Source organism: Stomoxys calcitrans, chromosome 4 (assembly GCF_963082655.1).
Source record: "Stomoxys calcitrans chromosome 4, idStoCalc2.1, whole genome shotgun sequence".
NCBI classification, from domain to species: Eukaryota; Metazoa; Arthropoda; class Insecta; order Diptera; family Muscidae; genus Stomoxys; species Stomoxys calcitrans.
The window spans coordinates 184,361,466-184,465,340 of record NC_081555.1 but is presented as its reverse complement, the minus strand read 5'-3'; the positions used below and the strand labels follow the sequence as shown (position 1 = coordinate 184,465,340).

The window sequence follows — 103,875 nt, the reverse complement described above, 5'->3', positions numbered from 1 at the left end:
TGGCATCTTGGACATGGAGCGCGAGTTGCGGCGGAAGGCGTTTTGTCCGGACGAGAGATTGTCATCTTTCGATGCCGGCCCCAGGAGATCACTCAACCACGGTAGAGCCTCTTGACGACCTCGGTGTATGTCGGGCCGACCCGTCTTTCTATCGCTATGGCATCTTGGACATGGAGCGAGGGATGCCGTGGTGAGTGCAAGTAGGGGGCTGAGAGGAGTAATAAAGAATACGCCGTGGCGTATTATTTATTTGACACTTACCAGTTCATCTGCCCTGGGCACATTATGTCGCTGGTCCACGTCTGGTATGGTCCGTGCTCTCAAGCGAAGCGGCCGATGCGAGTTTGGTGTCGTTGCAGCATCTGGAAAGAGAACCAAGAAGAAAGTTTGTTTAGTCAAAATGCAATTTTTTTTCTAAAATTATTTATTATTTTAAGATTTTCCTTTGGTTTGATATTTTTAATTTTTTTAGAGGAATTTTTGTTTTTATTTTTTTTTGTTTGAAGTTTAGGATTTTGAGGAATTTTTGCTTTTGAATCTCATTGTATTTTTATCTTTGGGAGCTTCGTAGTTTTTTTTAGATTCTTGTTTTTTTTGTCATTTAAAATTTTTCTGATTTAAATTAGCGGCTTGTTATTTTCACTTATTTGACCAAACGAAAATAGACTTCAATTTTGTTTATATTGTTTTTTTTACATTTTTAACTTTGGTGTATGTATTTTCACTGAAATAATTCTTTTGTTTCACATTAATTTCATTCAAACATTTTAGCTTTGGTTCCGAAAATTTTCTTTGGTAGAGTTTTTTATTTTTATTTCGAAAATTTCTAATTTTCCATTTCCTTTAATTTTTTTTGTGTTTACACAATTTTTATAAATTTTCTTTTATTTTTTTTTCCCGTTTTCCAAGTTGAGATTTTACCTTGATTTTACTTTAACTTTCTCACAACACTTTCACTTTGCGTTCATTGAACTTATAAATGATTCACAGCATTTCATTATCGTTCGGTTTCTTTCGATCTGTTTAAATCACAAGAAGAAGAGAGTGTTAACACCTGTTCTATGTTTGCATTACATTAGGCACATGACACACACACATTTTCCGCAATTGTTTTTGTTGGTTTCTCACACTTCACTTTTTGCGGAGTAATTTGTCTTGGCACTCAGTTTGGTTTTAGCACCCCCACCTCCATTCATGATTTGAGTGGTTTACAGATGATGGTAGGGATACCGTAAAGTAATACGCACTTAAAGTCACACACACTTGCACATCAAATTAAACCGTTTTTTTTTTGGCTGAATTTTTTTTAGTTAGTTTTTTTGTAGGTTACGTTTTGCAAACCACATATGATTTGTACATAACCACTTAAATTTATTTTTCTGCCAATTTTCACTGTTGGTTATTAAAAATTTAGGTTTTTACCTTTTTTTTCCTATTGATTCTTTGTCCGGCATTATTTACTGGCCGGTGCCTGTTATTTTGGTTTACTGCCGTTTGGTTCCATTCACACACACACAGCACCGTATAACAATTTTTATCTTATAATTCACTTTTTCATGGGAATTCCTCCACGGCCGGCATATAATTTTCTATACATTACACTTTTGTTTATTTACATTTCATTTTTATTGCGTTTTGTTAGGCAAGTAGAGTTTTTTTATTAAGTTTTTTTTGGCGTAGTTACTCGTCCATTCATTTCTATACACACACACACGCACACGCGTAAAGTTTACCGCACTTTTTTTGGTTTTTTTTGGACGCACCTTGTAATTTTTTTATCCAAAGCATTTTTATATGCTTATTTTATTTTATTTTTTTTTCGTTTTTATTTCACAATATTTAGTTTTACCACTTTTACTTACCTTTTAATTTAAATGCTTATTCAGCATATTTTTTTTCCGTCCGTCCGCTTTAGTGATATAATTAATTTGATCAAGGTATGTCTAAGGAAGGTATAACTGGTTAGTCGAGTACCGGATAGGTACTACTCGACTCAAGGTATACTTATAGCCCAAGGTACATTTATTGGAGAAGAATTACTTTTTCTTAAGGAGGCTACACCCACTGAGATAGGTTTGACTAATGCTACGTTCACACGTTATGTTATTATATACATGACAAAAATTTGTTTTTCCCTCCCATCCTATGACGGTGACGTCTAAAGGATGATTGGGTTTGTAGCGTGTCACCCTATGTCTGATTAGAGAAGAGCGACATCTGGGTTTGAACAGTCTGTTTTTTTATGGCAGCTGGTGAATGCAACCCTGCGATACCAGCATATGTTACCTCCACATACAAAGGTAACTACTACAATGAAAATCGAGGAAACCATATGTTGTTTGTTTTTGCTATTTTGGAAAACAAAATTTTATGATGGTTCCTCGGTGGACATGATGGCTTGGGGGAACCATGATGGACAGTAAAGGGAAGATGACGAGTTCTTTTTGGATGGAGCCGTGCAAGCAGTAAGAGGTGGTGTACTCAAGAGTGTTGAAAGTGGTGTTTCAAAAAGAGAGAAAACTTTAAAAAAAAGAAAAGGTTATGTTGTGTTCTACAAACCTTTGATTGTGAGCTTGACAAACAAAAGAAAAAAAAAACAAATCAGAATATGTGATGCCAAAGGAATAAAGTTTTTTATTTAAAAGCAAATAAATGTTCCTTTTTTTGTGAAAGGAATAAAGACTAGCTTTTGTAGTAAAAAAGCTGAAGTTACTTTAGATCAACTTAAAGCTAAATAAACTTATTAGTGCTAATTAATGCTAAGGAAAAAAGATCCTGTGAAATATAAAAAGCTTTGAAAAAGAACGTTAATTTGAGCCACGAATAAAACATAGCAAAGACTAAACAGAACAACAAAAACTTTTTGTCAAATAATAAATACCCACCTCTACTGCAATTTTAACCATCGTCATCCACGGCAACGTCAACATTTCCATCCTCAACAACATCATCATCTCATCAGCATCTCCAGCTTCATCATTGGTTCCACCGCCGCCATCTGCTCCAGTGTCCCCGAGGGAATTTTGCACCAGCAGCCCGTAGGTGCCAAGGTAGGCCGATGTATGCTCCTTTTTATATGTTCAATACTTAGAACGATACACAGAGAAACTTAGCTTGACACACATCCTGGAATAAAAATATAAGAAATAAAAAAAAAGAAAACAGAATAACTTAGGCAGCAAACAGGGTAGACATTGGGTTTCATATCTGCAGTCCGGTGATTGAACGGACGATACAACCTAGGAAGTAGGGTGAGCTCATTCTAGGGCACTAGGAATACACTTTAAATAAAAGACCCTTTGGTCGTTTAATGTTGTCCCTGCAGGTTGGCTAAAAGAAAAAAAAAAGAAAAACAAGAAATTATATATTTTTATTGAGGATAAGACATTACACGAACTACCTATACATACTTACCAAGAACATAAAAAGGGAGATCCAGGGCACCTCCGCTACCAAATTGTCTTGCTATCCAGGGGAGCCGTCGTCGAAGCATTCCAGTCCGGCGATCTGACAGACGCAACAAAGGCACTTTTCTGAAAAGAAAAAAAAACAGTTATATATATATATTGTAATTTTTTTATTTTTTTTTAAGTCCTTTTGGATTGATTTTAGAAGTTTGATTTGTTTTAATCTTTATCTAATTAATTGAATTTCTTACTTTGCATTGCCTTAAAAATTGCGTTTTTTTTTTTTTTTGTTTTTGTAAATTGCAGTAATTATAAAGCTTTCTTTAACATTTAAATATTTTGATCAATGTTAATTTAACGTATAGAATCAAAATCAGAGGATGTAACCTCTAAATAAAGCCCATACATACCTTTTATAACGTAGAAATGAAATTCCACTTGGCTTAGTATTCTCATTTCGCTATGGAAGAGTAGATCATTAAGGTAAGGAAGGGGTAGTGCACCATGCTGTAGAGGGGGAACGGGGAGACGATTCTGGGGTATCCAAAACTGTTGGACAACGGATACCATGGTTGGGGTGGGCCGTCCAGGGCACTGTAGGATGTCTCAGTGCCCCCTGAAGAGCGAATCCATAGCGGTAAGTGCGAGTAAGAAGGCGAATAACGTGCCTGCCGTAAAGTAAGTATGACCCTGTGTTGTTATCCCATCCAGAGCTGGTTTCAATTTAGTTTTTTTTGTCAGCTGTCTCTGGACATGGTGTGTTGGCAAGAACCGCGCCCCAGACTGAGCCACAGCCGGAGCTCTAACGCCAACAGCCAGCGCCCGCCAGCACACTATGTCCCCTTTCTCCGCTGAGACAGTTCGGACCCTCCGGGGTCCACGACAGATTAAAACGTGTAAATTATGGATTTTAACAGTTAAAATGTGAAAAAAGGAACAAAATGAAAAATGTGAAAAAAATTTAAAATCCAAACCAAGCATTTGACCAGGATGGACTTATAGGGTGAAGTCATGTGAACAGCTGATTAATTTTTTTTTTTTTAATTTGACATAAACTCAAGTGTCAAATATTGGCACTTTGCACTTTCATGTGAATGTGTAATGTTTATGTGAAAAAGAAATACTTGGAAAAAAAAATACTGAGCTTTCATTCCGTCTTTCGTGATTGAGGTTTTTGCATTAATTAATTAACATTATTAATAATTATTTTTGGTATTAAGAAAACCTTGGTATTGCCTTTCTGGACCGTCTAAAATATTATTTTTTAATTTAAGGGAGCTCTCTAACTTTGATGATATTTTTTGGAATTAAAGCACAAGGAAACACAAACTCAATAGGTATAATTTTGGTCATTAGTTCGCCAGGCCATATTAAGTGTATTGACAAACAAATTGCTTGGTCACTTAGATCTTCCCTGAGAATCTCCCCTCGAAATCGTTGACTGTCCGCAGTTACCCATCCATGAATAGAACAAGCTTAGTCTGGGGTTTATGCCAATCCCATTGACTATAGCTCATCTAGACAAAAGGTCTCACGCGAACAGCTGACCAGGTTTGACGGTATAAGATGTCAGATTTTTTTTGCATTCTCATTGTTGTCATCTTCTTTCTCGCATATTCTCAGCTCATGTATACGCACACGCTCACACATTTCTTTATGTGTGTTGGCAAAACGTCGATCAGCTTGATGGCTGCATCAACAGTTTTCCAATTAAGCCCACTGACAATATGTGACATACGTTGTTATAAGCGGGGCATACATTTTGGACGTTGACATTAAGCCTTTGGGAGCTAGTGGTAATTATGTATATGGATCATTTTTAATTTAGGAACAAAATTTAGAACTAACCAGTGGGCATATATTTTGCATATTTGTTCTTAAATAAATAACAAATTCTAAATTTTCGCGATGAAAATCAATATTTTTTACGATTACTTTAAATTGATTATAGATTTTGAAACCAAAAAATCTTGGAAATTTCATTCAATAAAATGTTTCTTTATTACTTATGGTAAATGTTAATAAAATATTACGATATAATTGAGATTTTTGTGATGTCTTAAATTTTTCACTTTTATATCTTTTAAGAAAATGATATTGATTTTGAAAAATTCTACTGATTTTTTGATCAGATGGTTGTGACATTTACTTTTATAAACAAACAAACAGTGTTGCACATTTGTTGTTGTGCTAATGACCTTACCTCTTAATTCTACCATGGGTTAAGCCAAGCCATCAGCCATCACACAATTTTTTTTAATTTTTGGCAGTACTTGGCATTGGGAATGTCAACTTGTTCTCTTATTACATTCATTTTTGTTTACGTTTTCTCCTATTTGATGACATTTTCAATCGGCAGATTTGACATCCTTAATGATGTTAATGGGGCTATCCACTTTATGTTATCGTAAGTGACCTAACCTTCTATTAGTGAATCCTGATATCAATAGTTTTGTTTTAATTAAAATTTTACAAATATTTTTACTTTTTTCCCCCTTTTGTTTTGGCAGTTTGGCAAATAGCGTTACCAGACTTAACCTAGTTCTAATTTTGCCTTTTCGGCCGAATAGCTGTCAAAACGCATTAAAAAATGGTGACGAAGAAAATGCGAAAACATTTCGTTGAAGTGGTACTGAGTTCTATAAGCAAAAAAGTAGTGACATGTCGTTGCGCCAATACAAATTTCCCATCAAGTAATTGCCAATGTAATTAAATGCTCACGAAATGGGCACCAATCAACCCTGTTACAATGATATTGTCTTTGTTGTTTGACTTTTGTTTGTGTTCTGACAAAGAAAAGAGTCCGTCGGATTTTGCAATGATTTTATAGGCATTTTCGCTGCGGATGAAGTCAGTACTAGGCTTTACTCTTGAAACTTTTTGCGTTTTATGCATTTTTGACCTTTTTGTTGCCCGATTCAAGTATTTAGGCTCAATGATAAGATGCCTTCTTTTTATAGCGTGCTGCAGAGTGACACCTCTTTAACCAAGTACTACTGACTTTTCGCCCGAACAACGTCAAAACGCATAATAAAAAAAAATTGTGACGAAGAAAAGGCGAACACATTCCGTAAAAGTGGTACTGAGTACTAAGCAAAATAGTAGCGACTTGTCGCTGTGCCAAGACAAATTTCGCATCAAGTTATTGCCAATGAAATTAAATGCTCACAAAATGGGCACAAATTAACTCCGTTTCAATGATGTTGTCTTTGTTGTGTGTTGTTATTTAACTTTTGTTTGTGTTCTGATAAAGAATAGGGTCCGTCGGATTTCACAATACTTTAATTTTAGATGCGAATGAAGTCAGTACTAGGCTTTTAGGGAGAAGTTCTTTACGTGTCGAAGTACCTCACAAATATCGCCAGCATTAGGAGGGGATAACCACCGCCGCAAATTTGTTCTTATGCTCTCAACGGACAAGCTAACATTTGCTCTACGGTGGCCTGATAACGAATGAAGTCAGTACTAGGCTTTAATACTGTCAAACCTGGCCTGTTAACACATGGTACAATCAGTATGAACTTATAAGGTGAGGTCATGGAAACAGCTGAGTATAATTTTTTTATTTTTGTTTTGATTTTGCAGTAAATCTAAATGTCAAAGGCTTAATATCACAGCTGTGATTTTTTTCTACATTCTTAAAACGATGTTTCATTCGATCCGATATTCCACACATAAGAACAAAACTGTGTTATAAAGATGAAAATATAAATATGAAAAACATTTGGTGATAAGCTTTAAAGCAAAAACCCCGTTAACACTGTTTTTAAATCCGTATTTAATGGCTGGATCATCTGTTTTCCCTTTATAAAATCAGCTGACTAGAGCCTTAAATCCGGATTTAATGAGCATTGTAAACGGGATTAAAGTTTATTTATAAAACTACTTTGACATTTCAATTCGACATTTAAGCCATTTTCAATGGCGTAAATGCAAATATCAGAGTGGTTTTAGCGGAAGTTTTTTCCAAGTTTTCTTCTTCAAATGTGTTTTAGGTTGTATTTTGGAATATCGGATCAAATAAAACAAAGTTTTAAGGTCTTAGAAAAAATAAAATCTGTGTTAACAAGCATTTGACATTAAGATTTATTACAAAATCGAAGGAAAAATTAAAAACATTATACTGAGCTGTTCGCATGACTTCACCCCATAAGTGTATCCTACTGTTAACAGCTGTTCGGGTGAGACCACCTTTTTAATCCGCTATGGCGCCCTTAGTATAAGTAGGACCATAAGTAGAACTTTTGACAAACATCCACGACAAAACACAATTTAGGTAGGGCTTTTTGTCGGAGTGGCAAGTATTAGCAGCTGTTTTCTAAATTGTTTAATTGTCACAAAATCTTAAGTTCTTTTTAAGAATTATTATTGCCTTTTTTAAAGTCAGAAAAGCCAACAAGTTTGCAAAGAGGATTATAATGACCTCGGCCACGGTAAGAAATGTAAGAAGTTTTCAATAAGTTTCCTTTGATGTTGTCCGTGTTGTTAACTGTCCAAATTATCTTTTTGTAAACATATATGTATTCTTAAGGATAAAAGTACCTTTAATTTTCATTTAAGGTACCACTTCTAGATGACGATACGATTCCGTTTGGTGAAGAGGATGAGATGCAAGATCCAAACTCTGCAACAAAAAAATACTCGTACGTACATCTTTCTCCATTTTCATTTGAGTGTCCCAAGTTATCATGTTATTAATATTGTTTGCAAATATAAAAACGCATTCTACCTATTTTTGTGAATAAACAAAATAATAAATATGGCGGTCGGTTAACAAGCCGGGACATCGTCCAATTGTGGATGTAGTACATTCTAAGCGATCTAGTTGAGGATTTTAGGTCTTTAAGCTGGTACTATATTCGTATTCCACCGTTGAAAACTCGTGTTTTTCGCGATTACTTTTTTGAAACAATACTTTAGAATGAAATTCGCAAACAAAATATTTTTTTTTTCTAAAACCGAAACTTAACTGCACCGCTTCTATGGAAGCAAGTCAGTTCCAGTTTGACCTAAAGGAGTCCTATATCGCTAAGGGCTGCCGCCTCAGTGTACAACAACGACAACCATTACTGTAGTACTGGTACAACGACAACCATTACTGTAGAAGTTATAAGTGCACGGATCCACCCACGAAGAAGTCCTTTAAATTCTGGTTCGGTTTAGCCATTTCCGTTCGTGGGTGGTTCTTTTCGTACCGTATGTATTTCTGTAGATAACCGATCGCCATTATTATGGTATTTGAGTATTAGCAGCCAGATGCCTGTCATATACAACTAATCTAGCCAACTCCATCCTTGTAATTCCTAAGATATGCAGAAATGGTCGGGTGGTCCTTGTTCTCAGTCCAGGGAAAAATGGGTCATATAGACCAATCTTAGTCTTATTTCCGGTCCCAAAGCCACTTGAGGCGCTACATCTTTCCGCTTGAATTCATCCCTACTTCGGGCAGATCATCAGAACGGATTTCGAAAAATTTTCAGTAAATACGGATAAACATTCACGTCAGCCACATCACGGGCTGCCTAGAGATGATAAACATCTACTATCTACACGAAGAGACTAAGATCCTCACAATTTAAAAATCATAGTGATCGCACCCCTAAGGACCATTATGGACTGTCTACAGATGACAAACATCGGCCAACTACACGAGGAAACCAGTTCCATGACTGCCGGTTGAACGTACCGGATTGGCCAAAGGCTACCGCCTCAGTGTACAACACCCCGCTCCAACGACAACACGAGGAAACCAAAATCCCCAGAAGTTCCAAACCGTAGTGAACTTATCTCTTAATAGCAATTTCTGATCTATGACCAGGAAAATCGCTCAAATGTCACCTATTTGTTTTCAGCCCCTCATATAGAACAGGCTTGCAAGATATTCCTCAGGATACCAATAGCAGCCGAATATCGTCTTTGCCAATGATGAAAAAGCTGGCCCAATATAGATGCGCATGGCTCAATGTTAGACGATACTGTCATCAATATCTGCCCTGCACTTAGCCCAGGACTCTATGACACAATTCATTTATTTACATGCCCTGAGAAACCAACTAATATGACTGCAGAATCATCACGCTCCAATTGAAGAGGCCATATTCCTGGAGTAAATGCGTCTACAACAACAACAACAACAAATCTAACTTTAGTATCGCTATGAACCGCTTCAATTGAAGCGCCCAGATTCCTGCATCTATAGTTAAGTCCAAATCCCAATTTATATACCGAACGTGGCTGCAACAGAAACAATATGTATCCTATTTTGCTTATTGGGTCTATCAGTCTAAAATCAAAATTCCGGATTTTAACGACTGGTGCAAAAATAAAAGTTTGTCGTTCAAAATCGAAAGCTCGATTTTAGACCCATGCCTTTTTGTACAAAAACAAGAATTGGTTGTAGATTGCAATTCGGATAACCGCATATTGAGTATTTTTAGGACCTTTCAAATTGACTCACTATAAGTCCATGTCCAAAGTATATTTTGTGCACGGTAAACATTTTTGTTTATGTTTTTAATTTGTTTTCTCTGCTTCCAGACACCCCTACGTTACATTCTTCCACTTATTCTTCAGAGGAGCTGCGATAGTTATATATATGTTCTGTGGCTGGTTTAGTGACTCTTTTATCAGTAGTTTTGTGTTTGTGGTTCTATTTTTGTCAGCAGATTTTTGGACTGTGAAGAACATAACGGGTCGTTTACTCGTTGGATTGCGCTGGTGGAATTATGTAGACGATGAAGGTGTTTCCCATTGGGTGTACGAGTCAAAAAAGGTATGCTGTAAGAAATGTTGACATTTTTCTTTAACGTAAGGTATTTTGTTCTTAGGGGAGGGTGAATAATAATGAAGCACGTATTTTCTGGTTGGGACTAATATTGTGTCCAGTGTTTTGGAGCCTTTTCTTTATTGTTGCTCTTTTTGGAATGAAATTCAAATGGCTGCTATTAGTGATGATTGCGCTAGCATTAAATGGAGCAAACTTGTACGGGTACGTTAAATGTAATTTTGGAGCAAATAAGGATTTAAATTCAGCCGCAACAGACTTTGTAAAGACTCAGATCTTTAGAAACGCCATGGACATAATGACAAAACCAACTGCACAACCAACAACAGCGCGACCAACCGGAGTAATCTAACTTAGTTAATAGTTGAGATATAGATTGGACAGATTTGTAATTCCATAGATGTCGTTCCTTTCAATAGTGTGTATTATTTTATTTGACTAAATTAAAATATATGATAACAATCTTATTCTATAAATATACATATTTTGAAAAAGTAACGTTACAAAAAACGTCTTCACGAAATCACAATATAACATACAAACAAAGTGAGGAAATAAATAATTGCATCATGTTTTTAGTTTTGCCAGTAGCTCCTGTATTTGAATTTTATATGCTTCCTTGCACTCTTTCAGATCCAACTCCAGTTCTTCGCAGCGTTCAACTTTTTCGCCGTACATTTGCAAAAGGGCGTCGTATCGTGTTTGCAAATCATTAAAGCTCTCCTCCATTAGTTCATAAGAAGATAATTTCTCTTTTATCTAAATGAAAGATTCAAATAAGTAACTTGGCATTTATTGGAATTAGGTGGACCATACATTTTCCATTTCAATGGAAAGTTGAGAGAGTTCTTCCTGTAATACACTTTTTTCGGCCTGTATGCGTGAAAGCTCCCACTGAGCCTGAGCAAGCTCCCCATCCCTCTGCTTTAGCATTGATTGCAAATATTCGTAATTGTTTGCAGTGTTATTACTAACGTAATGGAAGTTTACACCTTGTCCATGTAGCGATCGCCCATGGGTCATACAGTCTAAATCGTCCTGTTAAAAAAATCAATTATTTCAATTCACTTTCCTTCAATTCACTTCCCTCGAAACAACTTGTTAATATTACGCAAATGAAGTGACAAATGTGGTAAATTTTTATCAAGCTTTCTTAGATAAAACTTGAGAAAACTTTTACCACTAGAAATTTAGTTTTAGTTTTCTTCTTTAGATTATAAATAAGAACAAATTGTTTTTAAGGGAAAGGTGATAGCGAGGCGCAGAACACGCCCGTAGTAGCACCTCTTGTTGCTGCCAATCTATGCTGCCACCATCTTCAAGAGAATACCCCGTGGTACTGGCAGCAGGAGAGTTCCTATTCCCATCTGTCGCCAACGGATGATTTAACTCGATCATCGAAGTGACGGATTGTTCTCTCTCCTTGTGCAAACACTCAACTGATGCACTTCGCTTGCTTTCAGCATCATCTATATATTGTTGATATTGTAAATCTTCAAGTACTTTGATTTTTGTCTTTGATTTTTCCAATTCCAGCAATGCTTCAGAAAGTTTTCTATTAAAAATTTATATTTATATTTTTTTCAACAAAATCTAACAACTTATCAAGATATTTTGATCTTTAAGTTACCTGTTATGTTCCATTTCCTTCTGATTCAAATCCAACTGCAGGGCAATTTTTGTTTTTTCTTCTTGGATGACGGCTTGCGCTAATTTTTCTTCAGTTTCTTGGCAACGAGATTTTAATGCATCAATCTTACGTTTTGACGTTTCCTCAATGTTTTCTAATGTTTGAAGTCGTTCTTGACACGTTTCAAGCTTCGCTAATAGACATTTTTCATCTTTATTCCACTTATTGGTTCTTTGATTTAAAGTCTGCTGAAGTGACTCTAAATGGCGTATTAGAGGAATTGTTGATTGGCTGATTTCCTGTGTGCAGGTCTCAGCCCTAAGTTCCGCTGCTTCCAAACGATCCAATATATGCCTGTTTTCTTCCCTTAACTGTTGCTCTCTTTTCATTGCAGCAATTTCTGAAGAGCGCAATTTGTCGGAAAACTCTTGTAATTGTCTCTCGAGCTCCTCTTTTTCAGCTAGAATCTGTAGTTTCTCCTTTTCGACTGTCTGCATTGTTGTACGAGAAAGATCCGACTGTTGCTTAGATCTTTGTTGTAATTCACATTTGACAGCGTCGAAACTGCATTGTAATGTGTTAAGCTTTTGTTGGGTATCATCGAGTTTACTTCGTAATAAACTATTTTCTTTATCTATCCTTTGGTTCTCGGAAGACATTTTATGAACAGCTTCAATTTGGGTTCGTTCTACGTCTTCTTTTGCTGAAAGGGTTTTCTTTAGACGCTCCACCTCTTCGTTAGTGGAAATGTATTGATCTTTCGTGGTTTTTAACTGCACTTCCAATGTTTTTTCCTTCGAACGTAGTTTTTTTATAATATTAGACTGTTGCAAAATTTCTTTGGAGAGTTTTTCTCCTTCTTGACGTAGCTCTGCTACCATACATTGACTTTCAGCCAAAGCATCTGTTAAATCATTTTTCGGCATTTTCATTTGTAGTTCCTTTATCTCTGTTCGTAAAGCATCACGTTCTCTTATACAATTTTGAAATTTTTTTTCTAAGGCTGATAGCCTTTTGGTATACTCTTCGGAGGGCTGCATGCCTACCAATGACATTAATTCATTGTTACGTTCTTGCAACTGCGAATTATGCTGCTCTGACTGAAGCAGACTTAATTCTCTGGCCTCAATTATGCCGTTTAACTCCGATATACGTTTCAGTAACTTTTCCACTTCATCTTCAGAAGGTGAGTCAATTGATAGTATCGATATTTCTGAAGGTTCTCGACAATGTCCACTCTTCGAAATGCAACTGTTCGTCTTAACAGCTGTATTGCTCCCCGACATTTTCTCAATTTTCGAAGGGCTGGTCCTGGTTGTATTACTTGCTGTGCTTGACCCGTCGCCGTTTGGATTCGAAATTATTTCAATATCAGAGGACGTAGCTGTTTCCATTTCATCATTGGAAGTATGTGCTGAAGTTATGTCACTCTTGCAATTTTTACGTGGTCTAGTAGAAATTTTCTTATCGTGCTCATCAACGCATTTTGCTGATTGTATCTGGACATCCTCAAAACTTTGAGTTGAATCTGAGTCAATAGCTTGAAGTTCATACGCAATATCTTCCCTGGATTGCGTAAATATTCGTCTACCAACATCTTCATTCAAACTGATCGTTTGCGATGGATCTGTAAATTATTGACATTCAAATAAGTGGGAATATGCTCTTACCAGTAATTCTTTTATTTTTTTGAACAATGCTTAGTTATAAATCGAATAGCCGATATAAAGGCTTTTCCAATAAATGCTTGATGGCTTTTTTTAATAAAACGCAAACCATTTAAGATATTTTAAATATTGCAAATTTATTATAGGCTAGAAGTACAATCAAAACATTTATGAATGGAACTCGAATTCCTATCAATACCTGCGACCCATTTTTCTATTTTCCTTTCAATGTTGGCTCTGAGCTCATCCAACGTCGTCTGCTTGTTGGCAAAGACCAATGACTTGACGAACCCCCATAGAAAATAGTCTAGAGGCTAATCGAATGTGGCTTGTCGTAGAGGTCCATATCTTCCAATTCAGGCCAAAAATAATCAGTAAGCAGGGAACGATTGGCATCGTCGACGTAGAAACATGGCCCAATGGCACCGCCGACATGCAAACAGCACCAACATTTTTTTTGTGGATGAAGTGTTGCATATTTCGTTTATTGACAAACCCAATAAGTGCGTCAGTCTAAGAGTGCGTTCACAAAGTCGTCAAGTCCCTATTGGAAGACCCTTTACAATTAAGTACATACATTTAGCACTGGCTTTGCCAATTCTACAATTTACGCCAAATGCTTGCAATATCATACTTATTGATGGGGTACCCTACCCGCTACAATACGAGTATCTGCATGAAGTGGCTTACCTTGTAAGTGATTTTTTTCACTATATTCCAATTTGTTATCTTCTGCATTAATAATGACAATACCCTCGCTGGATATATCCGGTAAGTTAACATCTATATCGGTTTTCAGATTATCGGATACATCTACTTCTGGAGAAACGTGGTCTTCACTCATCGCCTGGTCCAGTGAGTACTGGTCACTTTCAAATGCAGGTGTATTGATTTCCGTCTCTTTATTCATGCTTTGGAATTGTGGCTCTGCGTTGTCGGTATTTTTTACGGTTGTTATTACAATATCATCGCAGGATTCAACGGGATTACTAGTATTATTAGGATTTGAAGATCCATCTTCCGCAAGTAAGTCCTCCTCCTGTATATCTAGGACCTTATCGATTTTCTTTTGCGCTTCCTTGAGTGCTTTACTGGCCAAAGTGGCGAAATTTTTTGTATCAAACCAACTCATTTTCCAGTCAAATGTTTACACAAGTTGAGATATACACGAAAACATTTTCATTGTTTTATTTCGCGATATTTTACGTACTTATTGACAGATCCAAAACACCACATATGGTGCAATGGGTCTTTACACATTAGGAAATCCCAATTGCAGTCCAGACGATACAACCTTGGCCAGCTGCATGGCTGAATTATTTGAAGGTTGTCTCTCAGGCAAATTTATACAATTTATAGCCCAGCTAATGGAATTTTTCTATTTTTATCCAAATCCCACTAGAACGTTAAATGCTTTGTTTGGATTTGAAAGGTTTTAAGATTTTTATTATTTTAGGCTATGTGTCGAATGGTAGCAAAGTTGTAGGGATAGTAAAAATATGACGTTAAGTGTGGTGAATAATTTTTGAGTAGCCCAGGGGCTAGTAAGATTTTTGACAGCACAGCAAATTTTGACGTTTCATTGAGAAAAGTCCCATGTCAGTAATTCTAAATTCATTTGCGTTTTGGTAATCAACTTGCGTGCGGCATAACTTATTGTTTTCTATTATTATATTGTTTATTATCATTGGCAACGGGATTCTAAAAGGTTCTAACTTAACAATAATGGACAAAAGTACAGTTTTGTGTTTGTAGTTTATTGAAATGATGGCGCCGCCGTTTAGTGATTTTTTCTAAAACGGTGTCAATAGCAATATATATTCATTTCCAGGTAGTGACAGTTGCACAACAACAAAATATTATGTGCACTATCTGTCAAAATCAGCAATTAGAGCCACTTTGACTTTATGTATGTTACTAGTTCGCGCTATTTTTCGTTTTCTGTGTGTATAACTATATTACACACACACAATCAAAACTCGTTGACAGATAGTGCACTACGCGAGAAAAAATTGTACTCAACTGTTACAGCTGGTAATTATGTCATGGTCAATAGTATGTCTATCTGGCATGAGTTTCGTTCATCATTTTCATGTAAACAATAGAAAAACATAGAAGGAAATTTTCATTTGCATTCATTTTTCGTTAAGTAATGGCTTTCTCCCCTAAAAATGTATACAGGTGTCTTTAAAATAAAATTACTTATTTTATTCGCCGTGTTTTCCTTTTCTCCAAAGCAAGACATAAAATTTCTCCATATTGCAACGTTCGCATTTGCAATATAACTGTTAGCAATTGCAAATTGCAAATTTTGCCCATGAACATTCCACTAAGGAACAGGGGCAAACTTCTCACCTTTCAATGAGTGCAGACCGATTGAATTTTAAGCTCAATGATAAGGGGCCTCCTTTTTATAGCCGAGTCCGAACGGCGAGTCGCAGTGCGACATCTCTTTGGAGAGAAGTTTTACATGGCATAGTACCTCACAAATGTCGCCAGCATAGGAGGGGAAAACCACCGCAAAAACTTTTTTTTGAAGGTCTCGCCAGGATTTGAACCCAGGCGTTCAGCGTCATAGGCGGACATGCTAACCTCTGCGCTAAAGTGGACTGCCAGCAGCAATGGGAAATATTTTAGAAAAATATTGATTACGCAAGTAATTACTATTTTCTGGCTTTTTCCTCTATTTTGTTTACGTTTGATTTTTAACAAACGTCAACATTTTTCAGTGATAGAAAAAATTATCGATTGGCACAGCAAAATTAAATTTTTTTCTCAAAAACAACCCCCTACGTCATTTTCACATCTCACCATAGGAGATTGCTATCATTCGATCATGTCAGATTTTTGTTTGTATTCTCTATGCTGTTATCTTCTTTCTCGCACGTTCTCTGCTCATTTACAAAGGGTGGTACTTTTTTTTTTGGGAAAAATTTCCCAAAATCGTTCTTTCGGTGGTTTGATAAGAATACCACATTTGATTTTTTGGGGTTTTTTGGCCAAAATGTTACCATTTACATAATAAAATTAATATGGCATCAATGTTTACGTGCACATATACACTCAAATGTGTGTGGACCGTTCTCAAATTCATATATGTATGTGTTGTAATTTTAACAAAAAACCCAACCCTTCGAAATTAATAAATAATGAAAAAAAAATCTATTACAAAAACGAATGTAGCTTTTATTTATAAACACAATTTTCCTGCAATGGAATCTCAATTATTGGTATAAGTTAAATAAGCAAAACTTTCCAAAAGCCTTCACCAGCATCTTCCACTTGTATCAAAACAACGTTGTTGTAATTGCAAGACCAAAAGAACAACACGTTCTTTCACAAACGTTATTACTTCGTGCAGATTTATTGCAATAGCCTGTTATGGGAAAAAAAAATATATATTTTTTATTTATTTTAGAAGTATATTTATTTATAATTATATTGGGTTGCCCAAAAAGTAATTGCGGATTTTTTAAAAGAAAGTAAATGCATTTTTAATAAAACTTAGAATGAACTTTAATCAAATATACTTTGTTTACACTTTTTTTCTAAAGCAAGCTAAAAGTAACAGCTGATAACTGACAGAAGAAAGAATGCAATTACAGAATCACAAGCTGTAAAAAAATTTTTCAACGCCGACTATATGAAAAATCCGCAATTACTTTTTGGGCAACCCAATATACAGATACTTTCTTATTCATGCATCCACAAATACTAAATTTTTTCCACCCCGAGTAAGTACATGTGAGCAAGATCACTAACACTCAAGATATATTCATTTACAGGTAGCGGCAGTTGCCCAACAACAAAATATTAAGTGCACTATATGTCAAAATCAGTGATCGGATTTTGTGTATGTTACAATAGTTTGCGTGATTTTTTGTTGTTTGTGGGTGCTGTGGTTCTTAACTATAATACACACACACAATTAAAACTCGTTGACAGATAGTGTACTTCGCGAGAAAAAATTGAACTCAGCTGTTTACGGTACAGTACCTGTTAGTTATGTCATGGACGATGGGTAAATACCCAAAAGGTAGTTACCCATTTATACCCAAAAGCTGGGTATTTATAATTTTGCAGATATCTTGAGTATAAAAAACATTTTCCAAAAAAATTTTTTTTTGATGATTTCGTATTCTTTGTGTGTAAACCTGACCTTCTGATCGCATAAAATCGGGTTTTAGTTATATAGGCGCTATATAGACCGATCTCCAGACTTAAAGTTTTGAGGCAATGAATTGGTAAGATTTCATCCGATTTCGATGAAATTTGGCACAGTGAGTTCATATTTCTGTGAAGTGCGGTTCAGATCGGAATATATTTGGATATAGCTGCCCTATAGACCGACCATCCGATCTCCCGAAATAGGATATTGAGACCATAAAAGATTCATTTATTACCCGAATTCGATGAAATTTGGCACAGTGTGTACAGGTAGACCCCAACCAATTCCTGTCAAATGTGGTACAGGTAGGACCATATTTGGATATAGCTGCCATATATACCGATCTCCCGATATTGTGTAATAAGCCTATAAAAGCAGCATAGATAGTGTCAAATTTCATTGAATTCGGGTAATAAATGGATCTTTTATGGCCTTAATACCCTATATAGGGAGATCGGGCGGTCGGTCTATAGGACAGCTTTATCGAAATATAGTCCGATCTGAACTGCGCTTCCCAGAAATTAATAGGGGTCTACCAGAACTTAATGTGCCAAATTTCATCGAAACCGGATTAAAAATTACCAATTTATTGCCTCAAGACTTTAAGTCTGGAGATCTGTCTATATAGCGGTTATATATAATTAAAATCCGATTTTATGAGATCAGACGGTCAGGTTTCTATACAAAAAATACAAAATCATCAAAGATTGTTTGGCATTTTTTTTATACCCAACATATCTGCAAAATTATAAATACCCAAATGAATACGGAATTTGCAATGCAGCAATTTTTATAGATAGTAGAAACTCCTTCCATCCTCTTGGAAGGAGTACCACAGTAGTTGTGTTTTAATTAAACCTACACAAATGTGTATAGATAGTTGTTTTTATTTAAGTTAAAAATATAAAATATACAGCAAAGGTGGTTAAACACAAAAAAAAAAAAAAAAATTGAAAAGAAAATATCGATTGTTGCTTTTATCATTTGTATTTGCTAAAACAACATGGGAAGAGATGTTCGACCGTTCCTGGTATTCCAGCTGTTATAAAGGAGACATTTCTCTGCCTAACCACACCACAAGGCTCACCACAACCATTTAAAGAGCAACATGACCTGCATCAATTACCATCCACAAAGCTATCGGCAAATTGCGCATGAAGGCGGAGGATGATATTCTAGGAAAAACTACTGCTTGTCTCAGCTAATAAGATCGATCGATCTGTAAAATGGGGAAGACAAATGGTTATTTAGATAAAGTAAAACCGCAAGGATGTATAAAATCACCTATTGCCGTTGTAGAACCGATTTATGTATATGTTGTTGCACATCTAGTTGTGGCTCCGTTACTTCACTGGAATTTATTTCTATTATAAATTATTTTACGAAATCCTATGCCAAACTCCTCGCCTATGGAGTCTTTTGCATTTGGCAAGCTACACCCATGGTGTCCAACCTTCATATAGAGAGGCCAGATTATCTTCGCTTGTAGCTTCAGCAATGACATATTCGACTTGTTCCGCCACAGAACTACGACGATTTGGATCGGGGTCTCGACCTTCCAGTTTCATACGAATGCGCTTCCAAACGGACACGGCGTAGGCATTTCGCTTTTGCTCCCCCAGCTGGCTGTTATTAGCACCGACTTCCATAAAATAAATTAAAATAATGGATTACAATATTGTTGGAGAAAGTTATTTGTATGTATGGACTATGAGAAGTGGCCAATGGGAGCCGGTTTGAGAATATTCTCGTAATGTATTACTTCTTACCGTCTTTAGAAGACTCATTTCTTGTTGGGGATTCTGCACAGTTTTGTCCATCGTCCGAATACAATTTACCAAGTCGTTCGATTATTGATTTTAACCAAATGTTGTTATTGTGACACAGGGTGAGTAATTCATCTACTTTTTCGTGTAATTGCATAAGCGCCACGGTTTCGAATTCTCCAGAGAGCAACTGCAACTGAAGGTCATTCAATTTGTTTTGTAAGAGCTTCATTGTGTGCTGTATATCACGAATGTCTTGGAACAGGTGGTCTCCATTACCAATTTTACTTAACCTGTACGACTTCGTTAGCATTTTTAGTAATTGGCGCATATCTCCGCGAATGGATGAGTCCACAATAACCTGCTAATAGATATTTTCGGACAACTACTAACAAAAATACACAACTAATATTCAAACCTGCAACTTTTGTCCATCATCCTGAAGGATTGCCTCCGTATTTGCCTCCACTTTTTCAAAATCACATATCTCCTTTTGTGCAGAAAAGATCATCTCGTCCAATAACTCCGATATATTTTTTATCCAACAGTTGTCAATATTGTCCTCGGGATCTAAAAGCTGCACCAGATTGCGTTCCACTAAGCTAATAGCTGTTTCACATGTCTGCAATTTACTGCGCTCCTCATTGTACTTCCTCACAAGGCTCTCAAATGGCTTGTTTTCGCCCGAAACCTCGAATTGCAAAAGAACTGTGGAGTACTCGGTAAGACGTGTAGCCAAACTCAAGAAGAATTCATATCTTTCTTTTTCGGCTGCAACTGCATCGTCTAGTTTTTGCAAATCGCCTGCAGATGGCACTAAACTAGACAATAGGAAATCCCTCAATAAGCTCCTATGAAACTCTACGTCTTTCTGTGTTTTTATCATTTTTGACTTCGAGGCAGATAGATCTTGGCTGGCGTTATGTAAAGCAGTTATAAACGCTTTTTTAGATTTAAGATTCTGTAGATTACTGTCAGCATCAATCAAATGTGACTCGTGTAACCAGAAATAGAAATTCGTAATAAAGTGATACTGGTCTAAAAGCTTCGAGTAATATAACACAACATCTTCATCGTATTGTAATTGCCTTTCATGCTCAAGGGTGTGGAAAAGTTTTTCCAAAACCGAATTGACTTCCGTCAAGCCAGCATTGTCAGTTAAGCGAACATCGGCGATGGAATTTCCAATACTTGCGTGTATGCACTCCATTACCAGCGATAGTAATCCCTCGAATAATTTAGATTGAATTTTAACCATCATATCGTTGATCGGCCTCCTTATTCTTTGGATATCAAGAATATTGTTAACATCATTCGTCGTCATTGCCAGGCTTGAGTCATTGATTTCCGAAATTATCTTAAGCATAACGTCTGTGCGACACGACTCCATGTACTCCAATATGTTAATACTCCACACATTCTACAATATGCAAATGTAAGAGAGACATTTGGATTAAAAAGTGTGGAAATGCTCCTGAAGGAGGATAGTACCTTAATTTGTTGTATCGCTGCCGTCGGATGGATCTCTCTCATGTGAGTGAGGCTGTCTTGCAACCCCTGCAGTCTCGCAACGGTGTCCTTAAATATATTATCAGTCTCCTCAAATATCACATTAATTGCAGGACACGACTTGTAATATTCGTTTGCATTTATTTCTTGGCAGCATGGAATGGTCTCGTTTGTCATTAGTGCAAATAGCGTTTCACTTGCATCTTCCATGGAGTCCTTCAAGTCGCGCAGGCCTACCAAAGAGTGAATCAAAGTTCGTAGTAGCTTCGGCACATGCGCTGGACTCAAACAATTTATTGACCTTTCAACGAAAAGCAAAAAGCTTATTCGGTGATTCAACAGGAAACAAACATTTGAGGAGAAGAGTTCCTTCTCTTTTGCGACAAATGCTTTATGCACTGCATCGAGCCGTTGACGTAAACCTTTTAAAATATGCAGAGGGGATCTATTGAGATTTAGGATTTCATCAGTAGCCTGCGGTACCGTGATTTTATCCAGCTGTTCTTGTTGCCGCTGCTTTAGAACCTGTTGTGCCTGGACAACTTGGGTTTGCAAATCAACATGAATCGATTGCATATTTTTAAAGTATTGCACGCATGTTTTCGTCGTGCCATGAGTGTCTTCTTCACAACCTCTTGTTGATGGCAATTCTGGATTTGCCACGGTACTTGGCACATCGACTAGCTCCTTTAGTTGCGCTAAGTATTTTACCAAATGATTTTGCTGCAACTTGGAACGGGGATAAAAACGCATTAGTTGGCCGTAGAACAAAAGTAAATCCCGACATTCGATGGCATTGCGTTGTATTTGTATGAAACTGTTGTTGATCTCATGTTTAGCAAATTCGATCGGAGTATAATATTTATTTTCACTGTTTCCAGCGAGTAGAGTCTTTACTATGGCACACTCATTGGAATGTGGTAAACCGCCGTCGTTAATCTCAATATTTCTAATTTCACTTGGTGCCAGTAAAATGTCGAAATAGGTTGAAACCACTATATCAAGGTCTGTAACTGTTTGTCGCACCAAACTTTTAATTTCATCGAATGAACTCAAATCTCTTTTGTATGCTTTGTACCGTTGCGTTACTGTATTCAATGCATGGCTGCCTCGAGCCGACCCCAAGGCATCTAATTCGCGGATCATGGCAAGTTGTTTCGTATAGTTATCACGCTTTTCTTCAAATCGTAGGATCTGCTGTCGAACGTCTAACATACGTTCAACATGGTCCTTCACATTTCGCAACACGTAATCCAAATCGTCCCTTAAAATTAGTTAGAAAATAATAAAATGAGACTAAACATTAGGCACTTATCTTACTTGTATTGCAACCACGCTGGTCTAACTTCACTGATTTTCAAGGTTAAAGTTTGTCGTGACAAGTCAGTATCGCTTTTTTTACCCTTGAAGACATCTCTTGGGCTAAGATGATATTCTTTGGATGAACATAGTGAAGTTATCATAATGGCTGCGGAATTGGCGGATGTTCCACGTGTTGAATTGCCATCATCGCTTAAGGTCCAGTCCACTAGGGGATCATACACGAACGCTTCTAGTAACGTGAGCAAAGTTTCTCTCTCCCTACGTAATACTCGAAGAACATGGCTGCACGCCAAGCGGTAAGAACCCTGTTTTGGAGAAAACATTTAATTTATTAATATAAGAAATGTTAAACTTCAATATAAAAAAAACGAAAAAAAATCTTAAATTCGGCCAGGACGAATGTGGACAAACAAATTTGTGCATGAAATCTTGGATACCCACCCTTATGGATGCTGCTAGAAATTTACACAAACTCAGTTAATTTGGGGTTTATTTACATGCCAAGTAAAAAAAAAATACATGGATCTAAATAGATCAAAAAGGATCTGCCATATCCAACTATATTTGGTGCCAAATATGGAACTAGATATAATTCCATGTAGCACTAGACGTAATTACATCTACTACATATAATTGGACCTGTTCCGGTTTTCGAAAAAGCAAAACAAACGATTTTCTTACCCTTTTATCTTGCAAAACGTGATATATCAAAGTTGGAATGTGTACTATAATCACATTTCTTTAAAGTATGAGGAACCTCAAGCGAACATCAACCTATTAAAGCAGCAGAAGAAAAAGACCAAATATTTTTTTTCGTTTTGCGATTTCGAAAACCGGAACATGTCTGTATGTCTTGCGCCATACATACCCATATTTAGCACTGAATTTCATACTGCGAATTATATTTCATGCACAAATTTGTTTGTCTTACTTTCCACAGTGCGTCCGAAAACAACTTAGTATTACATCAAGTCAAAGTATATACGTATATACTGTATCGGCCAAAATCCAAGGACCCCCTCAGCACATTTTTTTTTATCATCAACATCATCATTTTATTATCAACAATGTTTTTATACCCACCACCGAAGGATGGGGGTATATTCATTTTGTCATTCCGTTTGCAACACATCGAAATATCCACTTCCGACCCTATAAACTATATATAAATTCTTGATCAGCGTAAAAATTTAAGTTGAAATCACGCTACAGTCTTTAAAAATAGAGATTGAGCTGAAACTTTGCACAGATTCTTTTTTGTTCATAAGCAGGTTAATTTCGAAGATGGGCTATATCGAACAATATCTTGATATAGATCGATCCGTCGATTTTGGGTCTTAGGTCCATTTATTATCCGATTTTGCTGAAATTTGGGACTGTGAGTTGTATTAGGCCCTTCGACATCCATCTTTATTTGACGCGGGAAAAATAGCATGGAAAGCAAAATCACCTGATATCATTAATAATTTAATATCTTTCTTCTCTAAAGGATGTGCATTTGTCATCCAGAATAAAGGATTTGCAATGAAATATTGATTTGAATATATTTTTTTGTGCCTGAAATTGGGGGTGCTTTAGTTTTGTCCGCTGATGTTTTCGACCTCAAATGGCTTTTGAATTTTAACTATATTTCTAATTCTAAATTTCTTATATTTTGGGGCCTTCAACAATACAGATACAAATAAATAAAAAAAATGTAAACAAAAATGTTACAACTTAGTTTTCGTAAAAAAATGTGATAAGGAGGTTCTTAGGTTTGGCCGATACTGTACATATGAACATGAGTAACCCTAATGTAAATAAACTAAACGTGGATTCATATAACAAGCTGTCATAGAGAGTGGACGTGTTCTTTAAAACTCGCATTAAAAACGCAATTTTTATAGTTTCAGTTGTGATTACTACGAATAACAATAAAAACACGATTTTGAATCGATCTGGTGACACAGTTCTTGGGTTAAATATATTGAAAAGACATAACAAATCAAAAAACAAAAGTGCAAATAAAGTATTTGCAAAGTTAGAAAAAGAAGACTACAAACAAAACAATAACACCAAATGGCAATCCCATGGCAGCCGGTTGTACGCACCGGATTGACCCGATGGAATCTTCATCGGCAAGGGCTGCCGCCTCAGTGTACTCTCCCTCTCATGGGAGAGGCACATCCCGGAGTGCCTTCTCCGTATGCTTCTGGTCCGTGCCGGGATTGAAAAGAATCCCGGACCCTGGTTCTGTTCCGTTTGCCAGAACCGCCTTCATCATCGGTCAGTGTCGGTGAGGCGTAACCGGTGCTTGGAGTGGGTACATTTCCGTTCTTGCTCTGGCCTAACTTCGCTACGGGAGTATAGTCATACTGGCTATGTCGCTAGGTGCTGTGCGAACATAGCCAGCAGTGGGTCACAAGCGTCGCCGTCGTCGCCTTCGGCGTCCTCGTCGTCGGACTATGTGACCCCCCCGACCTCTCCCGTACGGCAATTTATGCAACGACAGCACCCTAGCCCTACTATTGCCAGGCCAGTGTCGGGAAATGTATCGTTCTTGCAGTTAAACTGCAATGGACTGCGAGGCAAGATTGATGAGATTGTAGATTTTATGAGTCGGAAGAGCATATCGGTCGCAGCGATCCAGGAGACAAAGCTGACTAACACCTGCAGCTTGCACAGTTGTCACGGCTACAATGTGCTACGTAAGGATCGCTCAAGGAATGGAGGTGGGGGATTGGCCTTCGTTATACACCATTCCGTGCAGTATAGACCTATCTCGCCTGCGCTTGACGCTAGTGACCCATACATGGAATGTATGGGGGTAGCAGTCGGGTCCGGTACTGCCGAGATAGAGATATACAACGTGTATATACCGCCGGTTGGCAGCTGTGTCCCGATTAATGGCCAGGCCTACAGCCCCGACATAAGTGGGTTGCTATCTGGCCATAGTCGTCTGGTTCTGGGGGATTTCAATGCACATCACTCGTCATGGCATTCTCCCCTAGGCAACGACCAGCGTGACATAGCTTTGGCAGAGCAGATAGATAGCTCCACGTTTTGCACGGTGAATGAGGATGCCCCCACTAGGATTACGAGGAGGTGCAGCAGCTCGCCAGACATCTCAATCGCATCCCCTGATCTCCTGAGTGACGTATCCTGGCAAGCCGTCATCTCTTTGGGGTCAGACCACCTCCCCATAATCCTCACCATCGACCGACCACCCGACTTCATAACCTCTGAGCGCCGAACGTTCATCAACTACAAGAAGGCCAATTGGACTGGCTTCAGAGAGTATACCAATCGCCGCTTCAATGAACTGCCACCCCCCTCTGATGTGCTTGTGGCCGAGAGGAAATTCCGAGACATCATCAACGCAGCAGCCGCTCGCTTTATACCAGCCGGTCGAATACCGCAAGTGCGACCCAATTTCCCGGCGCAAGCAGTGGTACTCGCAGACGAGCGTGATGGGATTCGTGCTATGGACCCCGCTAACCCCAGAATCAGCGAGCTGAATCTGGAAATAAACAGGGTAGTCAACGAACATAAGCGGAATTTGTGGCTGGAACACTTGGAGCAATGTAACTTAGGCACCGGTGCAGGCAAATTGTGGGCCACTGTTAAGTCTCTCTCGAACCCCGGTAGACGGGACGACAGGACCTCAGTCACTTTTGGCGAGTTAACCGTGACTGATCCGAAGAGATGCGCCAGGTTGTTCAACCGTCAATTTATTGTGCATCCCGAGAGAGAGAGGGCAAGGAGGAGAGCCATTCGCCGTATTCGTGGTCTCCGAGCCGATGAACAGCCATCACAATTTACCGTTGGCGAAGTTACGAATGTCATCCGTGGCGCCAAACCTTCCAAGGCGTTGGGCCCCGACGGAATCTCTACATTGATGCTGAAGAATCTGGATTTACCTGGAGTTGAGTACCTTACCACAGTCCTTAACCTGTCATTGAACACTCTTATAGTTCCCGATGTCTGGAAAATGGGCAGAGTGATCCCGCTACTGAAGCCTGGTAAAGACCCGAGTTTGGGGGAGTCGTACAGACCGATCTCCCTTCTCTCGCCAGTGGCTAAGACGCTTGAGGCATTACTCCTCCCGAGCCTCGTAGGAGAATTTCCATTCGCCGAGCATCAACACGGATTTCGGAGACTGCACAGCACAACAACAGCTTTGCATGCCATCACCACACACATTTGCCGTGGCTTCAATCAACCCAGGCCATGTGATAGGACGGTCCTCGTGGCACTGGACCTATCGAAGGCATTCGACACGGTCAGCCATGCCAAATTATTTGAGGACATCGCCAACACGTCCCTCCAGCTAGGCCTGAAACGTTGGGTCGCGAATTATCTGTGTGGCCGCCAGTCATTTGTGGAATTTAGGGATAAGAAGTCAAAACACCGTAGAGTGAAACAGGGAGTTCCCCAAGGTGGGGTGATATCTCCGGCTCTGTTTAACCTCTACCTATCCTCCATCCCACCTCCTCCAGACGGCATAGAGATCGTATCATATGCGGACGACTGTACGATCATGGCATCAGGCCCCCCACCCATTGATGACATCTGCGATAGGTTGAACGTCTACCTCAACGAGCTTGCCTCATATTTCGCCGCAAGAAATCTGAAGATATCCGCCACCAAATCTTCAGCCACACTGTTCACTACAAATACGCGTGAGGTGAATTCTGAGCTGACTGTGATGGTCGATGGAGAAATGATTCCGACCATCAAGTGTCCCAAAATACTTGGCGTCACATTTGACAGCTCCTACACTTTCTCCCCACATGCCACAGCAATCTGCAATAAAGTCAAAAGTAGAAACAAGGTCCTCAAGTCACTCGCTGGCAGCACTTGGGGTGCAGACAAAGAAACCTTGTTGACCACGTACAAAGCAATTGGCCGGTCTGTGGTAAGTTATGCAGCGCCAGTGTGGTCACGTCAACTTTGTGACACGCAGTGGAATAATATTCAGATCTGTCAGAATGCCGCCCTCCGAACTGCGACGGGCTGTCTCCTTAGTTCTCATGTAGACCACCTCCATCAGGAGACAAAGATCCTACCAGTTAAAAAAATCTTTTTCTTACTGGCTATGTTATACGACTTATCACGCAAAGTGCGTCGAACTTTCTGCAAGAACTGCCGATAACATTTTCTGCAATCACCCATCGATTCAATGCGTAAAAGAAAAAAACCATTGGATCCTAATATAGACGCAGTTCCGTGTAGCATTGAAATTTCAATGGATCAGCAACCATCGACCAGTTAAGTCGCCGATTACACGAGACATAACAATCTGCCGCCTTCTGGCCTATTGAGTCCCTCAAACCCGGCTGCTTCCCAGCTCCCAGTACCTCTGCCTTACCGTCTGGCACAACAGCATTTTACACTCCAAACTACCACCTACGACTCCTCAACCACTAAAAGTTGCCCGAATAAGAAAGCAATTTTTGCAGCCAAATTCGCTGCTGAAACTTCAATCGATGACATGTTATTTTATATAAAATCAAAGATTGACATTGATGTCGAATTGAGTGTTTATAAATTTAAGTACAATGAAAGGCGTAGCAAAGCTTCTTTTCGAATTATTGTTCCAGAACACATTTTTGAAGTTGTTATAAAACCTGATTTTGGTCCGAGAGAGAATTTTTCATTTTCTGCTGATCACATATCTCTAGTATATCAAAATGTTAGAGGGTTAAATAAAGAACTTTCGTCTTTTTACTCAGATAGCTTTAATTTCGATCATTATATTTTCGCTTTTACTGAAACTTGGCTTCAGTACAAGGTATACGATTCTGAAATATTAAAGGGTGATTTTTTTGAGGTTAGGATTTTCATGCATTAGTATTTGACAGATCACGTGGGATTTCAGACATGGTGTCAAAGAGAAAGATGCTCAGTATGCTTTGACATTTCATCATGAATAGACTTACTAACGAGCACCGCTTGCAAATCATTGAATTTTATTACCAAAATCAGTGTTCGGTTCGAAATGTGTTCATTCACCGTAACGTTGCGTCCAACAACATCTTTGAAAAAATACGGTCCAATGATTCCACCAGCGTACAAACCACACCAAACAGTGCATTTTTCGGGATGCATGGGCAGTTCTTGAACGGCTTCTGGTTGCTCTTCACTCCAAATGCGGCAATTTTGCTTATTTACGTAGCCATTCAACCAGAAATGAGCCTCATCGCTGAACAAAATTTGTCAAAATTTGAACACATTTCGAACCGAACACTGATTTTGGTAATAAAATTCAATGATTTGCAAGCGTTGCTCGTTAGTAAGTCTATTCATGATGAAATGTCAAAGCAAACTGAGCATCTTTCTCTTTGACACCATGTCTGAAATCCCACGTGATCTGTCAAATACTAATGCATGAAAATCCTAACCTCAAAAAAATCACCCTTTACATTCCAAATTTTAAAAATGTAGGCGTGATCGGAACAATAAAATTTAAAAAAAAATCTGGCGGCGGTGTGCTAATTGCGGTCTCCACTAATTTCCTTTCGAAGAAATAATTGTGGAATATTCCTTGGACATTGAATTTGTAGTCGTAAAGATATTTTTGAAAAAGGTTTCAATATTTTTTTTCATATTCTTACGTCCCACCCTCTTCATGTGAGGATATTTATTTTAATCAGTATTTCAGTCATCTCAACCAAGAGACACATTGATCGCTCTTGGTAATTTTAATCTTCCTCAAATGAACTGGATTCATTCGTCCGAGTCAAATGATTTAACACCCGTGATAGAAAATGGAATTTCTAATGAATGTATCGGCATATTGTTAAATTTTGGTCTTTTTCAAATTAATTACATAACAATTAATTTTCTAAATTACTCGATCTTGTTTTTTTTAATCAACGGACACTCAAATTACTTATATCCTATCCCCTAAAAGAGCTGCAGTAATTGAAAAAGTGTACTGTTGTGCTCTCTCTCTTCTGTTCATTGGAATGAAATTTTCAGATCTAAAGATATCGATGATATGATTTAAAATTTTTATACTGTGTTACTTGACTTTATTTTTCAATCTGTCCCTAAAACTACTTTTTGCAACACATCTGGTCCTCCATGGAATACAACCAATCTATCTAGGTTGAAGAACAAGAAGAATAAATTATATAAAAGGTTTAAACGCTCGGGGTCAACGTCTGACTTTTCAAAGTATTCTTTAGCAAGATGTGAATACAATCAACGTAGCAGCCGCTCGCTTTATACCAGCCGGTCGAATACCGCAAGTGCGACCCAATTTCCCGGCGCAAGCAGTGGTACTCGCAGACGAGCGTGATGGGATTCGTGCTATGGACCCCGCTAACCCCAGAATCAGCGAGCTGAATCTGGAAATAAACAGGGTAGTCAACGAACATAAGCGGAATTTGTGGCTGGAACACTTGGAGCAATGTAACTTAGGCACCGGTGCAGGCAAATTGTGGGCCACTGTTAAGTCTCTCTCGAACCCCGGTAGACGGGACGACAGGACCTCAGTCACTTTTGGCGAGTTAACCGTGACTGATCCGAAGAGATGCGCCAGGTTGTTCAACCGTCAATTTATCGTGCATCCCGAGAGAGACAGGGCAAGGAGGAGAGCCATTCGCCGTATTCGTGGTCTCCGAGCCGATGAACAGCCATCACAATTTACCGTGGGCGAAGTTACGAATGTCATCCGTGGCGCCAAATCTTCCAAGGCGTTGGGCCCCGACGGAGTCTCTACATTGATGCTGAAGAATCTGGATTTACCTGGAGTTGAGTACCTTACCACTGTCCTTAACCTGTCATTGAACACTCTTATAGTTCCCGATGTCTGGAAAATGGGCAGAGTGATCCCGCTACTGAAGCCTGGTAAAGACCCGAGTTTGGGGGAGTCGTACAGACCGATCTCCCTTCTCTCACCAGTGGCTAAGACGCTTGAGGCATTACTCCTCCCGAGCCTCGTAGGAGAATTTCCATTCGCCGAGCATCAACACGGTTTTCGGAGACTGCACAGCACAACAACAGCTTTGCATGCCATCACCACACACATTTGCCGTGGCTTCAATCAACCCAGGCCATGTGATAGGACGGTCCTCGTGGCATTGGACCTATCGAAGGCATTCGACACGGTCAGCCATGCCAAATTATTTGAGGACATCGCCAACACGTCCCTCCAGCCAGGCCTTAAACGTTGGGTCGCGAATTATCTGTGTGGCCGCCAGTCATTTGTGGAATTTAGGGATAAGAAGTCAAAACACCGTAGAGTGAAACAGGGAGTTCCCCAAGGCGGGGTGATATCTCCGGCTCTGTTTAACCTCTACCTTTCCTCCATCCCACCTCCTCCAGACGGCATAGAGATCGTATCATATGCGGACGACTGTACGATCCTGGCATCAGGCCCCCCACCCATTGATGACATCTGCGATAGGTTGAACGTCTACCTCAACGAGCTTGCCTCATATTTCGCTGCAAGAAATCTGAAGATATCCGCCACCAAATCTTCAGCCACACTGTTCACTACAAATACGCGTGAGGTGAATTCTGAGCTGACTGTGATGGTCGATGGAGAATTGATTCCGACCATCAAGTGTCCCAAAATACTTGGCGTCACATTTGACAGCTCCTACACTTTCTCCCCACATGCCACAGCAATCTGCAATAAAGTCAAAAGTAGAAACAAGGTCCTCAAGTCACTCGCTGGCAGCACTTGGGGTGCAGACAAAGAAACCTTGTTGACCACGTACAAAGCAATTGGCCGGTCTGTGGTAAGTTATGCAGCGCCAGTGTGGTCACGTCAGCTTTGTGACACGCAGTGGAATAATATTCAGATCTGTCAGAATGCCGCCCTCCGAACTGCGACGGGCTGCCTCCTTAGTTCTCATGTGGACCACCTCCACCAGGAGACAAAGATCCTACCAGTGCGAAGACATAACTACATGCTGTCTAAGCAATACCTTTTGGGCTGTTATCGCAGAAATCATCCAAATCATCATCTTGTGGATAGATACCCACCGCCCAGAAGCCTTAAGGTAGATCTACATGATCTAGAGCGTGAGGTCCAGCGCTATAAGAGAGAACCTCTAGATCAAGCGGCATATCAAGCGGGTCTGAACAACATTCATGCAGACACGGTAGCAGACGCGTTAACTGGCTACCGGGTGAATGTAGTCCTTGGAGTACGACCGCCACCCATTGCACCCGAAGAAATCGACCTCCCCCGGCAAACCAGAGTGATTCTGGCTCAATTACGTTCCGGCAGATGCAGCCGCCTCAATTCCCACAGAGCTAGGATTGATGCCGACGTGCAAGATGTATGTCCCGACTGTAACCAGGGACCGCACGATACACGTCACCTGTTTAACTGCCCGGCCAGACCCACTCGACTCAGACCCAGATCCCTGTGGACGCACCCCATCTTAGTCGCGGAGTTCCTGGGTCTTGACACTCAATAGAATCAAGCAGACGAAAGATAGTACACAATAAACTGCTACAACAACAACAACAACAACAATAAAGAAAACAAATTGGCATATGGCAGTTAAATAAAATCAAATCGTAAATCCTTTTACAAATTTGTGAATTCAAAGCGCCGTTGAAATAGTTTACCGAACTTTCCTAGATATAAAGCTAAAGTAGCTGATAACGATTCATGTATTGCTGACATCTTTGCAAACTTTTTTAGCACTTCTTACTCAGATAATTATTATGATTTATGTGGAACATATCCATACACAATTAACAATTCAGCTTTTATAGGCGTGTCTGGGATTGTCGAAAACGTAGTACTTGAAAATTTAAAGTTACTGAAGATAACTTTTAATCCTGGTCCACATGGAATTCCATCGAACATTTTAAAGCATTGCGCTCTCGAACTTTCATATGCCCTTTGTACACTTTTCAACAGTTCATTAAAGCATGGATATCCACTTATTTTTTCCCATCCCACTGTGCGTCGGCGATAAGTTGGTGGAAAATGAAAGTAGTACTCTGTTTATAGTGAGGAAAATGGCAAATAAAAAATTATATTGAAAACCATTATGGCTGGCATTGCAGGCATCATTTTTGTTTTGTTTTATTGGTTTAGATAGTTAGTTTTTCTTAATTTATTTCCGAAAAAATAAATAAAATAACAGAAAACAATAAGTGCAGACAAAACAAGAAACAGAGTGCTAAGTTCGGCATAGCCGATACTCCACAATGGATCGCATTTGTCGAGTTCTTTTCCCGGTATCTCTTTTTAGGCCAACAAAGGATTAAAGAAAATAATTGCTATGCTATTGGTGCGATTTCAAGTTATTGTCCGATTCGGGCCATAATCGAATATTAGACCATAGTACAAGTGTAAAATTTATCCAATTCGAATAACAGTGGCGTTCTTTAGAGGCTCAAGGAGTAAAATTGGTAGATCGGTTTATATGGGACCTGTATCAGGCTATAGACCGATTCACAACATATTTGATACGCATTTTGAAGGTCATGGGAGAAGCCGTTGTACAAAATGGCAAATCGGGTAATAATTGCGTTCTCTGAAGCCTCAAGAAGTCAAGATCCCAAATCGGTTTATATGGCAGCTATTAACAAAACACTTCATGCAAAATTGCAGCCAAATCGGATAAGAATTGCGCCCTCTAGGGACTCAAGGAGTCAAGATTCAAGATTTATATGACAGCTATACAACGAATCCGTATTTGTAATTTATATTGAATAAAGCCTTGATTTTCTGCTAAATTACTAAACTCAACGTCTTTGCAATCTTCTGACCTGTTTAAATATTCTAAACCTACGAGAGTAGCCATTTACAAGACTATCGTAAAGCTTAACTTTTTTGAGGTTATACGTACTCAGAACGTTTTGACATACGAGCGCTATTTGTGTTGAGAAACAATAAAGCGATTTTCGATGATTAATATTTGTTTTTGTGTTCTTTAATCCCGAAATACAGAAGGCAACCCTCGTATTCGATTACTTGACACTACTTTTAAGTGGTTAACAACTTGGTATTGAGTTTGAGACGCAAATAAGTTGTTTCTCAAAACAAGTACGTGGCGACACCCAGGATGGAAGCATATATATAAGAGAGAGTTGGAATCAACGCATATATCGTGGAATCAAGCCAAGGCTTTGGCCAACGATAGAGCTCGATGGAAAGAGCTTGTTGATGCCCTATGCTCACATTATATTGGTTGCCCAAAAAGTAATTGCAGATTTTTCATATAGTCGGCGTTTTGGCCGTGTCATACATCAAATTAAAGGCCATTCTCTTTTTAACTTTTTACGGTCAATAACGAACAACGTAAATAGAACAGAATTCGAGATAATTAAGCCAATGTCTCTAAAAACGTGCAGATGACCCCTGTGCTGATAGTCAGTCTGAAGTTTTTTGCAATTAAGGTAAAGATCGCATTTATTATCCAAGCATCACGAAAATTTGCATATGTCACTTTCTAAGCCCAAAGACAAACGCTTTGAATTTTTGGAAAAATCTGTTCAGAATTAGATATAGTTTTCATATATATAATTGGACCGATTTACACTTTAAAGTTTGCACGAAATTCGGTATGGAATGTTGCATTAACCATCTGAAAGCCTCTGCCAATTTTTATCAATTTGGATTTTTTCGACCCTAACATTTATATGACGAGAAGCAAAAATTTTTTTGCTCGTAGCGTCTAATCGAAATTTGGCTTTATGTCCTAACAAACTTTTATCAGTAAGCACGCTTATTCCTACATATCGTATACATTGTATATATACATTTTTACAATATTAGAATATTTTATTGTTATCAATAAGAGCACACAGTTGGCCAACTATCTCGAGTGAAGTTTATCTCGCGCGGTTTATCAATATAAACAAATGAACATATAAGAGTGTCACTCGCAAAATTCACTCGTAAAGTCAATGCGTTAATCCAAAATTGGTCAAACAAATTTTCTAGCAATTACTTTTAAAATGTGGAATTTCATTACATGTACAGATCAATTAATACACGAGTGTTTTTAACTGACGTTTTTGCTTGTGATGTGGTTTTTAACTTCTCCATCAGCCATACACAATCTTTATGTGGAACATAAACATAGTTGTTGTTGTTGTAGCAGTGTGTTGTACACTGACCCCTTGCCGATAAAGGAATCCAAATTTTGTATGTGGGGTTTTGTTTGAGCCGGGTTCATAAAAAGAAGTAGGTAGGTTTAGAATAAAAATAGTGCACAGGATTTAAGCATCCGATGTTCCTGCGGACATTCGCTTAAAAGAGTGAGAAGTGTTTATTGACATATGTTTTGAATTGCTGGATGTCGTAGGTAACGGAAAAGACATCTGCCGGAAGTCAATTCTACATACGGACCATGCCTACGAAAAAAAATTCGCTATTCGGAGCTCCGGCCGATATATGCTGGTTATATTCCATTTTCGGCCTGATGTACGAAGAAGAGATATTTTGAAGTTCAGAGGGAGTGAAATATTTCTTACACCGGAAAGAAATATTTCCAGCACTTGAATGCTATCTTCGACACTTCGAATACTAGCTTTGAGGAACGGACATCACTTTGTTACTTCATGCCCAGAACATTAAGAGCTTCTGATTGCTCGATATCTACACCATCGATAGAAGTTGACGATTGGCGGATTGATCCATAATCCGCCTCCTGTCTTCAATCTCCCGAAGACTCGGCCTATGGTTGAATGAAAATGAATGACAAAGGTTGTTGTCATCCGCGCTCTTGATTCGATTTGTTCCTTCAAGTGGGAGATTCGGATAACTGAGAAAATGGCATGTATGTATATAGTATTTTTGCCTGTCTTTTCGAAGCTCATTTGTTGTTAGCGAATTTTTAATTTTAAAATGCAATATAAAATCCAAAAAACTAGCTAGAAATCAAACCAATTTCATTCTACTCAAAAACCGGTCAATATCCTCTAAAAAATCGGTTGAACTGGTCCAGCGACAAACTGATTTTTACGATAATCGACCGACGATGGACTTGTAATTGTGTAGTATGCAACAATTTTGATCAGTGGCGACATCAATGTGCTTATGCGAATCTATGAATGATTGTTGAACCATGCTAATGTCTGCTATACGCATATAGTTCATTCCAACACCCACATACGAAAGGTACACGTTGTGCTAATGAAGCGTACAGTGATACAGTTCACCTATTGACATCTGCAATACAACAGTATTTGTGTTGAACGGTTGAAAGAAGCATGCAATATTTCATGCTCTTAGTACAAATCACGCTTTTTCATTTGACAAAAAGAACCCCATGTTGCGTTGCTGGGGACCGCTAGTGGCAATGTCAGCGCTTATCAACCAATGCAATGGATAACTATAACAAAACTTTTATTACGGAAGCGTCTTCAACGGAAACTGTATTCGATCTTTATAATAACGTTTCAACGCATATTGATATAAGTTGGCCCACTATATCGTGGGTTTTTATTAATGGTGTTTTGTTCATATTCATAATTGGCGGTAACGCCTTTACCATTATAGCAATTCGCACATGTCGCCGTTTACGCAGTTTGATCTCAAATTTGTTTATACTTTCATTGGCTGTTTCGGATCTTATAGTTGGACTAACTTTACCATACACCTTGTGGTTTTATCTGGACTCTTCAATGGTAAACAAGCTTGGTTTGTGCATGGCTCGTTTTTTCCTTATTATATTCGCGTGTTGTGTTTCAATTCTAACTCTCATATCTATATCGATAGATAGATATATTGCAATTGTATATGCTTTACACTACAGAAGGTGAGTATCAATTTATATACATACGGTGGTTCAAAAATGTTTGCCTATACATGTGTCAAGCAACTAAAATGGCTATATTTCCACTGATATTTATTTCATTTTGGGCACTTAAATTCAATAAAATACATATTTTAACATATGTAACCGGTTTCCATGACATCATATATTCATGAAAAGGTTCACATATAGCGAAAAACTTAATAATTATCGAAAATTCATATCAAAAAAGTTTACAAACATTAAGGAGCACGTATTTATTTTTTAAAAACTAAAAAAGTTTTATAAGACTTCTCTTTTTCATGGATGTTGTTGTTGTTGTAGCAGTGTATTGTGCACCGAGGCGGCAGCCCTTGCCGATGAAAAATTCCATCGGGTCAATCCGGTACGTACAACCGGCTGCCATGGGATTAAAAAAGTTTTATAAGACTTCTCTTTTTCATGGATCCTACTTTAGAGCGGCAATTAAATACAAAAAAATAGTTTATCCTTTTTTTCCACGATAAAAACTAGTTTACCGAACCCAGGACACCCCAAATTATATGGAGGTAATGCCTTGGTTTAACTATGAAGTAATAATTTTTATTTTAAAGTCTCATTAGTTTTTGCCACATTTTTTTGGATCATCCGACTCATTGCCAAACCCAACATTTTCTAAAGAGGATGTTGACAAACTGTACTTTTGAAAGTACAGGTTTCTGACGTAGTATACAACTATTATTGATTCATTCGTACACATAGAACGTCAACTAAACTGCCGAAATTTTTGGAATATGGGGCACTGTTACCAAAATGGAGCGTCCTTTTCTGGACGACAATATAAAAAGGTTTTCTCGGCCTTACCACTAAAGTTTACTGTTCATATACTTATTTATGACTCTTTGTACACGTGGATGTGGTTTTCCGCCAATTTTTTTCAATTTCACGTGAGGATATATTTTTTACAAATACATTATAATAATTAATTTTCGCATTTACAAATAAATTTCTGGACCTTGGCTTATTTTGAACTATACCTTGGTACGTTTTATTGAATTTGTGAAGAAAACGTTTGAAGTGGTCCTAGCATGTACTATACTATTCACGGGCAAGCCAAGTGTCATATAATTGCTCAAAATCCCGCAAAATAGCGAAAAGTGTACGTAAACTTTTTTGATTTGTTTTTCAAGTTTTTTTCTTTTTCATAGATATTAGCGCGAAAACAAGTGTGATATCTCTGAATATGTGATTTAGCAAAGTAGAGTCATATTAAGATGTGTACGTATAGTTATTTGACTAACTGTATGTATGTACAGCGTAATACAGTTTTATGAAAAGTCGAAATGTAAACTGTGGTCAATTTGATTAAATTAATTTTTGTTTTTTGTACTAAGAATATTTTCTCAAAAAATAATTACACTTAAAGTATAAACATTCCATTTCTTAACCCTAATAATGTAAATACAGAGTAACTACTGCTCTTTAATTACGTTTAATCTTAAAAATGAATACATTAATAAATAAAAAAAATATTTCTATATTGGGGTGCAAACTTTTAACTCTGATTCAACCTTTGTACTTGTGGCAACTACCCACAGCCAGATTTTTAAATAATTACAAGATACATTCGGCCCAGCTACTTTTTTTCCAATGAACTATTGATTTAATAAAAAAGCTGTTGTGATTTTTCTATGAGTAGTGATTTGCGTCGTGGACGTGATTCATTCATTCATGCTTACGCCGAAGAATTTTCATTTAATCACGGTTAAGCTCGATCACGTGACTGAATTTGGATCCCACTCTCGAATCGCGTGACTAACGCCCGAACCCACAACTAACGTGCACATCTCTAGGGGTACAAAAATTTACACGCACTCTTACCAAAGATTGAGTTGATAGACATGATCATACTGCATCTGCATCTGAATACTTTCCTGTTGAATCTGGTGTGAAACAGGGCTGTATTCTCAGTCCTGTACTCTTTTCGTTATACGTGAATGACCTTCCCTATATATTGCCTGGTGGTGTAAGAGTAGCGGACACTACGGTCAAAGTCTTATTATACGCCGATGACATTGTGCTATTATCTGACTCTCCATTGGGCTTACAAGAGATGATTTATGAACTTGAGAGGTACTGTTTGTTGTGGAGCTTGAAAGTAAACCTTTCTAAATCGAAAATTCTTGTTTTTCGTAGAGGTTCTAGAATCTCTTCGAATTTAAGGTGGTGCTTTGGAAATCAGAATATTGAAATTGTTAATAGTTACACATACCTGGGCGTTGAAATAACTTACAATTTGTCATTTAGAAAACACTTACAGAAGAAGCTTGCGGATTCCAAACTGGCCATAAATAGCACATGGTCGAAGTATATAAGTCACCCTAGTATTGCTAAAACTAATAAGATGAAGATATTCGATGCATGTTCCAGATCTATAATGTTTTACGCTGCACAGGTTTGGGGTTACACAAGGTTTGATGATGTAGAGAAGCTCTTTCGCTTTTTTACTAAGAAAATGCTTTATTTGCCTAATAATACACCAAATTACATGTTGTATCTAGAAACTGGATTTTCTTCTATGTTTTGTAACACTCTTAGAATCCATTTTAACTACATTAATAGAATATTGCGACTTAGCTCTCACCGCTTGCCCCGCTTGCTGGCGGAGAAAATCATAGAATTGAATGCATTATGGGCAAAAGAATGGTCAAATATTTGCCAAACCCTACAATATATTCCTGCTAATGCTACAAATCCGATATGCATGTATTCAGACAAAATAGTAGAATTACTGAGAATTCAAGAACAACGTGAATTTGAATCAGATGCAAGAAATTCACAGTTCCACGATCTTTATTCTGTGCTTGAGTATAATATAATTCCATTTCATACTGCTGACTTATCTTCACGAGCTACTAGCTTAATCATTAAAGCTAGAGGTGGTTTACTCGACCTTAACTCGAGATCATTCAGAAGTAACACCCATGGCACTTGTTCTATGTATAATACAGATCAAGATGAAAATACACTTCACTTTATTGGCGCCTGCCCACTATACAGAGAATTTAGAAAAAGTTATTTCGGAAAATATTCCCTTAATGAGTCCGAAGTATTAAATATATTAAATGGCACGAATAACTCATCACTATATAAATACATAGAAAATTGTACTAAGTATAGAAAATTAATTATTAATGAATTCAGTTTTTAATAACCAAAATGAAAAAAGAAAAAGCAAGAAACATATAGAAACAAACAACAATTTAGTGATAAGCATTGTATTACGGCTAACAGCATTTTTGCTAAGCCTAACATAGATTGTATTTAAGAACTTTATGAAATACTATTCTTGAATTGTAATTTGAATTCAATCTATTAATAAATAATAATAATAAAATAATAATACTGCATCTGCTATTACCAGCAGTAGTGAACAGGTACTTTTCCGACAGCGAAAATGAATGTACAAATTGGATTTCGCATTTAATAATAAATGATTAAGTAATTGAAATTTAATAACATGTTCAACATTTGATAGAAAAGGAAGAAACGCTGTTGGCCTAAAATCGACAGATCAATTGTCAATTATTTTTTTGCTATCTTCCAACCTAAAGGGCAGATGGACGATTTAACGCTGTTGGCCCAAAATCGGCAGATCAATTGTAAATTAATTTTTTGCTATCTTCCAACCTAAAGGACAGATGGACGATTTGATTATGCTATTGGCAAAATCCAACTAATGGTTAGATACATACACAGATAATAATAAATTTGAAAAACAACAAATTTGGTTGAAAAAACAACTACGGAAATTGTTAACTTTCCTGCAACAATTTATTTTGAATTTCAACGACCCAAAGACAAGACAAAAAACCATCTACTAGCCCGCCGCATGTGCTCTGCTTCGGATGGTGGTGTTTTTAATTTATTTGTTCGGTTCGCGCTGCTTTGCCTCCTTCGTTTTACAGCAGCTCTCGGGTTTTTCTCTGACACTCTCTCTACTATTACCTTTAAAAATTTTGGTGCCGCAGAGTATTCAACTCATGATCTCATGTTTGGTAGTCTTGCACGCATCCTCTACCCTACCGACATCACCTTCTTTACGATGAAATAAAAAATTAAAAAAAAAGTAAACACAATTTTTTCCTGAACACGAAATTAAATTTTTTTATGCCGAATTTTATAAAATAGATTTAATTAACAAAAAAATAAAAATATTTTTTGACCGACCGGGGGACTTGTGCCTGGGTTTGCAAGTCATGAATGGCATAGGAGTTTTGTGCTCTACATGGTAGTACACCTATTTTTACAACTACCTCAACTAAAGAATTTGTTGAAAGTCAACGAAATTTCAAAAATTTTGTGTGTCATGTCTGTTGAAGAGACTTACTTACGTACTTCAACAAATAATGTCTTCGATTCAATGCCAGAATTCGTTGAGAATTAAATGTTTGACAATCAAATTTGGTAGCTGGTTTTTTCTAATGGTTATTTTTTCTGTGTATGGAAAGACTAGTTTCAAAAACTTGTACGGAATCTAAGTTTTTTTTAAGAGTTATTTTTTCTGTGTATGGAAAGACTAGCTTCAAAAACTTGTACGAAATCCGTCATAAAGAAATCGCTGCAAGTGATATGTAACAAAAGGTGACATCAACTTGATTGTCAGTTAAATTCTGATTCAAAGCGTCTACAACTTCTACCACGGGCGTGACTCATAGTTTGATGAAAGCGAACTTCCCTTCGATTTAATCAGTTATTGACACAATTTTCAACCCATGGGTGTGTTTTAACCACGGCTACCGGAATAAATGGGATAAAAAAGTAATTCGAGGTAATAACGATAGGATTGTGGAAAAAATTTTTCAATTTCGATGCAAAAAAAAATGGAAATTCAAGAAGTAAACATAATAAGAAAACGATATTCAATCATTCTAATTCTAGATATGAGCCATTTACAAAACGAATGACTTCTATATTTATTCATTTCTGTCGTTTTAAGGTTTATGACACGCAGAGTGGCTCTATTTATTATAATCTTTAATTGGGGTTTTGGCGCTTTTGTGGCAGCTATTCCAATGTTCTGGAATAATTGGAGCAATGCCTACGAATGTGAATTTGATGAAGTATTACCACCTTGGTATATGGCTGGCATGATAACGCCGTCTTTTGCAGTCATTTGGATTTTAATGCTAATGGTGTATTGGCGAATAGTAAAAGAGGCTTCGAAACAAGCAAGCCAATTGAAGCACCCTCGGCGTTCATCAAATTCACATTTGGTTCATCCAGATTGGAAGTCTCTTCAGGTAAGAATGTTAACATAGTAAGTATTTTTGTTTATTATTATTGAACGACTTAATTTGTAATTAGGTTGTGATTTTGATTATGGGCTGCTTCTCATTGTGCTGGTTGCCGTACTTGATTGTGGCTTGTGCTCAGTTGTTTGAAGTCTCCAATAAATCATCACTTCTTTACAAAACGGCACTTTCCCTGGCTATGGCGAATTCTGCATTTAATCCGATTATTTATTCGTGGAAGAATTCAAATTTTAGACGTGCCTTCGTTCAGATGTTGCATTGTAAATCGCCAAATTGCTATCAGAAATCTTCTTTGGACTGCGACAACAAATCGTTGACGTGTGAGAAGCGAAGTTCGATGTCTAACACTATGATGCCAACAACTAAATACGAACAGTCCAAGGAGCGGTTTGGAGCGTTTTTATTCAATCAGTTACGATTTCAAACCGTTTATACAGTAACAGATAACATGCCAAAAATATAATAAATAATAACTTGAAACTTTTGAATCTTTTTATTGAAATCATTTTCAACAATACTTCCGTTTAATATGGTGTTGATTATTTACCTCACCGTAATGTAGATACTTTTGAGAGCAGCTATCGTAAAATTTTTATACAAATCTAACGTATTGGTAGTCAGCGACTTGAATTGTAATTTATTTGATGGAGTTTTTAGAGTTTTTGCCATCGTTTTGCTTATGCCATAGTTTCTCTTTTTCTCATAACCCTCGCCTTTTTTTCCAATCAAATCTCCTACTTTGAGAGTCTCTTGTGTCAAGCTCCAACATATACAGCCATATAATAAAATAGGTTGCACACTTCTGTTGAACATTCTGACATTTGTATTATTTCACTGCATCTCCAAACTTTGTTGAGTTTAAGAAAGGCGCTTCTTGAGTATGTCTGCTTCTGTTGTCCTTTGTTGTTTTGCTGCCAAAATGGGAAAGTTATCGCCATCATCAATGATATCGGCGTTTATAGTGAGCGGTGTCGATTTTTTGTTCCTATTCGCAACAATATGGTCTTAGCTATGCATATATAATTCACGTAGTCGATGTCTCAGCATTTGTCGCCTCTAAGGCGGAATCTAGTGGAATTATAACTAGCGTCGGCGATAAGATGCAGCCCTGCTTCACTCTTTTATTGATCTCGAAAGGACTGCTTTTTTTTGAAACTTTTCTGTTGAAACGGACTGAAGCTTCTGCATTCCTATAAACCTCCCTAATTAGCGTCACGATCTTTTCAGGGATGCCGTTATTTAACAGTGTGCTCCAAATTAAACTTCGCGAAACTGTGTCAAAAGCACACTCGAAGTTGATGAATAAAAGGTATAGGTAAGTATTTAATTCTGCAGACTGTCCAATGATTTACGCAAAGAGTTAATGTTTGCGGCACAAGAACGTCATGGCTGAAAACCTGTTTGTTCCTTCCCCAAAATGCTGCCAAGTGCAGGTGAAATACGCTGCAGAAGAATTTCTTTTAAATGATTTACTGTTACTTGTACTTGTTGTTAGGAAGAGCATTTGTTACTTCTCTAGTGCACGCATGAACTCGTGACATAATTTATGCAATCCCATGACAGCCGGTTGTACGTACCGGATTGACCAGATTGAGTTCTTCATCGGCAAGGGCTGCCGCCTCAGTGTATAACACACTGCTACAACAACAACAACATATTTTATGCTTGATCTGTAAGCGATATGGCGCGGATCGTTTAAAGGGAATGTTTGGCTCTAAATTGGCTTAAAGTTTCATACTGTCACACTGATTTTACGACATGTATCTAGTATTTAGATTTAAGCTTTATGTAACATTAATATAGTCTGGCAACTCTATTGAATGACAATATGCTTTTGACTTTTTATTGAAGTAAGTCTTAATTTAACCACCGGAGAGTAAAGGTCTAATAAATTCCAATTACCTAAACCTCTTAAGTAAACGTGTCCTTGGTGTATCACTTTAATTATCCTGACAAATAATTAGAAGAGGGATAACCTAAATTGCTGGAAGAGGAGTAGGAGACGAATAGAAGTTCGAAAGCGTGTGTCGCAAGACTTTCCGGGAAGATTTCTAAAAGTTTTTCCGAGCGGGTGTCGCAGATGGGAAAAGGAGACCAGTTTGCGTGACTGTGGTGTTAAGTCTTCGTGTTGAAGTAATTCCGACTGGTGACTGCGTGTGTCGCAGAAAGATTATTGCGTGTGTCACTAAAATCTTTGAAGGAAGGAATGGACTTCAACGCGTGTACAATGGTGGAGCTCAAGGAAAAAGCTCCAGGTGCGTAATTTGATGACGTCAGGTAACAAAGTAGAGCTAGTGGCCAGATTACAGGAGTTCGACAGTCAAAATCAAAATTACCTGAAGAGTTCAGTGGACACCGACAAAATACAATTAGAATTTGAAGATTCGGAGGAACTGATGCAAATCCACAAATGGACAACATGCAGAGAAAATGGATTGTTTGATGAATGCATTGGCGGCACTCACCAAGAAGATAGAATCCATGGAAACGACAAGTAAACGTAAAATTAATGAAAATGCCTGTGGGCAAGAATCGTTGATTCATTTGACAGGGTGTGCGAATGCGCAAACAAACACCACAAGAAAGAACAATAATTTTCCATGAAAACGATCAAAATACGTTACATTTTGATGTTGCGCAGATTTATAATTTTTGTATTTTCATAAAGGGGAGGTATTAAGAAAATGCAAAATTGGCGAATTTTTATATCGAACCTACTAAATTTCAAATGTTTTTACATTTCCGCTTATTTTCCTCTTTTTTGTATTTAAATTAAAGCTTGAAATGGTCTACATATCCTAGCCGACTTTCAATTAGTGTTTTTCTGAATGTTAAAATCCAAGTAGAACATCACATTTTACCTCACATACTAATAACGAACTTATATTTTCTATCACTTTATCTTTAAAAACCCAAAAAGAAACACAAAAATCTCTATTCCATCCGATTTATGTATCCGGCATTATCAAGGATTATTCCTTGATCTCCCTTCTCTTCTCTCTAATCTCCCTTATATGGGAACTACTTTAAAATATTGATCGATTCGTTCATGTATTGGAATTGGAGGCAACCTAGCAGCAACATAAGCAAAGCAAAAGTTGTGTCTCTGTGCAGCCTTCTTTTTGACTGTGCGACTTCAAAATCGATTATTCGACTTTTTAATCATTGAAAGTCGACTTCGAACTTTCGATTTTTACATAAAAAGTCGACTAATCGATTAGTCGAAAGTCGACTTTGGGATCCCTAGGAGAGATCTGTTTCTAAAACATCGAAATTTGGGTGACGAAATATGCAGCGAAAAATTTAATATAGCCATTAGGGCGATGACTTTTATCTTTTTTTTTCTTAAAAATTATTATTATTAATGACTAAAATAATTATTTAAATATTAAAAAAGGTTACGCAAAACCACTTTAAAATTATATATTTGTAAAAAAATTAAAATTTTTCTTTCTTTTTTTTTCAATCATACCACAAAACGGAAAATGTTTCAAGCCTATAACTTTCATGAAAAGCCACATAACCTATAAACAAATAACCTATATAACTTTCACGAAAAGCCACATAACCTATAAACGAATTGAGATATTGACCGTAAAACACGGTTTACATACTTCGTTTTTATTAACCATTAAGTGAATATAACACATTTGGAATCGTATGTTGAATTTTCGCTTGGGGTTTTTATACCTTCCACCATAGGATGGGGGGGTATACTAATTTCATCATTATGTTTGTAACTACTCGCTAGCAGCTTGAAATTCTGCACAAATACTTTTTATTAGTGTAGGTATTGTAAATGGGCCATATCGGTCCATGTTTTGATATAGCTGCCATATAAACCGATCTTGGGTCTTGACTTCTTGAGCCTCTAGAGTGCGCAATTCTTATCCGATTTCAAAGAAATTTTGCACGACGTGTTTTGTTATGATATCCAACAACTGTACCAAGTATGGTTCAAATCGGTCCATAACCTGATATAGCTGCCATATAAACCGATCTTGGTTCTTGACTTTTTGAGCTTCTAGAGAGCGCAATTCTTATCCGATTGGAATGAAATTTTGCACGACGTGTTTTGTTATGATATCCAATAACTGTGCCAAGAATGCTTCAAATCGGTTTATAACCTGATATAGCTGTCATATAAACCGATCTTGGGTCTTGACTTCTTGAGCCTCTAGAGGTCGCAATTATTATCCGATGCCTGAAATTTTATCTCATGTCAAAAGGTCCAGCTGAAAGGTTTATTGACACATTTTTAGGAACTTTAACCAAACTAAAAACCGAAAATGTAACATTGAGTCAAACGAGTTCACAACAAAAGATGAGGTGATGAGATGGCGGCAACCAGTCTATTTGTGAACTTTAACATTTTTGTCTTTCTGTAGTTTATCTACGCCCTTGTATTTTGATAACGAGCCTGAGAAGCCAAATAAATTATTCAAAAACAGCCTGCAGAAAAATTTGTCCGTATTTGAGGGGAGGGATCCAATTTGTAGTGGAAAGCGGGATAGCATCATTAATATTTCTTTACAATATGGAATTCTCCGAGAATCTCTTTTCGGCCCTCTTTTGTTTATTCTTTATCTACGAATATCTACTTGCTTACTTCCGTAAGAAGATGTCCTACTTATAGTCGTTTGCTATACCAAGTAGTGTATGGTCTCGAAGTTGTTTTTCTTTGTACAAACTTAAAACAAATAGCATTGGTTAAACGGACATTGAATGAGATCCTGTGATTTATTTATCGTGTTAATATGCATGCTTCCAATCGTAATATGTACAGCTGTTCTTAGATCCTGTGCTTTATTTATCGTGTTAATATGCATGATTCCAATCGTAATATGTACAGCAGTTCTTAGATTATTTTATGATTTCCTAAAATTCAGTTTACTTATGTTCCACAAAATCAATAAATATGGGCGGGCGGTAAGCCTGTATAAATGCTGTATTTTTAAACAGGTCCACTTGAAATTGGAATATTATGTCGAGTATCTGTCCCTTAGTTATCAATTGGCATTATTTGAATAGGAGTTTACATTAATAATACAGAGTACATGTACAAGTATCACTTACTATCATCGTTAACCTACTTATTGTTTGTGTATTATGACTGGGTGCTGGCGGCCACCGTAGCGCAGAGTTTAGCATATCCACCTATGACAATGAACGCCTGGGTTCGAATTCTGGCGAGAATATCAATAGAATTTTCAGCCGTGGTTAACCCCTCCAAATGCTGGCGACATTTGTGAGGTACTGTACCATTTTGTATGGCAGCCATGTTAAAACTTCTTCCTAAAGAGGTGTCACACTGCGCACGCCGTTTGGACTCGGCTATAAAAAGGAGGCCCATTGAGCTTAAACTTGATTCTGACAGCATGTTTGCCCTGTTCTTAAGTATAATGTTCATGGGCAAATTTGTATTATGGCAGGGGAGCCAATTTTGATACTTGTAAATATTTTTTTAGATTTTTTTTTGTGAATTTATTTGTCCAGCTGAAACCAATATAGGGTTTGTATTCAACCAGTTGAGAAAAGCGTTTATACAGCTTCAGATAATTTGCTAGAAATAAAAAAAAAATACACGAAACTTGGCGTTTCGATGGCACTTACCTCCGTTCCCACTAGGCCGAGGGCACCTTTTAAATTTTGAGACATGCGGAAAGGAACTTTCTCTGGAACCCTCAAAGACTTGCCCTTCTCAAAGCAGACGTTGTAATCAATGTGAACGATCTCTCCAGTTCCCAGCTTAATCAAGATGTTGTCCAAATGTCTATCACCAAGGCCAATAACGTATCCTATGATAGACATAACCGCCATTGACATGGTATAGCGACGCACTGATTTACGCCAATCTACAGAATTCGTAGAATAGCACCAAATTTCCTTTGCCAACAAATCTCCAGGTGTTTCTGAACTCAACTCGCGCAGCACCCGCTTCAATATTGCAATTGGCCATTGCTTGCGGGGATCGGAAACTTTCATATTACGTTCAGCTAAAAGCGGCGTCAACTTATTGTAGAACAATTCCGAGGGCCGAGATGTTGCGGCCGCCGTGGGACTTTGTAAGACGGGTTCATACGATTTAGAATTCTGCCGCTCCTTTTGCTGTTGTTTTAATAGAGCTTCACGTTGCTGCCATTTCTTGTAAATCGCAAAGAGAGGGGTGCAATGGTCCACCCAGCTAATCAGCCCCGACTGTGTGCCTAAAGGAATTACAGAATAATGATGCGCCTTAAAACAGTCTATTGTAGCCTTTGAACCGTACGATCGGCTCATCATTGAGTTGGATATAGAAAGAAATTGCATTATGCGCTCATCTAAGTGTAAATCCTCTTGGCCCTTGAACAAATATGTGTACGTTTGGCCATTGCTTCCACAAAATGATAATTTCTTGGGTTTCGTTTTAGTGGGCAGTATATAAATCGTGCTCTCCACAGATTTGATAAATACCGCAGGTTTTTCGTACGTATCAACGCCAGGCATTGAAATTGTGGTATTACGCATATTCGCCAGCACCGGACTTACGTCTGAAATTCGAATAGTGGAAGAACTTCCTCGGAGGGGTCGTTGCTGGAATATACTATACAGTTGTTTTATTTTTTGCCAATATTCCGATGGTTGTGCGGTATCAGTGGGCTTTGTTAGTTCCTTCCTCACAATTTCAATGTGGTGCCTAAAGCGCTCCTGGAAGTTGCGTTCATAGTTTGTTTCGGCTTCTTTTTCTGTTGCCTCAACGATCCTCTCAAAGTCCTTCAACAGATGCTTTCTGAATATGTCATACTTAATTAAAAGTGCATCTCTGTTAGTCGATTTTCTAGATTCCGCTTCCAAAGCGTTGTACAGATGTGAGTATTCGGCGTAGAGTTGCGCCAAACTATGAATCCAATATTCCTCCCATAAAAGCGTAATGCGTCTCAGTTCGCACACAAGCATCTGCACTTGCAGCACCATGTTGGGAGCTTGTGAGGAAAGGGAATTCAAAAGTGCTACAAAACAATTACTCAACTGTTTTTGCGATTCAGCAGCAACACAGTTTTTTTGTTCCTGTTGGGCCCCAACAACAGCTGGGAATATGATAAGCTGTGGTTGATTAACAGCAAGGCGGCAAAGTAAATCCGACACACTGCGTCGCACGTAGTTTTCATGGTGGTTTAGTCTACTGAACAGTTGAGGAATAATAACTTTCCAGGGTCTTAATGGAGTGTTGCGCAGACCTTCTTCCAATGCATCCTGCAAAGAATGTGGCAATAGAAAGAATAAGTATCAAAGATATGTTTTTGTTTTTTCGATCTTTCTGTTAAATAAATAATCAAGCTCGAGGTCTTAGTTGTGGGTGTTTTAGTTCTATTTATTTTCTCGATATTACGCCATTTTCATGAATTGAATCTTCAATTATATTTTTCCTCTACCAATTAAATACAAAATATTTGTAAATGCACATTAACACAGACTTAACTTATTCCAATGTAAAAAATTGTATATGAACATAAAATATTGACAACTCACGGTAACTTCGATTAAACCATAAATGTATAATTGTATGATGGCTAATATTCGAATATGGATGGGCAACTAAAGAAGTTAGACTACCATCACAGATGTTTAAATTTAGTATTTTTTACATTGTTGTTAGCTTCTTTTTATTAATCTACTTGTGTTCTTTTACAGTTGTAATGTGCCCTCTATTCATTTTCCTTCTCTCTTGGGACGACTGTTACGAAAACGTGAGATTTCTAATCGTTGCACTTTGAAGCCATTTCTTTCGAAGAGCGAAAGTTCATCTACTTAAGGTTACCGTGTGTGACTACCATAGGCAAAAGTTATTTTTACTTATCGATCTATGGATATTTCTTTCCTTTTTCTATGAGATGTCCGCAGTGTTGTTAGGAAATTAGGGAATTTTTTTTCGTGATCGAAAAAATTTGCTCATTTTGATGGGGGAAAATTTTTATACTGGTGATTCTCGGGGGGAAACTTCATCAGTATAGCTCTTAGGCTGCTTGCCAATAAATAGCAAAGTTGTAGGGTTTGTAAACATATGACGTTTGGTGTGGTGAATAATTTTTGGGTAGCACAGGGGCTAGTAAGATTTTTGACAGCACAGAAAATTTTGACGTTTCATTGAGCAAAGTCCCGCCATTTTGTGATTTTTCTATAACGGCGTCAATAGTTTGTTTTTCCATGAGTTTCATTTATCTTTTTCATGTAAACAATAGAAAAAAAAAGTAGAAGCAAATTTGCATTCATTTTTTGTGAGGTAACGATTTTTTATGTAATTTTTTAACTTTAGTTGAGTAACCGACCATAATCGACCGTGATTAACGTGAGTGGTCGATATATTATGTACTTATAAAATTGTTTACTTTAGTTTAAATTTAACCTGTGTCAATGTGTATTTAGAAATATTTTGTATTCAATTGTAGATGAAAAACCCCATTGAAGAAAATTGCGAAATATTGGGAATATAAATGTAACTACAATAGGACAACCCCAATTAAGGCCTTCAGTTTGGTTATTTATTCAACAGTTTACTACTAAGAATTTTGGAATCAAAATATATGCTTTATATCAATGAGAATGTTACTAAGAATAACTAAACAATACGAAAATCAGACCACAAATGAAGATCGACAAGGACTGCCGCCGCAGTGTACGTGTTCGTCCTTTTTCTCCGAGGCAAGAACGACGAGATAGTAGATTTTATGAGCCGGAAGAATATGTTGGTTGCAACAATCCGGGAGACAAAGCTGACCAAAACCTACAGCCTGGAAAGTTGTAACGGCTACAATGGGCTATGTAAGGATCGCTTTTGGAGTGGATGTGGGGGATTGGCCTTCGTGATACACCTTTCCGTGTCGTACAGACCCATCTCGCCTGCGCCAGGCGCTAGTGACCAATGTTGCCATTCAAGAAAATTATTTCCTACCAAATTTTAAGAAAAATCCTACCAAATCTGACCAAAACCTACCAGATGTTCCACAAGCCAAGAATGCTGTATATTATTTTTTTCCCGCCACCAAAAAGTTGTCCATTTTGCCATTCCATTTGCAACACATTCATTTATACACATTCAACCCATATATAAACTAGATCGTTGTTATATTCATAGACGATCTATGCATGTCAGTCCATCTGTTTCTTGAAATCACTCTACAGCTTAAAGTTCCAAGATGCCCTATATCTTGATATAGCACCCTTTCCTGATAAGAAAACTTGAGTTTATAAAAGTCGCATTTTTTCACGATTTCAATTAGATTTGGTTGAAAAGAGGGTGCAGATATTAATCCGCCCCATGCCACTATGGACATACACCTAAGCCAGTAATCGGCTTGTTGTGCGCTCTAAAAACTATAAAGTAACCTCTAAAAAAGAAAATTTTAAGTTAGGAATTCCGTGCTACTTACAAAATCCTTAACTGTTTTCAATACCACTCCCCTAAGTTGGTTCATGTCTGGTATTGTGTCTCCACCTAAGTACCGATATTTGTTAGACGCGAAAGCCGGGCAATGACAAAGGAAATGCTCCAACGGCTTCATCTTCCTCCGTTGGAGCACCGATTTTACACAAGTGAGCTCGTAGTCCTATGTGTCCCGTTATAGTCAGTAATTTTCAATTAACAACCGTGCCGAGTTTGGAAAATGGGTTTTTAATACCCATTTTAGCCGTTACAGTGAGTTGCATTGAACAATTTTAAAACAATATTATTCTTAATCTTAAAACTAATAAAATGGAAGTAGGATGTAAGTTTGAGTAATAAAACAAAGATATAGTTTTATAACTCAAACTTACATCCTACTTCCATTTTATTAGTTTTAAGATTCTCTTATTATATTTGTTATTATATATTTTTTTAATATTTATTTACACTTTTTCAAAACATTGTAAACTGTAAAAGGATTAAACTCCCGTACTACAATATAATCATAAAATGTCAATAAATTACAAAAATGTTTGTTTTCGTTATAAAAGGTGATTTTTTAAGAGCTATAGGAAAGTTTTTCAAAAAAAAAAAAAAAACATAAAATTCATAAAAATGCATGAAATCTTTATTTGAATCGATAGTACGGTCCATAAACTAAACTTTGAATATTATTTCATGCAAATATTGACCGTGACTGCGCTTAGTCCAATTTTGTCCAATTTTGGCATACTCATTTCAACATTTTGGCCGGTGCGTCAATTGAAGCAGGCTTGTCTGTATAGACTTGAGATTTAGCATAGCCCTTACAAAAAATAGTCTAAAGGCGTTAAATCGCACGATTGACTCAATGGAAGAAGCGCGCGACGAACTTTCTTTACAGATCACGCATATTAATAATAAAATTCAATAATGGTAAAATTCATGGTAAAATTATAGACCAAACTGAAGGTGTTTGACAGTGAAACAAGACACGAAATATGCGTGAGCTGTTAAAACCAGTGATAATAGCTAAAAAATCAACCTTTATATGTATGTTATTACATTAATAGTTTTTTTTTTTACACTAATAAATTTAATATAAATTGTTAACATAACAAATTTTCGTATATATTCGTCGCTTCTCTGGATCAATATCTATCGATTGTTGCCAATTTCATTAAAATCGATTCAACCGTTTGGCCGTAATATGTACCGCAAAATCGCCTTTACAAATGGCTTTTCCGTTTTATAATATATATGAAAGAGCAGAATTGAAAGCAAAAGTGACTAACATAACAAATTTAACTTTTTGAGGCAGTAAAGCCGCAAAGTTTGCTAAATTTTGGTGTGTAAAGTGTTTTTACTTTACATTTCCAACACCAAATCAGGTCTTGATAACAATCAATTTGTGTTTGTATGTTTGTCGGTTTGTTTGTTTGTTCCGTATAGTCTCACAAACGTCTGTACCGATTTTCTTGAAATTTTTACAGACTGTGTAGGTTGGTCTGGAAGGAACAACAGGCCAAATAGTTTTTTGATATCGGTTGGGGGTGGACACTCCCCCTTACTCCAAAAACACCGCCCAAATCCAAAAGTGGACCGATCGGAACAATATGGGTATCAAATTGAAGGTATTGAAGAGTAGAATAGAAAAGCGGTATTGAAAATCGGTTCAAACTACCCAGGGGGCACCCCTATTCCAAAAATCTCCCAAAAAGGCATAATGGAAGTCCGAATATAATGTAAAAAACTAGGTGCAAGTAATGGGGAGTCGCACCATCCCCGAAAAGCCATCTGTTTGGGGAGCCGCCCGCCCCCAATACAAAACTATTTAAAAACAAATACAAGTTCATTTTTCAAGCTTCGATCTGCACTGACACACTTTTTTTTCTTTTTTGGAGTTCACCGTAGAACAAGGATAAATATGTCCGCCCATTACGCTGAACGCCTGGGTTTGAATACTCGACAGCGGTAAAAATTAAAATAATACAAAATGTAAGTACGTTATCTATATGAACAACATGATAGAGTTTCTTATGTGGTAAATAATGCTGCGTTGGTTCATTCACGTGAAACCCACTTCTAGGAACCAATGGATTTGGAATCAATTGCTGAATACAACGAATCGAGGTTGGTCACGGTGTTACATAATTTTTTTTTAATTATTTGATTGTAAAATTAAAAAATATGATTAAAAATATTTTTAATAGTTTTTTCTTTTGGTTCATTAGGGGGTGGAATATTCAATAACGGTTTAGTACTAAAACCAGAAAAAATTGGTATTAAAACCAATGCCAGTTCGGTAATAAGGCTAGTGCCAAACGGTACAATAATTTTATATAATTCATCCATACAATGGGGTATTACATTGTTACCAAACAGTGTTGCTTTGCTATCAATACCGTATGGAACTGAAATGAGCAAGGAGTATCAATTTTTATTCTATGGGTGCATTGGCCCTATCCATTAAAATATTGGGTTGCCCAAAAAGTAATTGCGGATTTTTCATATAGTCGGCGTTGACAAATTTTTTCACAGCTTGTGACTCTGTAATTGCATTCTTTCTTCTGTCAGTTATCAGCTGTTACTTTTAGCTTGCTTTAGAAAAAAAAGTGTAAAAAAAGTATATTTGATTAAAGTTCATTCTAAGTTTTATTAAAAATGCATTTACTTTTTTTTAAAATCATTTTTTGGGCAAATAAAATGACTAGCGAATCAGCTAGAGTGGTAATAAAACAACCCAAACAATTGTATTTTCTGAGGCACACCTGTGGATTTCCTCGGCACACTTGGCGTTTCTCAAATACAGTGTGTATTGTGGGTACACTCGCCACTTGCTTGCTTGCCTTGTCGACCATTTGAAAATACCACACTCACACACACGTCTTACTTCTTTGCGCTCTAATCACACTCAAAGTGTGTTCTTGTACTCAAAAATTTGTGCTAATTTGCACAAATTCGTCCGCGTACTTTATTTGCCAGCAGAAGAGAGCGGGAGAGTGCATGAGAGCGAGCAAAAGACTTTGGTAATTGAGAGCTTGCAAATTTCTACTGAAGGTTTTTTTTTCCAGCAGAAATTTGCAGCATTGAACAGCTGTTTTATGAAAACCAGCTGTTTAATTCACTCTCCCGCTAATTTTTACTGGAAAAGTACGCCTAATATTTATGAATGAAATTTGAGAGACAAAGTAAGCAATGCTAGAAAGTAAACTGTTCTGCATATGTAACGCTGTAGAAGACGAAAGTCACATTATTTTTCACTGCAGTAAAATTTGATGCAGATAAGAAAATACAATATTTAAATATTTAATAAAGGGTGATTTTTTTGAGGTTAGGATTTTCATGCATTAGTATTTGACAGATCACGTGGGATTTCAGACATGGTGTCAAAGAGAAAGATGCTCAGTATGCTTTGACATTTCATCATAAATAGACTTACTAACGAGCAACGCTTGCAAATCATTGAATTTTATTACCAAAATCAGTGTTCGGTTCGAATTGTTTCAAATTTTGACAAATTTTGTTCAGCGATGAGGCTCATTTCTGGTTGAATGGCTACGTAAATAAGCAAAATTGCCGCATTTGGAGTGAAGAGCAACCAGAAGCCGTTCAAGAACTGTCCATGCATCCCGAAAAATGCACTGTTTGGTGTGGTTTGTACGCTGGTGGAATCATTGGACCGTATTTTTTCAAAGATGCTTTTGGACGCAACGTTACGGTGAATGAACACATTTCGAACCGAACACTGATTTTGGTAATAAAATTCAATGATTTGCAAGCGTTGCTCGTTAGTAAGTCTATTCATGATGAAATGTCAAAGCATACTGAGCATCTTTCTCTTTGACACCATGTCTGAAATCCCACGTGATCTATCAAATACTAATGCATGAAAATCCTAACCTCAAAAAAATCACCCTTTACAAAGAATTAGGACCACTTCAATGAACTGCTGCAATTCATATACAAGAACAAAATGGAGCTATAGCAACACAAGTACCAAATAATACTCTCATACTGATGAATGAATTCTGGTAAATATACACTTTCTGTGTTCCACCAACCAAATTGAATGAACAAAAAGCAAGCAATTAATAAAAAAAGATTTTCTCCAGAAGAAACCTCCCCAAAGAGGTTTCCCACTGCGGCATGCCGTTCGGACACGGCTATAAAAAAGCCCCTTATCATTGATCTTAAATTTGGGTCGGATAGCTCTCATTGAAATGTGAGAAGTTTGCTCCTGTTCCTTAAGGGAATGTTCATGGAAAAATTTTCATTTGCAAATAGGTATGTCTTCATACTCTACTTTTGGACTTTGTGCGCAATTGTATTGATTTTAACAATATGGACTTTCTAACAAAATTCTCACGGCAATTAAAGGGTCGATTATGGATGGTCATCCGGGATATTGGTAGGGGACCAAAACTATTCACTATTCGATGCTTTGTCAATTTCGGGAAATAATAAAATTGGTTAAAAAAATGCGACTTCTATGGGCTCAAAACCTGAAATGAGCAGTTAAATATAGTCCGATATTGACAATATTCGGTCCAAACTTTTTATACTATTTTCGTTGAAACATCATGTTTTTGCGATTACTCTTTTCAAACACGACACAAATATCCCCGGGATAACTATTGTACTATAATAGCTACTCCGTGTGGTGTTCTTCGTTATCACGAGAAGCTTAGATGGGAGCTACCAAGCGCGTTCACATGTTGCGGATAGTGTAATGCTCCATACGGAATAGCTGCCAGTGCAGTCGTGGACAATCAGCGCTATCGAGTGGAGAGTCTCAGTGAGAGGCTGGGTGGACCGGCTCTTGCTTAAATACTGAGTGCCTATCATGTTCGATACGACAAGGCGAGTTATTGGCGTCATCACGTTCCCGCGGTATCAGTTCAGCTAAAACAAAGTAAATACTTCAAAATTTGCGCATTATATTCCCCTCCAAGGCACAATATTAAAAATGAGCGCTATTTAGAAACGCTAAAATAGTGAAAGGACCATTTCATACTGGGTGGTGACTTTAACGCCAAAAATAAACTTTGGGGATTAAGGTTTACTTCACCCAAAGGAAAAGTGAGTATGTAGATCTCTCAAATGCGAGATATACTCTGGGAACCAGTCAACTTATTGCTTATACCAGTCATGATAGATTTTTTCGTCACAGGCAAAAAACTTGAAAAATTAAAAATTCGGCAGAGCCCGGCCAGGATTTGAACCTGGGCACATGGAGCAACGGCGAGAGCCATTGCCGTTGTCTTAGCATTCAAAGCCATCAATACAATTTCCAACAGATGAACAAAATCATGTGTAGTACGGAAGAAGTGTAATTTGTTACAGATAGAATGTCTGTCATTACACAAAAATACATGCATTGGAAAAGGTGCAGCTAATAAGCAGTTTGTCGAGCTTGGTTAATGTGGTAATTGTATCATAGATGCGTTTTCGCTATTAACACGATTCAAATACAAGTCTTCTAACCAAAGACGAAACGCGTCCCATAGTGGTTGGTGTGTGTTGCTATCTTTGGTTTTCCTTTTCCATTTGCATCACCGATCATTGAGATCGTCTCGAAAGAGAACCAAACGGAAATTCTAAAATTTAATGATCTTGACCTAACAGGCAAAAAACTTGAAAAATTACAAAAAATTTTTCTTAAAATTAGGTCTTTATTGGAACTTTAGAAGCTTTATCATAATCTGATCATTCTGCTGTAATACTTACAGTAAATTACAGCGGTATTGAAATGGAACCTCCTAATTACCTTTTGGAGAGAATACAATGAAACACTATTCTCAAGACTGTAGCCGATATTGATGAAGAAACTGCCGGATTTATTCAAACCATACAATGTTCTGCATGGGAAAGTACTCCCACCACAAATTTTAACACAATACACACACCGACGAATAGAAAAAAAAAGAGTTTTATGTTCAAGGAAAAGAAAAGCCCGGAAGAAATAGCAAAGAGAGAGAGAGAACAGCAGAAAATGAAACGACTTTAAATCGACTTGTTAATGAGCTTAGGAAGTTATGACATCATACTTAGAAAACCTGTCTTCAACCCAAACAACCAAGTATAGTTTGTGGAAAGCAGCGAAGCAATTCAATCAAACATCATCCAAAATACTCCCAATCAAGCGTATGTATGGAACATGCATTGAGCCAGCCATCAATTTGGCTTCCGAACGTCACATTCTACAATCCAACAGGTTCACCGCATAGTTGATGTAGCAGAAGAAGCTATTGAAAGTAAACGCGTTTGCTCAACAGTATTTTTGGATGTAGGGCAAGCTTTCAACAAAGTCTGGCATGAGGGACTTTTATGCAATATATATAATGATTTACTGATTGAGTATTATCAATTTCTAGCTTCATATCTTCATATATATCATAAACCCTCGCCATTTTCGGGTGAAGATTGAAAGTCAATACTCTACGTTGCGGCCAATCCGAGGTGGTGTTGCTCAAGGGTGTGTTTTAGGTCCAATACTATACCTCATATATACTAGAGATATTCCGACATCTCCTGATGCACCGATTGCAACATTTGACGATCATACGGCAGTTCTCGCCACTGCGGACACTGAAGTAGAAGCTACAAACAAGCAAGCTCCTAGCGAATCTTACTAATATTTTAAACTCAATGAATAAATGGAGAATGCATTTGAAAGAAAGCAAGTCCACACACATTGCATTTGCAAACAAAAAAATCCTTAAAACACCACTTTATCTAAATGGCACTGTGGTGTCATTCGTAAATAAAGCTAAATATCTTGGCTTGTGACCCTTGACACAAAAATAATGTGGAAAGAACATGTCAAAACAAAGAACGAAGAAATTAAAATAAAGTTAAGTCAAGTATACTGGTTATTGGTGTGACAATAGAAATATGGCGCTACGACATTCAGCTTTGGGACTGTGCTGCGAATAAAGAAGTGGAGAAAATACAAAAAAAAAACACAAAATAAAATACTACGTACCATGGTAAACGCCCCTTGGTACATACGTAACAGCGACCTACATCGAGACCTGGGAGCGAAAACCGTTGCTGAAGAAATACGTCTCAACGCTCAAAAACATGCCCTCAAGTCACAAAGTCATGTGAACTGTGATTTGAACCATATCTTCAGCAACTAATTAAGCACAAGACGACTTCAAAGGACTAGTCACATAAATTCCTTAAATTGTTCCAAATTAGAGAGTAGTTTTTGAACTATTTCTCACCAATATATTATATACTAGGTTAGTTATTCTAGTATTGTTTTTTATTATCACTAAATTACTAGATGAGTGTTAATTCTGTCGTAAAAAAATTTGAATGGGAAAAAATGTTCCCGCGGCGATCAGTCGTATAGACCGGAACGAGCTTGCTCGCCTATAAAAGCTTAACGAGGATCGCCTGTTCCACATGCAAATTTGGGTACAACAACATAAAATATATTAAAATTTAATGAGGGAAAGTCCTACTGAATGACTTTTTTGCTTTAAAATTAAAAAAGTAATCGGCGAAAAATTTCGCGACAAGCGAACGTACTCACAGCCTTTACAGCGAAATCAGATTATAAATGCGGCTGCTATGGTCCTAAGACCCTAAATCTGCAGATCGGTCTATACGGAGCTATATCCAAATATAGTTCGATTAGGCGCAATCTCAACTTAACCAGCCTATGGAAAAAATATGGTTCTGTCCCAGTATTTCAATTCCTAAAAGATTCTGGAGAAACGGACAGAATTTTACGACGATCAAGAATATTGCCATTAATTTTGTAAAGCCGCAAATGGATACTTCCATGTATTGGAAACAGAATGACTAAATAGCATCACAACCTCGATAAATATTTATCAAAATCGAAATGGGGTCGTCCATCCGTCCAAACTCTTAAAATTGAAAATAAAAACCCACCAATTTTGGTAGAAAAAGCCCAAAACTGCATCGATGGTTTTGCTCATTCTTGTACCATTAGTAGTAGTGAACATACGCAAATTAGTTGAATTAAATATGTTTTGCTTTAATATGTTTTTACACAAATAAACTGTCTTTTATTGGAACGTAAACTAGAGATCACTAGACTGACTATTAGAATATATAGAAGGTTCAAGCCAAAAATGATGCTTTTAAAACTTTTTTCAATTATTTTTCATTATTCAGTTTCTAGCCCTACCCAACTTTGTCGCTTTAATTACCAGAGAGAAGCCCAAACTGATTTGTTGTTTTCTTTTCAAACTTGCTCAGATAGGCAGCTTTGAAGACATAACTGTCGTAGATTTACTTTCCAACATTAAGTGGAGTATTCCAAATAGTTGCAATTGAAATAGTCTTCTTCGGGTCTGATCTTTGAAGCATTATTCAAATAAAATATTTAACTGCACACTTACCTGCAATCCGGTCGCATGCTTTACAATTAATCGCAATAAACGTAGAGTGACAAATGTGTTCTCAATTTCCGTATTCGATTTGGACTTTGATTTCATTGAGGTTGCGTCGCTTTCTATTGCCAAATACTTGAAGTAAGCTTTAGTGGCTTCCTCATAAAATCCGTAGACACCTTTATGAGCTTGGCACCATATGCAAATTATCGAGTTCAATTGTTCCGTAGAAATTGTGCAAATTTTTTTCATTTCACATTCGAGCGCTTCGCGAGCGTTGTGTGAGTATTCGTTATCGTCCACATTGTCGTCCTTGATTGCGTTGACCATGTGCGTGTTGAGAAGCTCAACTACTTGAAGCGTAAGTCCATCATCGACCTTTTCTCCCAATATATCCTGTATGGAGGCGATGTTACGATTTGTCATTTTCAATTCCTTTATGTCGCATTGTTCACCGGAGGTCTCCATTAGTTTCTTGCCCCAACGGTAGCACCAGTTGCCGAAGAAAAACCATGCACCTCCAGAATTTGCATTGCATAATATGCTGGCATTTAAAAGTTTGCCAACTGAGTATTCTGTAGTGGGCAGTGCGAACGACTTGTTGCGGCCTTCAGAATGAGCACATACATCTATGCTCGGCAAAAGATTTTGCAGTTTCTGGAATTGTTGGCATTGAGCGATTTGCGCTAGGCTCGAATTGGGCAAACGATTTCCACTTAGCCAGTCTGCCATGGTCAGCAGCAAATTCAAAGTAGAATCGGGCACTGTGTCCGTTGCCGCAGGTCCCCCATGCTTCTGAATTATTTGGGCACAGCATGTCGATGCCACCTCCAGTGCATCGAGAGACGAATTGTTTTCAGCATGCATACACTTAATTAATTCTTCTACGCCTCTAACGAGATCCGGATCCCAGCAGTCTATTTCTAGTTCATTTGATTTAAGCTCATGAATAATTTGAGGGTAACTTTTCTCAATTCCCTTCAGTGTAAAGAAGTTTTCTAAAAGCTTTTGGGAGTAAGATAAATTATTTTGATTTCTTGCAACGGATGCCATGCTAAGTAAAAGCGGTAGGTTATTGTTGGTATTGTTTGATTTAGCTCCCATAATCATTGACCAGTTGAGGATGTGATTTATCGACCGCGGAGATATGGTAATTTCGGTGTTGTGAATTGCAAAATTTTCATCGTGTTGCAAGTTGTAGGATACGTGGTTAAGTAGAATCAACTCGTTGAAAACATTCTCATTGGAGTCAACTACGTATTCACGTAAGCTTTGACGTATACAATTTCCAATTGACTCGAACTCTAATGGGGTCCCATTCTGCCTGCTCACCGCTTGAACCAGGCACGCTTCATTTATACGCTGCAATATTTCATAGTAGGAAAAGCTTTCAACTTTATTTTGTAATTTCTCATTGTTGTTATATTCCTCGGCCCATTCGGTCATTTTCTGCAAGGCATTTGAAAGTTCTTCGTTTTCCATATCGTCCGATTGCCTCATTGCATTTCTATAAATTGTCTCCATACTCTCCAAATGTTGTGTCAAGTAGTTTGTATTTAAGCCGATACGTTTTATTTCGTCCCACCTAGCAGTGTGGCAAAGGCAGTCTGACAATTGTTGCTGCAGGAATTCCTTCATAAACAAGTCCATATTTTTTGCCGCATCATCACCCAGAATGCTTTTATATCCGGTGGCTGCTTTTTCGAAATGTCCGGAGGCATGTTCAGCAACATGTTGAATCCATTCGTAGCCCTTGCAGTGTTTGGACTTTAACCATGTCTGCACACCGTACAAAGCTTCCGCTTCACCGCAAGCGAATAAAGCCCAAACCATGGAAGTGATGGTGCGGTCCAAGAAACCCTTATTTGTGAAGGCGGCATCACTTTGCAAAATGCTCTGAAATGTGAAGATTTTACCAAATAATTAGAACAGCGATAATAAAACTAAATCATTTTTAAATAGGAAAAAATCAGGATGAATGAGCAACCTTGGCGCGGATGTCAGCATTTCGCCTATGATGGCGAACGCATGAACATGAACATCAAATTTTTTCAACGCAAGTTTCCCCCGCACTAAAAGTCAGTACTATTGATTACCGATTAGTACCTTTTCAAGCACAAAGAATTTTTGGAAAAATTTGGGTGCTTTCAATCCTTTTTAATCTCTACACGCGAGTAGTTTTCATTTAATAAAACTCGGCACGATAGAATAGGGTCATGCATTTGTTGGTCGATATAGTAATGTCCGCAAAACTATCGAACTCGCACTAAGCATGTCGTTGGAGATTGTAAATGAGTAATATTGGTTCATATTATGATATATGATATAATGCTGGCGACATTTGTGAGGCACTATGCCATGCAAAAACCCCTCCCCAAAGAGGTGTCGCACTGCGGCACGCCGTTCCTACTCGGGTATAAAAAGGACGTCCCTTATCATTGAGCTTAAACTTGAATCGGACAGCACTCATTGATATGTGAGCAGTTTGCCCCAGTTCCTTAATGGAATGTTCATGGGCAAATTTGCATTTGCATTATTTCACTTGTCGAGCCCTTAGAAGATAAACTAATATCTCAAAAGTAGCAGAATTCTCTTATATCATCTAATTTATATATTGTGGGTTACATTATTTGCATTTGAGGTGAGTGTTGGCAACATTTTTGAGGTATTTACCTTGGGTAATCAGCCCAGTAAACTTCTGTACTAAGTGGTCTCGCTCTTAGGCAACTTCGTTGCCATTGGCCATTGGTTATATGATGGAGCCAAAAACTCGCCTTGTCATATCGAGTATCATTGGCACTCAGTATTGGGGCAAGAATCAGTGCCACCTGACCCCTCACTGCGACTGAATTCTGAGGAATTCTGGGACTCACCTAATGTGCGTCCAGAGAAATCTGGGTCCGAGTCGAGTGTGTCTGGTTGGGTAGTTTAACAGGAGACGTGTGCCATGCGGTCCCAGGTCACAATCGAGGCACAAATACTGCACGTTGACGTCAAGCCTAGCTCTGTTTGAGTTGAGGCGGCTGCATCTGCATCTGGAACGTAATTGAGTCAGAACTACTCTGGTTTGCCGAGGGTGGTTAATTTTTTCCGGTGAAAAGGGTCGTTCTCCAAGGACCACATTCACCCGGTGGCTATTCACCGAATCTGCTACCCTGTCTGCATAAATGTTGTCCAGGCCCTCTTGATATGCCGCTTGATCGAGAAGATCTCTCTTGTAGTGCTGAACCTTACACTCTAGATCATGTAGATGATGATTTGGATGGCCTCTGCGATACCAGCCCAGAAGATATTGCTTAGACAGCATGCATCTGTCTGTCTCTTGTAGCGCTGAACCTTACACTCTAGATCATGTAGATGATGATTTGGATGGTCTCTGCGATACCAGCCCAGAAGGTATTGCTTAGACAGCATGTACTTATGTCTCCGCACGGGTATTTCTCCTGATGAAGGTGGTCCACATGTTTTACTTTACGGTGTTTCGATTTCTTATCCCTAAATTCCACAAATGACTGGCGACCACACAGATAATTCGCGATCCAGCATTTCAGGCTTGAATGGAGGGGCGTATTGGCAATGTCCTAGCTGACCGTGTCGAAAGCCTTCGATAGGTCCAGTGCCACGAGGACCGTCCTACCACATGGACTTAATTGATAGAAGCCACGGCAAATGTGTGCAGCTTGGGAGCTATATCCAAATCTAAACCGAGTTTTTTCAATTTCAATAGGCTTCGTCTCTAGCCTGAAAAACATGCCTGTACCAAATTTTAGGAAGATCGGATGAAAACTGCGACCTGTACTTTGTCAGAAAGTGATTCTGAGTCGATCGGTATGCTTATCAATGGGTGTTATAAATTGGGTGTTACAAACAAATTCACTAAGTTATAATACCCTGTACCATTCCCATGGCAGCCGGTTGTACGTACCGGATTGACCCGATGGATTCCTTCATCGGCAAGGGCTGCCGCCTCTGTGTACAACACACTGCTACAACAACAACAACCCTGTACCACAGTAGTGGTGTAGGGTATAATGACGGCCTAGACCATTAACTTTTTTGTCACTTGATTCGTTCGCCAATTCATTGAAAACAGTTTTCATTGAATTGGCAAAAGAATCAAGTGACAAAAAGAAAAAGAACGTTAGTAGTTCTTTCAATCTTTTTTTAATGGAATCGTAAACTTTTTTGGGCACAACAGCCCTGTTAGGGCTGTATGTTTTTGAAAAAGTCTAGCCGTTCAAAATTTTGATAAATACTTTCTATAAGATAAAAGACTCTCACAAACAGTCTATCGGCTACCTTTTTAAATGTTTGGAAGCAATTCTTATCTTATTAATTAACAAAAATCCATATTAATGGCATAACGACTTCTTAAGCATCGATCTAATTATAACATATTCACGATAAATGTTTTCTGTTGGGTTTACTTCCCAAATGCATGTACTTCATAAAGTTCCTGCCTCTCTTCTCTCTCTCCATAAGTTTTATAGATGTGAACCATGTTGAATCGAAATCTAGGGTTCCTTTATTTATATTTTTATTATGCAATTATAAGCCACAAGTGGCTTATAATATAACTTTTGTATATTTTCAATTAAATTTTTAATTGAACCAATTAAATATTAATGGGATATTTCGAAAATTTCAATCTTTTTTTTAATTGGATCAATAAAAAAAATTGATTGCAAATTTCTTTAATTGGATCTATTAAAAGATTAATTGGAAATACCAAAAATTTTTAATAATTTTTTTAATTGAATATGCAATATCAATCACCTTTTTCAGAAACTATGATTGATATTATCGTTTTCGTGATTGAAAACGATTTTTATTTTTTTCTGTGTAGGCACTCAGTATTTGTGCAAGAGCCAGTGCAGTCCGGCCTCTCACTGAGACTTCGCTATATAACGCTGATTGTCCGTGACTGCAGCTACTCCGTCGGAGCATTAAACTATATATTAGCTCGCAGCTAATCTTCTCGTGAGTGAAATGAACATCATTGTCACTAATTATGTTTTAGGCAATCCAATGGCAGCCGGTTGTACGTACCGGATTAACCCGATGGATTCCTTTATCGGCAAGGGGTCAGTGTACAACACACTGCTACAACAACAACAACTATGTTTTAGGAGTAGCTATGAAATCTTAAAATGTGATAATAAACGTTTGTGGTGGTTTAGCTTGGACCTAAAAATCAAATAAATAAAATTAGAGAAAGTACTTTAAAAGTTTTTACCTCTGAATATCGAATAACCATTTCGGGTTCCATGCAATGCAGCGCTATAAGATTTACCGCTGTTCGTATTCTTTTGAACCACTCGTTGCAGGTAGATGAATTGACACGAAAGAAGGTTCTTGCTGGTTTTTCTGCAGGCAGCATTGCAATGGCCGTCCCTTCAGCGGCATTATAGATATGCTTCTCTAAGCTTTCCAAAAAACCCAGTAACATTCGACAGTTTTCTTGTAATTTTGCTAGTTCGTCCAAAGGGGTATCAATGCCTTTCGTTGCTTTGGTCTTTTCAGCCAGAAAACGAGCATATTTCATAATAATAGATTCGATTGCCAAAAATGTTTCTTGTGGTTTGCCCAATGTTGTACGAAGCTTTTGCTGGACACAATATCGGGCTGCCTCGTACTGCAAATGGAATTTAAGTAGCCGTTTGTTGCATTGCAATGTGTTTAGATAGTCATCGACACTTTCTCTATGCAAATGAACAAAACTTTTCTCGGCAAATGCTTGATACATCAGTTCTTTTGCATCGGCTGTAGAGTTTGCATCCAAGGATTCTATGAAGGATTTAAAATACTTCGAACGGAGAGTATTGAAGCATATAGTAGATTTATGCCAATGCTGAAGCTGTATAAGCCTTTCTTTGTCTTCATAAAATATGTCGGACTCATTGTCGGTAGTAAGGCTTATTTCCAGAGGCAACAATGCCAGAAGTTCTGCATAGAAAGGCAAACGTTCCTGGTTAGTTCCTTCAAAGGCGTACAGTACTATATCTCTTATATTGCACAAAATAAAATCGGGCATTTTATTGTACTGAAGTATGGAACGCAAAAGTCCTGAGCACAGGGTTGGCTCTCGTTTGGCTAGTATTGTAATATTCTCACACATTTGCAGAAAATCGTCCTTCTCCGTTAAAATTGCAAAGTCATCTCGGCATTCCTTAAGCAACTGATCTAACCAGTTTTGTAAGTCTGATGAAATGTGCCACCTTAGTATGGTGGCCAAAAATTTCAGTATAATACTGAAATTCTCCGCAGTGGGGGAATCTTGATTATGAACCAGCAGACGAGATGACTGACGAAAATTGTAGTTTTTCGAAGAATGTTCCTTAATTACGGCCAACAATGCTTGATGCAACGTTGGGTATTGCTTCCATAAGGACTCGTTTGCCGCTTGGCAATTTGTAATTAACAATTCCAGAATTGACGGATTTAGAGCATACATGCCGATAATTGAAGAAGTTTGACATGCCATTGCTGATAGGGCCGCTAAGTAGAAGCTTAAGATTAGCTCGCTTCTCGCCATAGAGTAGATGGAACTTTCCGCAAGCTTTAAATAACCAACCGTTTCATTGACGTCCTTTAAAATGTGACGATAGGCCTCTTGCAACAAAGGCACATTCTTTATGATTAATATCTCGTGGTAAATCTTCAGAAAGAGTCTGTATGATTTTAAACCGCAATTAAGTTTCAGTTCCTGCAGGCAGACGTTATCTTTGTTCATAATAAGCGAGACAAAGCTCAATGGCAATTGTGTGCGATACTGTCGTACAACGTGAAGAATCATGTATAAGAAGCTCGAAATCTGATTCTCGTTAAAACCACACAGATGGTTCAGTTGCAGTTCTATAATTCTTTCCAAATCGCATAGGTTCTCAACACTCTTATCGTAGGTAATTACACAGTAGAACTCGTTTAGGTTAATGACGGTTTCCTCACCAACTAGTGTTATCATGTTGAAGCATTGCTTTGCAACTTTGTTGACCACTCGCTTGGCTTCTTGGACAATGTTGGCAGAGGGTGTAAAATTGTTGAGAATAACGCCCTTCGAAATCATTGCCTTCATGATCGAAGTAAATGCTCCTATAAATGCACCAACCCTGGCATCTATTTGCTGCTTTGATTTTACGGAGACATCTTCGGCAATGACTTCGTCACCGCAGACTTCGATGTCTTCAATGAACTGCCCCAGCAATCCAAGGGTGAAGTCCAATTTCCCTAAAAAATACTCTGAAAATTGTTGCAGTATTTTGCCGCAGTGTCGTTTAAGGGTGGCTGGCTGCTCTATTTCTAAATGCCATCCGATTATTATGTCCACAATATCAGTAAAATGTCTATGGAATGACTGTTTGTAATGCTTAGAGAGTTCTGCTATGGTTTCACTGATGGCAATAAAGTTCTCCGCAACTTCGGCGTTTTCCAAGTATTCCTTGATAACACTCAGCAAACGGTCGCTGTAGGGCTTCAAATCCAAATTAACAGCGTCACAACTGTGCAGTTAAGTAAACATTAGAATTTAAAGAACTACATGGGCTTATTATATACAGAATGTACCTTATGGTTGTCCTCAAAGCCATCATAAGGTATTGTCGAAGACTTTTGTTATTGATATAACAATTTTTCAAATTGTTTTGGTAGACGTCAAAGTCATAGCGATTAATATAGCCCATAACACCTAAAATGGAACTTGCGCTCTCCAAACACTCCGGGGGACACTGTCTCAGAACCGTGACCATATTGTCGAACAATATATCAAACGAACGACATATGTACGAGGCATTCGACTGATTGCGGACAGCAGCATCGAGTTTTCTGCAAAGTTCAACCGCGGTTTTGCGATTTGTTTCGATCATCAGCCGCCTCAATATTTTTGATATGCGCAAATCTTCAGACAACACGGCTATTGGAGTAAACCTGTTGAATTGAACCGGACTACTTCCGGTGGCATTAACACCTGCGAGCGCCAAAAAAAGTGCACTAATGTATTAAGAGGGCTTTCAAGATTAAATCAAACGTGTATACGCACCATCCGGTATTTGCCTATTTGCATTGAACATCTCACATCCACCACAGTTAGGCGCCTGCAAACCATTCCAACTTTCAACCAAGACATCATCTTCGGAGTCGTGAATTTGTAAATGCCTTATTCGAATTACATCTTCGATTGTCTCATGTTGCAGCTCTGAAGGATGATAAATTTCCGACTCCAAATCATCCTCGATCTGATGAGATTGAGCATTATTGCAATGATCATTAACTCCTATATCCATGGTTTTGAAGTTTTAAGTACCATGACAACGTTTAATCTAATCTGGACACGGCCGCAAAAATGTAGTTCTATATTTCCACGAAAACAGAACAACGATGGTCTCTTCTTCTTCTTTTTTGCGGACATAGCAGCTGTCAACACTTCTTCTTCTCTTTGCTTTGTTCTCATTCCTACAAGGGTACACTTGGAAAAGGTGTTACGCGGAACGCTGTCAAAATTCATATAAAGCCCAGTATGCTTCTCTGGCGAAATTTTCGTTACCATAAGAAATGCATTGACATATCCTAAAAAAAAATTCTTTACCGGTACCGTTACCAAGAAAAGATATTTATAATATTTTATGTATGTATGTATGAATATATATTTATGTATAATATGTCATGGATTCACGAATGCAAGGTTAGGTCACAAGCGAAAACATATAGTGGATAGGCAAGATATATTCATTTACAGGTAGTGGCAATTGCCCAACAACAAAATATTGAGTGGACTATCTGTCAGAATCAGTGATTGGTGCAACTTTGAATTTGACTATGTTACTCGTTCGCGCCATTTTTCGTTGTTTGTGTGAGTTTTGGTTCTTGACTATAATACACACACACTACCCAAACTCGTTGACAGATAGTGCACTCCGCGAGAAAAAAGTTTACTCTGCTGTTTACGGTACACTACCTGCTAGTTATGTCATGGTACTATATTCGTTTTTTTTTTTACCGTTTTTCGCCATTACTTTCTTGAGAAGCGAACGTATTACCAGACTCTAATCGAAAAAATAACATTGCTTTATTGAAAAGTGATTTTGAAATGTTAGCTTTATTAGTACCACATGTGTGTGCAACTTTGAAGGCCGAAACATAATGAGCACGTTAAGCTTGGTTTTTGAACATCGCGTTGCCAAAATACAAATATGCACACAAAAGCAACTTGGAAAAGTAAAAATATCGACTTTGACGCTTACAAGCAAGCGCCAGTCTGTGCTGCCATACGTGAAATAGTGTTTTTAGTCGTAAAAGTTAAAAATTGTTTAACTTTTGATAGTTAATTTGTTGACATTTGTTTGCAGAGTTGCATTTTTCAAAACTTGATATGTCATAAGACAATCACAAACATATATAGCATGATACAAGGCGGATTAAAAAAGGTGCTCTCAAACGAACGGGTGTTAACAGTCGGCCAGTTTTGACGGTATTGAGATGTCAGATTTTTGTTTGCATTCTCTTTGTTGTTATCTTATTTCTCGCATATTCTCAGCTCATGTACGCATATGTATACACACACGCACACAAATTTCTTTATCCGTGTTGGCAAAACGTCGAGCCTATCGCACCATATGATTTGTGGTTGATGTACAAAGGAGACCACCTTTAATTGTCTCGCCATGATAAAACGAAAAGGTACCATACAGCAAACAGCTGAGTAAAATTTTTTCTGCTAGGAGCACTATCTGTCAACGATTTTTCATAACGTTCGGTTGTATGTGCTTTATTTTCGCATGTTTATACGTCTTTTATATTATATGGAGTTTGACAGTTGTTCACGTGAAAAGCTGAATAGAGCACCAACCCTAAGGCCTAAACACAATGAGCATAGATAAGCGTCGCGTTTAAAAATTCAATTCGGCAAACAAATACCGAAAAATCAACTACCGAAAATTACACAGTTTTTAACGTTGACAACTAAAAACACTACTTGCCTGTGGCAGCACAGAATGACGCTGGCTTTCGAATGTCAAAGTTGCAAATTGTTTAACTTTTCCGCGTTGCTTTAATGGAATTTGTGTGCAACGCTAAAAAAGCAACGAATAATTTCTGTTTCTGCATTTAGAAGTTCTTTAACTTTTGTGGGATTTGGTTTTCAATCCAACGTGCTCATTGTGTTTTGGCCCTTATCACTGATTTGGTAGTTAGTGCACTCAATATTTTGTTGTTGGACAACTGCTCCTACCTGTAAAGGTGGAGTTACATACTATGCGCACGCATTAAAAATACTACTCTATAAACAAATCCCACAAAAGCGACGCACAAAAGTTAAAGAATTTTTAACTTGGACGATTGAACTCGAGCGTCATTCTGTGTTGTTATACGTGAAATAGTTTTTTTAGACGGCAAAGTTAAAAATGGTGTGACTTTTGCGCTTTGCTTTTAAGGGATTTGTTTCCAGATGGAAAAAATGTTGGCGGCAATGGCTTTAAGCGTTGACGCTATATATTTTTGCCTTTTTCCTCACTATAAACAGATTACTACCTATTTGCCTATTTTTCCCTAAGTATTTTTAGGTCTAGTATGCACCTCTCGCGAAATTTTCGGTTGCAGACAAGGTTATGTCGCTACTGAAAAAATAGTTGTATAGAATAGAAGATTCACTAATAGAAGGTTAGGTCACATGCAAAACACAAAGTGGATAGGCCCCATAAACATCATTAAGGATGTCAAATCTGACGATTGAAAATGTCATCATATAGGAGAAAACGTAAACAAAGAATGAATGTAAAAAGAGAACAAGTTGACATCCTCAATGCCAAGTACTGCCAAATATTAAAAAAAAGTATATCGGCTGATCGCTTGGCTTAACCTTATTCAGTGAATCCTGTATAGAATATAAGAATATACAAATACCGATTAATAATTTTGACCGAATTTTAATAATGTTTAGCTAATAAAACCCCGTTTACACTGCACTTTAAGCTGGAGTTTCATACCACGCGAAGCACTTATGCCTGCTTAAGCAATTAGTTGCGACCTCATGCGTTCTTTGGGTTGAGTTACATACCATCATGACATAATTACCAGATAGTGTACCGTTAACAGCTGAGTACAATTTTTTTTCGCGAAGTGCACTATCTGTCAACGAGCTTTGGTTGTGTGTATGTATTATATTGTAATTGGGAACCAAAAAAACGCAAACAACGAAAACTGGCGCGAACTAGCAACATATACAAAATCAGAGTTGCACCAGTCACAGATTATGACAGACAGTGCACTCAATATTTTGTTGTTGGGACTCTGCCACTACCTTAATATATCTTGCATACCATGCATCTTATGCTGCGCACGAATTTCTAAAAATCAGTTTATTTATGTCATTTGCAAAGTAAATTTCGATGGAAATAGGCAATGATATGGTTTAATATGATTTTAATAAAAGAATTTCTCTAATTTACGGTCTGCAAAACAATTTTGAACAGTAAGCATATTCAAATCATATCTTTGGCGTATCATATCTGAAACGCGTTCGAAGTTGAGAGTTGATTAAATTACCCTGTCAGGTGCGTGCGTGCATTTGTTGTGTAAATCACACAATACAAACAACCTATTTAAAATTTTTCTGACACGCATAAGTGTTGCGCGAGGTATGTTACTCCACCTTTAAATTTAGATGTAATGGCTTGATCATCTGTTTTCCCTTTATAAAATGAGCTGACGAGAGCCTTTAATCCGGATTTAATAAGCAGAGTAAACGGGTAATTAATCGCTTTTATTAGCAAATAACTTTATTTAATGTTGCATAGAGCTATTAAAATACACATTTTCATTCGAAGTTGTAAGAAAAAATTCACCAATGCCTGTTACGTCAACCTGTTGCGCAAAGAAAATTTCAATTGAGCTGCGTACCAGCCAGGATTCACGGAATAAGGTTAAGACAAGAGATCAGCCGACATACAATTTTTTTTAATTTTTGGCAGTAATTCTCAATGCCAGAATGTCAACTTGTTCTCTTTTTACATTCACCCTTGTTTTACGTTTTCTCCTATATGAAAGACATTTCCAATCGGCAGATTTGACATCCTCAATGATGTTCATGGGGCCTATCCACATGACTCAATTACCAGGTAGTGTACCGTAACAGCTGAGTAAAATTTTTTCTTGTGTACACTATCTATCAACGAGTTTTGTTTGTGTGTGTGTTATAGCTAAGAGCCATGACACACACACAAACAACAAAATATGGCGCGACCGACAACATATTCAAAATCAGAGTTGAACTAATCACTGATTTTGACCAGGATTCACTGAATAAGGTTAAGCCAAGCGATCAGCCGATATACTTTTTTTTAATATTTGACAGTACTTGGCATTGAGGATGTCAACTTGTTCTCTTTTTACATTCATTCTTTGTTTACGTTTTCTCCTATATGATGACATTTTCAATCGTCAGATTTGACATCCTTAATGATGTTTATGGGGCCTATCCAATTTATGTTTTTACATGTGACCTAACCTTCTATTAGTGAATCCTGGATTTTGACAGATAGTGCACTCAATATTTTGTTGTTGGGCAACTGCCACTACCTTTAAATGAATATATCTTGATCATTTTCATGTAAACATCTGCATATCCATATTGCAACATTCGCATTTGCAAAATAACAGCTAGCAGTAATGGAAAATATTTTTGAAAAATATTCATCACGCAAACATTAATTATTTTCTGGCTTTTTCCTGCAATATTATGGGGCGTGCACATGTTGTTTACTTTTGATTTTTGACAAACGTCAAATTTTGTCAGTTTAGAAAAAATGGTCGATTGGCACAGCAAAATGAATTTTTTTTCTCACCAGCGTAAAAAACAATCCCTTACGTCATTTTTACATCTCACCATAGGAGATTGCTATCATTCGACACTCGCTCATACTCATGGTCCATTCAACTCAGTGTAACTACGAAAATGGATAGTTAAAGCGCCTTTCTGGGCTCAAACACTTAAATTGGGAGACCGCTTTATCCAAACTCGGCACAGTTGTTCATTGATGAACAACCTCCCGATGATAATTTCTCATCGGGAGATCTGTATAAAGGGTTTTATATTAAGATATAGGCCATTTTTATACCCACCACCATAGGAGGAGGGCTCAAACACTTAAATTAGGCGATCGCTTTATTCAAGTTCATTGATGAACAACCTCCCGATGAAGATTTCTCATCGGAAGATCAGTATAAAGGGTTTTATATCAAGATGGATGAGGATGAGGGTATACTAATCAAGTCATTCTGTTTGTAACACCTCGAAATAGGCGTCTATTTTTGTCCGTCTGTTATAACTTTCAACAACTATATCCAGATATTTAGCAGAATCCATGGAAGTGGGTTTCCAAGATTCGGTCCGGCCGAACTTAGCACGCTTTTACTTGTTTAAATTAAGGCAGTAGGGCGATTTCAACAAACAGACGGACGTGTTTGTCTAGATCCTCTATGAATGACAATCTATTGGGTTGCCCAAAAAGTAATTGCGGATTTTTTTAAAAGAAAGTAAATGCATTTTTAATAAAACTTAGAATGAACTTTAATCAAATATTGGGTTGCCCAAAAAGTAATTGCGGATTTTTCATATAGTCGGCGTTGACAAATTTTTTCACAGCTTGAGACTCTGTAATAGCATTCTTTCTTCCGTCAGTTATCAGCTGTTACTTTTAGCTTGCTTTAGAAAAGAGTGTACGCAGAAATTACAATAAGTGAGGTTGTTATTTGCTCAAAGTAGGTCAGCTAGCCTTAATGGGCTATTAAAGATTTGTGAATACGGTTTTTGGTGCAAATGCCTATTAGTAGTTTATAAAGCCTCTAAAACATTTTCTGAATACGGCTGAAACTTTTTGCTGCAAAGCCATGTAGGCAAAATTATTGGCAATTTGCATTGAAATTAGATTTAGATATAACATTATTCAGCTGGTTTTTAAAAATTCGTGTTCAGCAAGGGCGCATGGTACGTAATTTGCTATCACACGATATGAGCCTAACATACACTGAAAAAAAATTGGCCTAAAATTTAAAATTTTCCTTATTCGTAGGATTTTAGCAATGAAAACGAGACAAAGAAAACTTTAAATTAAAGATGATATCTTTGAATTAAATTTCCTATTTACTAACGGGCATGACCATTCGTTACACGTATCACGGTACGGGGGCACCACACAGCGCTGGAACTTTGAGCTCCGATCTGTGTGGTGTTCATTGTTATCACCAGAAGCTTAGCTGCGAGCTACCGCGTCCACAGCTTGCGGATATTGGAATGCTCTAAACGGAGTAGCTGCAATTGGAGTCACGGACAATCAGCGTTATCAAACAGAGAGCCTCAGTGAGGGTCGGGCGGCACCGACTGTTGCCTAAATACTGAGTGTCTATGATGCTCGATATGACAAGGCGAGTTATTGACGCCTTTAAATAACCAATGGCCACGAGCTTCTTCACCTTTAGAGGCTAGACGAGGATCGCCACCTCCTCATATAGACATGTGGCTACAATAACAGCAACAACCATCCGTTTCAAATTTTAATCGTTGATTGATTCTTATTTTACTTCATAGATGACTGTCCAATTAATATTTTTTGAAAAATTAATTTTTTGTATCTTAACCTAAAAAAATCAAACAGTTAAAGACACTGCTATTTATACGGTTATTTTGCGTCTTTAACCTTGGTTCACTATTGTCTTGCCCCAAGGTCCATTTCCTAACTTTCCTTCTTCATTCATTTTCGATTTTTGTCTTTAATAACAAGACGCATAGCTAAGAATTTATTAATAAAATATAACAAAAAATTCTTAATATGAACGAAAATACTTTTCACCAAAGGGAATGTTTCCTTAAAAATTTTGAAAATTGATCATTTTTAAATCATTTAAAAGTTTGCTAATCTTTAGCTGGATTCTTTAAAATTGTTTCAGTGTATGTGCTGTCACTTATGTACGTCATATACGAATACAGCGCGCTTTAATCGGCATGTATTTGTCTACATGTATGTTTGATGAAATAAGAGCTCGCTTTAGTCGAAAGATTTGCATTTTTATTTCAAAATCCATTTTTCATGTTTAATTTTTCGTTTGTATCACACGATGTATACTATTTGCAGAGTTGCTATCTTTGAAAACACATGAGACAATACATATCGTGTGATAGAAGCTTAACCATATCATATTTGAAGATATATTTTTTTACTAGAAAAGTACACGAACGTACCTAATACTTATTGGGGGTGGAAATTCCGTTAAATATTATACGTTTTCTTCTTGGCATATCTATTGAAAGTTCCTTGAAACAAGATCATTACTTTCTAAGTCGATCTTAGTACTTAGCATGACTGCGACCAATGAACCAAATTCTTGAAATGTATAGATTTTTTTTATTTTTATAAAAAATGTTTAACATCTACGGTTTATTTGTGAACAATATATTATTGGTATGTACAAGTGGATAATTTATACATATTTACATAGTGTTTAACATATGCACCCTGATTTGAAAATAGTTGACTACTGATGGGAGTTAATTCGTTTCTACATATGTATGTATGTATGCACGAGTATATTTCCTACTAGGAGAGTGGTGAGTGTAGAGTTTCCAATTCTCCATTGCATTGGCGATTGACTAAATATAGATGTCGTTGCAGTGGTTAATTTAGACTAACTAAACTTAGGAATATCGTTGTTTGTGTATTAAATATGGCTGTTTTGAAGTCGTTGTTGACCGTCTCATTAATGGAGTGCCAGCGCTGATCATACCGGGTTCGTTGGTCCACTGGTCTGGATGGACTCGGTGATAGGGCGTAGTTGAAGACGTTTTGCAGATATTTGAGATCAATAATGGAAGTTATTTGATTTGCTCGTGAATGAGAAGCAAAAACGATCTGAACAGTTTTTATAGCCGGGCAGTGGCTGGAGGCGATAACGCATTGGGCGATGACGTTGACATGTGGTGATTGCGAGGTGGTTGAGTGTCGGATTCATCGTCATCGAACATATTTTCGGGGGCTGACCAACGCCGCTTGCGCGAAATGGACGCGTCCAAGGGATGTGTTTGAGAGGTCTGAGATATTTGCATCGCTTCGTTTTCGATACTATTTGGAGCCATTACGCCGTGACTCGTTGTCAACGGAGGCGTTCGCTCTTGATTGTATTTCAGTTCATGGCGTCTCAAGAGTTCTTGTTGCTGCTGCTGGTGGTGGTGATGTTGCTGTTGGGCAAATTGGTAGATCTGACTTTGGTAAAAGGCAGCATTAATCATTTTAGGCTGAATCATGGCGGCATCCATAACAGCCTCTTTCAGTTGTTCGTGTGGTAACTGCGTCAGTCCTTTGGCATATGCATACGATGACATTAGCTTGGCCATTTCGGCATACGAGGGCAGTGGATGCGGCAGATTTGTTGGAACAGGCATCGAAAACGCATGTGGATAAGACATATCTGCGCCAGGGTTCAAAGGGTTCGGTTGCGTGGGCGGGGTGTTCATATTGGCACTTGGACTTGAAATCGAAGACAAGGAATGTCTTCGCTGCGAGTTAGAAGTCTCCGTCGTATTGGCTGCACGCTTTGTTAACGATATGCAAATGTCGCCCACCTGCAGGCGCTGACACTTCAGACCAAATACCTGCATGGACATTTCCGGATTGCATGAAGCCCAGCCTTGGCCATATACAAAGAAAGGGTGATCCAATGAGACCTCCATGTCAACCTAGCGATAAAAAGTCAACAATTAATCTCTCCGTTTAGAAGGTACACACACAACTATGGAAGAATGCTACCCACCTTTGATCTGTTTCGATCGTAACTAAAGGTAATCACGGCTGCCGATGCATGTGATGTGTTGATCTTTACAACTGTAGACTCTGCTAGTTGATGTTGGGGACTACGCTCCGCACATTGAATAAAATCTTCCGTACGCATATCCTCCACTCGGCGAAGTGCACCACTGGCCAGTTCAATGTAGGTGCCCTTTTTGAAATTCGAGGTAGTTGTGTAAGCTCTGTAAATAAACAAAAAGCATAAATGTAAATAAATTACAAGAGCAGCAAAAGAAAAAACAAGTAAGAGCGTGCTACGTTCGGCCGGACCGAATCTTATTGTTGTCGAGTTCTTTGCGCGGAATCTCTTTTTAGGCAAACAAAGAATATTGTTATAGTCCGATTCGGACCATAAATGAATGCTGAACATTGTAGAAGTCATTGTGTAATATTTCAGTTCATTCGGATAATAATTGCGCCTTGCAGGGGCTCAGGAAGCAAAATCGGGAGATTGGTTTATATGGGAGCTGTATCAAGCTATTGATCGTTTCAGACCATATTAGACACGTATTCAATCATGAGAGAAGCCGTTGAACAAAATTTCTGCCAAATCGGATGAGAATTGCGCGCTCTATTGGCTAAAGAAATCAATATCGAAGATGGGTTTATATGACAGCTATACCAGATTATGAACCGATTTCAATCACACTTAACATAGTTGTTGGAAGTGATACTAAAACACTACGTGCAAAATTTCAGTCAAATCGGACGAGAATTGCGCCCGCTAGAGGCTCAAAAAGTCAAGACCCAAGATCGGTTTATATGGCATCTATATCAAAACATGAACCGATTTGGCCCATTTACAATCTCAACCGACCTACACTGATAAAAAGTATTTGTGCAAAATTTCAAGCGCCTAGCTGAACTCCTTCGAAAGCTAGCGTGATTTCGACAGACAGACGGACGGACATGGCTAGATCGACTTAAAATGACATGACGATCAAGAATATATATACAATACTTTATGGGGTCTCAGACGCATATTTCGAGCATCACGGGATGCTTAGTTTAAAGCGTTCACAGGTTGCGGATGGTGGAAAGCTCCGTTTTTATGCGGAGTACCGAATGCGGCCGCGGGCAGATGGCGATTTTCGAAAGGAGAGTATCAGTGAGGAGTCAGGTGGCACTGGGTCTTCATTAAATATTGAGTGCCAATGATACTCGAGATGACAAGGCGAGTTATTGGCGTCTTCAAATAACCATTGGCCAACATCAGCATCTGTTTCCAGGTTAGTGGCGGCTGGAGGCGAGCTTTGGATCTTGGAGCAACCGGGTTGCAACAACGAGGAATACATGTGCGATCCCACAAAACCCATGAGGTTCGGGCGGTGGGCCAGTAACCCGCCCGGGAAACTATGAGAATCACTATGAGAAACAAAGGAATAGCAAAAACGGATTACCTTGTTGCAGCAAAGGTTCGCACCCGTTTGAACATGGCGAGGAAAGTACGATCTGACACTGCACGAAAGCTGGACATTGAAAAACTGTTTGATGAAAGCACTTCTTGTTCCGATAATATAATGGCGCTGTTGCAAACCTTTGCACACTCCATGATAAATGCCCGGAAATCCGTACTTGTGTACCGCATGTCTACCCCAAGCCTTGAACATGGCGAGGAAAGTGCAATCTGACACTGCGCGGAAGCAGGACATTGAAAGACTCTGCAGGATGACACTTGTTGTTACGAGTTCCTCAGTAAGATTGGGAAAAAATCTCTCGGAACCATTTAATACCAAACGAGGTTTCAGACAAGGAGACAGCCTATCGTGTGATCTCTTTAATATCCTGCTGGAGAAGATTATACGAGATGCAGATGTGAATAGATATGGACACTAATAACAAGAGAACACATGCTACTCGCCTATCCCATCATAGGTCGGTCACCGTAAGTAGTAACTGCAGCTTTTGAAAGATTCGAAAGAGGGTCAGTGAAAATGGGTCTGACAGTAAATGGAGATAAGACGAAATGGATGGTTTCAACTTCCAAAACGCTTTGTACAACCGAGCAGATAAAGAAAATGGAGAAAGTTAGGAACCACAACTTTGGGATAGTCAGCAAGTTTATCTAGATCGGCACCTCCGTAACCGAAACGAATGACACTAGTTTTGAGATAAAGCGAAATATAAAACTGGCAAACAGATGCTACTTTGGACTAAGTAGGCAGTTTAGAAACAAGGCCACCTCTCGACAGACGATAATTACACTATGCAAGACACTGATACTACCCGTGTTGTTATTTGGTTCTGAGGTATGGGTACTTGTGAAAGCAAATGAGGCAGTGCTTGGAGTATTTGAGAGAAAGATTCTTTGTAAAATATATGGACCAGTTTGCGTTAATGGAAAATATAGGCGACGTATGAACCACAAGCTGTATGACGACGATAACATAGTTACACGCATCAAAATACAACGGCTGCGTTGGCTAGGTCATGTTGTCAGATTGGACGAAGAAGCTCCAGCAAAGAAGTCTTTTTAAAATTACTGCTGTTTCGGTAAACATAGGTCTGCTGTATTAGCAAACATTTCGGTCTGCTAAATCAGCAAACAAAATCTGCTGAACAAAAATTGTTATGCTACTTTTTATGCTTGCCTGTTACTAGTTTTGATTAATTTATGCATTTTCTTTCAGCAATTTTGTTGGTTGGAGATGATTTAATTTTGTGGAATATTACTGTAAAGAACCTACATCCATCCATCCATTGGTATACATTTCGAAATGTGGCTGAGCTCGCTCGCTTGCTTTGTCATTGCTCTACCAATGTGTGCATGACTGGCATGGCTTTTTGTTTCCAAATTTAAAGAAAAATGATTATGGGAATTATACACACATTCCGTGGTGATTATAAACATCCACTGAGAAACACATTTACATTTGTATTTTATTTTTTCGTCTAACATCCCCTTCATAATTAAGTAGCAGCAAACAACAAACTTTTCAGCAGTGAGCCTGCTGCTCTGTAATAGCAGAACTACTGCTACAATAGCAACAAAATTAGCTACTAATATTCAGCAGACAGTGTTTGCTATTTTCAACTTACTTTTTCTATGAGTGTAGTAGGTAAATAAGTGCTGTTTCATTTGAGCCCCATATTGTCGTGACATTTGACAGAAAGTGCTTTTTGGGCGTGGGATGGTACCTCAGACATTTTGCCCAAATATGGATGTCAAATTCTTTCTCTACTCCTAAATACCTATCATTTTAGCTCATTGGCCGATAAATATGTATGTATGATTTGGAGGGCATTTTGGGGCTGATGCTAGGGCTGGCACTCCGCCACTTTGCCCTAAAAGTAGGTATCAAATTCGTTCTTTACTCCCGAAAACCTTTTATTTGAGCCCCATATTGATATGTTCGGGAAATAAGTTTCCTAATCTACTGATAAACTGCTTTCATTTGAGGCCCATATAGCCATGGCCGGTTAATATGCCCATTTGTGGGGTTTTCGGGACACCTTCCATTATATGGATATTAAGTCGTTTTGCCATGTATGTTGATGTAGCGCCCTTTATACCGATTTCCCGATAAGATATCTTGTGTTCATAAAAGCCGTGTTTTGCCCCGATTTTCAAGAACAACCGTGTCGAGTTTGAATAAAGCGAACTCCCGATTCAAAGATTCGAGTCCAGAAATGTGCTTTGATTATCATTAAATAAAGTTTGCTAATCTTTGGCCCGAATCGTTAAATTAGGACCAAAATTATTTTATGCATGGATCCCTCAACATCTGAGTATGGACCAGATCTGAACATATTTTATGCAGCTGTTATAACCTTGTTTTCCCATTGAAAGCACCAGTTAAAGTCAATATCAGAACCAATTTTTTTTTTCTGAAATTTGGAAATTCTGTTCTCTAACGAATACTGAGAAACGACAATTTAGAGTTATACCCGGTGATTTTTTCAGTAATCAATGTGGTATTTTGATATTCGAAAAACCTACCAAAAATTGAAGTCAGTCGACCAACCTACCAAGTGAATAAAAACTTACCAATTTTGGTTGAGAGCTACCAAAAACTGTAGATCTGCATGCTAACCTAAGCAGATGAATATTTTCATTCATTATTTTAATAATGCAAGACATGGTAATAGCTGTCTGGTCTTTCCCAAGTCGAAACTCTCGATGGGAAGAAAGCCACTACAAGACTAAAATAGCGTCAATAGAAATCTACACAAAATTTAAAGAAAGCTTTTCTCTAAAACAAAATTTAAATGATTATATCTAAAAAAATTTAATTTTTTAAAAAAACTTAAAAAAATAAAAACATTTCAAAAAATTGTCTATAAAAAAAAAATTATTGAGATTCCATTACAGGATAAACAAGTAAAAAGGCGTTAAGTAAACTTTGGATACCCACCACCTCGGGTATATATGTAAACCACCTTTCGTTAAAATTCGATGGAAATTTTATACCTTATGCCCCAAAGCAGCTATATCGAATTATGTTCCGATTTGGACTAAATAATAATAAGTACAAGTCGTTGTTCAATTGTGTATAACAAAATAGAGGTCTTTTTAATTGCTATATCTAAAAATAAACCGATCTGAACCATATACACCATGGATGTCGAAAATCCTAACATAAGTCACTGAGTCAAATTTCAGTGAAATCGGATTATAAATGCGCCTTTTATGGGCCAAGACTTAAAATCGATATATCGGTCTATATAGCAGCTATATCCAAATCTGAACCAAGTTTCAGAAAAATTTCGAAAAGCCTAACACAACTCACTATCCCGAATTTCGGCGACATCGGACAATAAATGCGCCTTTTATTGGCCCAAAACCTTGAATCGAGAGATCGGTTTATATGGCAGTTATACTCAAATGTGGACCGATCTGTACCATGTTGCAGAACTATGTCGAGGGGCTCAACTTAACTTACTGTCCCAAATTTCGGCGAAATCGGACAATAAATGCGCCTTTTATGCGCCCAAAACCTTAAATGGAGAGATCGGTCAATATGGCAGCTATATACAAATCTGGACCGACCTGGGCCAAATTGAAGATGGATATCGAAGGGCCTAACACAACTCACTGTCCCAAAGTTCAGCAAAATCGGATAAGAAAGTGGCTTTTATGGGCTTAAGATCCTTAATTGGTGGATCGGTCTATATGGCACCTATATCTAAATCTAAACCGATCTGGGCCAAATTGAAGAAGGATGTCGAAGGGCCTAACACAATTCACTGTCCCAAAATTTCAGCAAAATCGGATGATAAATGTGGCTTTTATGGGCCTAAGACCTTAAATCGGCGGATCGGTTTATATGGGGGTTATATGAAGATATAGTCCGATATAGCCCATCTGTGCAAAGTTTCAGCGCAATATGCCTATTTTTAAAGATTGTAGCGTGATTTCAACAGACAGACGGAGGGACATGTCTAGATCGTCTTAGAATTTTACGCTGATCAACAATATATATACTTTATAGGGTCGGAAATGGATATTTCGATGTGTTGCAACCGGAATGACAAAATGATAAATACCCCCATCCTTCGGTAGTGGGTATAAAAAAAAATAGTGTGGCAACCATGTAAAATCTTCTCCCCAAAGGGGTGTTGCTCTGCGGCACGGACAGCACTCATTGATATGTGAGAAGTTTGGTGGTATTAAACATACATTCACATAATCACAGAGAAATTAAAATTGTAGACCCCAGTACCCAGCTTAAAGTGCTTAGGTTGTATACATACCTCATGACGGGAGTTTTGCCGGTTTCTAGACTCTCACTGCTTGGAGGCCTCAGAATGCGATGTTTGAGTGATCCTTCCTTGCCATTGGGCACCTTGAAGTGCGAGTCGTTGGCTGCATCGTTGCTGGAGTCAGTCACCTTGTCGTTTAGATAGGTACCACTGCCAGGTGTCCCATTGCTTAGTCTCGAGCCAGGGGTCGTCGCACTATGCGACGTTGGCGAAAGATAGTCCTTTGTGGTTTGTTCAAGATCACAAGACTTGTTGTTGGTGATCATATCATTTGGTGCGTACTGCGGTGACTTAGGGGCTGAGGGCGCCAGCGCCATCATCGGACCCGTAGAATTATGAATGCTGGTTTGTTTGCAGGACATGAGGTTGGCGGGATTCATGGGAGGAGCCAGAGCCGTTGGACTGTATATACCACAAGCAGCCGCTTGTATTGCCTTCAAATAGCTGTCGTTGGGCGAGAGAGCCGCATGCAGGGGCAACCCAGCCATATACGAGGCATGCGCCGCATGTATGGCTCCAGAAAACATTACCGGTGTCCTATAGAGGGCTGCGTTATTGGCATATAACTGCTGATAGTTGAGCGGATATCCCGTGGGAATACTGGCCGTCGTTAACTCCATTGCGTGAGTTTGTGGTAGTTGATGGTGAGGTGATGCGGTCGTTAGTATTGCTTGTTGCTCCGAGTGTAAGTTTTTTTGCTGATGTGTTGGAATGCTTACTGGTGACATACTACAGTCACCATGAACCTTCTCTGCTATTGCTTGGGGCAGTGTTCAGTTGTGGAAGGTGTCAATGGGAATATGACTTTATTTGGCCGTAGTACAGATTTGTTCGAATTACACAACTGAGAACGAACCGAGATAATAATCCTTCGTGTTTGCACAGAGCGTATTGAAAAAAAACCGCAAAGAGAACGTTTTTCAGAAGAGATCATAAGGTAGGTGGGTGTAGGTGGGGGTTAACTAATTTGTTGTATGCTGTTCTGATTTTGCTTTTTTTCCAAATGTGAGTTTGTTTTTCTTTTATGTTCTTTTCTATACTTGTTGGCACTTTATTTTCTATTCGATTTAATTGTTTATATTCTGTGAAATCATGAATGGTGATTTTTATTTGTTTTGGTTTAAATTTTTGCTAAATTTAGCCATTTCTATGTTTGGCACTCTTTACACTTTTGTTTTTTTTTGTTGGCTTTGTGGCGATTTTTTTCTTTTTTTTATTCACTTGATTCGCGTTCAATCCAAAAATAGTTGTGATCAATTATTTTAAATTTATTCTCGCACGTCAGAGTGCACCGGCCGTCTATTGTTGTTTCTTAGATCGGCGATCTTCATCATCTAACCCGTCGCTCGCTCTTTGGTACCGCGCTTATTGCCTACTCTTTGACGACGACGACTTGTTCTCACTCTGATTATTGAACTCATACTAACGAGACTAAGTAGACAACAGGCGGCAGACAAGACAGCAAACTAATCGTTTGGCCTTCTCGCATGTCCGAATACAACGTAACCCAACAACAAACTCTAAAAAATTCTCTTTCATTGCTTTGTACGTTCGTTCTACTCGAGCTCGTTCATACAACAACACATCCAACTACCGCCGCCGCCGCCGCACTACCCTAAGCAATCACTGGTGTTAGTGGTAGGGCGAGCAGCACACATAGATACAAGCAAACACACGCATACTTTGGATTCGGTAGTACAGCTAGAAGAATGAGAAGGCCTCTGCGAAACAGGCCTTTTAGCAGTCCACCAAAACATCAGCATTCTTTATATGCCAGATGACAGACACCCAAAGTTACTTCAACGCAACGAACTGATTTTGTTTTACGAAACGAAAGCCCCTTGTTTTGGGTAATTTAAAACTAACTGACAGATAGACAGGTGCTATAATCGCTTAGTACCGCTTATTAAAATCAGTTGCTTCCCTCAGGGTTGGTACTATATTCGGCTTTTCACGTGAACAACTGTCAAACTCCATATAAAAAAAGTATAAGCTAAAATTATGTGAAATGAATAAATGTCTTTTTATAGCTAATGGCGTAAAAGGAGCACTCTAAAACAATTAATCCTAGTGTAATATGAATGTAAGATTGAGTTAGTGGAAAAAATTTCATTAAATTATGTTTAACAAAATTATGATATTTTGTTAAAGTTTTTCGCGACAATTCCCAAGGCTGAGCAGAATACTCCGCTTTAAAGAGATGAAACTTGTTACACCTTTTCAACGCAAATACTTGTTGATTAAATTCTTGTTATTTATGCATTTAATGTGCTCACATTACAGCATCGTAAGCAGTGATGCCAACTTACCAACAAAAAGAGTATCAGCAATTGTAAAAGGCTGTGAAAAAAGAGTCAGACAGCACCAACTTCGATTTTTTCGCCAATTTTGCAAAGTGGGGTACAGTTTTAAAGAAAAAATCGTGGCTTAGCATTGGAATTGTTCTTGGAAGATCATAGCGAGTGTAAGATTTGACTCCAAATAAACGTCCAGATGTTGATTTGGTTGACGGGTCATCCCAGCTACAAACTCCGAAAAATGTTCAGTGGTGGTATTCCTCTCATTTGTGATGTATTCAGCCATTTTCTACGAAGAGGTGTCGTTAAGCAGCATGCCGTTCGGCAAAAAGTGGTGACCAATCATTGGTCTAAAACTTTAATGCCCTCATTGATATGAGAGAAGTTTCTCATTTTCTTATATCATTCAAACAAAGGGGTAATAAGAAATGTCAAAAGCGTGTTTTTTTCACTTCGGCACTAGGTGGTACTTTTTCGGTTTTTTGTGAAATAAACAGCACTAAGCTGCAAACATAGGCCAACAGTCCCTTTCGCTTGGATGCTGGGAAGACAGAGACACGTTGATCAAACCTAACAACCCAGCCAACAAAATGATCGCTATTATGCTCATTGTTGTTCTTGACTGGTTGAGTTTGTGTGAAAAGATAAAATTTTCTAAGCGGTACAAAATACAAATATTTTTAATTAAAGGTTGGTCTTATGTTCGCTTCTGCTAACGAAATCGTTTTTTATCAAAAAGAATTGCAGGTTTTCCTGCAAGGAGCTGTATCTACAAATGGATATATCCTAAATTAGAAGTTTAAACTAGAGTTGTTACAACATTAGGTTAGAAAAAAATTTTGTCTGTCATGTCTCGTCCATGTTTTTTTTAATTAGTGTTTTTTATGTTGAACAAAAAACGTTAAAGAACGCACACTTGTGGACCCTTTAATCACAAAATTCAATGGCGTTTCTGAATTGATTAGGCTCCTTATCCAGCTATTACATCGCACTAACATTCTAATATGCTGAAGTTTATTCACGACAACCCGTACCACCACCACGTCCAAAGTTGAATGTACTGCTCTCCAGTTGAGTATGTTTGGTCCTAGCATGAAATTGGTGAACTAAGTACACAATTACAATATATAAAATTTAATATAAAATCTATAGATATGGGAGCTATTTTAAAATCTGAACCGGTTTTTAAGCGAATTCACAGCGTTTGTTTTAGGACTAAAATCTGAAAAATTTCGTTTTGATTCGCTAACAACTGCTTTATCTACCTTAATTTAAGAAAAAACGGCGTAGGACTATCAGCAGAGAAAGGATATGCAGACAGACGGACATAACCCAGCAGAATAAGCAGGCATTTCAAAGTCAAACTATACATTTTATCGCAGCCACAGTAGTGGTCCAAGTTACAGTTTGTGTTTTTATAGTAAATTTTGTATAAATGTGTACTAAGTTTACCAATTTCATGCTAGGACCTTAGAGAGGTCCTTAGAGTGCAGCACATCCAACTTTGTAAGTCGTGGCGGCACGGGTTATCGTTAACCGATCGCCCTAATATTTGGTATTTTGCTTATCGAACCAAAAGGAAAGAAAAAAATATTAGAGTATGCGCTTCAAAAAACTATTTTGTGTGTGTTTGAGACACTCCAATGGTCAGTATAGAACTATATCTTATTTGAGATAGAGGTCAACGTTCTTTATTTAAAAACAATGTAATCTCAAAGCATGTTGGTATGTGTTTACCCAGTTATTGAAGCTTTATTTTTGGCTGCCGAACTAATAGCTTCAACAGTTAGGTGTTTAACTAGAAATTGGGGTTTATTCCTTTAAAAGTTGTAAATGGCATGAAGCAAAGGATATTTAACAAATAAACAAAATCGGTACCTACAAAAGTACAAAAAACGTACAATGGTGCCATGGGGAAGACATTTAACGTTGGGAATTACATTCAAAGTTTAGTGGAAAATTTCTAGGTAAGAGATGTCGCGATCGGTCAAATCCGGTAATATCGAATCAAAATTGAGATTTTTTTTCTATATCCTTATGTTGTAGGGTCCTTGGAGCAATGCTCCTCATTGCAATGCTCACTTCGGTTTTGTTCTACGTAAAAAATTTCTGGTCGATGTCTGGCCTGAAATATATGTTTACTTTTGTTTACATTCCCAAGTAAGATCGTAGCTGACCAATTGACATTGTCCACGTTCAGTAACAATTTCATACACTTCATCCCACCATTATTGGTTGGGATTGTTTTGTTTTGTTTTTCTCTTTAAGTCTGCCGCGCCAGTCGGTTCACTTAGCCAGAGTATTTCGTTGCTGGACGGGCACCATCATCTGCACGCATTACATAAACCTTTCGTGCATACCACAGAAACAGGTACCAGTTCTTGTTATACAGGTTTTCTTCATGTATGTATGTGCGTCCGATTGTCCGTAACGCAGACACCATACCCCAACCACAAACATTCCACTTCTAGACACTACTACAGCACAACAGAATAGCGCGTCTAAAACAATTTCGTTACGATTGATTTGCTTTCGAAGTTCTCGTTTCTTCCACTCCTGTTCATTGAAGTCTTACAACATACACACACACAGGCACTCGTTAACGCAAGCCAGCACGCACCAAGCAACACACCCACACATCAACGATTTGATCTCTCAGAGCCATCAGTGTGATTATTTGCAGTTCTCATCAAGGTTCGATGTTGGCCCAATAAATGCGATGAGATTGATTACCTTTCTCACGCAGGTTTTCTCCTGCCAATTTGGCGAGTGAGTGATGGGCATATGTTTTGCATGCTTGCATTCGCCAGAGAAATTGGGATAGCAGGGGACAAATAGACTGAGGGGTACATACACAAAAATGGACTGTGATAAAGAAGCATGGAATGCGAAAGATTTACAAAGCAAAAGGATGAATGTCCTTATTTTAGATTTGTTGATGGTTTTACTTAGAACCATGATCATGCACGCCGTTACCTAAGATGTCAAATAAAGTATCCAAAATAAACTAAACTCTCAAAATGGCCGGCCTTGACCTGCCTAAGGGTTGGTATTCTGTTACTCTATATGATGCCCTACACCTACGACTATATGATACCTTACACCTACCGTACAATAATTGATTGAGCTAATTTACATAATATATTTAAATCGCTAACAAAACAATACCTGTAATGGAATTCTGTAAAAGGTTTTAACGCAAATCGTTTAGTTAAAAAGCAATAACAGAAAAGTTAACAAATTTGGTCAGGGTTCACTTATAGAAGGTTAGGTCACTTGCGAAAAACATAAAGTGGATAGGCCCCACTTATTAAGGATGTCATCAAATACGAGAAAACGTGAACAAAGAATGAATGTAAAATGAGTGCAAGTGGACATCCTCATTGCCAAGTACTGCCAAAAATTAAAAAAATCGTGTGTCTGCTGATCGCTTGGCTTAACCTTATTCATGGAATTTGGTATTCAGTGACCACTTTTAACGGTAATCGACATCATTAAAATCAGCTGTTTTTGCTAACGAATAGAAAATCGTCAACTAAACGACAGACAATTATTTGGTGTTTACTTTAGCGACGAGAAATAAAAATCATTAATTTCAGTGATTTTAGAGTATTTTTCTCTTGTTTTTTCTTAAAATATTTCGGATACGTCTGCACAATCAATTAATAAGCGCGGTAGCGTAAAATGAAAAAAATGTCCGCAAATGTTTTATACGAATAAATTGGTGTTAATAACACTTTTCCTTAATAATTGTGTATATATTTTTTTGATTTGTGATGTTAAGTTAAAATAAGAAAAATTTCAGTTTTTTGGGAAGAATTATTTATTATTTTTGCCTATTCCTCTTTGTGTTTTTAATTTTTTTTGTAGAGTTGCCAAAGAGAAAAAATAGGTTACGATTTCTGTTATCTAGGCTTTAAAGAATAAAAACACTGTGCAAATGATTTTTTTGTCGACAAATTTAACTAAACGATTTTCGTTTTAAGTAACAGAATTGAATTGAAATGAAGATCGGTTAAAATTTAAATCGATTTTTAACAAAATCAATAGCGTTTGCCCTTATCCCAGAACAAATAAAAGCATGCTAAGTTCAGCCTGGCCGAATCTTCTTTGAATGACTTTTTCAAATACATATGAGCTATATAATGTTATTGACCGATGTGGACTGTACTTGTCATGGCTGTAAGAAGTCATAGAAAAATACCACCTCCAAAAATTTCAGGCAAATGTAGCAATAATTGTTCCCTCCAGAGGCTCTGAAAGTCATATTGGGCGATCGGTTTATATGGCAGCTATATCAGGTTACGGACTGATTTAGACCAAGACTTGGCACAGTTGTTGGAAATCATGCCAAAACGAAATGTGCAAAGTTTCAAATTGGATAAGAATTGCGCCCTCTAGAGGCTCAAGGGATATCCGTTTATATGGCAGTATATCAGGTTATGAACCGATTTGAAGAGAAATCCTTTTTTACGCTAATGGCTTAAAAGGTGCACTTGAAAACAACAAAACGTGATGTATTTATGTTTAAAAAATTATGATAATTTATTAAAGTTTTTCCTAACTATTCTGAATAGAATGATCTGCTTATGTAAGGGATATGAGTACCATCGTAATGCAAGAAAACAATTTGGGATACTGCTTGGTCAGACCTCGTGGAATTGGGATACAATATGTACATTAGGCCAGGTTGATTTGTATGCATTAAAAAAAATTAAAAATCGTATGGCAAAAATGTAAACTATACACAAGTCCAAGCAGTTTTTCCGAAGAAACCATGTGTCTTAAATAAAATACTAATCCGCACTGCTAGACTTAAAAAATGTTGTTCCTGTTATTTCGATATTCGACGACACAACAATTGTAATCAAGGTACGGGTCGCATTTGTGTGATAAAATCTATGATAAAGTCTTTGATAAAATTATGCCCACATATTAGAACATTAAATACAAATTTTTGTAAAGATCCGGCCAAAATTGTGGCTACTACAGTCTCAAAAGGTCCTATCGGATGAAAGGTATATATGGGAGCTATATTTAAAACTGAACCGCTTTTAATAAATTTATGCACACATATTGGGAGATTGAATAGAACATCTTGTGCAAAATTTTGTAAAGATCGGATCAAAAACTATAGCTACCAAAGCCATATCGAATGAAAGATACATATTGGAGCTATATCTAAATCTGAACCGATGTTGTACAAAATCAATTGTGTTCGTCCTTGGACCAAAAAAGTGACTTGTGCAAAATTTTACAATAATCGAACAACAATTGCGACCTTTACCTTGATCACAAGAATATCGAATAACGAAAGAACAGGAAAAAATGTTGAAGTCAAGAGGCTCGGTTTACGATTTTATTGTAGATAAATGGTTTCCTCGGAGAAACTTCTTAGAATTGTATGTCGTTTACGTTTTTGCCACACGATTTAAAAAAATGGACCCGGCCTAATGTACATATATATTTTTTTATTGGAAGTCACTGTACCATGAGATTCTTCCATACTTTGTGTTTTTTTTTTTTTAAATTTGCGTAGAAATACTACAAACTTTTTACCCCGGTCTGGTGAAATGTCTGGCAGCCAAATGTATATGGCTGGCCGGCTATTTTAAGATTGATGAAATAAAATGACTTGAGACAGAGACCGGATCGATGAGACTCGACATTCTACATACACTACTCGGCTAAATTGTTCCATTTTTTTGGTGTTTGTTTTCGAGTATTTGACGCCACAGTACCCAGTCGGACTCGAAAGTCTGAAAGTAGCCAGCATCTACTACTCGACGATCGCATATCACATCTTTGGATTGTGCGTCGACTGTGTTCTTTTTTACTCTGTATTCATATTAATAAACACACACACACATACATAAGCGTGTCTCACAACTTTCATGAGGAGGGTATGTCTGAATTTCAAACGAGATTCAGACAACAACGAGTGCGGAATCAATCTTCTTCATCAGTGTAGTGTAAGACTTTGTAAATCATGGCAAAGACCTGATGACACGCAATCAGTGTTACAGCAACCGATTGATCGGTTTTTTTACAATGCTGATTTTGCTGTGGAACGGGGTGTGTGTGTGTGGGGGTGGGGTAGAAGTAGTGGTATCTAACATCCCAATGAAGTGGTCAGTCAGCATTAACGTCAGTTATGTTTTCATTTGCCTATTTATTCTTTCTAATGTGCAATCAAACTGCATAAGAGCGAGGCTTTAAGACCAAAAACTAGTAGAAAATTTTTGTAGTGGATTGTATCAGTGCAAATTATTATATTGCAAATTTTGCACATGAACATTCCACTAAGGAACAGGGGTAAACTTCTCACAAATCAACGAGTGCAGTCCGATTTAAGTTTCAAGCTCAATGATAAGGGGCCTCCTTTTTCTAGCCGAGTCCTAACGGCGTGCCGCAGTGCGATACCTCTTTGGAAAGAAGTTTTACATGGCATAGTACCTCTCAAATGTTGCCAGCATTAGGAGGGGAAAACCACCTTTGAAAATTTTTTCTGATGGTCTCGCCAGGATTCGAACCCAGGCGTTTAGCGTCATAGGCGGACATGGTAACCTCTGCGCTGCGGTGGCCTCCCTTATCCAAATTTTTATATCGCCCGACTAAAAGGTGTAAATGTCAAAATGTTTTGAGATTTTCAGTTTTAATTCAAAATCGAAGAAACAAAAACAATTATCATGTTAGTGACATTTTAATTTTGGTTGACAAACTCTATGCCAGAGGAGTGCGCTACATTATTTTCGCCAGACACAATTACTTCAAATATCGGGTTTTCCAAAAAGGACTTGACTACTTTCTTCTAAATAAAACGCAAACCATTTGAGATATTTCAAAAACTTTATTATCGCCTTGAAGTGCAATGAAAACATTTATGAATGGAACCCCACTTCGTTCGCATAGCTACCGCGAGCACGTTTGCATCTTGGCATACGTTGGACCCAATTTTTGATGACTCGACCAAAAGTAATCGATGAGAATGGTGCGGCATTGTCTATTCACGGTAGCATGACGATTGCCATGTCAATGAAGAAGTATGGCCCAATGACGCCGCCGGCATGCAAACCGCATCAAACAGTTATTTTGTTGTGGATGAAGTGTTGATTCGTAAAAAAGTTATGAAATGGAATATTGTGCACGTTCACCAGACCAAAAATGAGCTTCGTCGAAATTGGAGTTAACGTTCTTAAAGTAGCGGTCATTGACTCCGAGTTTCGGGTAAATTTTTATGTTTTGTAGACGTTGTGCTTTCGTGTAGTTCACTGAACAAATGTTGAGTTCACTGAACAAATTGACAAAGTGACAGTTCGATTACTAGTGTAAGAGTGTGTCCATAAATTAAAATCAAATTGGAAAGCCCTCAAACAATAACTGCAATAACTAATAATAATCTAACCTTATAAATGGTGATTTTTAAGAGCTAATGGAGCTAAAGAAATCTGCATGAAATCTTTATTTGAATCGATAGTAAGGTCCATGTAATATAATTTATAATAGCTCCATAAAAAATAGTCTAAAGGCGTTAAATAGCACGATCTAGGCGACCAAATGACCGCCCCCGAACGTGAAATAAAATGTTTACCGAACTCACCTCTTATTGTCCTAAGTCCATTGTAACTTCGTGATGTGTGGCATGTACCACATGTCATGCAAGTCAAGCTATTTGTTATTTGGCTGAAACTTTGCATGAAGTGTTCTGGTATAACTTCCAACATTTGTGCTTAGTATAGTCCATAACCTGCCATATAAACCGATCTTCCGATTAGACTTCTTGGACTTCTAAAGGGCGAAATTCTTATCCAATATGGTTGAAACTTTCCATGTGTCATTTTGGTATGACTTCCAGCAACTGTTCTAAGTATGGTCTAAATCGGTATATTACCTGATATAGCTGCCATATAAACCAATCTTCGATTTGTCTCAAATTTTGGAGGTGGTTTTTTCTATGACTAGTGTTTTTCTATTCAAAAAAGTCATTTAAAGAACTTGACGAATGCGATCCATGGCGGATTGTATAAAAGATCCCGCTTGCAATGCTTCGGGCTGATCTTCACTCCAAAATCGACATTTCTGCTTATTTACGTACCCATTGACTCAAAAATGAGCTTCTTCGCTCGATGGAAGAAGCGCGCGATGAACGTTCTGAAGAGAGCAAGCATTTTGTTTCGTTCGTTTAACATGTTTAATTTAATATCAGCAAACAGTGTTTGCTGATATCAGCAGAAGTTCACAAATTAGAATCATCTATTCTAACAAAATTTTTAAAAAAGTACCTAAAATTAGAATGAAATTATTTTTCTACAGATTTTTGTACTTAAAACAGTAGACTTTGTTTGCTAATTGAACTGACCGAAATGTTTGCTTATATATAGTAGCAAACACTATCTGCTGACTGTTAGTAGTTAATTTTGCTGCCATTACAGTAGTTCTGCTATTACAGCAGCAGTTCTGCAGTTTCAGAGCAGCAGACTGACTGCTGAAAAGTCTGTAGCTTGCTGAAAATGACTGTTCCTTAATTATAGAGGGATGTTAGAAAAAAATAAATACAAATGTAAATGTGTGTTTCAGTGGTTGTTTACCACTGAATATTTGCTTTCCATAATAATTTTTCTTTAAATTTAGAAATAAAAGGTCAATCAATTCATGTACACATTAGTAGAGCAATAGCAAAAAATGCGCGCGAGCTCAGCCCCATTTCGAAATGTGTACCAATGGATTGATCAGGAAGCTTCTTTACAGTAATATTCCAGAAATTAAAATCATCCCTTCCAACAATATTTCTAAAAAATGCCTAAAATAATCAAAACAAGTAACAGGCAAACATAAAAAGAGCATAACTTTTTTTAAGCCGATTTTTGTACTTAAAACAACAGGTTTTGATTGCTGATGTAGCTGACGAAATGTTTGCTGAAACAGCAGTAATGTCTGCTTTCCCATTTTCAGCAGACAAAAACTGCTGTTTTAGCAAATATTTTTACTGTTTTGAATAACAAATTTGGTTGAGTGTAAACATGTAATTTTTGGACAATTTTTGGGGGCTGAGTGGACCCCCGAAACTTGGGGTCAAATTGTTAAGTTTAAGTTCGTATTCTACTTTAAATAGCTTTTAACTGATACCCATACAGTTCCAATCTGTGAACATGTCCGTTTGGGTTTTATGGTTGGGCCTCCCTCACGGTAATTTGACCCCAAAGTTTTATACCAATTTTGTGGTTTAGGGTTACCATAATGGGGTATACACAATTTCGCTTAATGCGAAATGCGTTAACCGCCGAGATCTGGTATTTTTGAAGATTGGGGTTAGTGGGAGTGTCCGTCCCCTTCGCGAATACCATAAAATGGGGTACCCTATATCAATTGGGGGCCATTCTCTATCATCTGTGAAAAACAAACAAAGCGCAACACTTTCATTTTTAAAAGGGTTGTATTCTGTACGGCCTTTAATGTAAAAAACTGTTAACCTACATATAAACAAATGAATAATCTAAAAACATGCCGATATTACGCTAATGGCTTTAAAAGAACACTTAAAAACAATAAATCCCAAGTTTTTCGCAACTACTCTGAAGGTAGCTGATCAGAATAGTCTGTTTAATAAAAAAAAAACGTCTCCCATAAGGATTTGTTTTTGGCACATACATCTTTTTGGCTGTTAGGGGATGATAGTTGGAGCAGTTCATTCTACTCAATCACTTCTAATAGTAAAATTTCATGGACATCGGTTTTTACATTTTGCTCTTAGTCGGTTCTAAGAGAACTCTAAAAGTCGTACAATGTCGATTCGCTACAATAACAAACAAGGGAGAAGATACAGTATTTGCAAGATAAGACACATCAAATGCTGTAAACGATGTGCTTGTATTTGCTTTGGATTTAGCCCCCTAAACCCCCAACTCATATCCCGCCCATTGTCGTGATCATCTGTTGTTGTCATCGTCGTCGTCGTCGGTCATCTCCATCATTAAATTATGCTGCGATGTAGTAATCGTAGAAGTTGTACGCATCAAGTTTTTTAGATTGGTGGTTCTTCGTCTTCACGTTGTTGGCTCAGCGAAAGAGGTTGATTTCTTTTGTTGAGCAGCATTGTCTCGCTAAATGTTTACATTTAACGCGACAAGGCCAAACATCAAACATAGCCACACTAAGACGAATGTGAATGTGAACAAGAAGACATGACAGACGGGTAAGCAATTTATTCCACATACAGGCCGTCCGTAAACAAAACCAAAAAAACAGGGGAGAACAGTGTCGGATAAAATGTTGTCGATTTTGCTAATTGACAAATACGTTCCCAAATTTAAAAGCCCTTTCACTGCCTCCGAAAAATGTTGCACACAGTTATTTTAAGCTTGTCCAACTTTTGTTTAGACTGACGGTTCGTATTGCAAAGATGACAAAAGACGTTGTAGGTGTTACTGAAGAAATAAATTTAGAAAATCGACGCGTCAAGTATTGCTTGAGTCCAAATTCGATTACGAAGTTCGCTGGCTCAGATACGTTTAATTGGATAAGGACAAGCAAAATGTGTATGACAAGTTGACGATGGTGCCATCGTAGAAATGAAAGTTCAAGACAGAACAGGGTACACATTTGAGTTTGGCCAGATCGAATTTTGGGTATCCAAAATAATGGGGTTCTTATTATTATAAACTATTGTACTCTAAAATGTATACACCATTTGTGACCTCCAGAAGTTCCATGCTATATCGGTCTATATGCTATATCCAAAAATTGTTTGACCAGAACCAAATTTTTCTAGGGTTCGAATACAGCACACTGTTCCCCAAATTTCAGACAAATCGTCAAAGTCATCAGTGTAAGTTGCAGCTTTATTAAAGTATAATCCAATGTTGACCGTATTGATGTCAAGAGGTCCAAAACGTCAGTTAGGTCTACACCGGAACTATATCCAAATATGGTAAGGTGTGACCTGAAATGAATATTTCGATGTATTGTAAACGGAATGGATCGGAGTAAGTGTTAACTGATTTTAAATAAAAACTGTTGGTATAAATCACGCATAAACTAAATATTACTACACCTAGATAAAATATAATAGACCTGTTTTTTATGATGAGATAAAAGAGGATTTGCCCCGTTCAGTTTTTTTAGGATAGTGGGTGATGTGAACAACGTTATCTGGCTTCTATGACTTTCTATGTATAGAATGGCTAGGCCAAACACCAATTGCTTCTCTGCAACTTTAAGGCTTCTGTAAGCCACAGAGACCATGTTCGATGTACGAGAGCTATGTCGCGGCCACAAATAATCCGTAACAGTGGAGAATTCTGTTCGATTTATGATTAAGCTCAATGATAACAGACATCCTTGTAATTTCTAGAGGCGAGTATGAGCTTAGTGCCGTGGAATGATAATTTTTTGTAGAAAAGTTTGACGTGACTAAAGGTCTCCCAAATGCCGTTGAAATTAGTGAGGAGACAATTTGTAGTCAAATGGGATGTCACCGAACCCAGCCACCATCGAGGTTAAGGAAGGGGATAACCCCCGCTGATGTTCTCATCAGTATTGAAACCATTCAAACCAATGTGCAATTTTGACCTCCCGCCTCGTGCTACAGGTGGTGCATTTGTATTAAGCTTCAAGTGACATACGAAGTTTAAAATGGAAATACTGTTTTAAATAAAATTGCAGTATAGTTGCCAATATCGATGAAAGACAACTCGAATTATCATAAGTAGACATATAAATATCAAAAGAATTCACTGGGGAGTTTGTATCAAAATGAAAAAAACAGAAACTGGTCCCATCACACCCCATTTAGGGTTGGAACTCTATTCGGGTTTTCACGTGAACAACTGTCAGTATTAGGTTAGCATTTTAGCTCTAAATAGGCTATACTTCTATAACTTAGAATGTCAAATTCTGGATTTTATTTTTAGTGTTTTCCTGCCAAACTTTGTGTCATCGGTCTTCTCATTCATTGATACTTTTCTGATTGTCTGGCAACATTTCAACTTGAGTACAACAACACTAGACTATTGTCTGAAAGAAGAACTAACACCATCACCACCACGGCAAGCTTACTACACAACAATCTGCGAGTAAATCTTTTAAATTCCAATTCATCCGTACCATGCCATACAACATTATCGTGTACATACCTACGTATGAGCGATCGCTTATTAAAATGTTCATGGATCTGTGCGTACGGGTGTGTGCATGTGCATGTGTATGTTTGTAGTCGGTTGTAGGCATTCATTTGCACAAACATGCATACTCGTACGTGTCTGTCTGTATGTATTCGTAGAAAGAATGTTGTTTTTTAAACGTCTGCCATCGTCGTTCGTTCGTTCGTCGTCTGTCGTCTGCAGTGCCTACGATACGATTTCGTCGGCATGGAGCAGCAACAACACTACAACGAGTATCGTATAGCGTATGTTTTGGCTTGATTTTTTTTTGTCATACACTTTATTCGTCGTTGTTGTTGCGTGCTTTTTTTTTGTTTTGTATCGGTGCAAGAAATTCAAGATAAACAGAAAAATGTCATGATTTTTACGAAATTCGAAATATTACCAACCAACTTTAATGTGAATGCTGTTGCCGCGGCTGCCTATGCACCTAAAGTGCTGAGTAGGGCTTTTTCAGTGGCATTTCTTATTGGCTTTCGTCGTCGTCGTCGTCGTCGTTGTTGTTTTTGGTTTTTTTTGTTAAATTTTTTTCCCCTATAAATGTTTATATGCAAGTAATAATCAAAATACGAACGAACACATGTATGTATGTGACGTAGATGGGCATGCATGTGCGTTTAAGTGCATCTTTTTCTGCACATGTGTTTGTTCGACTGCAGCGCTATGATGCATGGTCACAAGTCATCATCATTGCCATCCACAAAACCCACGAGATGCCTCATTAGGGTATGCAGCTAGTTGCTGTGTCATAGAAGTCCTCCTGCAATGGCTTGCCTGCCTCCACAAAAGCTACGTCAATCTCAAATAAAAAAGAAAAACGAAAATACAGAAGCACAGCACACAAACACACCGATCGCATAAAGTTATAGAAAACAATTTTGTTATATTCTTCTGTTATGTTTATAATTTATGCTTGCTTCATTGGGATTTATCGGCTTTTTACACATTCCGCTTTCGGTTTCTTTTCTTATTCTTGTTGTATTTCAAACTCACTATTAAATCGGTGGAAACGAAGAAACGAACGAGACAACAACTAGGCGAGTTGAATTCAATTGTTTAAATCAGTCACGACATTGTTCTACGAAGCTTTCGAGCAAACTGAGAGCCTATGGATGAATTCGTTTATCGAGAACTATTTTTATTTACGGTCAAGTCACTTACTCAGTCAGTCAGTCGGCCACTCTGGCGGTTGGCTGTGTGACGGCTGGCTCGTCTCGTCTGCTGCTTGCTCTTTGGGGGGAATGGAAAGCCAAATGTTTGCGACGACGAGGTGCTCTGTTGTCGTCGCCCACAATCAATCTCAACCTGTATGGGCACATGTAGAATTTATGTATGTGCATAGGTATTTGTGCGCATACAAAGAGAGCCAAACCTCGTTAATCTCGTCATGAGAGTGAGACTCTGAAGAGTGATCATTCAAGTTGCCAGATCAATAAAAATCGTTTATGGAATTAATTTTTGACTGTGTTCCGAGACTTTTATGTGCCCACTGTTGCATAGTTGTGTTAACTACAACTTGGACAACTAGCAATGAAATCATATTAGGTGTGTTTTCCCACTGGTTAACAATTAAGGTTTGGTACTCTATTCGGCTATTCACGTGAACAACTGCCAATCTCAATAAAAATTGTGAATGATAAATGTGTGTAAAATGCATTTTTTAGGCTAATGACTTAAAAGCAGCAATTAGGCACAATTAATTCTAGTGTAGTGTAGTGACAGGATTGTGTTGATGCAGAAAACTTGCTATAAATTTGTTTAAGTAATTTAAAATAATAAAAAGTTGTTCACAACTAAAAACCGAGCACCCTGCTAAAGAAAAAAAAAACAAGTAAAAGCGTGCTAAGTTCGGCATGTCCGAATCTTATATACCCTTCACCATGGATCGCATGTGTCGAGTTCTTTTCCCGGCATCTCTTCTTAGGCAAAAAAAGGATAAAATAAAATATTTGCACTGCTATTAGAGCGACATCAAGATATGGTCCGGTTCGGACCACAATTACATTATATGTTGGAGACCTGTGTAAAATGTCAGCCAATTCGAATAAGAATTGCACCCTTTGGGGGGTCAAGAAGTAAAATAGAGAGATTGATTTCGATTCAGACAATAACAAACACGTATGTTAATGGTAGTGCGAGGATCCGTCGTACAAAATTTCAGGCAAATCGCATAATAATTGCGACCTCTAGAGGCTCAAGAAGTCAAGATCCAAGATCGGTTTATATGGCAGCTATATCAGGTTCTGAACCGATTGGAACCGTACTTGACACAGTTTTTGGATATCATAACAAAATACTTCGTGGGTCAAGAAGTCAAGATTCAAGATCGGGGGGTGAGAACCACTGGGAACTGGAGACTATTATAGACATTCTATCCTAAGGCACAAAGATTAAGTGTGAGGCAGCCACTGCTGCTATGAGACTCAAGGCGATGGAAAAGTGTCTAGAGGATAGGAGTAGGTCACACCATCGTGGCATAAACGACGACATTTGAGATTCAATGCGAAGTATTGCAGCCGGCAGACACAGTCTTGGATTGACGGTATTACCATATGTATGATCTATATGTGCATGCTACACGAATCGATCAAAGCTAGAAGAAAAACTGGGCCTGGGAGTCAACATTGAGGACCCTTGCACTGAGATTCGTTTCCCTAATAGGGTCTTGCAGGTGGAGATCCCGGCGATCACGGAATACGAGATTTGGTGTGGCGTTCACGCGAGAACGTCAAATATGAACAACTTTACGGATAATAAACTGGCCATCAGGGCTGTGACAACCAAGGTCACGAACAGTCTTGGAGGGTAAGATGGAGATTAACTTCTTTTCTGAATATGACACGATTCGCATTGTCAAAATGCCAAAAATGGAATGAAAAAGCAGACAATTTGGCAGTGAAGGCCAAATTGTCTGCTATTGTTAAACTTGGTGAAGCCGAAGCTTTTCAGGGCGTCGCAGTCTGAGTTAAGGGAGTGCGTGAGGAACGTAGCACTGTGGAACAGTGAAAAGGCCGGTAGGATGTCGAAAATCCTATTGAGAACCTCGGATCGTGAGAAGACTAGGCTGTTACTGAAAGGAAGTAAAAAAGTGTTCAGAATAGCTGTCGGTTTTATCTTTAAAAAAGTAATTCCAGGGCGACCCAGGTCCTGACCAATTTGTTATCTTCAGAGACATTTTCACTGAAATTTGGTCTTTAGAGAAAATTTTGTTGAAACTTCATCTTAATAGAAAACTAGCTGGACAGGGCCCGCTCCACTGCGCCTTCTTTTACTCTCTTATTTTGTCTTTGGTGGTGCTGGTACGGCCTTTCAGATATTTCGCCCCAATGTGGATATCATATTGGTGCTCTACTCCCAAATTTCCTTCATTTCGCCATGAATGTTGATATGTAATTCGTGCCACTGTAGCCTATGTCCGCCTATGACACTAAATGTCTGCGTTCGAATCCTGGCAAAAACATCGGATAAAATTTAAATCAGTGGTTATCCCCTCTTAATGCTGGCGACATTTGCGAGATACCATTCCATCCATGGTCATGTACATATTTTTCGGAATTTCGGGGGATGGGTGGCCACACAGCCTCTTGGCATTAAAGTAAATATAAGATTCGTGCTTTCAAATATATTTTATATGAGCCCCATAATTGCATCATTGGTAAAAAGTTCTGTTTGAGTGTACGGTACTTTGCGCTAAAAATAGATATTAAATTCGTTCTTTACAACCAAATACCGTTCATTTGAGCTCCATATTGCCATAATCGAAAAAGAAGTTCAATTTAGGGGGTGCTTTAGGGCATACCTACAAATACTTGGCTCCAAAATTGGATATCAAATTCGTTTTCTACTCTTAAATACCTTTCATTTGAGTCCCATATTGTCATAATGGGTCAATCAACTAACTTGAAAAGAAAAGCGCCACCTAGACTTGAACTCAAATTTTAATTTCATATTCATAATCTACTCCCAAATACCTTTCATTTGAGTCCCATATAGACATTGTCGGCTAATATGACCATTTGGGGGTATTGAGGGGTTGGGTGACCCCCTATACTTCGATCTGTTTTTGTATGCCAGATTCGTAATCTACTCTCGAAGACCTTTCATTTGAGACCCATATTGACATGAACGTCGAATATATCTGTTTAGAGGAGTTTTTGGGTTGGGGCGCCCCGCTGGGTACTTGGACTAAAATTTTAATACGATATTCATTTTCTACTCTCCACTAACTTTCATTTGAATCCCATATTGTCCCGATCGGTCCACTGTTATTTTGGTTATTTGGGGTAAGGGGGAGGGTTCGCCCCCCTCCCGATATCAACAAAATTATATAGTCTATGTTTTTTGAGTCTAAACGGAACAAACAAACAAACCGACAAACCAACACAAATTCAATTTTATATATAAGACTAGCCGAACCGAGCCCGCTCCGCTGCACCTTCTTTACATCAATGGAACAAAATTATCCTTTGAATATTTATTTTCGAAAATTGTATGTGTATATCGACTAACAGTAAAACAATATAAATGCCTGTATTTGCATCCCCAGACACATAGCCCTGAAAAACTATCTGCATCGTGGTCTACCCTCAAATACCACTTGTTTAAACCCCATATTGCCATTGGCTTTTAGGATGAGGCGTCCCCCAAACACTTGGTCCCACATTTGGATATCAGATTCGGATTCTACTCCCAAATTCCTTTTATTTGAGCATCATATTGCCATGGCCAGTAAATAAGTCCTGTTTGGGGGTGTTTTGGGGAAGTGGTGGACGCCAAGAAATTTCGTGTTTTACTCCGCAGTACCTCTCATTTGAGCCCCATATTGGCATGGTCGGTAAATATGTACGATTAAGGGGTCTTTTGAGGAGTGGAATGGTCCCCACTCCTACTCTCAAATATAATAATTTGTTTGTATCCCATTTTGCCAATGGGGAGTATATGGGATGAAGCGTCCTCCAAACACTTGGCCTCAAAAAGGAAATTAAATTCGTTTTTTTTTTTTATTTCAAATACCTTTTATTTGAGCCCCTTATTGCAATCATATGCAAATATGGCCAGTTTAGGGGGTGGGCCCTAAAACCTATTGATATCGTGCTCCACTCTCTTTGAGCCCTAAATTGGCATGGTGAGCAAATACGTCCTATTTGGGGGGTTGTTATGGAGATGGGACGTCCCCTAGACAGTAAGTCCCGAATGCCGATATCAGATTCGTACTCTACTCCCAAATACCTTGGAGCCCCATATTATCGTAGTCGGCAAACATGTCCTGTTTAGGGGGTGTTTTGAGGTTTAAAGGGCCACTCGGTGAGTTGGCCTGGAAAATAAATATCAGATTGGTATTCTACTCAAAAGTAATTTTAATTTGAGCACTATATTGCACCAAGTGGTGGTGCTCATCTCCTAAATACCTTTTATTTGAGCCCCATATTGTAAGTAAATATGTCCGATTGAGGAGTGTTTTGGGGTGGGGTGGCCGCCCAAACACCTGCCTTCATATTTGAATGTCAGATTCGTTTTCCACCACAAGCAAAATATACCTTAGCTAGCTCATACATTTAGTTTATATAGGGGATATATACAGTAGGACCCAACTGGGTGGCATTTTGTGTGGGTGTTGGTTGTGGTATAAGTGAACTTGACGTGAATCGGATAAAATAAACGCTTGTAGGAGCTCAAATCGGTTTGTATGGGGGATTATAACTATTGGGTTGCCCAAAAAGTAATTGCGGATTTTTAAAAGAAAGTAAATGCATTTTTAATAAAACTTAGAATGAATCAAATATACTTTTTTTAACATTTTTTTTTTCTAAAGCAAGCTAAAAGTAACAGCTGATAACTGACAGAAGAATAAAACAATTACAGAGTCACAAGCTGTGAAAAAATTTGCCAGCGCCGACTATATGAAAAATCCGCAATTACTTTTTGGGCAACCAATATATATCGACCTACCCTGGAGGACATGCCGATTGTCAGACAAATCGGAAATTCATTTAAATAACGGGTCATTCTCTAAAATATAATTCCCTGACACATTTGGATTAGAAATTTTAACAAACTTTGCATAGGAGGTTTTAAACTCCCGCTGCCATTTCCATTCTAGCTTCGCCGTGCAGCGACTACCAAGCGATTAGAATAAAAATGCTCTTCGAAGCGCCACAAGCGGCGCTTATTTTGAGCATTTCCGCATTTGTCAGTCTCTTAACACTAGGCCTTCCATTGGTTTGTGTGTAAACATGAGCCTGTGATGAGATATGCTGGAAATTCCAAATTACACACGAGACAATTTGTCATATGGGGAATTCCAAATATCAGATGCAGGATACCGTGATCAGATGCCACTTGAACACTTCCTTGCGGGAACGTTGGAAATACGTGGATAATTTCAATTGGATATCAATGATGTGCGCATTTCATTAATGCAAAATCAAGGATTTCCAAAATAGTTAGAATTCCCACCTTTGCGCTCAATTTGCACCCATCTTCATGCTGTGAGTGACACGCAAAATCTCAAGTGGCTGCAAATGATCGTGCATCCCAGCACACAGAGCGACTAGCCAAAGCAGCAGCAACAACAACAACTAATGCAACAGGCAATCTGGCGTTGACTAGGTTTCTGGGTATAACACCATTCCAATGAACGACCATAGCACAATAACAACAACAAACATAACAACTGCAACACTGCGATCTTCAACGAAGTGGCATTGTTTTACAATCTGCTATTGTTCGGCTGCCTGCCATTGGGCACAGCAGCAATACAAATCTAACTAAAGAACATGGGATGGCTGGCGAAATAAAGAACCACTTGAGAAGACAAAAGATTCAGGGCGACAACATAATAAAATGGTTATATGGCCATTGTCCATGGCAGCACATGAGGATCATAGGACGATGCATCGCTGAACGGTATGGAACAACACAACCCGCACGCAGGCACGCAGGAATCATCGCTGAGCCTGGCTTACAATGGATTTTACTTAATAACCACTTGAAGTTTTTATGACGGCACCAATTCTCGAAGGCGTAAAAATCTCTATGACGTCGAACAATAAACAACACTCGAAATCGCTGCGGGAAGGAAAGTAATTGATGAACAGAATGTAGCACCGCCGCATGGCAAAACAATGGAATAGGTGCGAAGATTCTGTGAAAATTTCAAGGACTCGAATACGAATGAATGATGCGCGTCTACCTGCGCTGCGAATGAGTGAGTGTGTGTCCAAGGGTCCTTTAGATAGGCATTGGCATTGGCGATGAAAGCAACACCAAAAACAGCCAGAGCGACTATTTGGGTTGGGCAGGTAAATTGGACTGATACTGATCGCTAAGCCTAACCCACGAACACTTGCTCTATCAAAATACACTCCCACACACATACACACGCACATGGAGGACAGTCGTAAAAGGTGCCGCAGCCATCCATCAATACACTTGGGCAGGGAAATACTGCAGTTTAAACAATGAACGTGAAACAGGCGCTCGGCGATTTAAAGAGAAAGTAAACAATGAAACTTAACGCTCATAAAAACCATGCCAGACTTAGAAGCGCCATGGTCGCTTCCTAGGCAATCCATGCAAACATGTGCATTACGTTTTCAATAACGTTCTGAGGCCAGCTAGGGTTTCTGTATGCATTGCGGGTATGCACGGTCTTTTAATCCCCTCCAGTTGTTACTAGAAAACCTGTTTGCGAAAGCAAAATCAGCGCCTTACTTGCACAACCATGGCCGTTAAGACCGTCAGGCGAACGTACGAGTGTCTAGTACGTAGGTATTTGATTTAAATAAAATTGCTTTAATACTTTTGCCCGCTACTGTAGTCACAAATGTGGTTTTATTGAAAAGTTC

General features: G+C 38.0%; 5 protein-coding genes and 1 long non-coding RNA gene across 12 annotated transcripts; 2 read left to right on the top strand and 4 right to left on the bottom strand.

Annotated features, from left to right (window-relative positions):
• Nucleotides 1-2,650: 2,650 nt before the first annotated feature.
• On the bottom strand, nt 2,651-4,285 carry LOC131996680 (uncharacterized). The gene is made up of 3 exons (XR_009397929.1): nt 3,818-4,285; nt 3,415-3,533; nt 2,651-3,330 (listed from the first exon to the last, which is right to left on the bottom strand). It is a non-coding gene; the product is annotated as an uncharacterized LOC131996680 (long non-coding RNA).
• A 3,420-nt stretch (nt 4,286-7,705) lies between these two features.
• On the top strand, nt 7,706-10,689 carry LOC106093082 (uncharacterized Golgi apparatus membrane protein-like protein CG5021). 2 transcript variants are annotated; one of them, XM_013260067.2, is made up of 4 exons: nt 7,706-7,849; nt 7,968-8,050; nt 9,945-10,179; nt 10,235-10,689. In XM_013260067.2, exons 1-4 carry the CDS (start codon nt 7,826-7,828, stop codon nt 10,541-10,543), a joined length of 651 nt encoding a protein of 216 aa, XP_013115521.1. In that variant the 5' UTR covers nt 7,706-7,825; the 3' UTR covers nt 10,544-10,689. The 2 variants fall into 2 exon arrangements, with proteins under 2 accessions (XP_013115521.1, XP_013115522.1); XM_013260068.2 differs by having other exon boundaries at nt 7,707-7,840.
• LOC106093081 (TATA element modulatory factor) lies at nt 10,598-14,734 on the bottom strand. Its single transcript, XM_013260066.2, has 5 exons — nt 14,179-14,734; nt 11,822-13,448; nt 11,476-11,746; nt 11,008-11,229; nt 10,598-10,950 (listed from the first exon to the last, which is right to left on the bottom strand). The coding sequence occupies exons 1-5, from the start codon at nt 14,618-14,620 to the stop codon at nt 10,759-10,761; spliced, it is 2,754 nt and encodes a 917-aa protein (XP_013115520.2). The 5' UTR covers nt 14,621-14,734; the 3' UTR covers nt 10,598-10,758.
• Nucleotides 14,735-18,527: 3,793 nt separating this feature from the next.
• Nucleotides 18,528-67,421, bottom strand: LOC106093077 (serine/threonine-protein kinase Smg1). 2 transcript variants are annotated; one of them, XM_013260057.2, is made up of 11 exons: nt 67,080-67,421; nt 66,608-67,007; nt 64,281-66,543; nt 59,054-60,940; nt 46,883-48,502; nt 22,252-22,559; nt 20,914-22,195; nt 19,841-20,842; nt 19,426-19,786; nt 18,941-19,298; nt 18,528-18,875 (listed from the first exon to the last, which is right to left on the bottom strand). In XM_013260057.2, exons 1-10 carry the CDS (start codon nt 67,321-67,323, stop codon nt 19,090-19,092), a joined length of 9,576 nt encoding a protein of 3,191 aa, XP_013115511.2. In that variant the 5' UTR covers nt 67,324-67,421; the 3' UTR covers nt 18,528-18,875; nt 18,941-19,089. The 2 variants fall into 2 exon arrangements, with proteins under 2 accessions (XP_013115511.2, XP_013115512.2); XM_013260058.2 differs by having other exon boundaries at nt 19,426-19,783.
• Nucleotides 35,545-41,749, top strand: LOC106093079 (beta-1 adrenergic receptor). Its single transcript, XM_059366344.1, has 3 exons — nt 35,545-35,978; nt 40,954-41,257; nt 41,322-41,749. The coding sequence occupies exons 1-3, from the start codon at nt 35,545-35,547 to the stop codon at nt 41,730-41,732; spliced, it is 1,149 nt and encodes a 382-aa protein (XP_059222327.1). The 3' UTR covers nt 41,733-41,749.
• Nucleotides 67,422-74,451: 7,030 nt separating the features above from the next.
• Nucleotides 74,452-97,134, bottom strand: LOC106093080 (uncharacterized). Of its 5 annotated transcripts, none has more exons than XM_013260062.2 (5): nt 97,022-97,134; nt 96,418-96,827; nt 81,565-82,655; nt 75,836-76,052; nt 74,452-75,761 (listed from the first exon to the last, which is right to left on the bottom strand). In XM_013260062.2, exons 3-5 carry the CDS (start codon nt 82,299-82,301, stop codon nt 74,949-74,951), a joined length of 1,767 nt encoding a protein of 588 aa, XP_013115516.1. In that variant the 5' UTR covers nt 82,302-82,655; nt 96,418-96,827; nt 97,022-97,134; the 3' UTR covers nt 74,452-74,948. The 5 variants fall into 5 exon arrangements, with proteins under 5 accessions (XP_013115516.1, XP_013115518.1, XP_059224158.1 ...); XM_013260064.2 differs by having other exon boundaries at nt 96,607-96,827; XM_059368175.1 differs by lacking the exon at nt 96,418-96,827 and having other exon boundaries at nt 81,565-82,793.
• Between the last annotated feature and the right edge of the window lie 6,741 nt (nt 97,135-103,875).

Coding starts and splice junctions, on each gene's coding strand:
- LOC106093081 (XM_013260066.2), bottom strand. CDS start 14,620: ATGAGTTGGTTTGATACAAAAAATTTCGCCACTTTGGCCAGTAAAGCA. Junction 13,449..14,178: donor TGAAAAAAATCACTTACAAG/GTAAGCCACTTC, acceptor AATAATTTACAG/ATCCATCGCAAACGATCAGT. Junction 11,747..11,821: donor AAGGAAATGGAACATAACAG/GTAACTTAAAGA, acceptor AATTTTTAATAG/AAAACTTTCTGAAGCATTGC.
- LOC106093080 (XM_013260062.2), bottom strand. CDS start 82,301: ATGTCACCAGTAAGCATTCCAACACATCAGCAAAAAAACTTACACTCG. Junction 76,053..81,564: donor GGCAAAACTCCCGTCATGAG/GTATGTATACAA, acceptor GTTTATTTACAG/AGCTTACACAACTACCTCGA. Junction 75,762..75,835: donor ACGATCGAAACAGATCAAAG/GTGGGTAGCATT, acceptor TTTTATCGCTAG/GTTGACATGGAGGTCTCATT.
- LOC106093082 (XM_013260067.2), top strand. CDS start 7,826: ATGACCTCGGCCACGGTAAGAAAT. Junction 8,051..9,944: donor TCTGCAACAAAAAAATACTC/GTACGTACATCT, acceptor CTCTGCTTCCAG/ACACCCCTACGTTACATTCT. Junction 10,180..10,234: donor GGGTGTACGAGTCAAAAAAG/GTATGCTGTAAG, acceptor TTTTGTTCTTAG/GGGAGGGTGAATAATAATGA.
- LOC106093077 (XM_013260057.2), bottom strand. CDS start 67,323: ATGGATATAGGAGTTAATGATCATTGCAATAATGCTCAATCTCATCAG. Junction 67,008..67,079: donor AAATAGGCAAATACCGGATG/GTGCGTATACAC, acceptor TGGCGCTCGCAG/GTGTTAATGCCACCGGAAGT. Junction 22,560..46,882: donor TCGGCCTAGTGGGAACGGAG/GTAAGTGCCATC, acceptor TCTCCAAAACAG/GGTTCTTACCGCTTGGCGTG.
- LOC106093079 (XM_059366344.1), top strand. CDS start 35,545: ATGGATAACTATAACAAAACTTTTATTACGGAAGCGTCTTCAACGGAA. Junction 35,979..40,953: donor TATGCTTTACACTACAGAAG/GTGAGTATCAAT, acceptor TGTCGTTTTAAG/GTTTATGACACGCAGAGTGG. Junction 41,258..41,321: donor CAGATTGGAAGTCTCTTCAG/GTAAGAATGTTA, acceptor ATTTGTAATTAG/GTTGTGATTTTGATTATGGG.